Genomic DNA, 144,179 nt, shown 5'->3' with positions numbered 1-144,179 from the left:
TGACATTCCGTATTCCGAACACGTTACATGGATCACGAATTCGACAAACATTCTTTAATGAGTGTGAGCATGTTGATTACCGAACTTTCATCCACCATACAAGGCATATTTCAACCTAGAAGTGTTTACACTGGGTTTGCAGCTATTTCCGAACAGCAGTTTCGAAAATCAGGCAGTTTTCAAAGGAAAAACCTGTTGGAAAGTGTTCTACCCAATAGATATGTACATAACATAAATTCCCCCACTGTGTAATTACGTGTTTTGAACACGTAAGATGCAGAAATTTTTTGACAAATATAAACTACAGTTTTATTTGCATGTGTATTGACAGGACTTTCATCGCAATACAAGGCATATTGATGCTTAGAAGCATTTTCTCTGATTTCACAGATCTTTCAACGCCAGTTTCCAAAATGAGACAGATTTAACGGCAAAAAACTCTTGGAGCGGGTTCTAACCAATAGACATGTAATTTACATGGATTCCCTCACCGTGAAATTCCGTGTTCTGAACACGTTACATGCATCTCGGATTCGACAAATATTCACTACAGAGTTGTTAGCAAGTGGATTACAGCACTTTCATTCACCATACAAGGCTTACTGACACTTTGAAGAATTTTCTCAGATTTCACAGGTTAGTTTTAACGCCAGTTTTGAAAATGAGGCAGATTTGGCAGAAAAATGCTCTTGGAGCGAGTTTTACCCAAAAGATATGTAATTTACCTAGTTTCACTCACCGTGACATTCCGTGTTCTGAACACGTTACACGCATTTCGGATTCAACAAACATTTTTAATGAGTTGTGAACATTTGTATTACCGAACTTTCATCCACCTTACAATGCATATTGATACATAGAAAGTTTTATTCTGATTTAGTAGATTTCTCCTAATGTCAGTTTCTAAAATCATGCAGTTTTTGCAGAAAAATGCTCTTGGAGTGGGTACTACCCAAGAGACATGCAATTTACATAGAACCCGTCATTGTGAAATTCCGTGTTCCGAAAATGCTACATGCATCACGGATTCGAAAATATTCACCACAGGGTTGTTAGCATAATGATTATAGAACTTTCATCCACCATACTACCATATTGACACCTTGACGCATTTTCTCATATTTCAAATGTTTTTCCTAATGCCAGTTTTGAAAATGAGGCAGATTCGCAGAAAAATACTCGTGGAGCGAGTACCTCCCAATAGAAATTTAATTTACATAGTTTCCCTCACAGTGACATTCCAATTTCCGAACACGCTACATGCATCAAGGTTTCAACAAACTTTCTCAAAAGAGTTGTGAGCATGTAGGTTACAGAACTCTCATCCACCATACATGGCATATATACACCTAGAAACATTAACTCTGAATTTGCATCTTTTACCTAATGCAAGTTTCAAAAATCAGGCCGTTTTCTCAAGAAAACTTTTTGGAGCGAGTTCTTCCCTATAGACGTGTAGTTTACATAGATTCCATCGCCAGAATTTCCATGATAATATCACGCTACATGCATAACGCTTTCTACAAATATTCACCACAGATTTATTTGCATGTGGTTTTACGAACTTCCATCACAATACAAGACATATTGACACTATGAAGCATTTTCTCTGCTTTTGCAGAGATTTTCAAACGCCAGTTTCGAAAATGAGGCAGATTTCGCAGAAAAATCTCTGGGAGCGAGTTCTACCCAAGAGACATGTATTTTACATAGATTCGCTCACCGTGATATTCTGTGTTCCAAACACGCTTCATGTATCTCGGATTCGACAAATATTCACTACAGAGTTGTTAGCATGCGGATTACCGAACTTTCATCCACCATACTAGGCATATTTACACCGAGAATCTATTAAACTGAGTTTGCAGGGTTTTTGTAACGCAAGATTCAAAAATCAGGCAGATTTCTGAGGAAAAATCCCTTGGAGTGATTTCTAACGAAGAGAAATGTAATTTAAATAAGATCCCTGGCCTTGAAATTCCGTGTTCCGAACATGCTACATGATTAATGGTTCGACAAATATTCATTCCAGATTTGTTAGCATGTGGATTACCGAACTTTCATCACAATACCATGAATATTGACACTTAGAAGTATTTTCTCAGATTTTGCAGCGTTTTCCCAACACCAGTTTCAAAAATGAAGCAGTATTCGCAGAAATATTCTCTTGGAGCGAGTTCTACCCAATAGAGAAGTAATTTACATTGTTTTAATCACCGTGAAATTCCATGTTCCGTACACGGTCCATGCATCATGGATTAGAAAAAGATTCTTTAATATGTTGTGAAAATATGGATTACCGATCTTTTTTCCATCATAAAGGCATATTTACAAGTACAAATATTTACTCTCATTTTGCAACTATTTCCAAACTTCAGATTCGATAATCATGCAATTTTCGCAGAAAAATTCTATTCTAGTTAGTTCTACCCAATAGAATTGTAATTTACATCGTTTCATTACCGTGAAATTCTGTTTTCCATAAGCGCTACATGAATCACGGTTTAAAAAATAATCACTAGCCTGTTATTAACCTGTGGATTACTGGACTTTCTTTCACCATTCAAGGCATATTGACACTTAGAAGCATTTTCTCAGATTTCACAGTGTTCTCCTAATGGCAGATTTGAAAATGAGGCACATTTCGCAGAAAAATTCTCTTAAAGCCAGTTCTACCCAATAGACTTGTAACTTACATTGTTTCATTCCCTATGACATTCCGTATTCCGAACACGTTACATGGATCACGAATTCGACAAACATTCTTTAATGAGTGTGAGCATGTTGATTACCGAACTTTCATCCACCATACAAGGCATATTTCAACCTAGAAGTGTTTACACTGGGTTTGCAGCTATTTCCGAACAGCAGTTTCAAAAATCAGGCAGTTTTCAAAGGAAAAACCTGTTGGAAAGTGTTCTACCCAATAGATATGTACATAACATAAATTCCCCCACTGTGTAATTACGTGTTTTGAACACGTAAGATGCAGAAATTTTTTGACAAATATAAACTACAGTTTTATTTGCATGTGTATTGACAGGACTTTCATCGCAATACAAGGCATATTGATGCTTAGAAGCATTTTCTCTGATTTCACAGATCTTTCAACGCCAGTTTCCAAAATGAGACAGATTTAACGGCAAAAAACTCTTGGAGCGGGTTCTAACCAATAGACATGTAATTTACATGGATTCCCTCACCGTGAAATTCCGTGTTCTGAACACGTTACATGCATCTCGGATTCGACAAATATTCACTACAGAGTTGTTAGCAAGTGGATTACAGCACTTTCATTCACCATACAAGGCTTACTGACACTTTGAAGAATTTTCTCAGATTTCACAGGTTAGTTTTAACGCCAGTTTTGAAAATGAGGCAGATTTGGCAGAAAAATGCTCTTGGAGCGAGTTTTACCCAAAAGATATGTAATTTACCTAGTTTCACTCACCGTGACATTCCGTGTTCTGAACACGTTACACGCATTTCGGATTCAACAAACATTTCTAATGAGTTGTGAACATTTGTATTACCGAACTTTCATCCACCTTACAATGCATATTGATACATAGAAAGTTTTATTCTGATTTAGTAGATTTCTCCTAATGTCAGTTTCTAAAATCATGCAGTTTTTGCAGAAAAATGCTCTTGGAGTGAGTTCTACCCAAGAGACATGCAATTTACATAGAACCCGTCATTGTGAAATTCCGTGTTCCGAAAATGCTACATGCATCACGGATTCGAAAATATTCACCACAGGGTTGTTAGCATAATGATTATAGAACTTTCATCCACCATACTACCATATTGACACCTTGACGCATTTTCTCATATTTCAAATGTTTTTCCTAATGCCAGTTTTGAAAATGAGGCAGATTCGCAGAAAAATACTCGTGGAGCGAGTACCTCCCAATAGAAATTTAATTTACATAGTTTCCCTCACAGTGACATTCCAATTTCCGAACACGCTACATGCATCAAGGTTTCAACAAACTTTCTCAAAAGAGTTGTGAGCATGTAGGTTACAGAACTCTCATCCACCATACATGGCATATATACACCTAGAAACATTAACTCTGAATTTGCATCTTTTACCTAATGCAAGTTTCAAAAATCAGGCCGTTTTCTCAAGAAAACTTTTTGGAGCGAGTTCTTCCCTATAGACGTGTAGTTTACATAGATTCCATCGCCAGAATTTCCATGATAATATCACGCTACATGCATAACGCTTTCTACAAATATTCACCACAGATTTATTTGCATGTGGTTTTACGAACTTCCATCACAATACAAGACATATTGACACTATGAAGCATTTTCTCTGCTTTTGCAGAGATTTTCAAACGCCAGTTTCGAAAATGAGGCAGATTTCGCAGAAAAATCTCTGGGAGCGAGTTCTACCCAAGAGACATGTATTTTACATAGATTCGCTCACCGTGATATTCTGTGTTCCAAACACGCTTCATGTATCTCGGATTCGACAAATATTCACTACAGAGTTGTTAGCATGCGGATTACCGAACTTTCATCCACCATACTAGGCATATTTACACCGAGAATCTATTAAACTGAGTTTGCAGGGTTTTTGTAACGCAAGATTCAAAAATCAGGCAGATTTCTGAGGAAAAATCCCTTGGAGTGATTTCTAACGAAGAGAAATGTAATTTAAATAAGATCCCTGGCCTTGAAATTCCGTGTTCCGAACATGCTACATGATTAATGGTTCGACAAATATTCATTCCAGATTTGTTAGCATGTGGATTACCGAACTTTCATCACAATACCATGAATATTGACACTTAGAAGTATTTTCTCAGATTTTGCAGCGTTTTCCCAACACCAGTTTCAAAAATGAAGCAGTATTCGCAGAAATATTCTCTTGGAGCGAGTTCTACCCAATAGAGAAGTAATTTACATTGTTTTAATCACCGTGAAATTCCATGTTCCGTACACGGTCCATGCATCATGGATTAGAAAAAGATTCTTTAATATGTTGTGAAAATATGGATTACCGATCTTTTTTCCATCATAAAGGCATATTTACAAGTACAAATATTTACTCTCATTTTGCAACTATTTCCAAACTTCAGATTCGATAATCATGCAATTTTCGCAGAAAAATTCTATTCTAGTTAGTTCTACCCAATAGAATTGTAATTTACATCGTTTCATTACCGTGAAATTCTGTTTTCCATAAGCGCTACATGAATCACGGTTTAAAAAATAATCACTAGCCTGTTATTAACCTGTGGATTACTGGACTTTCTTTCACCATTCAAGGCATATTGACACTTAGAAGCATTTTCTCAGATTTCACAGTGTTCTCCTAATGGCAGATTTGAAAATGAGGCACATTTCGCAGAAAAATTCTCTTAAAGCCAGTTCTACCCAATAGACTTGTAACTTACATTGTTTCATTCCCTATGACATTCCGTATTCCGAACACGTTACATGGATCACGAATTCGACAAACATTCTTTAATGAGTGTGAGCATGTTGATTACCGAACTTTCATCCACCATACAAGGCATATTTCAACCTAGAAGTGTTTACACTGGGTTTGCAGCTATTTCCGAAAAGCAGTTTCGAAAATCAGGCAGTTTTCAAAGGAAAAACCTGTTGGAAAGTGTTCTACCCAATAGATATGTACATAACATAAATTCCCCCACTGTGTAATTACGTGTTTTGAACACGTAAGATGCAGAAATTTTTTGACAAATATAAACTACAGTTTTATTTGCATGTGTATTGACAGGACTTTCATCGCAATACAAGGCATATTGATGCTTAGAAGCATTTTCTCTGATTTCACAGATCTTTCAACGCCAGTTTCCAAAATGAGACAGATTTAACGGCAAAAAACTCTTGGAGCGGGTTCTAACCAATAGACATGTAATTTACATGGATTCCCTCACCGTGAAATTCCGTGTTCTGAACACGTTACATGCATCTCGGATTCGACAAATATTCACTACAGAGTTGTTAGCAAGTGGATTACAGCACTTTCATCCACCATACAAGGCTTACTGACACTTTGAAGAATTTTCTCAGATTTCACAGGTTAGTTTTAACGCCAGTTTGGAAAATGAGACAGATTTGGCCGAAAAATACTCTTGGAGCGAGTTTTACCCAAAAGATATGTAATTTACCTAGTTTCACTCACCGTGACATTCCGTGTTCTGAACACGTTACACGCATTTCGGATTCAACAAACATTATTAATGAGTTGTGAACATTTGTATTACCGAACTTTCATCCACCTTACAATGCATATTGATACATAGAAAGTTTTATTCTGATTTAGTAGATTTCTCCTAATGTCAGTTTTTAAAATCATGCAGATTTCCCAGAAAAATGCTCTTGGGGTGAGTTCTACCCAAGAGACATGCAATTTACATAGAACCCGTCATTGTGAAATTCCGTGTTCTGAAAATGCTACATGCATCACGGATTCGAAAATATTCACCACAGGGTTGTTAGCGTAATGATTATAGAACTTTCATCCACCATAATACCATATTGACACCTTGACGCATTTTCTCATATTTCAAATGTTTTTCCTAATGCCAGTTTTGAAAATGAGGCAGATTCGCAGAAAAATTCTCGTGGAGCGAGTAATTCCCAATAGAAATTTAATTTACTTAGTTTCCTCACAGTGACATTCCAATTTCCGAACACGCTACATGCATCAAGGTTTCAACAAACTTTCTCAAAAGAGTTGTGAGCATGTAGATTACAGAACTCTCATCCACCATACATGGCATATATACACCTAGAAACATTAACTCTGAATTTGCATCTTTTACCTAATGCCAGTTTCAAAAATCAGGCCGTTTCCTCAAGAAAAAATTTTGGAGCGAGTACTACCCTATAGACGTGGAGTTTACATAGATTCCATCGCCAGAATTTCCATGATAATATCACGCTACATGCATAACGCTTTCTACAAATATTCACCACAGATTTATTTGCATGTGGTTTTACGAACTTCCATCACAATACAAGACATATTGACACTATGAAGCATTTTCTCTGCTTTTGCAGAGATTTTCAAACGCCAGTTTCGAAAATGAGGCAGATTTCGCAGAAAAATCTCTGGGAGCGAGTTCTACCCAAGAGACATGTATTTTACATAGATTCGCTCATCGTGATATTCTGTGTTCCAAACACACTTCATGGATCTCGGATTCGAGAAATATTCACTACAGAGTTGTTAGCATGCGGATTACCGAAATTTCATCCACCATACAAGGAATATTTACACCGAGAATCTATTAATCTGAATTTGCAGGGATTTCGTAATGCAAGATTCGAAAATCAGGCAGACTTCTCAGGAAAAATCTCTTGGAGTGATTTCTAACGAAGAGAAATGTAATTTACATAAGACACATAGCCGTGAAATTCCGTGTTCCGAATATGCTACATGATTAATGGTTCGACAAATATTCATTCCAGATTTGTTAGCATGTCGATTACAGAACTTTCATCACAATACCATGAATATTTATACTTAGAAGTATTTTCTCAAATTTTGCAACGTTTTCCCAACGCCAGTTTCAAAAATGAAGAATTTTTCGCAGAAAAATCCTCTTGGAGCAAGTTCTACCCAATAGAGAAATAATTTACATTGTTTTAATCACTGTGAAATTCCATGTTCCGAACACGGTCCATGCATCATAGGTTAGAAAACGATTCTTTAATATGTTGTGAATATATGGATTAACGATCTTTTTTCCATCATAATGGCATATATACAACTACAAATATTTACTCTCATTTTGCAACTTTTTCCAAACTTCACATTCGATAATCATGCAATTTTCGCAGAAAAATTCTATTCTAGCTAGTTCTACCCAATAGAATTGTAATTTACATCGTTTCATTACCGTGAAATTCCGTTTTACACAAGTGCTGCATGAATCACGGTTTGAAAAATAATCACTAGACTGTTATTAACATGTGGATTACTGGACTTTCATTCACCAATCAAGGCATATTGACACTTAGAAGCATTTTCTCAGATTTCACAGGGTTCTCCTAATGGCAGATTTGAAAATGAGGCACATTGCGCAGAAAAATTCTCTTCAAGCGAGTTCTACCCAATAGACTTGTAACTTACATTGTTTCATTCCCTATGACATTCCGTATTCCGAACATGTTACATGGATCACGAATTCGACAAACATTCTTTAATGAGTGTGAGCATGTGGATTACCGAACTTTCATCAACCATACAAGGCATATTTCAACCTAGAAGTGTTTACACTGGGTTTGCAGCTATTTCCTAATAGCAATTTCGGAAATCAGGCAGTTTTCAAAGGAAAAACCTGTTGGAGAGTGTTCTACCCAATAGATATGTACATAACATAAATTCCCCCACTGTGTAATTACGTGTTTTGAACACGCTACATGCAGAAATTGTTCGACAAATATAAACTACAGGTTTATTTGTATGTGGATTACAGGACTTTCATCACAATACAAGGCATATTGATGCTTAGAAGCATTTTCTCTGATTTCACAGATCTTTCAACGCCAGTTTCCCAAATGAGACAGATTTCACGGCAAAAAACTCTTGGAGCGGGTTCTAACCAATAGACATGTAATTTACATGGATTCCCTCACCGTGAAATTCCGTGTTCTGAACACGTTACATGCATCTCGGATTCGACAAATATTCACTACAGAGTTGTTAGCAAGTGGATTACAGCACTTTCATTCACCATACAAGGCTTACTGACACTTTGAAGAATTTTCTCAGATTTCACAGGTTAGTTTTAACGCCAGTTTTGAAAATGAGGCAGATTTGGCAGAAAAATGCTCTTGGAGCGAGTTTTACCCAAAAGATATGTAATTTACCTAGTTTCACTCACCGTGACATTCCGTGTTCTGAACACGTTACACGCATTTCGGATTCAACAAACATTTTTAATGAGTTGTGAACATTTGTATTACCGAACTTTCATCCACCTTACAATGCATATTGATACATAGAAAGTTTTATTCTGATTTAGTAGATTTCTCATAATGTCAGTTTCTAAAATCATGCAATTTTTGCAGAAAAATGCTCTTGGAGTGAGTACTACCCAAGAGACATGCAATTTACATAGAACCCGTCATTGTGAAATTCCGTGTTCCGAAAATGCTACATGCATCACGAATTCGAAAATATTCACCACAGAGTTGTTAGCATAATGATTATAGAACTTTCATCCACCATAATACCATATTGACACCTTGACGCATTTTCTCATATTTCAAAAGTTTTTCCTAATGCCAGTTTTGAAAATGAGGCAGATTCGCAGAAAAATTCTCGTGGAGCGAGTACTTCCCAATAGAAATTTAATTTACTTAGTTTCCCTCACAGTGACATTCCAATTTCCGAACACGCTACATGCATCAAGGTTTCAAAAAACTTTCTCAAAAGAGTTGTGAGCATGTAGGTTACAGAACTTTCATCCACCATACATGGCATATTTACACCTAGAAACATTAACTCTGAATTTGCAGATTTTACCTAATGCCAGTTTCGAAAATCAGGCCGTTTTCTCAAGAAAAAACTTTTTGGAGAGATTTCTACCCTATAGACTTGTAGTTTACATAGATTCCATCGCCAGAATTTCCATGATACGATCATGCTACATGCATAACGCTTTCTACAAATATTCACCACAGATTTATTTGCATGTGGTTTTACGAACTTCCATCACAATACAAGGCATATTGACACTATGAAGCATTTTCTCTGCTTTTGCAGATATTTTCAAACGCCAGTTTTCAAAATGAGGCAGATTCCGCAGAAAAATCTCTGGGAGCGAGTTCTACCCAAGAGACATGTATTTTACATAGATTCGCTCATCGTGATATTCTGTGTTCCAAACACGCTTCATGGATCTCGGATTCGAGAAATATTCACTACAGAGTTGTTAGCATGCGGATTACCGAACTTTCATCCACCATACTAGGCATATTTACACCGAGAATCTATTAAACTGAGTTTGCAGGGTTTTTGTAATGCAAGATTCAAAAATCAGGCAGATTTCTCAGGAAAAATCCCTTGGAGTTATTTCTAACGAAGAGAAATGTAATTTAAATAAGATCCCTGGCCTTGAAATTCCGTGTTCCGAACATGCTACATGATTAATGGTTCGACAAATATTCATTCCAGATTTGTTAGCATGTGGATTACCGAACTTTCATCACAATACCATGAATATTGACACTTAGAAGTATTTTCTCAGATTTTGCAGCGTTTTCCCAACACCAGTTTCAAAAATGAAGCAGTATTCGCAGAAATATTCTCTTGGAGCGAGTTCTACCCAATAGAGAAGTAATTTACATTGTTTTAATCACCGTGAAATTCCATGTTCCGTACACGGTCCATGCATCACGGATTAGAAAAAGATTCTTTAATATGTTGTGAAAATATGGATTACCGATCTTTTTTCCATCATAAAGGCATATATACAAGTACAAACATTTACTCTCATTTTGCAACTATTTCCAAACTTCAGATTCGATAATCATGCAATTTTCGCAGAAAAATTCTATTCTAGTTAGTTCTACCCAATAGAATTGTAATTTACATCGTTTCATTACCGTGAAATTCTGTTTTCCATAAGCGCTACATGAATCACGGTTTAAAAAATAATCACTAGCCTGTTATTAACCTGTGGATTACTGGACTTTCTTTCCCCATTCAAGGCATATTGACACTTAGAAGCATTTTCTCAGATTTCACAGTGTTCTCCTAATGGCAGATTTGAAAATGAGGCACATTTCGCAGAAAAATTCTCTTAAAGCCAGTTCTACCCAATAGACTTTTAACTTACATTGTTTCATTCCCTATGACATTCCGTATTCCGAACACGTTACATGGATCACGAATTCGACAAACATTCTTTAATGAGTGTGAGCATGTTGATTACCGAACTTTCATCCACCATACAAGGCATATTTCAACCTAGAAGTGTTTCCACTGGGTTTGCAGCTATTTCCTAATAGCAATTTCTAAAATCAGGCAGTTTTCAAAGGAAAAACCTGTTGGAAAGTGTTCTACCCAATAGATATGTACATAACATAAATTCCCCCACTGTGTATTTACGTGTTTTGAACACGTAAGATGCAGAAATTTTTTGACAAATATAAACTACAGTTTTATTTGCATGTGGATTGACAGGACTTTCATCGCAATACAAGGCATATTGATGCTTAGAAGCATTTTCTCTGATTTCACAGATCTTTCAAAGCCAGTTTCCAAAATGAGACAGATTTCACGGCAAAAAACTGTTGGAGCGGGTTCTAACCAATAGACATGTAATTTACATGGATTCCCTCACCGTGAAATTCCGTGTTCCGAACACGTTACATGCATCACGGATTTGACAAATATTCACTACAGAGTTGTTAGCAAGTGGATTACAGCACTTTCATCCACCATACAATGCTTACTGACACTTTGAAGAATTTTCTCAGATTTCACAGGTTAGTTTTAACGCCAGTTTTGAAAATGAGACAGATTTGGCCGAAAAATGCTCTTGGAGCGAGTTTTACCCAAAAGATATGTAATTTACCTAGTTTCACTCACCGTGACATTCCGTGTTCTGAACACGTTACACGCATTTCGGATTCAACAAACATTTTTAATGAGTTGTGAACATTTGTATTACCGAACTTTCATCCACCTTACAATGCATATTGATACATAGAAAATTTTATTCTGATTTAGTAGATTTCTCCTAATGTCAGTTTTTAAAATCATGCAGATTTCCCAGAAAAATGCTCTTGGGGTGAGTTCTACCCAAGAGACATGCAATTTACATAGAACCCGTCATCGTGAAATTCCGTGTTCTGAAAATGCTACATGCATCACGGATTCGAAAATATTCACTACAGGGTTGTTAGCGTAATGATTATAGAACTTTCATCCACCATAATACCATATTGACACCTTGACGCATTTTCTCATATTTCAAATGTTTTTCCTAATGCCAGTTTTGAAAATGAGGCAGATTCGCAGAAAAATTCTCGTGGAGCGAGTAATTCCCAATAGAAATTTAATTTACTTAGTTTCCTCACAGTGACATTCCAATTTCCGAACATGCTACATGCATCAAGGTTTCAACAAACTTTCTCAAAAGAGTTGTTAGCATGTAGATTACAGAACTCTCATCCACCATACATGGCATATATACACCTAGAAACATTAACTCTGAATTTGCATTTTTACCTAATGCCAGTTTCAAAAATCAGGCCGTTTTCTCAAGAAAAATTTTTGGAGCGAGTACTACCCTATAGACGTGTAGTTTACATAGATTCCATCGCCAGAATTTCCATGTTAATATCACGCTACATGCATAACGCTTTCTACAAATATTCACCACAGATTTATTTGCATGTGGTTTTACGAACTTCCATCACAATACAAGACATATTGACACTATGAAGCATTTTCTCTGCTTTTGCAGAGATTTTCAAACGCCAGTTTCGAAAATGAGGCAGATTTCGCAGAAAAATCTCTGGGAGCGAGTTCTACCCAAGAGACATGTATTTTACATAGATTCGCTCATCGTGATATTCTGTGTTCGAAACACGCTTCATGAATCTCGGATTCGACAAATATTCACTACAGAGTTTTTAGCATGTGGATTACCGAACTTTCATCCACCATACTAGGCATATTTACACCGAGAATCTATTAAACTGAGTTTGCAGGGTTTTCGTAACGCAAGATTCGAAAATCAGGCAGATTTCTCAGGATAAATCCCTTGGAGTGATTTCTAACGAAGAGAAATGTAATTTAAATAAGATCCCTGGCCTTGAAATTCCGTGTTCCGAACATGCTACATGATTAATGGTTCGACAAATATTCATTCCAGATTTGTTAGCATGTGGATTACCGAACTTTCATCACAATACCATGAATATTGACACTTAGAAGTATTTTCTCAGATTTTGCAGCGTTTTCCCAACACCAGTTTCAAAAATGAAGCAGTATTCGCAGAAATATTCTCTTGGAGCGAGTTCTACCCAATAGAGAAGTAATTTACATTGTTTTAATCACCGTGAAATTCCATGTTCCGTACACGGTCCATGCATCACGGATTAGAAAAAGATTCTTTAATATGTTGTGAAAATATGGATTACCGATCTTTTTTCCATCATAAAGGCATATTTACAAGTACAAATATTTACTCTCATTTTGCAACATTTTCCAAACTTCAGATTCGATAATCATGCAATTTTCGCAGAAAACTTCTATTCTAGCTAGTTCTACCCGATAGAATTGTAATTTACATCGTTTCATTACCGTGAAATTCCGTTTTCCATAAGCACTACATGAATCACGGTTTGAAAAATAATCACTAGACTGTTATTAACATGTGGATTACTGGACTTTCATTCACCAATCAAGGCATATTGACACTTAGAAGCATTTTCTCAGATTTCACAGGGTTCTCCTAATGGCAGATTTGAAAATGAGGCACATTGCGCAGAAAAATTCTCTTCAAGCGATTTCTACCCAATAGACTTGTAACTTACATTGTTTCATTCCCTATGACATTCCGTATTCCGAACATGTTACATGGATCACGAATTCGACAAACATTCTTTAATGAGTGTGAGCATGTTGATTACCGCACTTTCATCCACCATACAAGGCATATTTCAACCTAGAAGTGTTTAAACTGGGTTTGCAGCTATTTCCTTATAGCAATTTCGAAAATCAGGCAGTTTTCAAAGGAAAAACCTGTTGGAAAGTGTTCTACCCAATAGATATGTACATAACATAATTTCCCCCACTGTGTAATTACGTGTTTTGAACACGCTACATGCAGAAATTGTTCGACAAATATAAACTACAGGTTTATTTGCATGTGGATTACAGGACTTTCATCACAATACAAGGCATATTGATGCTTAGAAGCATTTTCTCTGATTTCACAGATCTTTCAACGCCAGTTTCCAAAATGAGACAGATTTCACGGCAAAAACTCTTGGAGCGGGTTCTAACCAATAGACATGTAATTTACATGGATTCCCTCACCGTGAAATTCCGTGTTCTGAACACGTAACATGCATCTCGGATTCGACAAATATTCACTACAGAGTTGTTAGCAAGTGGATTACAGCACTTTCATTCACCATACAAGGCTTACTGACACTTTGAAGAATTTTCTCAGATTTCACAGTTTAGTTTTAACGCCAGTTTTGAAAATGAGGCAGATTTGGCAGAAAAATGCTCTTGGAGCGAGTTTTACCCAAAAGATATGTAATTTACCTAGTTTCAATCACCGTGACATTCCGTGTTCTGAACACGTTACACGCATTTCGGATTCAACAAATATTTTTAATGAGTTGTGAACATTTGTATTACCGAACTTTCATCCACCTTACAATGCATAGTGATACATAGAAAGTTTTATTCTGATTTAGTAGATTTCTCCTAATGTCAGTTTCTAAAATCATGCAGTTTTTGCAGAAAAATGCTCTTGGAGTGAGTACTACCCAAGAGACATACAGTTTACATAGAACCCGTCATTGTGAAATTCCGTGTTCCGAAAATGCTACATGCATCACGGATTCGAAAATATTCACCACAGAGTTGTTAGCATAATGATTATAGAACTTTCATCCACCATAATACCATATTGACACCTTGACGCATTTTCTCATATTTCAAAAGTTTTTCCTAATGCCAGTTTTGAAAATGAGGCAGATTCGCAGAAAAATTCTCGTGGAGCGAGTACTTCCCAATAGAAATTTAATTTACTTAGTTTCCCTCACAGTGACATTCCAATTTCCGAACACGCTACATGCATCAAGGTTTCAAAAAACTTTCTCAAAAGAGTTGTGAGCATGTAGGTTACAGAACTTTCATCCACCTTACATGGCATATTTACACCTAGAAACATTAACTCTGAATTTGCAGCTTTTACCTAATGCCAGTTTCGAAAATCAGGCCGTTTTCTCAAGAAAAAACTTTTTGGAGCGATTTCTACCCTATAGACTTGTAGTTTATATAGATTCCATCGCCAGAATTTCCATGATACGATCATGCTACATGCATAACGCTTTCTACAAATATTCACCACAGATTTATTTGCATGTGGTTTTACGAACTTCCATCACAATACAAGACATATTGACACTATGAAGCATTTTCTCTGCTTTTGCAGATATTTTCAAACGCCAGTTTTGAAAATGAGGCAGATTTCGCAGAAAAATCTCTGGGAGCGAGTTCTGCCCAAGAGACATGTATTTTACATAGATTCGCTCATCGTGATATTCTGTGTTCCAAACACACTTCATGTATCTCGGATTCGACAAATATTCACTACAGAGTTGTTAGCATTCGGATTACCGAACTTTCATCCACAATACAAGGCATATTTACACCGAGAATCTATTAAACTGAGTTTGCAGGGTTTTCGTAATGCAAGATTCAAAAATCAGGCAGATTTCTCAGGAAAAATCACTTGGAGTGATTTTTAACTAAGAGAATTATAATTTACATAAGATCCCTGGACGTTAATTTCCATGTTCCGAATATGCTACATGATTAATTGTTCGACAAATATTCATTCCAGATTTGTTAGCATGTGGATTACAGAACTTTCATTACAATAGATTGAATATTGATACTTAGAAGTATTTTCTCAGATTTTGCAGCGTGTTCCCAAAGCCAGTTTCAAAAATGAAGCAGTTTTCGGAGAATAATGCTCTTGGAACGAGTTCTACCCAATAGAGAATTAATTTAAATTGTTTTAATCACCGTGAAATTCCATGTTCCGGACACGGTCCATGCATCAAGGATTAGAAAACGATTCTTTAATATGTTGTGAGAATATGGATTACCGATATTTTTTTTCATCATAATGGCATATTTACCACCACAAATATTTACTCTCATTTTGCAACTTTTTCCAAACTTCAGATTCGATAATCATGCAATTTTCGCAGAGAAATTCTATTCTAGCTAGTTCTACCCAATAGAATTGTAATTTACATCGTTTCATTACCGTGAAATTCCGTTTTCCATAAGCACTACATGAATCACGGTTTGAAAAATAATCACTAGACTGTTATTAACATGTGGATTACTTGACTTTCATTCACCATTCAAGGCACATTGACACTTAGAAGCATTTTCTCAGATTTCACAGGGTTCTCCTAATGGCAGATTTGAAAATGAGGCACATTTCACAGAAAAATTCTCTTCAAGCGAGTTCTACCCAATAGACTTGTAACTTACATTGTTTCATTCACTATGACATTCCGTATTCCGAACACGTTACATGGATCACGAATTCAACAAACATTCTTTAATGAGTGTGAGCATGTGGATTACCGAACTTTCATCCACCATACAAGGCATATTTCAACCTAGAAGTGTTTACACTGGGTTTGCAGCTATTTCCTAATAACAATTTCGGAAATCAGGCAGTTTTCAAAGGAAAAACCTGTTGGAGAGTGTTCTACCCAATAGATATGTACATAACATAAGTTCCCCCACTGTGTAATTACGTGTTTTGAACACGCTACATGCAGAAATTATTCGACAAATATAAACTACAGTTTTATTTGCATGTGGATTACAGGACTTTCATCACAATACAAGGCATATTGATGCTTAGAAGCATTTTCTCTGATTTCACAGATCTTTCAACGCCAGTTTCCAAAATGAGACAGATTTCACGGCAAAAAACTCTTGGAGCGGGTTCTAACCAATAGACATGTAATTTACATGGATTCCCTCACCGTGAAATTCCGTGTTCCGAACACGTTACATGCATCACGGATTTGACAAATATTCACTACAGAGTTGTTAGCAAGTGGATTACAGCACTTTCATCCACCATACAAGGCTTACTGACACTTTGAAGAATTTTCTCAGATTTCACAGGTTAGTTTTAACGCCAGTTTTGAAAATGAGGAAGATTTGGCAGAAAAATGCTCTTCGAGCGAGTTTTACCCAAAAGATATGTAATTTACCTAGTTTCACTCACCGTGACATTCCGTGTTCTGAACACGTTACACGCATTTCGGATTCAACAAACATTTTTAATGAGTTGTGAACATTTGTATTACCGAACTTTCATCCACCTTACAATGCATATTGATACATAGAAAGTTTTATTCTGATTTAGTAGATTTCTCCTAATGTCAGTTTTTAAAATCATGCAGTTTTTGCAGAAAAATGCTCTTGGGGTGAGTTCTACCCAAGAGACATGCAATTTACATAGAACCCGTCATTGTGAAATTCCGTGTTCTGAAAATGCTACATGCATCACGGATTCGAAAATATTCACCACAGAGTTGTTAGCATAATGATTATAGAACTTTCATCCACCATAATACCATATTGACACCTTGACGCATTTTCTCATATTTCAAAAGATTTTCCTAATGCCAGTTTTGAAAATGAGGCAGATTCGCAGAAAAATTCTCGTGGAGCGAGTAATTCCCAATAGAAATTTAATTTACTTAGTTTCCCTCACAGTGACATTCCAATTTCCGAACACGCTACATGCATCAAGGTTTCAAAAAACTTTCTCAAAAGAGTTGTTAGCATGTAGATTACAGAACTTTCATCCACCATACATGGCATATATACACCTAGAAATATTAACTCTGAATTTGCAGCTTTTACCTAATGCCAGTTTCAAAAATCAGGCCGTTTCCTCAAGAAAAAATTTTTGGAGCGATTTCTACCCTATAGACGTGTAGTTTACATAGATTCCATCGCCAGAATTTCCATGATAATATCACGCTACATGCATAACGCTTTCTACAAATATTCACCACAGATTTATTTGCATGTGGTTTTACGAACTTCCATCACAATACAAGACATATTGACACTATGAAGCATTTTCTCTGCTTTTGCAGAGATTTTCAAACGCCAGTTTTGAAAATGAGGCAGATTTCGCAGAAAAATCTCTGGGAGCGAGTTCTACCCAAGAGACATGTATTTTACACAGATTCGCTCACCGTGATATTCTGTGTTCCAAACACACTTCATGTATCTCGGATTCGACAAATATTCACTACAGAGTTGTTAGCATGCGGATTACCGAACTTTCATCCACCATACTAGGCATATTTACACCGAGAATCTATTAAACTGAGTTTGCAGGGTTTTCGTAACGCAAGATTCGAAAATCAGGCAGATTCCTCAGGAAAAATCCCTTGGAGTGATTTCTAACAAAGAGAAATGTAATTTAAATAAGATCCCTGGCCTTGAAATTCCGTGTTCCGAACATGCTACATGATTAATGGTTCGACAAATATTCATTCCAGATTTGTTAGCATGTGGATTACCGAACTTTCATCACAATACCATGAATATTGACACTTAGAAGTATTTTCTCAGATTTTGCAGCGTTTTCCCAACACCAGTTTCAAAAATGAAGCAGTATTCGCAGAAATATTCTCTTGGAGCGAGTTCTACCCAATAGAGAAGTAATTTACATTGTTTTAATCACCGTGAAATTCCATGTTCCGTACACGGTCCATGCATCACGGATTAGAAAAAGATTCTTTAATATGTTGTGAAAATATGGATTACCGATCTTTTTTCCATCATAAAGGCATATTTACAAGTACAAATATTTACTCTCATTTTGCAACTTTTTCCAAACTTCAGATTCGATAATCATGCAATTTTCGCAGAAAAATTCTATTCTAGTTAGTTCTACCCAATAGAATTGTAATTTACATCGTTTCATTACCGTGAAATTCGGTTTTCCATAAGCGCTACATGAATCACGGTTTAAAAAATAATCACTAGCCTGTTATTAACCTGTGGATCACTGGACTTTCTTTCACCATTCAAGGCATATTGACACTTAGAAGCATTTTCTCAGATTTCACAGTGTTCTCCTAATGGCAGATTTGAAAATGAGGCACATTTCGCAGAAAAATTCTCTTAAAGCCAGTTCTACCCAATAGACTTGTAACTTACATTGTTTCATTCCCTATGACATTCCGTATTCCGAACACGTTACATGGATCATGAATTCGACAAACATTCTTTAATGAGTGTGAGCATGTGGATTACCGAACTTTCATCAACCATACAAGGCATATTTCAACCTAGAAGTGTTTACACTGGGTTTGCAGCTATTTCCTAAAAGCAGTTTCGAAAATCAGTCAGTTTTCAAAGGAAAAACCTGTTGGAGAGTGTTCTACCCAATAGATATGTACAAAACATAAATTCCCCCACTGTGTAATTATGTGTTTTGAACATGCTACATGCAGAAATTATTCGACAAATATAAACTACAGGTTTATTTGCATGTGGATTACAGGACTTTCATCACAATACAAGGCATATTGATGCTTAGAAGCATTTTCTCTAATTTCACAGATCTTTCAACGCCAGTTTCCAAAATGAGACAGATTTCACGGCAAAAACTCTTGGAGCGGGTTCTAACCAATAGACATGTAATTTACATGGATTCCCTCACCGTGAAATTCCGTGTTCCGAACACGTTACATGCATCACGGATTTGACAAATATTCACTACAGAGTTGTTAGCAAGTGGATTACAGCACTTTCATCCACCATACAAGGCTTACTGACACTTTGAAGAATTTTCTCCGATTTCACAGTTTAGTTTTAACGCCAGTTTTGAAAATGAGGCAGATTTGGCCGAAAAATGCTCTTGGAGCGAGTTTTACCCTAAAGATATGTAATTTACCTAGTTTCACTCACCGTGACATTCCGTGTTCTGAACACGTTACACGCATTTCGGATTCAACAAACATTTTTAATGAGTTGTGAACATTTGTATTACAGAACTTTCATCCACCTTACAATGCATATTGATACATATAAAGATTTATTCTGATTTAGTAGATTTCTCCTAATGTCAGTTTTTAAAATCATGCAGATTTCCCAGAAAAATGCTCTTGGGGTGAGTTCTACCCAAGAGACATGCAATTTACATAGAACCCGTCATCGTGAAATTCCGTGTTCTGAAAATGCTACATGCATCACGGATTCGAAAATATTCACTACAGAGTTGTTAGCATAATGATTATCGAACTTTCATCCACCATAATACCATATTGACACCTTGACGCATTTTCTCATATTTCAAAAGTTTTTCCTAATGCCAGTTTTGAAAATGAGGCAGATTCGCAGAAAAATACTCGTGGAGCGAGTACTTCCCAATAGAAATTTAATTTACTTAGTTTCCCTCACAGTGACATTCCAATTTCCGAACACGCTACATGCATCAAGGTTTCAACAAACTTTCTCAAAAGAGTTGTGAGCATGTAGATTACAGAACTTTCATCCACCATACATGGCATATATACACCTAGAAATATTAACTCTGAATTTGCAGCATTTACCTAATGCCAGTTTCAAAAATCAGGCCGTTTCCTCAAGAAAAAATTTTTGGAGCGAGTTCTACCCTATAGACGTGTAGTTTACATAGATTCCATCGCCAGAATTTCCATGATAATATCACGCTACATGCATAACGCTTTCTACAAATATTCACCACAGATTTATTTGCATGTGGTTTTACGAACTTCCATCACAATACAAGACATATTGACACTATGAAGCATTTTCTCTGCTTTTGCAGAGATTTTCAAACGCCAGTTTTGAAAATGAGGCAGATTTCGCAGAAAAATCTCTGGGAGCGAGTTCTACCCAAGAGACATGTATTTTACACAGATTCGCTCACCGTGATATTCTGTGTTCCAAACACACTTCATGTATCTCGGATTCGACAAATATTCACTACAGAGTTGTTAGCATGCGGATTACCGAACTTTCATCCACCATACTAGGCATATTTACACCGAGAATCTATTAAACTGAGTTTGCAGGGTTTTCGTAACGCAAGATTCGAAAATCAGGCAGATTTCTCAGGAAAAATCCCTTGGAGTGATTTCTAACAAAGAGAAATGTAATTTAAATAAGATCCCTGGCCTTGAAATTCCGTGTTCCGAACATGCTACATGATTAATGGTTCGACAAATATTCATTCCAGATTTGTTAGCATGTGGATTACCGAACTTTCATCACAATACCATGAATATTGACACTTAGAAGTATTTTCTCAGATTTTGCAGCGTTTTCCCAACACCAGTTTCAAAAATGAAGCAGTATTCGCAGAAATATTCTCTTGGAGCGAGTTCTACCCAATAGAGAAGTAATTTACATTGTTTTAATCACCGTGAAATTCCATGTTCCGTACACGGTCCATGCATCACGGATTAGAAAAAGATTCTTTAATATGTTGTGAAAATATGGATTACCGATCTTTTTTCCATCATAAAGGCATATTTACAAGTACAAATATTTACTCTCATTTTGCAACTTTTTCCAAACTTCAGATTCGATAATCATGCAATTTTCGCAGAAAAATTCTATTCTAGTTAGTTCTACCCAATACAATTGTAATTTACATCGTTTCATTACCGTGAAATTCGGTTTTCCATAAGCGCTACATGAATCACGGTTTAAAAAATAATCACTAGCCTGTTATTAACCTGTGGATCACTGGACTTTCATTCACCATTCAAGGCATATTGACACTTAGAAGCATTTTCTCAGATTTCACAGTGTTCTCCTAATGGCAGATTTGAAAATGAGGCACATTTCGCAGAAAAATTCTCTTAAAGCCAGTTCTACCCAATAGACTTGTAACTTACATTGTTTCATTCCCTATGACATTCCGTATTCCGAACACGTTACATGGATCATGAATTCGACAAACATTCTTTAATGAGTGTGAGCATGTGGATTACCGAACTTTCATCAACCATACAAGGCATATTTCAACCTAGAAGTGTTTACACTGGGTTTGCAGCTATTTCCTAAAAGCAGTTTCGAAAATCAGTCAGTTTTCAAAGGAAAAACCTGTTGGAGAGTGTTCTACCCAATAGGTATGTACAAAACATAAATTCCCCCACTGTGTAATTACGTGTTTTGAACATGCTACATGCAGAAATTATTCGACAAATATAAACTACAGGTTTATTTGCATGTGGATTACAGGACTTTCATCACAATACAAGGCATATTGATGCTTAGAAGCATTTTCTCTAATTTCACAGATCTTTCAACGCCAGTTTCCAAAATGAGACAGATTTCACGGCAAAAACTCTTGGAGCGGGTTCTAACCAATAGACATGTAATTTACATGGATTCCCTCACCGTGAAATTCCGTGTTCCGAACACGTTACATGCATCACGGATTTGACAAATATTCACTACAGAGTTGTTAGCAAGTGGATTACAGCACTTTCATCCACCATACAAGGCTTACTGACACTTTGAAGAATTTTCTCCGATTTCACAGTTTAGTTTTAACGCCAGTTTTGAAAATGAGGCAGATTTGGCCGAAAAATGCTCTTGGAGCGAGTTTTACCCTAAAGATATGTAATTTACCTAGTTTCACTCACCGTGACATTCCGTGTTCTGAACACGTTACACGCATTTCGGATTCAACAAACATTTTTAATGAGTTGTGAACATTTGTATTACAGAACTTTCATCCACCTTACAATGCATATTGATACATATAAAGATTTATTCTGATTTAGTAGATTTCTCCTAATGTCAGTTTTTAAAATCATGCAGATTTCCCAGAAAAATGCTCTTGGGGTGAGTTCTACCCAAGAGACATGCAATTTACATAGAACCCGTCATCGTGAAATTCCGTGTTCTGAAAATGCTACATGCATCACGGATTCGAAAATATTCACTACAGAGTTGTTAGCATAATGATTATCGAACTTTCATCCACCATAATACCATATTGACACCTTGACGCATTTTCTCATATTTCAAAAGTTTTTCCTAATGCCAGTTTTGAAAATGAGGCAGATTCGCAGAAAAATACTCGTGGAGCGAGTACTTCCCAATAGAAATTTAATTTACTTAGTTTCCCTCACAGTGACATTCCAATTTCCGAACACGCTACATGCATCAAGGTTTCAACAAACTTTCTCAAAAGAGTTGTGAGCATGTAGATTACAGAACTTTCATCCACCATACATGGCATATATACACCTAGAAATATTAACTCTGAATTTGCAGCATTTACCTAATGCCAGTTTCAAAAATCAGGCCGTTTCCTCAAGAAAAAATTTTTGGAGCGAGTTCTACCCTATAGACGTGTAGTTTACATAGATTCCATCGCCAGAATTTCCATGATAATATCACGCTACATGCATAACGCTTTCTACAAATATTCACCACAGATTTATTTGCATGTGGTTTTACGAACTTCCATCACAATACAAGACATATTGACACTATGAAGCATTTTCTCTGCTTTTGCAGAGATTTTCAAACGCCAGTTTTGAAAATGAGGCAGATTTCGCAGAAAAATCTCTGGGAGCGAGTTCTACCCAAGAGACATGTATTTTACACAGATTCGCTCACCGTGATATTCTGTGTTCCAAACACACTTCATGTATCTCGGATTCGACAAATATTCACTACAGAGTTGTTAGCATGCGGATTACCGAACTTTCATCCACCATACTAGGCATATTTACACCGAGAATCTATTAAACTGAGTTTGCAGGGTTTTCGTAACGCAAGATTCGAAAATCAGGCAGATTTCTCAGGAAAAATCCCTTGGAGTGATTTCTAACAAAGAGAAATGTAATTTAAATAAGATCCCTGGCCTTGAAATTCCGTGTTCCGAACATGCTACATGATTAATGGTTCGACAAATATTCATTCCAGATTTGTTAGCATGTGGATTACCGAACTTTCATCACAATACCATGAATATTGACACTTAGAAGTATTTTCTCAGATTTTGCAGCGTTTTCCCAACACCAGTTTCAAAAATGAAGCAGTATTCGCAGAAATATTCTCTTGGAGCGAGTTCTACCCAATAGAGAAGTAATTTACATTGTTTTAATCACCGTGAAATTCCATGTTCCGTACACGGTCCATGCATCACGGATTAGAAAAAGATTCTTTAATATGTTGTGAAAATATGGATTACCGATCTTTTTTCCATCATAAAGGCATATTTACAAGTACAAATATTTACTCTCATTTTGCAACTTTTTCCAAACTTCAGATTCGATAATCATGCAATTTTCGCAGAAAAATTCTATTCTAGTTAGTTCTACCCAATACAATTGTAATTTACATCGTTTCATTACCGTGAAATTCGGTTTTCCATAAGCGCTACATGAATCACGGTTTAAAAAATAATCACTAGCCTGTTATTAACCTGTGGATCACTGGACTTTCATTCACCATTCAAGGCATATTGACACTTAGAAGCATTTTCTCAGATTTCACAGTGTTCTCCTAATGGCAGATTTGAAAATGAGGCACATTTCGCAGAAAAATTCTCTTAAAGCCAGTTCTACCCAATAGACTTGTAACTTACATTGTTTCATTCCCTATGACATTCCGTATTCCGAACACGTTACATGGATCATGAATTCGACAAACATTCTTTAATGAGTGTGAGCATGTGGATTACCGAACTTTCATCAACCATACAAGGCATATTTCAACCTAGAAGTGTTTACACTGGGTTTGCAGCTATTTCCTAAAAGCAGTTTCGAAAATCAGTCAGTTTTCAAAGGAAAAACCTGTTGGAGAGTGTTCTACCCAATAGGTATGTACAAAACATAAATTCCCCCACTGTGTAATTACGTGTTTTGAACATGCTACATGCAGAAATTATTCGACAAATATAAACTACAGGTTTATTTGCATGTGGATTACAGGACTTTCATCACAATACAAGGCATATTGATGCTTAGAAGCATTTTCTCTAATTTCACAGATCTTTCAACGCCAGTTTCCAAAATGAGACAGATTTCACGGCAAAAACTCTTGGAGCGGGTTCTAACCAATAGACATGTAATTTACATGGATTCCCTCACCGTGAAATTCCGTGTTCCGAACACGTTACATGCATCACGGATTTGACAAATATTCACTACAGAGTTGTTAGCAAGTGGATTACAGCACTTTCATCCACCATACAAGGCTTACTGACACTTTGAAGAATTTTCTCCGATTTCACAGTTTAGTTTTAACGCCAGTTTTGAAAATGAGGCAGATTTGGCCGAAAAATGCTCTTGGAGCGAGTTTTACCCTAAAGATATGTAATTTACCTAGTTTCACTCACCGTGACATTCCGTGTTCTGAACACGTTACACGCATTTCGGATTCAACAAACATTTTTAATGAGTTGTGAACATTTGTATTACAGAACTTTCATCCACCTTACAATGCATATTGATACATATAAAGATTTATTCTGATTTAGTAGATTTCTCCTAATGTCAGTTTTTAAAATCATGCAGATTTCCCAGAAAAATGCTCTTGGGGTGAGTTCTACCCAAGAGACATGCAATTTACATAGAACCCGTCATCGTGAAATTCCGTGTTCTGAAAATGCTACATGCATCACGGATTCGAAAATATTCACTACAGAGTTGTTAGCATAATGATTATCGAACTTTCATCCACCATAATACCATATTGACACCTTGACGCATTTTCTCATATTTCAAAAGTTTTTCCTAATGCCAGTTTTGAAAATGAGGCAGATTCGCAGAAAAATACTCGTGGAGCGAGTACTTCCCAATAGAAATTTAATTTACTTAGTTTCCCTCACAGTGACATTCCAATTTCCGAACACGCTACATGCATCAAGGTTTCAACAAACTTTCTCAAAAGAGTTGTGAGCATGTAGATTACAGAACTTTCATCCACCATACATGGCATATATACACCTAGAAATATTAACTCTGAATTTGCAGCATTTACCTAATGCCAGTTTCAAAAATCAGGCCGTTTCCTCAAGAAAAAATTTTTGGAGCGAGTTCTACCCTATAGACGTGTAGTTTACATAGATTCCATCGCCAGAATTTCCATGATAATATCACGCTACATGCATAACGCTTTCTACAAATATTCACCACAGATTTATTTGCATGTGGTTTTACGAACTTCCATCACAATACAAGACATATTGACACTATGAAGCATTTTCTCTGCTTTTGCAGAGATTTTCAAACGCCAGTTTTGAAAATGAGGCAGATTTCGCAGAAAAATCTCTGGGAGCGAGTTCTACCCAAGAGACATGTATTTTACACAGATTCGCTCACCGTGATATTCTGTGTTCCAAACACACTTCATGTATCTCGGATTCGACAAATATTCACTACAGAGTTGTTAGCATGCGGATTACCGAACTTTCATCCACCATACTAGGCATATTTACACCGAGAATCTATTAAACTGAGTTTGCAGGGTTTTCGTAACGCAAGATTCGAAAATCAGGCAGATTTCTCAGGAAAAATCCCTTGGAGTGATTTCTAACAAAGAGAAATGTAATTTAAATAAGATCCCTGGCCTTGAAATTCCGTGTTCCGAACATGCTACATGATTAATGGTTCGACAAATATTCATTCCAGATTTGTTAGCATGTGGATTACCGAACTTTCATCACAATACCATGAATATTGACACTTAGAAGTATTTTCTCAGATTTTGCAGCGTTTTCCCAACACCAGTTTCAAAAATGAAGCAGTATTCGCAGAAATATTCTCTTGGAGCGAGTTCTACCCAATAGAGAAGTAATTTACATTGTTTTAATCACCGTGAAATTCCATGTTCCGTACACGGTCCATGCATCACGGATTAGAAAAAGATTCTTTAATATGTTGTGAAAATATGGATTACCGATCTTTTTTCCATCATAAAGGCATATTTACAAGTACAAATATTTACTCTCATTTTGCAACTTTTTCCAAACTTCAGATTCGATAATCATGCAATTTTCGCAGAAAAATTCTATTCTAGTTAGTTCTACCCAATACAATTGTAATTTACATCGTTTCATTACCGTGAAATTCGGTTTTCCATAAGCGCTACATGAATCACGGTTTAAAAAATAATCACTAGCCTGTTATTAACCTGTGGATCACTGGACTTTCATTCACCATTCAAGGCATATTGACACTTAGAAGCATTTTCTCAGATTTCACAGTGTTCTCCTAATGGCAGATTTGAAAATGAGGCACATTTCGCAGAAAAATTCTCTTAAAGCCAGTTCTACCCAATAGACTTGTAACTTACATTGTTTCATTCCCTATGACATTCCGTATTCCGAACACGTTACATGGATCATGAATTCGACAAACATTCTTTAATGAGTGTGAGCATGTGGATTACCGAACTTTCATCAACCATACAAGGCATATTTCAACCTAGAAGTGTTTACACTGGGTTTGCAGCTATTTCCTAAAAGCAGTTTCGAAAATCAGTCAGTTTTCAAAGGAAAAACCTGTTGGAGAGTGTTCTACCCAATAGGTATGTACAAAACATAAATTCCCCCACTGTGTAATTACGTGTTTTGAACATGCTACATGCAGAAATTATTCGACAAATATAAACTACAGGTTTATTTGCATGTGGATTACAGGACTTTCATCACAATACAAGGCATATTGATGCTTAGAAGCATTTTCTCTAATTTCACAGATCTTTCAACGCCAGTTTCCAAAATGAGACAGATTTCACGGCAAAAACTCTTGGAGCGGGTTCTAACCAATAGACATGTAATTTACATGGATTCCCTCACCGTGAAATTCCGTGTTCCGAACACGTTACATGCATCACGGATTTGACAAATATTCACTACAGAGTTGTTAGCAAGTGGATTACAGCACTTTCATCCACCATACAAGGCTTACTGACACTTTGAAGAATTTTCTCCGATTTCACAGTTTAGTTTTAACGCCAGTTTTGAAAATGAGGCAGATTTGGCCGAAAAATGCTCTTGGAGCGAGTTTTACCCTAAAGATATGTAATTTACCTAGTTTCACTCACCGTGACATTCCGTGTTCTGAACACGTTACACGCATTTCGGATTCAACAAACATTTTTAATGAGTTGTGAACATTTGTATTACCGAACTTTCATCCACCTTACAATGCATATTGATACATATAAAGATTTATTCTGATTTAGTAGATTTCTCCTAATGTCAGTTTTTAAAATCATGCAGATTTCCCAGAAAAATGCTCTTGGGGTGAGTTCTACCCAAGAGACATGCAATTTACATAGAACCCGTCATCGTGAAATTCCGTGTTCTGAAAATGCTACATGCATCACGGATTCGAAAATATTCACTACAGAGTTGTTAGCATAATGATTATCGAACTTTCATCCACCATAATACCATATTGACACCTTGACGCATTTTCTCATATTTCAAAAGTTTTTCCTAATGCCAGTTTTGAAAATGAGGCAGATTCGCAGAAAAATACTCGTGGAGCGAGTACTTCCCAATAGAAATTTAATTTACTTAGTTTCCCTCACAGTGACATTCCAATTTCCGAACACGCTACATGCATCAAGGTTTCAACAAACTTTCTCAAAAGAGTTGTGAGCATGTAGATTACAGAACTTTCATCCACCATACATGGCATATATACACCTAGAAATATTAACTCTGAATTTGCAGCATTTACCTAATGCCAGTTTCAAAAATCAGGCCGTTTCCTCAAGAAAAAATTTTTGGAGCGAGTTCTACCCTATAGACGTGTAGTTTACATAGATTCCATCGCCAGAATTTCCATGATAATATCACGCTACATGCATAACGCTTTCTACAAATATTCACCACAGATTTATTTGCATGTGGTTTTACGAACTTCCATCACAATACAAGACATATTGACACTATGAAGCATTTTCTCTGCTTTTGCAGAGATTTTCAAACGCCAGTTTTGAAAATGAGGCAGATTTCGCAGAAAAATCTCTGGGAGCGAGTTCTACCCAAGAGACATGTATTTTACATAGATTCGCTCACCGTGATATTCTGTGTTCCAAACACACTTCATGTATCTCGGATTCGACAAATATTCACTACAGAGTTGTTAGCATGCGGATTACCGAACTTTCATCCACCATACTAGGCATATTTACACCGAGAATCTATTAAACTGAGTTTGCAGGGTTTTCGTAACGCAAGATTCGAAAATCAGGCAGATTTCTCAGGAAAAATCCCTTGGAGTGATTTCTAACAAAGAGAAATGTAATTTAAATAAGATCCCTGGCCTTGAAATTCCGTGTTCCGAACATGCTACATGATTAATGGTTCGACAAATATTCATTCCAGATTTGTTAGCATGTGGATTACCGAACTTTCATCACAATACCATGAATATTGACACTTAGAAGTATTTTCTCAGATTTTGCAGCGTTTTCCCAACACCAGTTTCAAAAATGAAGCAGTATTCGCAGAAATATTCTCTTGGAGCGAGTTCTACCCAATAGAGAAGTAATTTACATTGTTTTAATCACCGTGAAATTCCATGTTCCGTACACGGTCCATGCATCACGGATTAGAAAAAGATTCTTTAATATGTTGTGAAAATATGGATTACCGATCTTTTTTCCATCATAAAGGCATATTTACAAGTACAAATATTTACTCTCATTTTGCAACTTTTTCCAAACTTCAGATTCGATAATCATGCAATTTTCGCAGAAAAATTCTATTCTAGTTAGTTCTACCCAATAGAATTGTAATTTACATCGTTTCATTACCGTGAAATTCTGTTTTCCATAAGCGCTACATGAATCACGGTTTAAAAAATAATCACTAGCCTGTTATTAACCTGTGGATTACTGGACTTTCATTCACCATTCAAGGCATATTGACACTTAGAAGCATTTTCTCAGATTTCACAGTGTTCTCCTAATGGCAGATTTGAAAATGAGGCACATTTCGCAGAAAAATTCTCTTAAAGCCAGTTCTACCCAATAGACTTGTAACTTACATTGTTTCATTCCCTATGACATTCCGTATTCCGAACACGTTACATGGATCACGAATTCGACAAACATTCTTTAATGAGTGTGAGCATGTGGATTACCGAACTTTCATCCACCATACAAGGCATATTTCAACCTAGAAGTGTTTACACTGGGTTTGCAGCTATTTCCTAATAGCAGTTTCGAAAATCAGGCAGTTTTCAAAGGAAAAACCTGTTGGAGAGTGTTCTACCCAATAGATATGTACAAAACATAAATTCCCCCACTGTGTAATTACGTGTTTTGAACATGCTACATGCAGAAATTATTCGACAAATATAAACTACAGGTTTATTTGCATGTGGATTACAGGACTTTCATCACAATACAAGGCATATTGATGCTTAGAAGCATTTTCTCTGATTTCACAGATCTTTCAACGCCAGTTTCCAAAATGAGACAGATTTCACGGCAAAAAGCTCTTGGAGCGGGTTCTAACCAATAGACATGTAATTTACATGGATTCCCTCACCGTGAAATTCCGTGTTCCGAACACGTTACATGCATCACGGATTTGACAAATATTCACTACAGAGTTGTTAGCAAGTGGATTACAGCACTTTCATCCACCATACAAGGCTTACTGACACTTTGAAGAATTTTCTCCGATTTCACAGTTTAGTTTTAACGCCAGTTTTGAAAATGAGGCAGATTTGGAAGAAAAATGCTCTTGGAGCGAGTTTTACCCAAAAGATATGTAATTTACCTAGGTTCACTCACCGTGACATTCCGTGTTCTGAACACATTACACGCATTTCGGATTCAACAAACATTTTTAATGAGTTGTGAACATTTGTATTACCGAACTTTCATCCACCTTACAATGCATATTGATACATATAAAGATTTATTCTGATTTAGTAGATTTCTCCTAATGTCAGTTTTTAAAATCATGCAGATTTCCCAGAAAAATGCTCTTGGTGTGAGTTCTACCCAAGAGACATGCAATTTACATAGAACCCGTCATCGTGAAATTCCGTGTTCTGAAAATGCTACATGCATCACGGATTCGAAAATATTCACCACAGAGTTGTTAGCATAATGATTATCGAACTTTCATCCACCATAATACCATACTGACACCTTGACGCATTTTCTCATATTTCAAAAGTTTTTCCTAATGCCAGTTTTGAAAATGAGGCAGATTCGCAGAAAAATACTCGTGGAGCGAGTAATTCCCAATAGAAATTTAATTTACTTAGTTTCCCTCACAGTGACATTCCAATTTCCGAACACGCTACATGCATCAAGGTTTCAACAAACTTTCTCAAAAGAGTTGTGAGCATGTAGATTACAGAACTTTCATCCACCATACATGGCATATATACACCTAGAAATATTAACTCTGAATTTGCAGCATTTACCTAATGCCAGTTTCAAAAATCAGGCCGTTTCCTCAAGAAAAATTTTTGGAGCGAGTTCTACCCTATAGACGTGTAGTTTACATAGATTCCATCGCCAGAATTTCCATGATAATATCACGCTACATGCATAACGCTTTCTACAAATATTCACCACAGATTTATTTGCATGTGGTTTTACGAACTTCCATCACAATACAAGACATATTGACACTATGAAGCATTTTCTCTGCTTTTGCAGAGATTTTCAAACGCCAGTTTTGAAAATGAGGCAGATTTCGCAGAAAAATCTCTGGGAGCGAGTTCTACCCAAGAGACATGTATTTTACATAGATTCGCTCACCGTGATATTCTGTGTTCCAAACACACTTCATGTATCTCGGATTCGACAAATATTCACTACAGAGTTGTTAGCATGCGGATTACCGAACTTTCATCCACCATACTAGGCATATTTACACCGAGAATCTATTAAACTGAGTTTGCAGGGTTTTCGTAACGCAAGATTCGAAAATCAGGCAGATTTCTCAGGATAAATCCCTTGGAGTGATTTCTAACAAAGAGAAATGTAATTTAAATAAGATCCCTGGCCTTGAAATTCCGTGTTCCGAACATGCTACATGATTAATGGTTCGACAAATATTCATTCCAGATTTGTTAGCATGTGGATTACCGAACTTTCATCACAATACCATGAATATTGACACTTAGAAGTATTTTCTCAGATTTTGCAGCGTTTTCCCAACACCAGTTTCAAAAATGAAGCAGTATTCGCAGAAATATCCTCTTGGAGCGAGTTCTACCCAATAGAGAAGTAATTTACATTGTTTTAATCACCGTGAAATTCCATGTTCCGTACACGGTCCATGCATCACGGATTAGAAAAAGATTCTTTAATATGTTGTGAAAATATGGATTACCGATCTTTTTTCCATCATAAAGGCATATTTACAAGTACAAATATTTACTCTCATTTTGCAACTTTTTCCAAACTTCAGATTCGATAATCATGCAATTTTCGCAGAAAAATTCTATTCTAGTTAGTTCTACCCAATAGAATTGTAATTTACATCGTTTCATTACCGTGAAATTCTGTTTTCCATAAGCGCTACATGAATCACGGTTTAAAAAATAATCACTAGCCTGTTATTAACCTGTGGATCACTGGACTTTCATTCACCATTCAAGGCATATTGACACTTAGAAGCATTTTCTCAGATTTCACAGTGTTCTCCTAATGGCAGATTTGAAAATGAGGCACATTTCGCAGAAAAATTCTCTTAAAGCCAGTTCTACCCAATAGACTTGTAACTTACATTGTTTCATTCCCTATGACATTCCGTATTCCGAACACGTTACATGGATCACGAATTCGACAAACATTCTTTAATGAGTGTGAGCATGTGGATTACCGAACTTTCATCAACCATACAAGGCATATTTCAACCTAGAAGTGTTTACACTGGGTTTGCAGCTATTTCCTAAAAGCAGTTTCGAAAATCAGTCAGTTTTCAAAGGAAAAACCTGTTGGAGAGTGTTCTACCCAATAGATATGTACAAAACATAAATTCCCCCACTGTGTAATTACGTGTTTTGAACATGCTACATGCAGAAATTATTCGACAAATATAAACTACAGGTTTATTTGCATGTGGATTACAGGACTTTCATCACAGTACAAGGCATATTGATGCTTAGAAGCATTTTCTCTGATTTCACAGATCTTTCAACGCCAGTTTCCAAAATGAGACAGATTTCACGGCAAAAACTCTTGGAGCGGGTTCTAACCAATAGACATGTAATTTACATGGATTCCCTCACCGTGAAATTCCGTGTTCCGAACACGTTACATGCATCACGGATTTGACAAATATTCACTGCAGAGTTGTTAGCAAGTGGATTAAAGCACTTTCATCCACCATACAAGGCTTACTGACACTTTGAAGAATTTTCTCCGATTTCACAGTTTAGTTTTAACGCCAGTTTTGAAAATGAGGCAGATTTGGCCGAAAAATGCTCTTGGAGCGAGTTTTACCCAAAAGATATGTAATTTACCTAGTTTCACTCACCGTGACATTCCGTGTTCTGAACACGTTACACGCATTTCGGATTCAACAAACATTTTTAATGAGTTGTGAACATTTGTATTACAGAACTTTCATCCACCTTACAATGCATATTGATACATATAAAGATTTATTCTGATTTAGTAGATTTCTCCTAATGTCAGTTTTTAAAATCATGCAGATTTCCCAGAAAAATGCTCTTGGGGTGAGTTCTACCCAAGAGACATGCAATTTACATAGAACCCGTCATCGTGAAATTCCGTGTTCTGAAAATGCTACATGCATCACGGATTCGAAAATATTCACTACAGAGTTGTTAGCATAATGATTATCGTACTTTCATCCACCATAATACCATATTGACACCTTGACGCATTTTCTCATATTTCAAAAGTTTTTCCTAATGCCAGTTTTGAAAATGAGGCAGATTCGCAGAAAAATACTCGTGGAGCGAGTAATTTCCTATAGAAATTTAATTTACTTAGTTTCCCTCACAGTGACATTCCAATTTCCGAACACGCTACATGCATCAAGGTTTCAACAAACTTTCTCAAAAGAGTTGTGAGCATGTAGATTACAGAACTTTCATCCACCATACATGGCATATATACACCTGGAAATATTAACTCTGAATTTGCAGCTTTTACCTAATGCCAGTTTCAAAAATCAGGCCGTTTCCTCAAGAAAAAATTTTTGGAGCGAGTTCTACCCTATAGACGTGTAGTTTACATAGATTCCATCGCCAGAATTTCCATGATAATATCACGCTACATGCATAACGCTTTCTACAAATATTCACCACAGATTTATTTGCATGTGGTTTTACGAACTTCCATCACAATACAAGACATATTGACACTATGAAGCATTTTCTCTGCTTTTGCAGAGATTTTCAAACGCCAGTTTTGAAAATGAGGCAGATTTCGCAGAAAAATCTCTGGGAGCGAGTTCTACCCAAGAGACATGTATTTTACATAGATTCGCTCACCGTGATATTCTGTGTTCCAAACACGCTTCATGTATCTCGGATTCGACAAATATTCACTACAGAGTTGTTAGCATGCGGATTACCGAACTTTCATCCACCATACTAGGCATATTTACACCGAGAATCTATTAAACTGAGTTTGCAGGGTTTTCGTAATGCAAGATTCGAAAATCAGGCAGATTTCTCAGGATAAATCCCTTGGAGTGATTTCTAACGAAGAGAAATGTAATTTAAATAAGATCCCTGGCCTTGAAATTCCGTGTTCCGAACATGCTACATGATTAATGGTTCGACAAATATTCATTCCAGATTTGTTAGCATGTGGATTACCGAACTTTCATCACAATACCATGAATATTGACACTTAGAAGTATTTTCTCAGATTTTGCAGCGTTTTCCCAACACCAGTTTCAAAAATGAAGCAGTATTCGCAGAAATATCCTCTTGGAGCGAGTTCTACCCAATAGAGAAGTAATTTACATTGTTTTAATCACCGTGAAATTCCATGTTCCGTACACGGTCCATGCATCACGGATTAGAAAAAGATTCTTTAATATGTTGTGAAAATATGGATTACCGATCTTTTTTCCATCATAAAGGCATATTTACAAGTACAAATATTTACTCTCATTTTGCAACTTTTTCCAAACTTCAGATTCGATAATCATGCAATTTTCGCAGAAAAATTCTATTCTAGTTAGTTCTACCCAATAGAATTGTAATTTACATCGTTTCATTACCGTGAAATTCTGTTTTCCATAAGCGCTACATGAATCACGGTTTAAAAAATAATCACTAGCCTGTTATTAACCTGTGGATTACTGGACTTTCATTCACAATTCAAGGCATATTGACACTTAGAAGCATTTTCTCAGATTTCACAGTGTTCTCCTAATGGCAGATTTGAAAATGAGGCACATTTTGCAGAAAAATTCTCTTAAAGCCAGTTCTACCCAATAGACTTGTAACTTACATTGTTTCATTCCCTATGACATTCCGTATTCCGAACACGTTACATGGATCACGAATTCGACAAACATTCTTTAATGAGTGTGAGCATGTGGATTACCGAACTTTCATCCACCATACAAGGCATATTTCAACCTAGAAGTGTTTACACTGGGTTTGCAGCTATTTCCTAATAGCAGTTTCGAAAATCAGGCAGTTTTCAAAGGAAAAACCTGTTGGAGAGTGTTCTACCCAATAGATATGTACATAACATAAATTCCCCCACTGTGTAATTACGTGTTTTGAACACGTAAGATGCAGAAATTTTTCGACAAATATAAACTACAGTTTTATTTGCATATGGATTACAGGACTTTCATCACAATACAAGGCATATTGATGCTTAGAAGCATTTTCTCTGATTTCACAGATCTTTCAACGCCAGTTTCCAAAATGAGACAGATTTCACGGCAAAAAACTCTTGGAGCGGGTTCTAACCAATAGACATGTAATTTACATGGATTCCCTCACCGTGAAATTCCGTGTTCCGAACACGTTACATGCATCACGGATTTGACAAATAGTCACTACAGAGTTGTTAGTAAGTGGATTACAGCACTTTCATCCACCATACAAGGCTTAATGACACTTTGAAAAATTTTCTCAGATTTCACAGGTTAGTTTTAACGCCAGTTTTGAAAATGAGGCAGATTTGGCAGAAAAATGCTCTTGGAGCGAGTTTTACCCAAAAGATATGTAATTTACCTAGTTTCACTCACCGTGACATTCCGTGTTCTGAACACGTTACACGCATTTCGGATTCAACAAACATTTTTAATGAGTTGTGAACATTTGTATTACCGAACTTTCATCCACCTTACAATGCATATTGATACATAGAAAGTTTTATTCTGATTTAGTAGATTTCTCCTAATGTCAGTTTTTAAAATCATGCAGATTTCCCAGAAAAATGCTCTTGGGGTGAGTTCTACCCAAGAGACATGCAATTTACATAGAACCCGTCATCGTGAAATTCCGTGTTCTGAAAATGCTACATGCATCACGGATTCGAAAATATTCACTACAGAGTTGTTAGCATAATGATTATCGAACTTTCATCCACCATAACCATATTGACACCTTGACGCATTTTCTCATATTTCAAAAGTTTTTCCTAATGCCAGTTTTGAAAATGAGGCAGATTCGCAGAAAAATTCTCGTGGAGCGAGTAATTCCCAATAGAAATTTAATTTACTTAGTTTCCCTCACAGTGACATTCCAATTTCCGAACACGCTACATGCATCAAGGTTTCAACAAACTTTCTCAAAAGAGTTGTGAGCATGTAGATTACAGAACTTTCATCCACCATACATGGCATATATACACCTAGAAATATTAACTCAGAATTTGCAGCTTTACCTAATGCCAGTTTCAAAAATCAGGCCGTTTCCTCAAGAAAAAATTTTTGGAGCGAGTTCTACCCTATAGACGTGTAGTTTACATAGATTCCATCGCCAGAATTTCCATGATAATATCACGCTACATGCATAACGCTTTCTACAAATATTCACCACAGATTTATTTGCATGTGGTTTTACGAACTTCCATCACAATACAAGACATATTGACACTATGAAGCATTTTCTCTGCTTTTGCAGAGATTTTCAAACGCCAGTTTCGAAAATGAGGCAGATTTCGCAGAAAAATCTCTGGGAGCGAGTTCTACCCAAGAGACATGTATTTTACATAGATTCGCTCACCGTGATATTCTGTGTTCCAAACACACTTCATGTATCTCGGATTCGACAAATATTCACTACAGAGTTGTTAGCATGCGGATTACCGAACTTTCATCCACCATACTAGGCATATTTACACCGAGAATCTATTAAACTGAGTTTGCAGGGTTTTCGTAATGCAAGATTCGAAAATCAGGCAGATTTCTCAGGATAAATCCCTTGGAGTGATTTCTAACGAAGAGAAATGTAATTTAAATAAGATCCCTGGCCTTGAAATTCCGTGTTCCGAACATGCTACATGATTAATGGTTCGACAAATATTCATTCCAGATTTGTTAGCATGTGGATTACCGAACTTTCATCACAATACCATGAATATTGACACTTAGAAGTATTTTCTCAGATTTTGCAGCGTTTTCCCTACACCAGTTTCAAAAATGAAGCAGTATTCGCAGAAATATCCTCTTGGAGCGAGTTCTACCCAATAGAGAAGTAATTTACATTGTTTTAATCACCGTGAAATTCCATGTTCCGTACACGGTCCATGCATCACGGATTAGAAAAAGATTCTTTAATATGTTGTGAAAATATGGATTACCGATCTTTTTTCCATCATAAAGGCATATTTACAAGTACAAATATTTACTCTCATTTTGCAACTTTTTCCAAACTTCAGATTCGATAATCATGCAATTTTCGCAGAAAAATTCTATTCTAGTTAGTTCTACCCAATAGAATTGTAATTTACATCGTTTCATTACCGTGAAATACTGTTTTCCATAAGCGCTACATGAATCACGGTTTAAAAAATAATCACTAGCCTGTTATTAACCTGTGGATTACTGGACTTTCATTCACCATTCAAGGCATATTGACACTTAGAAGCATTTTCTCAGATTTCACAGTGTTCTCCTAATGGCAGATTTGAAAATGAGGCACATTTCGCAGAAAAATCCTCTTAAAGCCAGTTCTACCCAATTGACTTGTAACTTACATTGTTTCATTCCCTATGACATTCCGTATTCCCAACACGTTACATGGATCACGAATTCGACAAACATTCTTTAATGAGTGTGAGCATGTGGATTACCGAACTTTCATCAACCATACAAGGCATATTTCAACCTAGAAGTGTTTACACTGGGTTTGCAGCTATTTCCTAATAGCAGTTTCGAAAATCAGGCAGTTTTCAAAGGAAAAACCTGTTGGAGAGTGTTCTACCCAATAGATATGTACATAACATAAATTCCCCCACTGTGTAATTACGTGTTTTGAACACGTAAGATGCAGAAATTTTTCGACAAATATAAACTACAGTTTTATTTGCATGTGGATTACAGGGCTTTCATCACAATACAAGGCATATTGATGCTTAGAAGCATTTTCTCTGATTTCACAGATCTTTCAACGCCAGTTTCCAAAATGAGACAGATTTCACGGCAAAAAACTCTTGGAGCGGGTTCTAACCAATAGACATGTAATTTACATGGATTCCCTCACCGTGAAATTCCGTGTTCCGAACACGTTACATGCATCACGGATTTGACAAATATTCACTACAGAGTTGTTAGCAAGTGGATTACAGCACTTTCATCCACCATACAAGGCTTACTGACACTTTGAAGAATTTTCTCAGATTTCACAGGTTAGTTTTAAAGCCAGTTTTGAAAATGAGGCAGATTTGGCAGAAAAATGCTCTTGGAGCGAGTTTTACCCAAAAGATATGTAATTTACCTAGTTTCACTCACCGTGACATTCCGTGTTCTGAACACGTTACACGCATTTCGGATTCAACAAACATTTTTAATGAATTGTGAACATTTGTATTACCGAACTTTCATCCACCTTACAATGCATATTGATACATAGAAAGTTTTATTCTGATTTAGTAGATTTCTCCTAATGTCAGTTTTTAAAATCATGCAGATTTCCCAGAAAAATGCTCTTGGGGTGAGTTCTACCCAAGAGACATGCAATTTACATAGAACCCGTCATCGTGAAATTCCGTGTTCTGAAAATGCTACATGCATCACGGATTCGAAAATATTCACTACAGAGTTGTTAGCATAATGATTATCGAACTTTCATCCACCATAACCATATTGACACCTTGACGCATTTTCTCATATTTCAAAAGTTTTTCCTAATGCCAGTTTTGAAAATGAGGCAGATTCGCAGAAAAATTCTCGTGGAGCGAGTAATTCCCAATAGAAATTTAATTTACTTAGTTTCCCTCACAGTGACATTCCAATTTCCGAACACGCTACATGCATCAAGGTTTCAACAAACTTTCTCAAAAGAGTTGTTAGCATGTAGATTACAGAACTTTCATCCACCATACATGGCATATATACACCTAGAAATATTAACTCTGAATTTGCAGCTTTTACCTAATGCCAGTTTCAAAAATCAGGCCGTTTCCTCAAGAAAAAATTTTTGGAGCGAGTTCTACCCTATAGACGTGTAGTTTACATAGATTCCATCGCCAGAATTTCCATGATAATATCACGCTACATGCATAACGCTTTCTACAAATATTCACCACAGATTTATTTGCATGTGGTTTTACGAACTTCCATCACAATACAAGACATATTGACACTATGAAGCATTTTCTCTGCTTTTGCAGAGATTTTCAAACGCCAGTTTTGAAAATGAGGCAGATTTCGCAGAAAAATCTCTGGGAGCGAGTTCTACCCAAGAGACATGTATTTTACATAGATTCGCTCACCGTGATATTCTGTGTTCCAAACACGCTTCATGTATCTCGGATTCGACAAATATTCACTACAGAGTTGTTAGCATGCGGATTACCGAACTTTCATCCACCATACTAGGCATATTTACACCGAGAATCTATTAAACTGAGTTTGCAGGGTTTTCGTAACGCAAAATTCGAAAATCAGGCAGATTTCTCAGGATAAATCCCTTGGAGTGATTTCTAACGAAGAGAAATGTAATTTAAATAAGATCCCTGGCCTTGAAATTCCGTGTTCCGAACATGCTACATGATTAATGGTTCGACAAATATTCATTCCAGATTTGTTAGCATGTGGATTACCGAACTTTCATCACAATACCATGAATATTGACACTTAGAAGTATTTTCTCAGATTTTGCAGCGTTTTCCCAACACCAGTTTCAAAAATGAAGCAGTATTCGGAGAAATATTCTCTTGGAGCGAGTTCTACCCAATAGAGAAGTAATTTACATTGTTTTAATCACCGTGAAATTCCATGTTCCGTACACGGTCCATGCATCACGGATTAGAAAATGATTCTTTAATATGTTGTGAAAATATGGATTACCGATCTTTTTTCCATCATAAAGGCATATTTACAAGTACAAATATTTACTCTCATTTTGCAACTTTTTCCAAACTTCAGATTCGATAATCATGCAATTTTCGCAGAAAAATTCTATTCTAGTTAGTTCTACCCAATAGAATTGTAATTTACATCGTTTCATTACCGTGATATTCTGTTTTCCATAAGCGCTACATGAATCACGGTTTAAAAAATAATCACTAGCCTGTTATTAACCTGTGGATTACTGGACTTTCATTCACCATTCAAGGCATATTGACACTTAGAAGCATTTTCTCAGATTTCACAGTGTTCTCCTAATGGCAGATTTGAAAATGAGACACATTTCGCAGAAAAATTCTCTTAAAGCCAGTTCTACCCAATAGACTTGTAACTTACATTGTTTCATTCCCTATGACATTCCGTATTCCGAACACGTTACATGGATCACGAATTCGACAAACATTCTTTAATGAGTGTGAGCATGTGGATTACCGAATTTTCATCAACCATACAAGGCATATTTCAACCTAGAAGTGTTTACACTGGGTTTGCAGCTATTTCCTAATAGCAGTTTCGAAAATCAGGCAGTTTTCAAAGGAAAAACCTGTTGGAGAGTGTTCTACCCAATAGATATGTACATAACATTAATTCCCCCACTGTGTAATTACGTGTTTTGAACACGTAAGATGCAGAAATTTTTCGACAAATATAAACTACAGTTTTATTTGCATATGGATTACAGGACTTTCATCACAATACAAGGCATATTGATGCTTAGAAGCATTTTCTCTGATTTCACAGATCTTTCAACGCCAGTTTCCAAAATGAGACAGATTTCACGGCAAAAAACTCTTGGAGCGGGTTCTAACCAATAGACATGTAATTTACATGGATTCCCTCACCGTGAAATTCCATGTTCCGAACACGTTACATGCATCACGAATTTGACAAATATTCACTACACAGTTGTTAGCAAGTGGATTACAGCACTTTCATTCACCATACAAGGCTTACTGACACTTTGAAGAATTTTCTCAGATTTCACAGGTTAGTTTTAATGCCAGTTTTGAAAATGAGGCAGATTTGGCAGAAAAATGCTCTTGGAGCGAGTTTTAACCAAAAGATATGTAATTTACCTAGTTTCACTCACCGTGACATTCCGTGTTCTTAGCACGTTACACGCATTTCGGATTCAACAAACATATTTAATGAGTTGTGAACATTTGTATTACCGAACTTTCATCCACCTTACAATGCATATTGATACATATAAAGATTTATTCTGATTTAGTAGATTTCTCCTAATGTCAGTTTTGAAAATCATGCAGATTTCCCAGAAAAATGCTCTTGGGGTGAGTTCTACCCAAGAGACATGCAATTTACATAGAACCCGTCATCGTGAAATTCCGTGTTCTGAAAATGCTACATGCATCACGGATTCGAAAATATTCACTACAGAGTTGTTAGCATAATGATTATCGAAGTTTCATCCACCATAATACCATATTGACACCTTGATGCATTTTCTCATATTTCAAAAGTTTTTCCTAATGCCAGTTTTGAAAATGAGGCAGATTCGCAGAAAAATTCTCGTGGAGCGAGTAATTCCCAATAGAAATTTAATTTACTTAGTTTCCCTCACAGTGACATTCCAATTTCCGAACACGCTACATGCATCAAGGTTTCAACAAACTTTGTCAAAAGAGTTGTGAGCATGTAGATTACAGAACTTTCATCCACCATACATGGCATATATACACCTAGAAATATTAACTCTGAATTTGCAGCTTTACCTAATGCCAGTTTCAAAAATCAGGCCGTTTCCTCAAGAAAAAATTTTTGGAGCGAGTTCTACCCTATAGACGTGTAGTTTACATAGATTCCATCGCCAGAATTTCCATGATAATATCACGCTACATGCATAACGCTTTCTACAAATATTCACCACAGATTTATTTGCATGTGGTTTTACGAACTTCCATCACAATACAAGACATATTGACACTATGAAGCATTTTCTCTGCTTTTGCAGAGATTTTCAAACGCCAGTTTCGAAAATGAGGCAGATTTCGCAGAAAAATCTCTGGGATCGAGTTCTACCCAAGAGACATGTATTTTACATAGATTCGCTCACCGTGATATTCTGTGTTCCAAACACACTTCATGTATCTCGGATTCGACAAATATTCACTACAGAGTTGTTAGCATGCGGATTACCGAACTTTCATCCACCATACTAGGCATATTTACACCGAGAATCTATTAAACTGAGTTTGCAGGGTTTTCGTAATGCAAGATTCGAAAATCAGGCAGATTTCTCAGGATAAATCCCTTGGAGTGATTTCTAACAAAGAGAAATGTAATTTAAATAAGATCCCTGGCCTTGAAATTCCGTGTTCCGAACATGCTACATGATTAATGGTTCGACAAATATTCATTCCAGATTTGTTAGCATGTGGATTACCGAACTTTCATCACAATACCATGAATATTGACACTTAGAAGTATTTTCTCAGATTTTGCAGCGTTTTCCCAACACCAGTTTCAAAAATGAAGCAGTATTCGCAGAAATATTCTCTTGGAGCGAGTTCTACCCAATAGAGAAGTAATTTACATTGTTTTAATCACCGTGAAATTCCATGTTCCGTACACGGTCCATGCATCACGGATTAGAAAATGATTCTTTAATATGTTGTGAAAATATGGATTACCGATCTTTTTTCCATCATAAAGGCATATTTACAAGTACAAATATTTACTCTCATTTTGCAACTTTTTCCAAACTTCAGATTCGATAATCATGCAATTTTCGCAGAAAAATTCTATTCTAGTTAGTTCTACCCAATAGAATTGTAATTTACATCGTTTCATTACCGTGAAATTCGGTTTTCCATAAGCGCTACATGAATCACGGTTTAAAAAATAATCACTAGCCTGTTATTAACCTGTGGATTACTGGACTTTCATTCACCATTCAAGGCATATTGACACTTAGAAGCATTTTCTCAGATTTCACAGTGTTCTCCTAATGGCAGATTTGAAAATGAGACACATTTCGCAGAAAAATCCTCTTAAAGCCAGTTCTACCCAATAGACTTGTAACTTACATTGTTTCATTCCCTATGACATTCCGTATTCCGAACACGTTACATGGATCACGAATTCGACAAACATACTTTAATGAGTGTGAGCATGTGGATTACCGAACTTTCATCCACCATACAAGGCATATTTCAACCTAGAAGTGTTTACACTGGGTTTGCAGCTATTTCCTAATAGCAGTTTCGAAAATCAGGCAGTTTTCAAAGGAAAAACCTGTTGGAGAGTGTTGTACCCAATAGATATGTACATAACATAAATTCCCCCACTGTGTAATTACGTGTTTTGAACAAGTAAGATGCAGAAATTTTTTGACAAATATAAACTACAGTTTTATTTGCATGTGGATTACAGGGCTTTCATCACAATACAAGGCATATTGATGCTTAGAAGCATTTTCTCTGATTTCACAGATCTTTCAACGCCAGTTTCCAAAATGAGACAGATTTCACGGCAAAAAACTCTTGGAGCGGGTTCTAACCAATAGACATGTAATTTACATGGATTCCCTCACCGTGAAATTCCGTGTTCCGAACACGTTACATGCATCACGGATTTGACAAATATTCACTACAGAGTTGTTAGCAAGTGGATTACAGCACTTTCATCCACCATACAAGGCTTACTGACACTTTGAAGAATTTTCTCATATTTCACAGGTTAGTTTTAAAGCCAGTTTTGAAAATGAGGCAGATTTGGCAGAAAAATGCTCTTGGAGCGAGTTTTACCCAAAAGATATGTAATTTACCTAGTTTCACTCACCGTGACATTCCGTGTTCTGAACACGTTACACGCATTTCGGATTCAACAAACATTTTTAATGAGTTGTGAACATTTGTATTACCGAACTTTCATCCACCATACAATGCATATTGATACATAGAAAGTTTTATTCTGATTTAGTAGATTTCTCCTAATGTCAGTTTTTAAAATCATGCAGATTTCCCAGAAAAATGCCCTTGGAGTGAGTTCTACCCAAGAGACATGCAATTTACATAGAACCCGTCATCGTGAAGTTCCGTGTTCTGAAAATGCTACATGCATCACGGATTCGAAAATATTCACTACAGAGTTGTTAGCATAATGATTATCGAACTTTCATCCACTATAATACCATATTGACACCTTGACGCATTTTCTCATATTTCAAAGATTTTCCTAATGCCAGTTTTGAAAATGAGGCAGATTCGCAGAAAAATTCCCGTGGAGCGAGTAATTCCCAATAGAAATTTAATTTATTTAGTTTCGCTCACACAGACATTCCAATATCCGAACACGCTACATGCATCAAGGTTTCAAAAAACTTTCTCAAAAGAGTTGTTAGCATGTAGATTACAGAACTTTCATCCACCGTACATGGCATATATACACCTAGAAATATTAACTCTGAATTTGCATCATTTACCTAATGCCAGTTTCAAAAATCAGGCCGTTTTCTCAAGAAAAAATTTTTGGAGCGAGTTCTACCCTATAGACGTGTAGTTTACATAGATTCCATCGCCAGAATTTCCATGATAATATCACGATACATGCATAACGCTTTCTACAAATATTCACCACAGATTTATTTGCATGTGGTTTTACGAACTTCCATCACAATACAAGACATATTGACACTATGAAGCATTTTCTCTGCTTTTGCAGAGATTTTCAAACGCCAGTTTCGAAAATGAGGCAGATTTCGCAGAAAAATCTCTGGGAGCGAGTTCTACCCAAGAGACATGTATTTTACATAGATTCGCTCATCGTGATAGTCTGTGTTCCAAACACACTTCATGTATCTCGGATTCAACAAATATTCACTACAGAGTTGTTAGCATGCGGATTACCGAACTTTCATCCACCATACTAGGCATATTTACACCGAGAATCTATTAAACTGAGTTTGCAGGGTTTTTGTAACGCAAGATTCGAAAATCAGGCAGATTTCTCAGGATAAATCCCTTGGAGTGATTTCTAACGAAGAGAAATGTAATTTAAATAAGATCCCTGGCCTTGAAATTCCGTGTTCCGAACATGCTACATGATTAATGGTTCGACAAATATTCATTCCAGATTTGTTAGCATGTGGATTACCGAACTTTCATCACAATACCATGAATATTGACACTTAGAAGTATTTTCTCAGATTTTGCAGCGTTTTCCCAACACCAGTTTCAAAAATGAAGCAGTATTCGCAGAAATATTCTCTTGGAGCGAGTTCTACCCAATAGAGAAGTAATTTACATTGTTTTAATCACCGTGAAATTCCATGTTCCGTACACGGTCCATGCATCACGGATTAGAAAAAGATTCTTTAATATGTTGTGAAAATATGGATTACCGATCTTTTTTCCATCATAAAGGCATATTTACAAGTACAAATATTTACTCTCATTTTGCAACTTTTTCCAAACTTCAGATTCGATAATCATGCAATTTTCACAGAAAAATTCTGTTCTAGTTAGTTCTACCCAATAGAATTGTAATTTACATCGTTTCATTACCGTGAAATTCGGTTTTCCATAAGCGCTACATGAATCACGGTTTAAAAAATAATCACTAGCCTGTTATTAACCTGTGGATCACTGGACTTTCATTCACCATTCAAGGCATTTTGACACTTAGAAGCATTTTCTCAGATTTCACAGTGTTCTCTTAATGGCAGATTTGAAAATGAGGCACATTTCGCAGAAAAATTCTCTTAAAGCCAGTTCTACCCAATAGACTTGTAACTTACATTGTTTCATTCCCTATGACATTCCGTATTCCGAACACGTTACATGGATCACGAATTCGACAAACATTCTTTAATGAGTGTGAGCATGTGGATTACCGAACTTTCATCCACCATACAAGGCATATTTCAACCTAGAAGTGTTTACACTGGGTTTGCAGCTATTTCCTAATAGCAGTTTCGAAAATCAGGCAGTTTTCGAAGGAAAAACCTGTTGGAGAGTGTTCTACCCAATAAATATGTACATAACATAAATTCCCCCACTGTGTAATTACGTGTTTTGAACACGTAAGATGCAGAAATTTTTCGACAAATATAAACTACAGTTTTATTTGCATGTGGATTACAGGACTTTCATCACAATACAAGGCATATTGATGCTTAGAAGTATTTTCTCTGATTTCACAGATCTTTCAAGGCCAGTTTCCAAAATGAGACAGATTTCACGGCAAAAAACTCTTGGAGCGGGTTCTAACCAATAGACATGTAATTTACATGGATTCCCTCACCGTGAAATTCCGTGTTCCGAACACGTTACATGCATCACGGATTTGACAAATAGTCACTACAGAGTTGTTAGTAAGTGGATTACAGCACTTTCATCCACCATACAAGGCTTAATGACACTTTGAAGAATTTTCTCAGATTTCACAGGTTAGTTTTAACGCCAGTTTTGAAAATGAGGCAGATTTGGCAGAAAAATGCTCTTGGAGCGAGTTTTACCCAAAAGATATGTAATTTACCTAGTTTCACTCACCGTGACATTCCGTGTTCTGAACACGTTACACGCATTTCAGATTCAACAAACATTTTTAATGAGTTGTGAACATTTGTATTACCGAACTTTCATCCACCTTACAATGCATATTGATACATAGAAAGTTTTATTCTGATTTAGTAGATTTCTCCTAATGTCAGTTTGTAAAATCATGCAGATTTCCCAGAAAAATGCTCTTGGGGTGAGTTCTACCCAAGAGACATGCAATTTACATAGAACCCGTCATCGTGAAATTCCGTGTTCTGAAAATGCTACATGCATCACGGATTCGAAAATATTCACTACAGAGTTGTTAGCATAATGATTATCAAACTTTCATCCACCATAACCATATTGACACCTTGACGCATTTTCTCATATTTCAAAAGTTTTTCCTAATGCCAATTTTGAAAATGAGGCAGATTCGCAGAAAAATTCTCGTGGAGCGAGTAATTCCCAATAGAAATTTAATTTACTTAGTTTCCCTCACAGTGACATTCCAATTTCCGAACACGCTACATGCATCAAGGTTTCAACAAACTTTCTCAAAAGAGTTGTGAGCATGTAGATTACAGAACTTTCATCCACCATACATGGCATATATACACCTAGAAATATTAACTCTGAATTTGCAGCTTTTACCTAATGCCAGTTTCAAAAATCAGGCCGTTTCCTCAAGAAAAAATTTTTGGAGCGAGTTCTACCCTATAGACGTGTAGTTTACATAGATTCCATCGCCAGAATTTCCATGATAATATCACGCTACATGCATAACGCTTTCTACAAATATTCACCACAGATTTATTTGCATGTGGTTTTACGAACTTCCATCACAATACAAGACATATTGACACTATGAAGCATTTTCTCTGCTTTTGCAGAGATTTTCAAACGCCAGTTTTGAAAATGAGGCAGATTTCGCAGAAAAATCTCTGGGAGCGAGTTCTACCCAAGAGACATGTATTTTACATAGATTCGCTCACCGTGATATTCTGTGTTCCAAACACACTTCATGTATCTCGGATTCGACAAATATTCACTACAGAGTTGTTAGCATGCGGATTACCGAACTTTCATCCACCATACTAGGCATATTTACACCGAGAATCTATTAAACTGAGTTTGCAGGGTTTTCGTAACGCAAGATTCGAAAATCAGGCAGATTTCTCAGGATAAATCCCTTGGAGTGATTTCTAACAAAGAGAAATGTAATTTAAATAAGATCCCTGGCCTTGAAATTCCGTGTTCCGAACATGCTACATGATTAATGGTTCGACAAATATTCATTCCAGATTTGTTAGCATGTGGATTACCGAACTTTCATCACAATACCATGAATATTGACACTTAGAAGTATTTTCTCAGATTTTGCAGCGTTTTCCCAACACCAGTTTCAAAAATGAAGCAGTATTCGCAGAAATATTCTCTTGGAGCGAGTTCTACCCAATAGAGAAGTAATTTACATTGTTTTAATCACCGTGAAATTCCATGTTCCGTACACGGTCCATGCATCACGGATTAGAAAAAGATTCTTTAATATGTTGTGAAAATATGGATTACCGATCTTTTTTCCATCATAAAGGCATATTTACAAGTACAAATATTTACTCTCATTTTGCAACTTTTTCCAAACTTCAGATTCGATAATCATGCAATTTTCGCAGAAAAATTCTATTCTAGTTAGTTCTACCCAATAGAATTGTAATTTACATCGTTTCATTACCGTGATATTCTGTTTTCCATAAGCGCTACATGAATCACGGTTTAAAATATAATCACTAGCCTGTTATTAACCTGTGGATTACTGGACTTTCATTCACCATTCAAGGCATATTGACACTTAGAAGCATTTTCTCAGATTTCACAGTGTTCTCCTAATGGCAGATTTGAAAATGAGGCACATTTCGCAGAAAAATTCTCATAAAGCCAGTTCTACCCAATAGACTTGTAACTTACATTGTTTCATTCCCTATGACATTCCGTATTCCGAACACGTTACATGGATCACGAATTCGACAAACATTCTTTAATGAGTGTGAGCATGTGGATTACCGAATTTTCATCAACCATACAAGGCATATTTCAACCTAGAAGTGTTTACACTGGGTTTGCAGCTATTTCCTAATAGCAGTTTCGAAAATCAGGCAGTTTTCAAAGGAAAAACCTGTTGGAGAGTGTTCTACCCAATAGATATGTACATAACATAAATTCCCCCACTGTGTAATTACGTGTTTTGAACACGTAAGATGCAGAAATTTTTCGACAAATATAAACTACAGTTTTATTTGCATATGGATTACAGGACTTTCATCACAATACAAGGCATATTGATGCTTAGAAGCATTTTCTCTGATTTCACAGATCTTTCAACGCCAGTTTCCAAAATGAGACAGATTTCACGGCAAAAAACTCTTGGAGCGGGTTCTAACCAATAGACATGTAATTTACATGGATTCGCTCACCGTGAAATTCCATGTTCCGAACACGTTACATGCATCACGAATTTGACAAATATTCACTACACAGTTGTTAGCAAGTGGATTACAGCACTTTCATCCACCATACAAGGCTTACTGACACTTTGAAGAATTTTCTCAGATTTCACAGGTTAGTTTTAATGCCAGTTTTGAAAATGAGGCAGATTTGGCAGAAAAATGCTCTTGGAGCGAGTTTTACCCAAAAGATATGTAATTTACCTAGTTTCACTCACCGTGACATTCCGTGTTCTTAGCACGTTACACGCATTTCGGATTCAACAAACATATTTAATGAGTTGTGAACATTTGTATTACCGAACTTTCATCCACCTTACAATGCATATTGATACATATAAAGATTTATTCTGATTTAGTAGATTTCTCCTAATGTCAGTTTTGAAAATCATGCAGATTTCCCAGAAAAATGCTCTTGGGGTGAGTTCTACCCAAGAGACATGCAATTTACATAGAACCCGTCATCGTGAAATTCCGTGTTCTGAAAATGCTACATGCATCACGGATTCGAAAATATTCACTACAGAGTTGTTAGCATAATGATTATCGAACTTTCATCCACCATAATACCATACTGACACCTTGACGCATTTTCTCATATTTCAAAAGTTTTTCCTAATGCCAGTTTTGAAAATGAGGCAGATTCGCAGAAAAATTCTCGTGGAGCGAGTAATTCCCAATAGAAATTTAATTTACTTAGTTTCCCTCACAGTGACATTCCAATTTCCGAACACGCTACATGCATCAAGGTTTCAACAAACTTTCTCAAAAGAGTTGTGAGCATGTAGATTACAGAACTTTCATCCACCATACATGGCATATATACACCTAGAAATATTAACTCTGAATTTGCAGCTTTACCAAATGCCAGTTTCAAAAATCAGGCCGTTTCCTCAAGAAAAAATTTTTGGAGCGAGTTCTACCCTATAGACGTGTAGTTTACATAGATTCCATCGCCAGAATTTCCATGATAATATCACGCTACATGCATAACGCTTTCTACAAATATTCACCACAGATTTATTTGCATGTGGTTTTACGAACTTCCATCACAATACAAGACATATTGACACTATGAAGCATTTTCTCTGCTTTTGCAGAGATTTTCAAACGCCAGTTTTGAAAATGAGGCAGATTTCGCAGAAAAATCTCTGGGAGCGAGTTCTACCCAAGAGACATGTATTTTACATAGATTCGCTCACCGTGATATTCTGTGTTCCAAACACACTTCATGTATCTCGGATTCGACAAATATTCACTACAGAGTTGTTAGCATGCGGATTACCGAACTTTCATCCACCATACTAGGCATATTTACACCGAGAATCTATTAAACTGAGTTTGCAGGGTTTTCGTAACGCAAGATTCGAAAATCAGGCAGATTTCTCAGGATAAATCCCTTGGAGTGATTTCTAACGAAGAGAAATGTAATTTAAATAAGATCCCTGGCCTTGAAATTCCGTGTTCCGAACATGCTACATGATTAATGGTTCGACAAATATTCATTCCAGATTTGTTAGCATGTGGATTACCGAACTTTCATCACAATACCATGAATATTGACACTTAGAAGTATTTTCTCAGATTTTGCAGCGTTTTCCCAACACCAGTTTCAAAAATGAAGCAGTATTCGCAGAAATATTCTCTTGGAGCGAGTTCTACCCAATAGAGAAGTAATTTACATTGTTTTAATCACCGTGAAATTCCATGTTCCGTACACGGTCCATGCATCACGGATTAGAAAAAGATTCTTTAATATGTTGTGAAAATATGGATTACCGATCTTTTTTCCATCATAAAGGCATATTTACAAGTACAAATATTTACTCTCATTTTGCAACTTTTTCCAAACTTCAGATTCGATAATCATGCAATTTTCGCAGAAAAATTCTATTCTAGTTAGTTCTACCCAATAGAATTGTAATTTACATCGTTTCATTACCGTGAAATTCTGTTTTCCATAAGCGCTACATGAATCACGGTTTAAAAAATAATCACTAGCCTGTTATTAACCTGTGGATCACTGGACTTTCATTCACCATTCAAGGCATATTGACACTTAGAAGCATTTTCTGAGATTTCACAGTGTTCTCCTAATGGCAGATTTGAAAATGAGGCACATTTCGCAGAAAAATCCTCTTAAAGCCAGTTCTACCCAATAGACTTGTAACTTACATTGTTTCATTCCCTATGACATTCCGTATTCCGAACACGTTACATGGATCACGAATTCGACAAACATTCTTTAATGAGTGTGAGCATGTGGATTACCGAACTTTCATCAACCATACAAGGCATATTTCAACCTAGAAGTGTTTACACTGGGTTTGCAGCTATTTCCTAATAGCAGTTTCGAAAATCAGGCAGTTTTCAAAGGAAAAACCTGTTGGAGAGTGTTCTACCCAATAGATATGTACATAACATAAATTCCCCCACTGTGTAATTACGTGTTTTGAACACGTAAGATGCAGAAATTTTTTGACAAATATAAACTACAGTTTTATTTGCATGTGGATTACAGGGCTTTCATCACAATACAAGGCATATTGATGCTTAGAAGCATTTTCTCTGATTTCACAGATCTTTCAACGCCAGTTTCCAAAATGAGACAGATTTCACGGCAAAAAACTCTTGGAGCGGGTTCTAACCAATAGACATGTAATTTACATGGATTACCTCACCGTGAAATTCCGTGTTCCGAACACGTTACATGCATCACGGATTTGACAAATATTCACTACAGAGTTGTTAGCAAGTGGATTACAGCACTTTCATCCACCATACAAGCCTTACTGACACTTTGAAGAATTTTCTCATATTTCACAGGTTAGTTTTAAAGCCAGTTTTGAAAATGAGGCAGATTTGGCAGAAAAATGCTCTTGGAGCGAGTTTTACCCAAAAGATATGTAATTTACCTAGTTTCACTCACCGTGACATTCCGTGTTCTGAACACGTTACACGCATTTCGGATTCAACAAACATTTTTAATGAGTTGTGAACATTTGTATTACCGAACTTTCATCCACCATACAATGCATATTGATACATAGAAAGTTTTATTCTGATTTAGTAGATTTCTCCTAATGTCAGTTTTTAAAATCATGCAGATTTCCCAGAAAAATGCTCTTGGGGTGAGTTCTACCCAAGAGACATGCAATTTACATAGAACCCGTCATCGTGAAATTCCGTGTTCTGAAAATGCTACATGCATCACGGATTCGAAAATATTCACTACAGAGTTGTTAGCATAATGATTATCGAACTTTCATCCACTATAATACCATATTGACACCTTGACGCATTTTCTCATATTTCAAAGATTTTCCTAATGCCAGTTTTGAAAATGAGGCAGATTCGCAGAAAAATTCCCGTAGAGCGAGTAATTCCCAATAGAAATTTAATTTACTTAGTTTCCCTCACAGTGACATTCCAATTTCCGAACACGCTACATGCATCAAGGTTTCAACAAACTTTCTCAAAAGAGTTGTGAGCATGTAGATTACAGAACTTTCATCCACCATACATGGCATATATACACCTAGAAATATTAACTCTGAATTTGCAGCTTTTACCTAATGCCAGTTTCAAAAATCAGGCCGTTTCCTCAAGAAAAAATTTTTGGAGCGAGTTCTACCCTATAGACGTGTAATTTACATAGATTCCATCGCCAGAATTTCCATGATAATATCACGCTACATGCATAACGCTTTCTACAAATATTCACCACAGATTTATTTGCATGTGGTTTTACGAACTTCCATCACAATACAAGACATATTGACACTATGAAGCATTTTCTCTGCTTTTGCAGAGATTTTCAAACGCCAGTTTCGAAAATGAGGCAGATTTCGCAGAAAAATCTCTGGGAGCGAGTTCTACCCAAGAGACATGTATTTTACATAGATTCGCTCACCGTGATATTCTGTGTTCCAAACACACTTCATGTATCTCGGATTCGACAAATATTCACTACAGAGTTGTTAGCATGCGGATTACCGAACTTTCATCCACCATACTAGGCATATTTACACCGAGAATCTATTAAACTGAGTTTGCAGGGTTTTCGTAACGCAAGATTCGAAAATCAGGCAGATTTCTCAGGATAAATCCCTTGGAGTGATTTCTAACGAAGAGAAATGTAATTTAAATAAGATCCCTGGCCTTGAAATTCCGTGTTCCGAACATGCTACATGATTAATGGTTCGACAAATATTCATTCCAGATTTGTTAGCATGTGGATTACCGAACTTTCATCACAATACCATGAATATTGACACTTAGAAGTATTTTCTCAGATTTTGCAGCGTTTTCCCAACACCAGTTTCAAAAATGAAGCAGTATTCGCAGAAATATTCTCTTGGAGCGAGTTCTACCCAATAGAGAAGTAATTTACATTGTTTTAATCACCGTGAAATTCCATGTTCCGTACACGGTCCATGCATCACGGATTAGAAAAAGATTCTTTAATATGTTGTGAAAATATGGATTACCGATCTTTTTTCCATCATAAAGGCATATTTACAAGTACAAATATTTACTCTCATTTTGCAACTTTTTCCAAACTTCAGATTCGATAATCATGCAATTTTCGCAGAAAAATTCTATTCTAGTTAGTTCTACCCAATAGAATTGTAATTTACATCGTTTCATTACCGTGATATTCTGTTTTCCATAAGCGCTACATGAATCACGGTTTAAAAAATAATCACTAGCCTGTTATTAACCTGTGGATTACTGGACTTTCATTCACCATTCAAGGCATATTGACACTTAGAAGCATTTTCTCAGATTTCACAGTGTTCTCCTAATGGCAGATTTGAAAATGAGGCACATTTCGCAGAAAAATCCTCTTAAAGCCTGTTCTACCCAATAGACTTGTAACTTACATTGTTCATTCCCTATGACATTCCGTATTCCGAACACGTTACATGGATCACGAATTCGACAAACATTCTTTAATGAGTGTGAGCATGTGGATTACCGAACTTTCATCAACCATACAAGGCATATTTCAACCTAGAAGTGTTTACACTGGGTTTGCAGCTATTTCCTAATAGCAGTTTCGAAAATCAGGCAGTTTTCAAAGGAAAAACCTGTTGGAGAGTGTTCTACCCAATAGATATGTACATAACATAAATTCCCCCACTGTGTAATTACGTGTTTTGAACACGTAAGATGCAGAAATTTTTTGACAAATATAAACTACAGTTTTATTTGCATGTGGATTACAGGGCTTTCATCACAATACAAGGCATATTGATGCTTAGAAGCATTTTCTCTGATTTCACAGATCTTTCAACGCCAGTTTCCAAAATGAGACAGATTTCACGGCAAAAAACTCTTGGAGCGGGTTCTAACCAATAGACATGTAATTTACATGGATTCCCTCACCGTGAAATTCCGTGTTCCGAACACGTTACATGCATCACGGATTTGACAAATATTCACTACAGAGTTGTTAGCAAGTGGATTACAGCACTTTCATCCACCATACAAGGCTTACTGACACTTTGAAGAATTTTCTCATATTTCACAGGTTAGTTTTAAAGCCAGTTTTGAAAATGAGGCAGATTTGGCAGAAAAATGCTCTTGGAGCGAGTTTTACCCAAAAGATATGTAATTTACCTAGTTTCACTCACCGTGACATTCCGTGTTCTGAACACGTTACACGCATTTCGGATTCAACAAACATTTTTAATGAGTTGTGAACATTTGTATTACCGAACTTTCATCCACCTTACAATGCATATTGATACATAGAAAGTTTTATTCTGATTTAGTAGATTTCTCCTAATGTCAGTTTTTAAAATCATGCAGATTTCCCAGAAAAATGCTCTTGGGGTGAGTTCTACCCAAGAGACATGCAATTAACATAGAACCCGTCATCGTGAAATTCCGTGTTCTGAAAATGCTACATGCATCACGGATTCGAAAATATTCACTACAGAGTTGTTAGCATAATGATTATCGAACTTTCATCCACTATAATACCATATTGACACCTTGACGCATTTTCTCATATTTCAAAGATTTTCCTAATGCCAGTTTTGAAAATGAGGCAGATTCGCAGAAAAATTCCCGTGGAGCGAGTAATTCCCAATAGAAATTTAATTTATTTAGTTTCGCTCACACAGACATTCCAATTTCCGAACACGCTACATGCATCAAGGTTTCAAAAAACTTTCTCAAAAGAGTTGTTAGCATGTAGATTACAGAACTTTCATCCACCGTACATGGCATATATACACCTAGAAATATTAACTCTGAATTTGCATCATTTACCTAATGCCAGTTTCAAAAATCAGGCCGTTTTCTCAAGAAAAAATTTTTGGAGCGAGTTCTACCCTATAGACGTGTAGTTTACATAGATTCCATCGCCAGAATTTCCATGATAATATCACGCTACATGCATAACGCTTTCTACAAATATTCACCACAGATTTATTTGCATGTGGTTTTACGAACTTCCATCACAATACAAGACATATTGACAGTATGAAGCATTTTCTCTGCTTTTGCAGAGATTTTCAAACGCCAGTTTCGAAAATGAGGCAGATTTCGCAGAAAAATCTCTGGGAGCGAGTTCTACCCAAGAGACATGTATTTTACATAGATTCGCTCATCGTGATAGTCTGTGTTCCAAACACACTTCATGTATCTCGGATTCAACAAATATTCACTACAGAGTTGTTAGCATGCGGATTACCGAACTTTCATCCACCATACTAGGCATATTTACACCGAGAATCTATTAAACTGAGTTTGCAGGGTTTTCGTAACGCAAGATTCGAAAATCAGGCAGATTTCTCAGGATAAATCCCTTGGAGTGATTTCTAACGAAGAGAAATGTAATTTAAATAAGATCCCTGGCCTTGAAATTCCGTGTTCCGAACATGCTACATGATTAATGGTTCGACAAATATTCATTCCAGATTTGTTAGCATGTGGATTACCGAACTTTCATCACAATACCATGAATATTGACACTTAGAAGTATTTTCTCAGATTTTGCAGCGTTTTCCCAACACCAGTTTCAAAAATGAAGCAGTATTCGCAGAAATATTCTCTTGGAGCGAGTTCTACCCAATAGAGAAGTAATTTACATTGTTTTAATCACTGTGAAATTCCATGTTCCGTACACGGTCCATGCATCACGGATTAGAAAAAGATTCTTTAATATGTTGTGAAAATATGGATTACCGATCTTTTTTCCATCATAAAGGCATATTTACAAGTACAAATATTTACTCTCATTTTGCAACTTTTTCCAAACTTCAGATTCGATAATCATGCAATTTTCGCAGAAAAATTCTATTCTAGTTAGTTCTACCCAATAGAATTGTAATTTACATCGTTTCATTACCGTGAAATTCTGTTTTCCATAAGCGCTACATGAATCACGGTTTAAAAAATAATCACTAGCCTGTTATTAACCTGTGGATTACTGGACTTTCATTCACCATTCAAGGCATATTGACACTTAGAAGCATTTTCTCAGATTTCACAGTGTTCTCCTAATGGCAGATTTGAAAATGAGGCACATTTCGCAGAAAAATCCTCTTAAAGCCAGTTCTACCCAATAGACTTGTAACTTACATTGTTTCATTCCCTATGACATTCCGTATTCCGAACACGTTACATGGATCACGAATTCGACAAACATTCTTTAATGAGTGTGAGCATGTGGATTACCGAACTTTCATCAACCATACAAGGCATATTTCAACCTAGAAGTGTTTACACTGGGTTTGCAGCTATTTCCTAATAGCAGTTTCGAAAATCAGGCAGTTTTCAAAGGAAAAACCTGTTGGAGAGTGTTCTACCCAATAGATATGTACATAACATAAATTCCCCCACTGTGTAATTACGTGTTTTGAACACGTAAGATGCAGAAATTTTTTGACAAATATAAACTACAGTTTTATTTGCATGTGGATTACAGGGCTTTCATCACAATACAAGGCATATTGATGCTTAGAAGCATTTTCTCTGATTTCACAGATCTTTCAACGCCAGTTTCCAAAATGAGACAGATTTCACGGCAAAAAACTCTTGGAGCGGGTTCTAACCAATAGACATGTAATTTACATGGATTCCCTCACCGTGAAATTCCGTGTTCCGAACACGTTACATGCATCACGGATTTGACAAATATTCACTACAGAGTTGTTAGCAAGTGGATTACAGCACTTTCATCCACCATACAAGGCTTACTGACACTTTGAAGAATTTTCTCATATTTCACAGGTTAGTTTTAAAGCCAGTTTTGAAAATGAGGCAGATTTGGCAGAAAAATGCTCTTGGAGCGAGTTTTACCCAAAAGATATGTAATTTACCTAGTTTCACTCACCGTGACATTCCGTGTTCTGAACACGTTACACGCATTTCGGATTCAACAAACATTTTTAATGAGTTGTGAACATTTGTATTACCGAACTTTCATCCACCTTACAATGCATATTGATACATAGAAAGTTTTATTCTGATTTAGTAGATTTCTCCTAATGTCAGTTTTTAAAATCATGCAGATTTCCCAGAAAAATGCTCTTGGGGTGAGTTCTACCCAAGAGACATGCAATTTACATAGAACCCGTCATCGTGAAATTCCGTGTTCTGAAAATGCTACATGCATCACGGATTCGAAAATATTCACTACAGAGTTGTTAGCATAATGATTATCGAACTTTCATCCACTATAATACCATATTGACACCTTGACGCATTTTCTCATATTTCAAAGATTTTCCTAATGCCAGTTTTGAAAATGAGGCAGATTCGCAGAAAAATTCCCGTGGAGCGAGTAATTCCCAATAGAAATTTAATTTATTTAGTTTCGCTCACACAGACATTCCAATTTCCGAACACGCTACATGCATCAAGGTTTCAAAAAACTTTCTCAAAAGAGTTGTTAGCATGTAGATTACAGAACTTTCATCCACCGTACATGGCATATATACACCTAGAAATATTAACTCTGAATTTGCATCATTTACCTAATGCCAGTTTCAAAAATCAGGCCGTTTTTTGAAGAAAAAATTTTTGGAGCGAGTTCTACCCTATAGACGTGTAGTTTACATAGATTCCATCGCCAGAATTTCCATGATAATATCACGCTACATGCATAACGCTTTCTACAAATATTCACCACAGATTTATTTGCATGTGGTTTTACGAACTTCCATCACAATACAAGACATATTGACACTATGAAGCATTTTCTCTGCTTTTGCAGAGATTTTCAAACGCCAGTTTCGAAAATGAGGCAGATTTCGCAGAAAAATCTCTGGGAGCGAGTTCTACCCAAGAGACATGTATTTTACATAGATTCGCTCATCGTGATAGTCTGTGTTCCAAACACACTTCATGTATCTCGGATTCAACAAATATTCACTACAGAGTTGTTAGCATGCGGATTACCGAACTTTCATCCACCATACTAGGCATATTTACACCGAGAATCTATTAAACTGAGTTTGCAGGGTTTTCGTAACGCAAGATTCGAAAATCAGGCAGATTTCTCAGGATAAATCCCTTGGAGTGATTTCTAACGAAGAGAAATGTAATTTAAATAAGATCCCTGGCCTTGAAATTCCGTGTTCCGAACATGCTACATGATTAATGGTTCGACAAATATTCATTCCAGATTTGTTAGCATGTGGATTACCGAACTTTCATCACAATACCATGAATATTGACACTTAGAAGTATTTTCTCAGATTTTGCAGCGTTTTCCCAACACCAGTTTCAAAAATGAAGCAGTATTCGCAGAAATATTCTCTTGGAGCGAGTTCTACCCAATAGAGAAGTAATTTACATTGTTTTAATCACCGTGAAATTCCATGTTCCGTACACGGTCCATGCATCACGGATTAGAAAAAGATTCTTTAATATGTTGTGAAAATATGGATTACCGATCTTTTTTCCATCATAAAGGCATATTTACAAGTACAAATATTTACTCTCATTTTGCAACTTTTTCCAAACTTCAGATTCGATAATCATGCAATTTTCGCAGAAAAATTCTATTCTAGTTAGTTCTACCCAATAGAATTGTAATTTACATCGTTTCATTACCGTGAAATTCTGTTTTCCATAAGCGCTACATGAATCACGGTTTAAAAAATAATCACTAGCCTGTTATTAACCTGTGGATTACTGGACTTTCATTCACCATTCAAGGCATATTGACACTTAGAAGCATTTTCTCAGATTTCACAGTGTTCTCCTAATGGCAGATTTGAAAATGAGGCACATTTCGCAGAAAAATCCTCTTAAAGCCAGTTCTACCCAATAGACTTGTAACTTACATTGTTTCATTCCCTATGACATTCCGTATTCCGAACACGTTACATGGATCACGAATTCGACAAACATTCTTTAATGAGTGTGAGCATGTGGATTACCGAACTTTCATCAACCATACAAGGCATATTTCAACCTAGAAGTGTTTACACTGGGTTTGCAGCTATTTCCTAATAGCAGTTTCGAAAATCAGGCAGTTTTCAAAGGAAAAACCTGTTGGAGAGTGTTCTACCCAATAGATATGTACATAACATAAATTCCCCCACTGTGTAATTACGTGTTTTGAACACGTAAGATGCAGAAATTTTTTGACAAATATAAACTACAGTTTTATTTGCATGTGGATTACAGGGCTTTCATCACAATACAAGGCATATTGATGCTTAGAAGCATTTTCTCTGATTTCACAGATCTTTCAACGCCAGTTTCCAAAATGAGACAGATTTCACGGCAAAAAACTCTTGGAGCGGGTTCTAACCAATAGACATGTAATTTACATGGATTCCCTCACCGTGAAATTCCGTGTTCCGAACACGTTACATGCATCACGGATTTGACAAATATTCACTACAGAGTTGTTAGCAAGTGGATTACAGCACTTTCATCCACCATACAAGGCTTACTGACACTTTGAAGAATTTTCTCATATTTCACAGGTTAGTTTTAAAGCCAGTTTTGAAAATGAGGCAGATTTGGCAGAAAAATGCTCTTGGAGCGAGTTTTACCCAAAAGATATGTAATTTACCTAGTTTCACTCACCGTGACATTCCGTGTTCTGAACACGTTACACGCATTTCGGATTCAACAAACATTTTTAATGAGTTGTGAACATTTGTATTACCGAACTTTCATCCACCATACAATGCATATTGATACATAGAAAGTTTTATTCTGATTTAGTAGATTTCTCCTAATGTCAGTTTTTAAAATCATGCAGATTTCCCAGAAAAATGCTCTTGGGGTGAGTTCTACCCAAGAGACATGCAATTTACATAGAACCCGTCATCGTGAAATTCCGTGTTCTGAAAATGCTACATGCATCACGGATTCGAAAATATTCACTACAGAGTTGTTAGCATAATGATTATCGAACTTTCATCCACTATAATACCATATTGACACCTTGACGCATTTTCTCATATTTCAAAGATTTTCCTAATGCCAGTTTTGAAAATGAGGCAGATTCGCAGAAAAATTCCCGTGGAGCGAGTAATTCCCAATAGAACTTTAATTTATTTAGTTTCGCTCACACAGACATTCCAATTTCCGAACACGCTACATGCATCAAGGTTTCAAAAAACTTTCTAAAAAGAGTTGTTAGCATGTAGATTACAGAACTTTCATCCACCGTACATGGCATATATACACCTAGAAATATTAACTCTGAATTTGCATCATTTACCTAATGCCAGTTTCAAAAATCAGGCCGTTTTCTCAAGAAAAAATTTTTGGAGCGAGTTCTACCCTATAGACGTGTAGTTTACATAGATTCCATCGCCTGAATTTCCATGATAATATCACGATACATGCATAACGCTTTCTACAAATATTCACCACAGATTTATTTGCATGTGGTTTTACGAACTTCCATCACAATACAAGACATATTGACAGTATGAAGCATTTTCTCTGCTTTTGCAGAGATTTTCAAACGCCAGTTTCGAAAATGAGGCAGATTTCGCAGAAAAATCTCTGGGAGCGAGTTCTACCCAAGAGACATGTATTTTACATAGATTCGCTCATCATGATAGTCTGTGTTCCAAACACACTTCATGTATCTCGGATTCAACAAATATTCACTACAGAGTTGTTAGCATGCGGATTACCGAACTTTCATCCACCATACTAGGCATATTTACACCGAGAATCTATTAAACTGAGTTTGCAGGGTTTTCGTAACGCAAGATTCGAAAATCAGGCAGATTTCTCAGGATAAATCCCTTGGAGTGATTTCTAACGAAGAGAAATGTAATTTAAATAAGATCCCTGGCCTTGAAATTCCGTGTTCTGAACATGCTACATGATTAATGGTTCGACAAATATTCATTCCAGATTTGTTAGCATGTGGATTACCGAACTTTCATCACAATACCATGAATATTGACACTTAGAAGTATTTTCTCAGATTTTGCAGCGTTTTCCCAACACCAGTTTCAAAAATGAAGCAGTATTCGCAGAAATATTCTCTTGGAGCGAGTTCTACCCAATAGAGAAGTAATTTACATTGTTTTAATCACCGTGAAATTCCATGTTCCGTACACGGTCCATGCATCACGGATTAGAAAAAGATTCTTTAATATGTTGTGAAAATATGGATTACCGATCTTTTTTCCATCATAAAGGCATATTTACAAGTACAAATATTTACTCTCATTTTGCAACTTTTTCCAAACTTCAGATTCGATAATCATGCAATTTTCGCAGAAAAATTCTATTCTAGTTAGTTCTACCCAATAGAATTGTAATTTACATCGTTTCATTACCGTGAAATTCTGTTTTCCATAAGCGCTACATGAATCACGGTTTAAAAAATAATCACTAGCCTGTTATTAACCTGTGGATTACTGGACTTTCATTCACCATTCAAGGCATATTGACACTTAGAAGCATTTTCTCAGATTTCACAGTGTTCTCCTAATGGCAGATTTGAAAATGAGGCACATTTCGCAGAAAAATCCTCTTAAAGCCAGTTCTACCCAATAGACTTGTAACTTACATTGTTTCATTCCCTATGACATTCCGTATTCCGAACACGTTACATGGATCACGAATTCGACAAACATTCTTTAATGAGTGTGAGCATGTGGATTACCGAACTTTCATCAACCATACAAGGCATATTTCAACCTAGAAGTGTTTACACTGGGTTTGCAGCTATTTCCTAATAGCAGTTTCGAAAATCAGGCAGTTTTCAAAGGAAAAACCTGTTGGAGAGTGTTCTACCCAATAGATATGTACATAACATAAATTCCCCCACTGTGTAATTACGTGTTTTGAACACGTAAGATGCAGAAATTTTTTGACAAATATAAACTACAGTTTTATTTGCATGTGGATTACAGGGCTTTCATCACAATACAAGGCATATTGATGCTTAGAAGCATTTTCTCTGATTTCACAGATCTTTCAACGCCAGTTTCCAAAATGAGACAGATTTCACGGCAAAAAACTCTTGGAGCGGGTTCTAACCAATAGACATGTAATTTACATGGATTCCCTCACCGTGAAATTCCGTGTTCCGAACACGTTACATGCATCACGGATTTGAAAATATTCACTACAGAGTTGTTAGCAAGTGGATTACAGCACTTTCATCCACCATACAAGGCTTACTGACACTTTGAAAAATTTTCTCATATTTCACAGGTTAGTTTTAACGCCAGTTTTGAAAATGAGGCAGATTTGGCAGAAAAATGCTCTTGGAGCGAGTTTTACCCAAAAGATATGTAATTTACCTAGTTTCACTCACCGTGACATTCCGTGTTCTGAACACGTTACACGCATTTCGGATTCAACAAACATTTTTAATGAGTTGTGAACATTTGTATTACCGAACTTTCATCCACCATACAATGCATATTGATACATAGAAAGTTTTATTCTGATTTAGTAGATTTCTCCTAATGTCAGTTTTTAAAATCATGCAGATTTCCCAGAAAAATGCTCTTGGGGTGAGTTCTACCCAAGAGACATGTATTTTACATAGATTCGCTCACCGTGATAGTCTGTGTTCCAAACACACTTCATGTATCTCGGATTCGACAAATATTCACTACAGAGTTGTTAGCATGCGGATTACCGAACTTTCATCCACCATACTAGGCATATTTACACCGAGAATCTATTAAACTGAGTTTGCAGGGTTTTCGTAACGCAAGATTCGAAAATCAGGCAGATTTCTCAGGAAAAATCCCTTGGAGTGATTTCTAACGAAGAGAAATGTAATTTAAATAAGATCCCTGGCCTTGAAATTCCGTGTTCCGAAAATGCTACATGCATGATACATTTGACAATTATTCACTCCAGTATTGTTAGCATGAGGATTACCAATCTTTCATCACAATACCATGAATTCTGCCACTTAGAAATATTTTCTCAGATTTTGCTGTCTTTCCCAAAAGCCAGTTTAATTAATGAAGCAGATTTCGCAGAAAAATTCTTTTGGAGCGAGTTCTACCCAATAGAGAAGTAATTTACATTGTTTCAATCACCGTGAAATTCCACGTACCCTACTTGGTACACGCATCACGGATTAGAAAAAGATTCTTTAATAAGTTGTGAAACTGTGGATTACCGAATTTTCTTCCAACATAAAGGCATATTTACAACTACAAATATTTACGCTCATTTTGCAGCTTTTTCCAAACTTCAGATTCGATTATCATGCAATTTTCGCAGAAAAATTCTATTCTAGTTAGTTCTACCCAATAGAATTGTAATTTACATCGTTTCATACCGTGAAATTCCGTTTTCCATAAGTGCTACATGAATCACGGTTTGAAAAATAATCACTAGCCTGTTATTAACCTGTGGATTACTGGACTTTCATTCACCATTCAAGGCATATTGACACTTAGAAGCATTTTCTCAGATTTCACAGGGTTCTCCTAATGGCAGATTTGAAAATGAGGCACATTTCGCAGAAAAATTCTCTTAAAGCCAGTTCTACCCAATAGACTTGTAACTTACATTGTTTCATTCCCTATGACATTCCGTATTCCGAACACGTTACATGGATCACGAATACAACAAACATTACATAATGAGTGTGAGCATGTGTATTACCGAACTTTCATCCACCATACAAGGCATATTTACACCTAGAAGTTGTTATTCTGATTTTGCAGGTTTTTCCTAACATCCAGTTTCAAAAATCATGGAATTTTCGCAGAAAAATTCAATTCAAGCGAGTTCTATCCAGTAGAGATGTTATTTTCCGAGTTTCACTCGCCGATACATTCCATGTTCCGAAAACGTTACATTCATCACAGCTTCGACAAACATGATTTAATGACCGTGAGCATGTGGATTACAGATTTTTCCACCACAGTGCAAGGCATATTTACACCTTGAAACATTTACTTAGATTTCGTAGATGTATCCTAATGTCAGTTATGGAAATCAGGGAGTATTCGCAGATAAATTCTCTTGGTGCATGATCTATCCCATAGAAATCTCATTTTGTAAATACCGTCACCATAACATTCCGTGTTCTGAAAACGGTACATGCACCACGTTTTCAACAAAAATTCACTGCTGAGTTGTTAGCTAGCGGATTATAAATCTTTAATAAACCATTGAAGATATATTGTCACCTTAAAGCATTTAATAAGATTTTGCAGCATTTTCATAACTCCAGTTTCAAAGCTGAGGCTGATTTTTCAGTAAAATGCTCCTGGATTGGGTTCTAACCTATAGATATGTAATTTACATATTTTCCCTCAACGTGACATTCCGTGTTCCAAGCACACTACATACATCATGTGTTTGAGAATCATTTTTAAGGAGTTGTGTACATGTGTATTACAGAACTTTCATCCACCATACAAGGCATATTTACACCTAGAAATATTTACTCTTAGTTCACAGCATTTTCCTAATAGCAGTTTTGAAAATCACGCAGTTTTCAAAGGAAAAAAATGTTGGAGAGTGTTCTACCCAATAGATATGTAAATTACATAAATTCCACCACTGTGAAATTACGTGTCTTGAACACACTACATGCATAAACTATTCGAGAAAATTACACTACTTGGTTGTTTGCATGTGGATTACAGGATTTTCATCACAATATAAGCATATTCATGCCTAGAAGCATTTTCTCTGATTTCACAGAGCTTTCCAAACGCCAGTTTCGGAAATGAGGCAGATTTCACAGCAAAAAAACCTCTTGGAACTGGTTCTAACCAATAGACATGTAATTTACATGGATTCGCTCACCGTGATATTCCGTGTTCTGAACACGCTACATGCATCTCAGATTCGACAAATATTCACTACAGAGTTGTTAACAAGTGGATTACAGCACTTTCATCCACCATACAAGACTTACTGAAACTTTGAAGGATTTTCTCAGATTTCACAGGTTACCTTTAACCCAAGTTTTGAAAATGAGGCAGATTTGGCAGAAAAATGCTCTTGGAGCGAGTTGTACCCAAAAGATATGTAATTTACATAGTTTCACTCACCGTGACATTTCGTGTTCCAAACACACTATATTCATCATGGTTTTGAGAAACATTTTTAATGAGTTGTGTACATGTGTATTACAGAACTTTCATCCACCTTACAAAGCATATTTATACATAGAAGGTTTTATTCTGATTTAGTAGATTTCCCCTAATGTCAATTTTTAAAATCATGCATTTTTTTGGAGAAAAATCCTCTTTTAGCGTGTTCTACCCAATAAACATGCAATTTACATAGAACCCGTTATCGTGAAATTCCGTGTTCCGAAAAAGCTACATGCATCACGGATTCGACAAATATTAACTTCAGACTTGTTAGCATTAGGATAAATGAATTTACATCCTCCATAAAACCATATTGACACTTTGAAACATTTTCTAATATTTTGAATGTCTTTTCTCATGCCAGTTTTGAAAATGAGGCAGATTCACGGAAACATTCTCATGGAGGGAGTACTTCCCAATAGAAATATAATTTACTTAGATTCACTCACAGTGACATTCCAATTTCTGAACACGCTACATGCATCAAGGTTTCAACAAACTTTCTCGAATGAGTTGTGAACATGTAAATTACAGAACTTTCATCCACCATACATGACATATTTACACCTAGAAACATTAAATGTGAATTTGCAGCTTTTTCCTTACGTCAGTTTCGAAAATCAGGCCGCTTTCTCAGGAAAAAATTTTTGGAGCGAGTTCTAACCAGTAGACATCTAATTTACATAGATTCCATCGCCAGGAATTTCTGTGATACGATCACGCTACATGCATAACGCTTTCTACAAATATTCACCACAGATTTGTTTGCATGTGGTTTTATGAACTTCCATCACAATACAAAGCATATTGACACTTTGAAGCATTTTCTCAGATTTTGCAGCCTTTTCCAAAAGCCAGTTTCAAAAATGAGACTGATTTCATAGTAAAAACTCTTGGAGCGTGTTCTACCCAAGAGAGATTTATTTTACATAGATTCGCTCACAGTGATATTTTGTGTTCTGAACACGATTCATGTATCTCGGATTCGAGAAATATTCACTACAGAGTTGTCAGCATGCAGATAACAGAACTTTCATCCACCACACAAGGCATATTTACACCGAGAATCTATTAATCTGAGTTTGCAGTGTTTTCGTAACGCAAGATTCGAAAATCAGGCAGATTTTTCAGGAAAAATCTCTTGGATTGTTTATAAACGAAGAGAAATGTAATTTACATAAGATACTTGGCCTTGAAATTCCGTGTTCCGAATATGCTACATGATTAAATGTTCGACAAATATTCATTCCAGATTTGTTACCATGTGGATTACAGAACTTTCATTACAATAGATTGAATATTGATACTTAGAAGTATTTTCTCAGATTTTGCAGTGTTTTCCCAACGCCAGTTTAAAAAATGAAGCAGTTTTCGCAGAAAAATTCTCTTGGAGCGAGTTCTACCCAATAGAGGAGTAATTTACATTGTTTTAATCACCGTGAAATTCCATGTTCTGAACACGGTCCATGCATCACGGATTAGAAAACGATTCTATAATATGTTGTGAAAATATGGATTACCGATCTTTTTTTCATCATAATGGCATATTTACAACTACAAATATTTACTCTCATTTTGCAACTTTTTCCAAAATTCAGATTCGATAATCATGCAATTTTCGCAGAAAAATATTATTCTAGCTAGTTCTACCGAATAGAATTGTAATTTACACCGTTTCATTACCGTGAAATTCCATTTTCCATAAGCGCTACATGAATCACGGTTTGAAAAATAATCACTAGACTGTTATTAACCTGTGGATTACTGGACTTTCATTCACCATTCAAGGCATATTGACACTTAGAAGCATTTTCTCAGATTTCAAAGTGTACTCCTAACGGCAGATTTGAAAATGATGCACATTTCTCAGAAAAATTCTCTTCAAGCGAGTTCTACCCAATAGAATTGTAACTTCCATTGTTTCATTCCCGATGACATTCCGTATTCCGAACACGTTTCATGGATCACGAATTAGACAAACATTTTTTAATGAGTGTGAACATGTGGATTACCGAACTTTCATCCACCATACAAGGCATATTTAAACCTAGAAGTATTTACACTGGGTTTGCAGCTATTTCCTAAAAGCAGTTTCAAAAATCAGGCAGTTTTCATAGGAAAAACCTGTTGGAGAGTGTTCTACCCAATAGGTATTTACATAACATAAATTCCCCCACTGAGAAATTACGTATTTTGAACACGCTACATGCAGAAATTATTCGACAAATAAAAACTACAGGTTTATTTGCATGTGGATTACAGGGCTTTCATCACAATACAAGGCATATTGATGCTTAGAAGCATTTTTTCTGATTTCTCAGATCTTTCAACGCCAGTTTCGAAAATGAAACAGATTTCACGGCAAAAAACTCTTGGAGCGGGTTCTAACCAATAGACATGTAATTTACATGGATTCCCTCACCGTGAAATTCCGTGTTCCGAACACATTACATGCATCACGGATTCGACAAATATTCACTACAGAGATGTTAGCAAGTGGATTACAGCACTTTCATCCACCATACAAGGCTTACTGACACTTTGAAGAATTTTCTCAGATTTCACAGGTTAGATTTAACGCCAGTTTTGAAAATGAGGCAGATTTGGCAGAAAAATGCTCTTGGAGCGAGTTTTACCCAAAAGATATGTAATTTACCTAGTTTCACTCACCGTGACATTCCGTGTTCTGAACACGTTACACGCATTTCGGATTCAACAAACATTTTTAATGAGTTGTGAACATTTGTATTACTGAACTTTCATCGACCTTACAATGCATATTGATACATAGAAAGTTTTATTCTGATTTAGTAGATTTCTCCTAATGTCAGTTTTTAAAATCATGCAGATTTCGCAGAAAAATGCTCTTAGAGTGAGTTCTACCCAAGAGACATGCAATTTACATAGAAACCGTCATCGTGAAATTCCGTGATCCGAAAATGCTACATGCATCACGGATTCGAAAATATTCACTACAGAGTTGTTAGCATAATGATTATCGAACTTTCATCCACCATAATACCATATTGACACCTTGACGCATTTTCTCATATTTCAAAAGTTTTTCCTAATGCCAGTTTTGAAAATGAGGCAGATTCGCAGAAACATCCTCGTGGAGCGAGTACTTCCCAATAGAAATTTAATTTACTTAGTTTCCCTCACAGTGACATTCCAATTTCCGAACACGCTACATGCATCAAGGTTTCAACAAACTTTCTCAAAAGAGTTGTGAGCATGTAGATTACAGAACTTTCATCCACCATACATGACATATTTACACCTAGAAACATTAAATGTGAATTTGCAGCTTTTTCCTTACGTCAGTTTCGAAAATCAGGCCGCTTTCTCAGGAAAAAATTTTTGGAGCGAGTTCTAACCAGTAGACATCTAATTTACATAGATTCCATCGCCAGGAATTTCTGTGATACGATCACGCTACATGCATAACGCTTTCTACAAATATTCACCACAGATTTGTTTGCATGTGGTTTTATGAACTTCCATCACAATACAAGGCATATTGACACTTTGAAGCATTTTCTCAGATTTTGCAGCCTTTTCCAAAAGCCAGTTTCAAAAATGAGACTGATTTCATAGTAAAAACTCTTGGAGCGTGTTCTACCCAAGAGAGATTTATTTTACATAGATTCGCTCACAGTGATATTTTGTGTTCTGAACACGATTCATGTATCTCGGATTCGAGAAATATTCACTACAGAGTTGTCAGCATGCAGATAACAGAACTTTCATCCACCACACAAGGCATATTTACACCGAGAATCTATTAATCTGAGTTTGCAGTGTTTTCGTAACGCAAGATTCGAAAATCAGGCAGATTTTTCAGGAAAAATCTCTTGGATTGTTTATAAACGAAGAGAAATGTAATTTACATAAGATACTTGGCCTTGAAATTCCGTGTTCCGAATATGCTACATGATTAAATGTTCGACAAATATTCATTCCAGATTTGTTACCATGTGGATTACAGAACTTTCATTACAATAGATTGAATATTGATACTTAGAAGTATTTTCTCAGATTTTGCAGTGTTTTCCCAACGCCAGTTTAAAAAATGAAGCAGTTTTCGCAGAAAAATTCTCTTGGAGCGAGTTCTACCCAATAGAGGAGTAATTTACATTGTTTTAATCACCGTGAAATTCCATGTTCTGAACACGGTCCATGCATCACGGATTAGAAAACGATTCTATAATATGTTGTGAAAATATGGATTACCGATCTTTTTTTCATCATAATGGCATATTTACAACTACAAATATTTACTCTCATTTTGCAACTTTTTCCAAAATTCAGATTCGATAATCATGCAATTTTCGCAGAAAAATATTATTCTAGCTAGTTCTACCGAATAGAATTGTAATTTACACCGTTTCATTACCGTGAAATTCCATTTTCCATAAGCGCTACATGAATCACGGTTTGAAAAATAATCACTAGACTGTTATTAACCTGTGGATTACTGGACTTTCATTCACCATTCAAGGCATATTGACACTTAGAAGCATTTTCTCAGATTTCAAAGTGTACTCCTAACGGCAGATTTGAAAATGATGCACATTTCGCAGAAAAATTCTCTTCAAGCGAGTTCTACCCAATAGAATTGTAACTTCCATTGTTTCATTCCCGATGACATTCCGTATTCCGAACACGTTTCATGGATCACGAATTAGACAAACATTTTTTAATGAGTGTGAACATGTGGATTACCGAACTTTCATCCACCATACAAGGCATATTTAAACCTAGAAGTATTTACACTGGGTTTGCAGCTATTTCCTAAAAGCAGTTTCAAAAATCAGGCAGTTTTCATAGGAAAAACCTGTTGGAGAGTGTTCTACCCAATAGGTATTTACATAACATAAATTCCCCCACTGAGAAATTACGTATTTTGAACACGCTACATGCAGAAATTATTCGACAAATAAAAACTACAGGTTTATTTGCATGTGGATTACAGGGCTTTCATCACAATACAAGGCATATTGATGCTTAGAAGCATTTTTTCTGATTTCTCAGATCTTTCAACGCCAGTTTCGAAAATGAAACAGATTTCACGGCAAAAAACTCTTGGAGCGGGTTCTAACCAATAGACATGTAATTTACATGGATTCCCTCACCGTGAAATTCCGTGTTCCGAACACATTACATGCATCACGGATTCGACAAATATTCACTACAGAGATGTTAGCAAGTGGATTACAGCACTTTCATCCACCATACAAGGCTTACTGACACTTTGAAGAATTTTCTCAGATTTCACAGGTTAGATTTAACGCCAGTTTTGAAAATGAGGCAGATTTGGCCGAAAAATGCTCTTGGAGCGAGTTTTACCCAAAAGATATGTAATTTACCTAGTTTCACTCACCGTGACATTCCGTGTTCTGAACACGTTACACGCATTTCGGATTCAACAAACATTTTTAATGAGTTGTGAACATTTGTATTACTGAACTTTCATCGACCTTACAATGCATATTGATACATAGAAAGTTTTATTCTGATTTAGTAGATTTCTCCTAATGTCAGTTTTTAAAATCATGCAGATTTCGCAGAAAAATGCTCTTAGAGTGAGTTCTACCCAAGAGACATGCAATTTACATAGAAACCGTCATCGTGAAATTCCGTGATCCGAAAATGCTACATGCATCACGGATTCGAAAATATTCACTACAGAGTTGTTAGCATAATGATTATCGAACTTTCATCCACCATAATACCATATTGACACCTTGACGCATTTTCTCATATTTCAAAAGTTTTTCCTAATGCCAGTTTTGAAAATGAGGCAGATTCGCAGAAACATCCTCGTGGAGCGAGTACTTCCCAATAGAAATTTAATTTACTTAGTTTCCCTCACAGTGACATTCCAATTTCCGAACACGCTACATGCATCAAGGTTTCAACAAACTTTCTCAAAAGAGTTGTGAGCATGTAGATTACAGAACTTTCATCCACCATACATGGCATATATACACGTAGAAATATTAACTCTGAATTTGCAGCTTTTACCTAATGCCAGTTTCGAAAATCAGGCCGTTTTCTCAAGAAAAAACTTTTTGGAGCGAGTTCTACCCAATAGACGTCTAGTTTACATAGATTCCATCGCCAGAATTTCCATGATACGATCACGCTACATGCATAACGCTTTCTACAAATATTCACCACAGATTTATTTGCATGTGGTTTTACGATCTTCCATCACAATACAAGGCATATTGACATTATGAAGCATTTTCTCTGCTTTTGCAGAAATTTTCTAACGCCAGTTTCGAAAATGAGGCAGATTTCGCAGAAAAATCTCTGGGAGCGAGTTCTACCCAAGAGACATGTATTTTACATAGATTCGCTCACCGTGATATTCTGTGTTCCAAACACACTTCATGTATCTCGGATTCGACAAACATTCAATACAGAGATGTTAGCATGCGGATTACCGAACTTTCATACACCATAAAAGGCATATTTAAACCAAGAATCTATTAATCTGAGTTTGCAGAGTTTTCGTAACGCAAAATTCGATAATCAGGCAGATTTCTCAGGAAAAATCTCTTGGAGTGATTTCTAACGAAGAGAAATGTAATTTACATAATATCCCTGGCCGTGAAATTCCGTGTTCCGAACATGCTACATGCATGATGTATTTAGACAAATATTCACTCCAGATTTGTTAGCATGAGGATTACCAATCTTTCATCACAATACCATGAATATTGACACTTAGAAATATTTTCTCAGATTTTGCTGTCTTTTCCAAAAGCCAGTTTCATAAATGAAGCAGATATCGCAGAAAAATACTTTTGGAGCGAGTTCTACCCAATAGAGAAGTAATTTACATTGTTTCAATCACCGTGAAATTCCACGTTGCCTACTTGGTACACGCATCACGGATTTGAAAAAGATTCTTTAATAAGTTGTGAAAATGTGGATTACCGAACTTTCTTCCAACATAAAGGCATATTTACAACTACAAATATTTATGCTCATTTTGCAGCTTTTTCCAAACTTCAGATTCGATAATCATGCAATTTTCGCAGAAAAATTCTATTCTAGCCAGTTCTACCCAATAGAATTGTAATTTACATCGTTTCATTACTGTGAAATTCCATTTTCCAAAAGCGCTACATGAATCACGGTTTGAAAAATAATCACTAGACTGCTATTAACATGTGGATTACTGGACTTTCATTCACCATTCAAGGCATATTGACACTTAGAAGCATTTTCTCAGATTTCACAGGGTTCTCCTAATGGCAGTTTTGAAAATGAGGCACATTTCGCAGAAAATTTCTCTTCAAGCGAGTTCTACCCAATAGACATGTAACTTATATTGTTTCATTCACTATGACATTCCATATTCCAAACACGTGACATGCATCACGAATTCAACAAACATTACATAATGAGTGTGAGCATGTGTATTACCGAACTTTCGTCCACCATACAAGGCATATTTAAACCTAGAAGTTGTTATTCGGATTTCGCAAGTTTTTCCTAACATCCAGTTTCGAAAATCATGAAATTTTCGCAGAAAAATTCAATTCAAGCGAATTCTATCCAGTAGAGTTGTTATTTTCTGAGTTTCACTCGCCGATACATTCCGTGTTCCGAAAACGTTACATTCATCACGGCTTCGACAAACATGATTTAATGACCGTGAGCATGTGGATTACAGATTTTTCAACCACAGTGCAAGGCATATTTACACCTAGAAACATTTACTTAGATTTCGCAGTATTACCCTAACGTCAGTTATGGAAATTAGGGAGTATTTGCAGATAAATTCTCGGTGCATGATCTATCCCATAGAAATCTCATTTTGTAAATACCGTCACCATAACATTCCGTGTTCTGAAAACGATACATGCACCACGTTTTCAACAAAAATTCACCGCTGAGTTGTTAGCTAGCGGATTATAAATCTTTAATAAACCATTGAAGATATATTGTCACCTTAAAGCATTTACTAAGATTTTGCAGCATTTTCATAACTCCAGTTTCAAAGCTGAGGCTGATTTTTCAGTAAAATGCTCCTGGATTGGGTTCTAACCTATAGATATGTAATTTACATAGTTTCCCTCAACGTGACATTCCGTGTTCCAAACACACTACATACATCATGTGTCTGAGAATCATTTTTAATGAGTTGTGTACATGTGTATTACAGAACTTCCATCCAACATACAAGGCATATTTACACCTAGAAACATTTACTCTTGGTCGCAGCATTTTCCTAATAGCACTTTCGAAAATCACGCAGTTTTCAAAGGAAAAAAATGATGGAGAGTGTTCAACCAAATAGATATGTAAATTACATAAATTCCACCACTGTGAAATTACGTGTCTTGAACACACTACATGCATAAACTATTCGAGAAAATTACACTACATGGTTGTTTGCATGTGGATTACAGGATTTTCATCACAATAAAAAGCATATTGATGCCTAGAAGCATTTTCTCTGATTTCACAGAACTTTCCAAACGCCAGTTTCGGAAATGAGGCAGATTTCACGGCAAAAAACCTCTTGGAGCTGGTTCTAACCAATAGACATGTAATTTACATGGATTCGCTCACCGTGAAATTCCGTGTTCTGAACACGCTACATGCATCTCGGATTCGACAAATATTCACTACAGAGTTGTTAACAAGTGGATTACAGCACTTTCATCCACCATACAAGACTTACTGAAACTTTGAAGGATTTTCTCACATTTCACAGGTTAGCTTTAACCCCAGTTTTGAAAATGAGGCAGATTTGGCAGAAAAATGCTCTTGGAGCGAGTTGTACCCAAAAGATATGTAATTTACATAGTTTCACTCACCGTGACATTCCGTGTTCCAAACACACTACATTCATCATGGTTTTGAGAAACATTTTTAATGAGTTGTGTACATGTGTATTACAGAACTTTCATCCACCTTACAAAGCATATTTATACATAGAAGGTTTTATTCTGATTTAGTAGAATTCCCCTAATGTCAGTTTTTAAAATCATGCATTTTTTTGGAGAAAAATCCTCTTTTAGCGTGTTCTACCCAATAGACATGCAATTTACATAGGACCCGTCATCGTGAAATTCCGTGTTCCGAAAAAGCTACATGCATCACAGATTTGACAAATATTCACTTCACACTTGTTAGCATAAGGATAAACGAAATTTCATCCTCCATAAAACCATATTGACACTTTGAAGCATTTTCTCATATTTTGAATGTCTTTCCTCATGCCAGTTTTTAAAATGAGGCAGATTCGCAGAAACATTCTCGTGGAGCGAGTACTTCCCAATAGAAATATAATTTACATAGATTCACTCACAGTGACATTCCAATTTCTGAACACGCTACATGCATCAAGGTTTCAACAAACTTTCTTGAATGAGTTGTGAACATGTAAATTACAGAACTTTCATCCACCATACATGTCATATTTACACCTAGAAACATTAAATGTGAATTTGCAGCTTTTTCCTTATGTCAGTTTCGAAAATCATGCCGTTTTCTCAGGAAAAAATTTTTGTATCGAGTTCTAACCAGTAGACGTGTAATTTACATAGATTCCATCGCCAGGAATTTCTGTGATACGTTCACGCTACATGCATAACGCTTTCTACAAATATTCACCACAGATTTGTTTACATGTTATTTTACGAACTTCCATCACAATACAAGCATATTGACACTTTGAAGCATTTTCTCTGACTTTGCAGAGATTTTCAAATGCCAGTTTCAAAAATGAGACTGATTTCATAGTAAAAACTCTTGGAGCGTGTTCTAACCAAGAGAGATTTATTTTACATAGATTTGCTCACAGTGATATTCTGTGTTCCGAACACGCTTCATGTATCTCGGATTCGAGAAATATTCACTACAGAGTTGTCAGCATGCGGATTACAGAACTTTGATCCGCCATACCAGGCATATTTACACAGAGAATTTATTAATCTGAGTTCGCAGGGTTTTCCTAACGCCAGGTTCTAAAATCATGCAGTTTTCTGGGGAAAAATCTCTTGGAGCGATTTTTATCCAAGAGAAATGTAATTTACATAAATTCCCTGGCCGTGATTTTCCGTGTTCCGTACATGCTACATGCATGACGGATTTGACAAATATTCACTCCAGATTTGTTAGCATGTGGATTACCAAACTTTCATCACAATACCATGAATATTGACACTTAGAAATATTTTCTCAGATTTTGCAGCCTTTTCCAAAAGCCAGTATCAAAAATGAAGGAGTTTTCGCAGAAAATTTCTCGTGGAGCGAGTACTTCCCAATAGAAATTTACTTTACTTAGTTTCCCTCACAGTGACATTCCAATTTCCGAACACTCTACATGCATGAAGGTTTTAAAAAACTTTCTCAAAAGAGTTGTGAGCATGTAGATTACAGAACTTTCATCCACCATACATGGCATATTTACACCTAGAAACATTAACTCTGAATTTGCAGCTTTTACCTAAATCCAGTTTTGAAAATCAGGCCGTTTCCTCAAGAAAAAATTTTTGGAGCGAGTTCTACCCTATAGACGTGTAGTTTACATATATTCCATCACAAGAATTTCCATGTTACGATCACGCTACATGCATAACGCTTTCTACAAATATTCACCACAGATTTATTTGCATGTGGTTTTACGAACTTCCATCACAATACAAGACATATTGACACTATGAAGCATTTTCTCTGCTTTTGCAGAGATTTTCTAACCCCAGTTTCGAAAATGAGGTAGATTTCGCAGAAAAATCTCTGGGAGCGAGTTCTACCCAAGAGACATGTATTTTACATAGTTTCGCTCATCGTGATATTCTGTGTTCCAAAAACACTTCATGTATCTCGGATTTGACAAATATTCACCACAGAGATTTTGCATGTGGATTACCGAACTTTCATCCACCATACAAGGCATATTTACACCGAGAATCTATTAATCTGAGTTTGCATGGTTTTCGTAATGCAAGATTCGAAAATCAGGCTGATTTCTCAGGAAAAATCTCTTGGAGTGATTTCTAACGAAGAGAAATTTAATTTACATAAGATCCCTGGCCGTGAAATTCCGTGTTCCGAACATGCTACATGATTAAAGGTTCGACTAATATTCATTCCAGATTTGTTACCATGTGGATTACAGAACTTTCATTACAATAGATTGAATATTGATACTTAGAAATATTTTCTCAGATTGTGCAGCGATTTCCCAACGCCAGTTTCAAAAATGAAGCAGTTTTCGCAGAGAAATACACTTGGAGCGAGTTCTACCCAATAGAGAAGTAATTTACATTGTTATAATCACCGTGAAATTCCATGTTCCGAACACGGTCCATGCATCATGGATTAGAAAAAGATTCTTTGATATGTTGTGAAAATATGGATTACCGATCTTTTTTCCATCATAAAGGCATATTTACATCTACAAATATTTACTCTCATTTTGCAACTTTTTCCAACTTCAGATTCGATAATCATGCAATTTTCGCAGAAAAATTCTATTCTAGCTAGTTCTACCCAATAGAATTGTATTTTACATCGTTTCATTACCGTGAAATTCCGTTTTCCATAAGCGCTACATGAATCACGGTTTGAAAAATAATCACTAGACTGCTATTAACATGTGGATTACTGGACTTTCATTCACCATTCAAGGCATATTGACACTTAGAAGCATTTTCTCAGATTTCACAGTGTTCTCCTAATGGCAGATTTGAAAATGAGGCACATTTCGCAGAAAAATTCTCTTCAAGCCAGTTCTACCCAATAGACGTGTAACTTACATTGTTTCATTGACTATGATTTTCCGTATTCCAAACACGTTACATGGATCACGAATTCGACAAACATTTTTAATGAGTGTGAGCATGTGGATTACCGAACTTTCATCCACCATACAAGGCATATTTAAACCTAGAATTATTTACACTTGGTTTGCAGATATTTCCTAATAGCAGTTTCGAAAATCAGGCAGTTTTCAAAGGAAAAACCTGTTGGAGAGTGTTCTACCCAATAGATATGTACATAACATAAATTCCCCCACTGTGTAATTACGTGTTTTGAACATGCTACATGCAGAAATTATTCGACAAATATAAACTACAGGTTTATTTGCATGTGGATTACAGGACTTTCATCACAATACAAGGCATATTGATGCTTAGAATCATTTTCACTGATTTCACAGATCTTTCAACGCCAGTTTCCAAAATGAGAAAGATTTCACGGCAAAAAACTCTTGGAGCGGGTTCTAACCAATAGACATGTAATTTACATGGATTCCCTCACCGTGAAATTCCGTGTTCCGAACACGTTACATGCATCACGGATTCGACAAATATTCACTACAGAGTTGTTAGCAAGTGGATTACAGCACTTTCATCCACCATACAAGGCTTACTGACACTTTGAAGAATTTTCTCAGATTTCACAGGTTAGTTTTAACGCCAGTTTTGAAAATGAGGCAGATTTGACAGAAAAATTCTCTTGGAGCGAGTTTTACCCAAAAGATATGTAATTTACCTAGTTTCACTCACCGTGACATTCCGTGTTCTGAACTCGTTACACGCATTCCGGATTCAACAAACATTTTTAATGAGTTGTGAACATTTGTATTACCGAACTTTCATCCACCTTACAATGCATATTGATACATAGAAAGTTTTATTCTGATTTAACAGATTTCTCCTAATGTCAGTTTTTAAAATCATGCAGTTTTCACAGAAAAATGCTCTTGGAGCGAGTTGTACCCAAAAGATATGTAATTTACATAGTTTCACTCACCGTGACATTCCGTGTTCCAAACACACTACATTCATCATGGTTTTGAGAAACATTTTTAATGAGTTGTGTACATGTGTATTACAGAACTTTCATCCACCTTACAAAGCATATTTATACATAGAAGGTTTTATTCTAATTTAGTAGATTTCCCCTAATGTCAGTTTTTAAAATCATGCAGTTTTTTGCAGAAAAATCCTCTTTTAGCCTGTTCTACCCAATAGACATGCAATTTACATAGAACCCGTCATCGTGAAATTCCGTGTTCCTAAAAAGCTACATGCATCACGGATTAGACAAATATTCACTACAGACTTGTTAGCATAAGGATAAACGAAATTTCATCCTCCATAAAACCATATTGACACTTTGAAGCATTTTCTCATACTTTGAATGTCTTTCCTCATGCCAGTTTTTAAAATGAGGCAGATTCGCAGAAACATCCTCGTGGAGCTAGTACTTCCCAATAGAAATATAATTTACATAGATTCCCTCACAGTGACATTCCAATTTCCGAACACGCTACATGCATCAATGTTTCAACAGAGTTTAACGAATGACTTGTGAACATGTAAATTACAGAACTTTCATCCACCATACATGTCATATTTACACCTAGAAACATTAAATGTAAATTTGCAGCTTTTTCCTTATGTCAGTTTCGAAAATCAGGCCGTTTTCTCAGGAAAAAATTTTTGGAGCGAGTTCTAACCAGTAGACGTGTAATTTACATAGATTCCATTGCCAGGAATTTCTGTGATACGATCACGCTACATGCATAACGCTTTCTACAAATATTCACCACAGATTTGTTTGCATGTGATTTTAAGAACTTCCATCACAATATAAGGCATATGACACTTTGAAGCATTTTCTCTGATTTTGCAGAGATTTTCAAATGCCAGTTTCGAAAATGAGACTGATTTCATAGTAAAAACTCTTGGAGCGTGTTCTACCCAAGAGAGTTTTATTTTACATAGATTCGCTCAAAGTGATATTCTGTGTTCCGAACACGCTTAATGTATCTCGGATTCGAGAATTATTCACTACAGAGTTGTCAGCATGCGGATTACAGAACTTTGATCGAACATACCAGGCATATTTACACACACAATCTATTAATCTGAGTTTGCAGGGTTTTCCTAAAGCCAGGTTCTAAAATCACGCAGTTTTCTGGGGAAAAAACTCTTGGAGCGATTTTTATCCAAGAGAAATATAATTTACATAAATTCCCTGGCCGTGAATTTCCGTGTTCTGAACATGCTACATGCATGACGGATTTGACAAATATTCACTCCAGATTTGTTAGCATGTGGATTACCAAACTTTCATCACAATACCATGAATATTGACACTTAGAAATATTTTCTCAGATTTTGCAGAATTTTCCAAAAGCCAGTTTCATAAATGAAGCAGATTTCGCAGAAAAATACTCGTGGAGCGAGTACTTCCCAATAGAAATTTACTTTACTTAGTTTCCCTCACAGTGACATTCCAATTTCTGAACACTCTACATGCATCAAAGTTTCAACAAACTTTCTCAAAAGAGTTGTGAGCATGTAGGTTACAGTACTTTCATCCACCATACATGGCATATTTACACCTAGAAACATTAACTCTGAATTTGCAGCTTTTACCTAATGCCAGGTTCAAAATTCAGGCCGTATTCTCAAGAAAAAATTTTTGGGGTGAGTTCTACCCTATAGACGTGTAGTTTACATAGATTCCATCGCCAGAATTTCCATGATACGATCACGCTACATGCATAACGCTTTCTACAAATATTCACCACAGATTTATTTGCATGTGGTTTTACGAACTTCCATCACAATACAAGACATATTGACACTATGAAGCATTTTCGCTGCTTTTGCAGAGATTTTCTAACGCCAGTTTCGAAAATGAGGCAGATTTCGCAGAAAAATCTCTGGGAGTGAGTTCTACCCAAGAGACATGTATTTTACATAGATTCGCTCATCATGATATTCTGTGTTCCAAACACACTTCATGTATCTCGGATTTGACAAATATTCACTACAGAGTTGTTAGCATGCGGATTACCGAAATTTCATCCACCATACAAGGCATATTTACACCGAGAATCTATTAATCTGAGTTTGCAGGGGTTTCATAACGCAAGATTCGAAAATCAGGCAGATTTCTCAGGAAAAATCTCTTGGAGTGATTTCTAACGAAGAGAAATGTAATTTACATAAGATCCCTGGCCGTGAAATTCCGTGTTACGAAACTGCTACATGATTAAAAGTTCGACAAATATTCATACCAGATTTGTTACCATGTGGATTACAGAACTTTCATTACAATAGATTGAATATTGATACTTAGAATTATTTTCTCAGATTTTGCAGCGTTTTCCCAACACCAGTTTCAAAAATGAAGCAGTATTCGCAGAAATATTCTCTTGGAGCGAGTTCTACCCAATAGAGAAGTAATTTACATTGTTTTAATCACCGTGAAAATCCATGTTCCGAACACGGTCCATGCATCACGGATTAGAAAAAGATTCTTTAATATGTTGTGAAAATATGGATTACCGATCTTTTTTCCATCATAAAGGGATATTTACAGCTACAAATATTTACTCTCATTTTGCAACTTTTTCCAAACTTCAGATTCGATAATCATGCAATTTTCGCAAGGAAAATTCTATACAAGCTAGTTCTACCCAATAGAATTGTAATTTACATCATTTCATTACAGTGAAATTCCATTTTCTATAAGCGCTACATGAATCACGGTTTGAAAAATAATCACTAGACTGTTATTAACATGTGGATTACTGGACTTTCATTCACCATTCAAGGCACATTGACACTTAGAAGCATTTTCTCAGATTTCACAGGGTTCTCCTAATGGCAGATTTGAAAATGAGGCACATTTCGCAGAAAAATTCTCTTCAAGCGAGTTCTACCCAACAGACTTGTAACTTACATTGTTTCATTCACTATGACATTCCGTATTCCGAACACATTACATGGATCACGAATTCGACAAACATTCTTTAATGAGTGTGAGCATGTGGATTACCGAACTTTCATCCACCATACAAGGCATATTTAAACCTAGAAGTATTTACACTGGGTTTGCAGCTATTTCCTAATAGCAGTTTCGAAAATCAGGCAGTTTTCAAAGGAAAAATCTGTTGGAGAAGGTTCTACCCAATAGATATGTACATAACATAAATTCCCCCACTGTGTAATTACTTATTTTGAACACGCCAAATGCAGATATTATTCGACAAATATAAACAACCGGTTTATTTGCATGTGGATTACAGGACTTTCATCACAATACAATGCATATTGATGTTTAGAAGCACTTTCTCTGATTTCACTGATCTCTCAACGCCAGTTTCCAAAATGAGCCAGATTTAATGGCAAAAAACTCTGGAACGGGTTCTAACCAATAGACATGTAATTTACATGGATTCCCTCACCGTGAAATTCCGTGTTCCGAACACGTTACATGCATCACGGATTCGACAAAATTCACTACAGAGATGTTAGCAAGTGGATTACACCACTTTCATCCACCATACAAGGCTTACTGACACTTTGAAGAATTTTCTCAGATTTCACAGGTTAGTTTTAACGCCAGTTTTGAAAATGAGGCAGATTTGGCAGAAAAATGCTCTTGGAGCGAGTTTTACCAAAAAGATATGTAATTTACCTAGTTTCACTCACCGTGACATTCCGTGTTCTGAACACTTTACAAGCATTTCGGATTCAACAAACATTTTTAATGAGTTGTGAACATTTGTATTACCGAAATTTCATCCACCTTACAATGCATATTGATACATAGAAAGTTTTATTCTGATTTAGTAGATTTCTCCTAATGTCAGTTTTTAAAATCATGCAGATTTCCCAGAAAAATGCTCTTGGGGTGAGTTCTACCCAAGAGACATGCAATTTACATAGAACCCGTCATCGTGAAATTCCGTGTTCCGAAAATGCTACATGCATCACGGATTCGAATATATTCACTACAGAGTTGTTAGCATAATGATTATCGAACTTTCATCCACCTTAATACCATATTGACACCTTGACGCATTTTCTCATATTTCAAAAGTTTTTCCTAATGCCAGTTTTGAAAATGAGGCAGATTCGCACAAAAATCCTCGTGGAGCGAGTACTTCACAATAGAAATTTAATTTACTTAGTTTCCCTCACAGTGACATTCCAATTTCCGAACACTCTACATGCATCAAAGTTTCAACAAACTTTCTCAAAAGAGTTGTGAGCATGTAGGTTACAGAACTTTCATCCACCATACATGGCATATTTACACCTAGAAACATTAACCCTGAATTTGCAGCTTTTTTCTAATGCCAGTTTCAAAATTCAGGCCGTTTCCTTAAGAAAAAATTTTTGGAGTGAGTTCTACCCTATTCACGTGTAGTTTACATAGATTCCATCGCCAGAATTTCCATGTTACGATCACGCTACATGCATAACGCTTTCTACAAATATTCACCACAGATTTATTTGCATGTGGTTTTACGAACTTCCATCACAATACAAGACATATTGACACTATGAAGCATTTTCTGTGCTTTTGCAGAGATTTTCTAACGCCAGTTTCGAAAATGAGGCATATTTCGCAGAAAAATCTCTGGGAGCGAGTTCTACCCAAGAGACATGTATTTTACATAGATTCGCTCATCGTGATATTCTGTGTTCCAAACACACTTCATGTATCTCGGATTTGACAAATATTCACTACAGAGTTGTTAGCATGTGGATTACCGAACTTTCATCCACCATACAAGGCATATTTACACCGAGAATCTATTAATCTGAGTTTGCAGGGTTTTCGTAATGCAAGATTCGAAAATCAGGCAGATTTCTCAGGAAAAATCTCTTGGAGTGATTTCTAACGAAGAGAAATGTAATTTACATAAGATCCCTGGCCGTGAAATTCCGTGTTCCGAACCTGCTACATGATTAAAAGTTCGACAAATATTCATTCCAGATTTGTTACCATGTGGATTACAGAACTTTCATTACAATAGATTGAATATTGATACTTGGAAGTATTTTCTCAGATTTTGCAGCGTTTTCCCAACGCCAGTTTCAAAAATGAAGCAGTTTTCGCAGAGAAATTCTCTTGGAGCGAGTTCTACCCAATAGAGAAGTAATTTACATTGTTTTAATCACCGTGAAATTCCATGTTCCGAACACGGTCCAGGAATCACGGATTAGAAAAAGATTATTTAATATGTTGTGAAAATATGGATTACCGATCTTTTTTCCATCATAAAGGGATATTTACAACTACAAATATTTACGCTCATTTTGCAGCTTTTTCCAAACTTCAGATTCGATAATCATGCAATTTTCGCAGAAAAATTCTATTCTAGCCAGTTCTACCCAATAGAATTGTAATTTACATCGTTTCATTACTGTGAAATTCCATTTTCCAAAAGCGCTACATGAATCACGGTTTGAAAAATAATCACTAGACTGCTATTAACATGTGGATTACTGGACTTTCATTCACCATTCAAGGCATATTGACACTTAGAAGCATTTTCTCAGATTTCACAGGGTTCTCCTAATGGCAGTTTTGAAAATGAGGCACATTTTGCAGAAAAATTCTCTTCAAGCGAGTTCTACCCAATAGACATGTAACTTACATTGTTTCATTCACTATGACATTCTGTATTCCGAACACGTTACATGCATCACGATTTCAACAAACATTACATAATGAGTGTGAGCATGTGTATTACCGAACTTTCGTCCACCATACAAGGCATATTTAAACCTAGAAGTTGTTATTCTGATTTCGCAGGTTTTTCCTAACATCCAGTTTCGAAAATCATGAAATTTTCGCAGAAAAATTCAATTCAAGCGAATTCTATCCAGTAGAGTTGTTATTTTCCGAGTTTCACTCGCCGATACATTCCGTGTTCCGAAAACATTACATTCATCACGGCTTCGACAAACATGATTTAATGACTGTGAGCATGTGGATTACAGATTTTTCAACCACAGTGCAAGGCATATTTACACCTAGAAACATTTACTTAGATTTCGCAGATTTACCGTTACGTCAGTTATGGAAATCAGGGAGTATTTGCAGATAAATTCTCTTGGTGCATGATCTATCCCATAGAAATCTCATTTTGTAAATAACGTCACCATAACATTCCGTGTTCTGAAAACGTTACATGCACCACGTATTCAACTAAAATTCACTGCTGAGTTGTTAACTAGCCGATTATAAATCTTTAATAAACCATTGAAGTTATATTGTCATCTTAAAGCATTTACAAAGATTTTGCAGCATTTTCATAACTCCAGTTTCAAAGCTGAGGCTGATTTTTCAGTAAAATGCTCCTGGATTGGGTTCTAACCTATAGATATGTAATTTACATAGTTTCCCTCAACGTGACATTCCGTGTTCCAAACACACTACATACATCATGTGTTTGAGAATCATTTTTAATGAGTTGTGTACATGTGTATTACAGAACTTTCATCCACCATACAAGGCATATTTACACCTAGTAATATTTACTCTTTGTTCAAAGCATTTTCATAATAGCAGTTTCGAAAATCAGGCAGTTTTCAAAGGAAAAAACTGTTGGAGAGTGTTCTACCCAATAGATATGTAAATTACATAAATTCCACCACTGTGAAATTACGTGTCTTGAACATACTACATGCATAAACTATTCGAGAAAATTACACTACATGGTTGTTTGCATGTGGATTACAGGATTTTCATCACAATAAAAAGCATATTCATGCCTAGAAGCATTTTCTCTGATTTCACAGAGCTTTCCAAACGCCAGTTTCGAAAATGAGGCAGATTTCACGGCAAAAAACCTCTTGGAGATGGTTCTAACCAATAAACATGTAATTTACATGGATTCACTCACCGTGAAATTCCGTGTTCTGAACATGCTACATGCATGACGGATTTGACAAATATTCACTCCAGATTTGTTAGCATGTGGATTACCAAACTTTCATCACAATACCATGAATATTGACACTTAGAATTATTTTCTCAGATTTTGCAGCCTTTTCCAAAAGCCAGTTTCATAAATGAAGCAGTTTTCGCAGAAAAATTCTCGTGGAGCGAGTACTTCCCAATAGAAAATTAATTTACTTTGTTTCCCTCACAGTGACATTCCAATTTCCGAACACTCTACATGCATCAAGGTTTCAACAAACTTTCTCAAAAGAGTTGTGAGCATGTAGATTACAGAACTTTCATCCACCATACATGGCATATTTACACCTAGAAACATTAACCCTGAATTTGCAGCTTTTTTCTAAAGCCATTTTCAAAATTCAGGCCGTTTCCTTAAGAAAAAATTTTGGAGTGAGTTCTACCCTATTGACGTGTAGTTTACATAGATTCCATCGCCAGAATTTCCATGTTACGATCACGCTACATGCATAACGCTTTCTACAAATATTCACCACAGATTTATTTGCATGTGGTTTTACGAACTTCCATCACAATACAAGACATATTGACACTATGAAGCATTTTCTGTGCTTTTGCAGAGATTTTCTAACTTCAGTTTCGAAAATGAGGCATATTTCGCAGAAAAATCTCTGGGAGCGAGTTCTACCCAAGAGACATGTATTTTACATAGATTTGCTCATCGTGATATTATGTGTTCCAAACACACTTCATGTATCTCGGATTTGACAAATATTCACTACAGAGTTGTTAGCATGTGGATTACTGAACTTTCATCCACCATACAAGGCATATTTACACCGAGAATCTATTAATCTGAGTTTGCAGGGTTTTCGTAATGCAAGATTCGAAAATCAGGCAGATTTCTCAGGAAAAATCACTTGGAGTGATTTCTAACGAAGAGAAATGTAATTTACATAAGATCCCTGGCCGTGAAATTCCGTGTTCCGAACATGCTACATGCATGATGGATTTGACAAATATTCACTCCAGATTTGTTAGCATGTGGATTACCGAACTTTCATCACAATACCATGAATATTGACACTTAGAAATATTTTCTCAGATTTTGCAGCCTTTTCCAAAAGCCAGTTTCAAAAATGAAGCAGTTTTCGCAGAAAAATTCTCTTGGAGCGAGTTCTACCCAATAGAGAAGTAATTTACATTGTTTCAATCACCGAGAAATTCTACGTTCCCTACTTGGTACACGCATCACGGATTTGAAAAAGATTCTTTAATAAGTTGTGAAAATGTGGATTACCGAACTTTCTTTCAACATAAAGGCATATTTACAACTACAAATATTTACGCTCATTTTGCAGCTTTTTCCAAACTTCAGATTCGATAATCATGCAATTTTCGCAGAAAAATTCTATTCTAGCCAGTTCTACCCAATAGAATTGTAATTTACATCGTTTCATTAGAGTGAAATTCCATTTTCCAAAAGCGCTACATGAATCACGGTTTGAAAAATAATCACTAGACTGCTATTAACATGTGGATTACTGGACTTTCATTCACCATTCAAGGCATATTGACACTTAGAAGCATTTTCTCAGATTTCACAGGGTTCTCCTAATGGCAGTTTTGAAAATGAGGCACATTTTGCAGAAAAATTCTCTTCAAGTGAGTTCTACCCAATAGACATGTAACTTACATTGTTTCATTCACTATGACATTCCGTATTCCGAACACGTTACATGCATCACGATTTCAACAAACATTACATAATGAGTGTGAGCATGTGTATTACCGAACTTTCGTCCACCATACAAGGCATATTTAAACCTAGAAGTTGTTATTCTGATTTCGCAGGTTTTTCCTAACATGCAGTTTCGAAAATCATGAAATTTTCGCAGAAAAATTCAATTCAAGCGAGTTCTATCCAGTAGAGTTGTTATTTTCCGAGTTTCACTCGCCGATACATTCCGTGTTCCGAAAACATTACATTCATCACGGCTTCGACAAACATGATTTAATGACTGTGAGCATGTGGATTACAGATTTTTCAACCACAGTGCAAGGCATATTTACACCTAGAAACATTTACTTAGATTTCGCAGTATTACCCTAACGTCAGTTATGGAAATCAGGGAGTATTTGTAGATAAATTCTCTTGGTGCATGATCTATCCCATAGAAATCTCATTTTGTAAATACCGTCACCATAACATTCCGTGTTCTGAAAACGGTACATGCACCACGTATTCAACAAAAATTCACTGCTGAGTTGTTAGCTAGCGGATTATAAATCTTTAATAAACCATTGAAGATATATTGTCATCTTAAAGCATTTACTAAGATTTTGCAGCATTTTCATAACTCCAGTTTCAAAGCTGAAGCTGATTTTTCAGTAAAATGCTCCTGGATTGGGTTCTAACCTATAGATATGTAATTTACATAGTTTCCCTCAACGTGACATTCCGTGTTCCAAACACACTATATACATCATGTGTTTGAGAATCATTTTTAATGAGTTGTGTACATGTGTATTACAGAACTTTCATCCACCATACAAGGCATATTTACACCTAGAAATATTTACTCTTAGTTCACAGCATTTTCATAATAGCAGTTTCGAAAATCAGGCAGTTTTCAAAGGAAAAAAATGTTGGAGAGTGTTCTACCCAATAGATATGTAAATTACATAAATTCCACAACTGTGAAATTACGTGTCTTGAACATACTACATGCATAAACTATTCGAGAAAATTACACTACATGGTTGTTTGCATGTGGATTACAGGATTTTCATCACAATAAAAAGCATATTCATGCCTAGAAGCATTTTCTCTGATTTCACAGAGCTTTCCAAACGACAGTTTCGAAAATGAGGCAGATTTCAAGGCAAAAAACCTCTTGGAGCTGGTTCTAACCAATAGATATGTAATTTACATGGATTCGCTCACCGTGAAATTCCGTGTTCTGAACACGCTACATGCATCTCGGATTCGACAAATATTCACTACAGAGTTGTTAACAAGTGGATTACAGCACTTTCATCCACCATACAAGACTTACTGAAACTTTGAAGGATTTTCTCACATTTCACAGGTTAGCTTTAACCCCAGTTTTGAAAATGAGGCAGATTTGGCAGAAAAATGCTCTTGGAGCGAGTTGTACCCAAAAGATATGTAATTTACATAGTTTCACTCACCGTGACATTCCGTGTTCCAAACACACTACATTCATCATGGTTTTGAGAAACATTTTTAATGAGTTGTGTACATGTGTATTACAGAACTTTCATCCACCTTACAAAGCATATTTATACATAGATGGTTTTATTCTGATTTAGTAGATTTCCCCTAATGTCAGTTTTTAAAATCATGCAGTTTTTTGCAGAAAAATCCTCTTTTAGCGTGTTCTACCCAATAGACATGCAATTTACATAGAACACGTCATCGTGAAATTTCGTGTTCCGAAAAAGCTACATGCATCACGGATTCGACAAATATTCACTTCAGACTTGTTAGCATAAGGATAAACGAAATTTCATCCTCCATAAAACCATATTGACACTTTGAAGCATTTTCTAGTATTTTGAATGTCTTTTCTCATGACAGTTTTGAAAATGAGGCAGATTCACAGAAACATCCTCGTGGAGCGAGTACTTCCCAATAGAAATATAATTTACATAGATTCCCTCACAGTGACATTCCAAATTCTGAACACGCTACATGCATCAAGGTTTCAACAAACTTTCTCGAATGAGTTGTGAACATGTAAATTACAGAACTTTCATCCACCATACATGTCATATTTACACCTAGAAACATTAAATGAGAATTTGCAGCTGTTTCCTTATGTCAGTTTCGAAAATCAGGCCGTTTTCTCAGGAAAAAATTTTTGGAGCGAGTTCTAACCAGTAGACGTGTAATTTACATAGATTCCATCGCCAGGAATTTCTGTGATACGATCACGCTACATGCATAACGCTTTCTACAAATATTCACCACAGATTTGTTTGCATGTGATTTTAAGAACTTCCATCACAATACAAGGCATATTGACACTTTGAAGCATTTTCTCTGATTTTGCAGAGATTTTCAAATGCCAGTTTCGAAAAAGAGACTGATTTCATAGTAAAAACTCTTGGAGCGTGTTCTACCCAAGAGAGATTTATTTTACATAGATTCGCTCAAAGTGATATTCTGTGTTCCGAACACGCTTCATGTATCTCGGATTCGAGAAATATTCACTACAGAGTTGTCAGCATGCGGATTACAGAACTTTGATCCACCAAACCAGGCATATTTACACAGAGAATCTATTAATCTGAGTTCGCAGGGTTTTCCTAACGCCAGGTTCTAAAATCACGCAGTTTTCTGGGGAAAAATCTCTTGGAGCGATTTTTATCCAAGAGAAATGTAATTTACATAAATTCCCTGGCCGTGAATTTCCGTGTTCCGTACATGCTACATGCATGACGGATTTGACAAATATTCACTCCAGATTTGTTAGCATGTGGATTACCAAACTTTCATCACAATACCATGAATATTGACACTTAGAAATATTTTCTCAGATTTTGCAGCCTTTTCCAAAAGCCAGTTTCATAAATGAAGAAGTTTTCGCAGAAAAATTCTCGTGGAGTGAGTACTTCCCAATAGAAATTTAATTTATTAGTTTCCCTCACAGTGACATTCCAATTTCTGAACACTCTACATGCATCAAGGTTTCAACAAACTTTCTCAAAAGAGTTGTGAGCATGTAGGTTACAGAACTTTCATCCACCATACATGGCATATTTACACCTAGAAACATTAACTATGATTTTGCAGCATTTACCTAATGCCAGTTTTGAAATTCAGGCCGTTTTCTCAAGAAAAATTTTTTGGAGTGAGTTCTACCCTATAGACGTGTAGTTTACATAGATTCCATTGCCAGAATTTCCATGTTACGATCACGCTACATGCATAACGCTTTCTACAAATATTCACCACAGATTTATTTGCATGTGGTTTTATGAACTTCCATCACAATACAAGACATATTGACACTATGAAGCATTTTCGCTGCTTTTGCAAAGATTTTCAAACGCCAGTTTCGAAAATGAGGCAGATTTCGCAGAAAAACCTCTGGGAGCGAGTTCTACCCAAGAGACATGTATTTTACATAGATTCGCTCATCGTGATATTCTGTGTTCCAAACACACTTCATGTATCTCGGATTCGACAAATATTCACTACAGAGTTGTTAGCATGCGGATTACCGAACTTTCATCCGCCATACAAGGCATATTTCAACCTAGAAGTATTTACACTTGGATTGCAGCTATTTCCTAAGAGTAGTTTCGAAAATCAGGCAGTTTCAAAGGAAAAACCTGTTGGAGAGTGTTCTACCCAATAGATATATACATAACATAAATTCCCCCACTGTGTAATTACGTGTTTTGAACACGCTACATGCAGAAATTATTCGACAAATATAAACTACAGGTTTATTTGCATGTGGATTACAGGACTTTCATCACAATACAAGGCATATTGATGCTTAGAAGCATTTTCTCTGATTTCACTGATCTTTCAACGCCAGTTTCCAAAATGAGACAGATTTAACGGCAAAAAACTCTTGGAGCGGGTTCTAACCAATAGACATGTAATTTACATGGATTCCCTCACCGTGAAATTCCGTGATCCGAACACGTTACATGCATCACAGATTCGAAAAATATTCACTACAGAGATGTTAGCAAGTGGATTAAAGCACTTTCATCCACCATACAAGGCTTACTGACACTTTGAAGAATTTTCTCAGATTTCACAGGTTAGTTTTAACGCCAGTTTTGAAAATGAGGCAGATTTGGCAGAAAAATGCTCTTGGAGCGAGTTTTACCCAAAAGATATGTAATTTACCTAGTTTCACTCACCGTGACATTCCGTGTTCTGAACTCGTTACACGCATTTCGGATTCAACAAACATTTTTAATGAGTTGTGAACATTTGTGTTACCGAACTTTCATCCACATTACAATGCATATTTATACATAGAAAGTTTTATTCTGATTTAGTAGATTTCTCCTAATGTCAGTTTTTAAAATCATGCAGTTTTCGCAGAAAAATGCTCTTGGAGTGAGTTCTACCCAAGAGACATGCAATTTACATAGAACCCGTCATTGTGAAATTCCGTGTTCCGAAAATGTTACATGCATCACGGATTCGAAAATATTCACTACAGAGTTGTTAGCATAATGATTATCGAACTTTCATCCACCTTAATACCATATTGACACCTTGACGCATTTTCTCATATTTCAAAAGTTTTTCCTAATGCCAGTTTTGAAAATGAGGGAGATTCGCAGAAAAATCTTCGTGGAGCGAGTAATTCCCAATAGAATTTTAATTTACTTAGTTTCCCTCACAGTGACATTCCAATTTCCGAACACGCTACATGCATCAAGGTTTCAACAAACTTTCTCAAAAGAGTTGTGAGCATGTAGATTACAGAACTTTCATCCACCATACATGGCATATATACACCTAGAAATATTAACTCTGAATTTGCAGCATTTACCTAATGCCAGGTTCGAAAATCAGGCCGTTTCCTCAAGAAAAAATTTTTGGAGCGAGTTCTACCCTATAGTCGTGTAGTTTACATAGATTCCATCACCAGAATTTCCATGATACGATCTCGCTACATGCATAACGCTTTCTACAAATATTCACCACAGATTTATTTGCATGTGGTTTTACGAACTTCCATCACAATACAAGACATATTGACACTATGAAGCATTTTCGCTGCTTTTGCAGAGATTTTCAAACGCCAGTTTCGAAAATGAGGCAGATTTCACAGAAAAATCTCTGGGAGCGAGTTCTACCCAAGATACATGTATTTTACATAGATTCGCTCATCGTGATATTCTGTGTTCCAAACACACTTCATGTATCTCGGATTTGACAAATATTCACTACAGAGTTGTTAGCATGCGGATTACCGAAATTTCATCCACCATACAAGGCATATTTACACCGAGAATCTATTAATCTGAGTTTGCAGGGGTTTCATAACGCAAGATTCGAAAATCAGGCAGATTTCTCAGGAAAAATCTCTTGGAGTGATTTCTAACGAAGAGAAATGTAATTTACATAAGATCCCTGGCCGTGAAATTCCGTGTTCCGAAACTGCTACATGATTAAAAGTTCGACAAATATTCATACCAGTTTTGTTACCATGTGGATTACGGAACTTTCATTACAATAGATTGAATATTGATACTTAGAAGTATTTTCTCAGATTTTGCAGCGTTTTCCCAACGCCAGTTTCAAAAATGAAGCAGTTTTCGCAGAGAAATTCTCTTGGAGCGAGTTCTACCCAATAGAGAAGTAATTTACATTGTTTTAATCACCGTGAAATTCCATGTTCCGAACACGGTCCATGCATCACGGATTAGAAAAAGATTCTTTAATATGTTGTGAAAATATGGATTACAGATCTTTTTTCCATCATAAAGGGATATTTACAACTACAAATATTTACGCTCATTTTTCAGCTTTTTCCAAACTTCAGATTCGATTATCATGCAATTTTCGCAGAAAAATTCTATTCTAGCCAGTTCTACCCAATAGAATTGTAATTTACATCGTTTCATTACGCTGAAATTCCATTTTCCAAAAGCGCTACATGAATCACGGTTTGAAAAATAATCACTAGACTGCTATTAACATGTGGATTACTGGACTTTCATTCACCATTCAAGGCATATTGACACTTAGAAGCATTTTCTCAGATTTCACAGGGTTCTCCTAATGGCAGTTTTGAAAATGAGGCACATTTTGCAGAAAAATTCTCTTCAAGCGAGTTCTACCCAATAGACATGTAACTTACATTGTTTCATTCACTATGACATTCCGTATTCCGAACACGTTACATGCATCACGATTTCAACAAACATTACATAATGAGTGTGAGCATGTGTATTACCGAACTTTCGTCCACCATACAAGGCATATTTAAACCTAGAAGTTGTTATTCTGATTTCGCAGGTTTTTCCTAACATCCAGTTTCGAAAATCATGAAATTTTCGCAGAAAAATTCAATTCAAGCGAATTCTATCCAGTAGAGTTTTTATTTTCCGAGTTTCACTCGCCGATACATTCCGTGTTCCGAAAACATTACATTCATCACGGCTTCGACAAACATGATTTAATGACTGTGAGCATGTGGATTACAGATTTTTCAACCACAGTGCAAGGCATATTTACACCTAGAAACATTTACTTAGATTTCGCAGATTTACCGTTACGTCAGTTATGGAAATCAGGGAGTATTTGCAGATAAATTCTCTTGGTGCATGATCTATCCCATAGAAATCTCATTTTGTAAATAACGTCACCATAACATTCCGTGTTCTGAAAACGTTACATGCACCACGTATTCAACTAAAATTCACTGCTCAGTTGTTAACTAGCGGATTATAAATCTTTAATAAACCATTGAAGATATATTGTCATCTTAAAGCATTTACAAAGATTTTGCAGCATTTTCATAACTCCAGTTTCAAAGCTGAGGCTGATTTTTCAGTAAAATGCTCCTGGATTGGGTTCTAACCTATAGATATGTAATTTACATAGTTTCCCTCAACGTGACATGCCGTGTTCCAAACACACTACATACATCATGTGTTTGAGAATCATTTTTAATGAGTTGTGTACATGTGTATTACAGAACTTTCATCCACCATACAAGGCATATTTACACCTAGAAATATTTACTCTTTGTTCAAAGCATTTTCATAATAGCAGTTTCGAAAATCAGGCAGTTTTCAAAGGAAAAAACTGTTGGAGAGTGTTCTACCCAATAGATATGTAAATTACATAAATTCCACCACTGTGAAATTACGTGTCTTGAACATGCTACATGCAGAAATTATTCGACAAATATAAACTACAGGTTTATTTGCATGTGGATTACAGGACTTTCATCACAATACAAGGCATATTGATGCTTAGAAGCATTTTCTCTGATTTCACTGATCTTTCAACGCCAGTTTCCAAAATGAGACAGATTTAACGGCAAAAAACTCTTGGAGCGGGTTCTAACCAATAGACATGTAATTTACATGGATTCCCTCACCGTGAAATTCCGTGATCCGAACACGTTACATGCATCACAGATTCGAAAAATATTCACTACAGAGATGTTAGCAAGTGGATTACAGCTCTTTCATCCACCATACAAGGCTTACTGACACTTTGAAGAATTTTCTCAGATTTCACAGTTTAGTTTTAACGCCAGTTTTGAAAATGAGGCAGATTTGGCAGAAAAATGCTCTTGGAGCGAGTTTTACCCAAAAGATATGTAATTTACCTAGTTTCACTCACCGTGACATTCCGTGTTCTGAACTCGTTACTCGCATTTCGGATTCAACAAACATTTTTAATGAGTTGTGAACATTTGTATTACCGAACTTTCATCCACATTACAATGCATATTTATACATAGAAAGTTTTATTCTGATTTAGTAGATTTCTCCTAATGTCAGTTTTTAAAATCATGCAGTTTTCGCAGAAAAATGCTCTTGGAGTGAGTTCTACCCAAGAGACATGCAATTTACATAGAACCCGTCATCGTGAAATTCCGTGTTCCGAAAATGCTACATGCATCACGGATTCGAAAATATTCACTACAGAGTTGTTAGCATAATGATTATCGAACTTTCATCCACCTTAATACCATATTGACACCTTGACGCATTTTCTCATATTTCAAAAGTTTTTCCTAATGCCAGTTTTGAAAATGAGGGAGATTCGCAGAAAAATCTTCGTGGAGCGAGTAATTCCCAATAGAATTTTAATTTACTTAGTTTCCCTCACAGTGACATTCCAATTTCCGAACACGCTACATGCATCAAGGTTTCAACAAACTTTCTCAAAAGAGTTGTGAGCATGTAGATTACAGAACTTTCATCCACCATACATGGCATATATACACCTAGAAATATTAACTCTGAATTTGCAGCATTTACCTAATGCCAGGTTCGAAAATCAGGCCGTTTCCTCAAGAAAAAATTTTTGGAGCGAGTTCTACCCTATAGTCGTGTAGTTTACATAGATTCCATCACCAGAATTTCCATGATACGATCTCGCTACATGCATAACGCTTTCTACAAATATTCACCACAGATTTATTTGCATGTGGTTTTACGAACTTCCATCACAATACAAGACATATTGACACTATGAAGCATTTTCGCTGCTTTTGCAGAGATTTTCTAACGCCAGTTTCGAAAATGAGGCAGATTTCACAGAAAAATCTCTGGGAGCGAGTTCTACCCAAGATACATGTATTTTACATAGATTCGCTCACCGTGATATTCTGTGTTCCAAACACACTTCATGTATCTCGGATTCGACAAATATTCACTACAGAGTTGTTAGCATGCGGATTACCGATCTTTCTTCCACCATAAAAGGCATATTTACACCGAGAATATATTAATCTGAGTTTGCATTTTTTTTGTAACGCAAGATTCGAAAATCAGGCAGATTTGTCAGGAAAAATCTCTTGGAGTGATTTCTAACGAAGAGAATTGTAATTTACATAAGATCCCTGGCTGTGAAATTCCGTGTTCCGAACATGCTACATGCATGATGGATTTGACAAATATTCACTCCAGATTTGTTAGCATGTGGATTACCGAACTTTCATCACAATACCATGAATATTGACACTTAGAAATATTTTCTCAGATTTTGCAGCCTTTTCCAAAAGCCAGTTTCAAAAATGAAGCAGTTTTCGCAGAAAAATTCTCTTGGAGCGAGTTCTACCCAATAGAGAAGTAATTTACATTGTTTCAATCACCGTGAAATTCTACGTTCCCTACTTGGTACACGCATCACGGATTTGAAAAAGATTCTTTAATAAGTTGTGAAAATGTGGATTACCGAACTTTCTTCCAACATAAAGGCATATTTACAACTACAAATATTTACGCTCATTTTGCAGCTTTTTCCAAACTTCAGATTCGATAATCATGCAATTTTCGCAGAAAAATTCTATTCTAGCCAGTTCTACCCAATAGAATTGTAATTTACATCGTTTCATTACTGTGAAATTCCATTTTCCAAAAGCGCTACATGAATCACGGTTTGAAAAATAATCACTAGACTGCTATTAACATGTGGATTACTGGACTTTCATTCACCATTCAAGGCATATTGACACTTAGAAGCATTTTCTCAGATTTCACAGGGTTCTCCTAATGGCAGTTTTGAAAATGAGGCACATTGCGCAGAAAAATTCTCTTCAAGCGAGTTCTACCCAATAGACATGTAACTTACATTGTTTCATTCACTATGACATTCCGTATTCCGAACACGTTACATGCATCACGATTTCAACAAACATTACATAATGAGTGTGAGCATGTGTATTACCGAACTTTCGTCCACCATACAAGGCATATTTAAACCTAGAAGTTGTTATTCTGATTTCGCAGGTTTTTCCTAACATGCAGTTTCGAAAATCATGAAATTTTCGCAGAAAAATTCAATTCAAGCGAGTTCTATCCAGTAGAGTTGTTATTTTCCGAGTTTCACTCGCCGATACATTCCGTGTTCCGAAAACATTACATTCATCACGGCTTCGACAAACATGATTTAATGACTGTGAGCATGTGGATTACAGATTTTTCAACCACAGTGCAAGGCATATTTACACCTAGAAACATTTACTTAGATTTCGCAGTATTACCCTAACGTCAGTTATGGAAATCAGGGAGTATTTGTAGATAAATTCTCTTGGTGCATGATCTATCCCATAGAAATCTCATTTTGTAAATACCGTCACCATAACATTCCGTGTTCTGAAAACGGTACATGCACCACGTATTCAACAAAAATTCACTGCTGAGTTGTTAGCTAGCGGATTATAAATCTTTAATAAACCATTGAAGATATATTGTCATCTTAAAGCATTTACTAAGATTTTGCAGCATTTTCATAACTCCAGTTTCAAAGCTGAAGCTGATTTTTCAGTAAAATGCTCCTGGATTGGGTTCTAACCTATAGATATGTAATTTACATAGTTTCCCTCAACGTGACATTCCGTGTTCCAAACACACTATATACATCATGTGTTTGAGAATCATTTTTAATGAGTTGTGTACATGTGTATTACAGAACTTTCATCCACCATACAAGGCATATTTACACCTAGAAATATTTACTCTTAGTTCACAGCATTTTCATAATAGCAGTTTCGAAAATCAGGCAGTTTTCAAAGGAAAAAAATGTTGGAGAGTGTTCTACCCAATAGATATGTAAATTACATAAATTCCACAACTGTGAAATTACGTGTCTTGAACATACTACATGCATAAACTATTCGAGAAAATTACACTACATGGTTGTTTGCATGTGGATTACAGGATTTTCATCACAATAAAAAGCATATTCATGCCTAGAAGCATTTTCTCTGATTTCACAGAGCTTTCCAAACGACAGTTTCGAAAATGAGGCAGATTTCAAGGCAAAAAACCTCTTGGAGCTGGTTCTAACCAATAGATATGTAATTTACATGGATTCGCTCACCGTGAAATTCCGTGTTCTGAACACGCTACATGCATCTCGGATTCGACAAATATTCACTACAGAGTTGTTAACAAGTGGATTACAGCACTTTCATCCACCATACAAGACTTACTGAAACTTTGAAGGATTTTCTCACATTTCACAGGTTAGCTTTAACCCCAGTTTTGAAAATGAGGCAGATTTGGCAGAAAAATGCTCTTGGAGCGAGTTGTACCCAAAAGATATGTAATTTACATAGTTTCACTCACCGTGACATTCCGTGTTCCAAACACACTACATTCATCATGGTTTTGAGAAACATTTTTAATGAGTTGTGTACATGTGTATTACAGAACTTTCATCCACCTTACAAAGCATATTTATACATAGATGGTTTTATTCTGATTTAGTAGATTTCCCCTAATGTCAGTTTTTAAAATCATGCAGTTTTTTGCAGAAAAATCCTCTTTTAGCGTGTTCTACCCAATAGACATGCAATTTACATAGAACACGTCATCGTGAAATTTCGTGTTCCGAAAAAGCTACATGCATCACGGATTCGACAAATATTCACTTCAGACTTGTTAGCATAAGGATAAACGAAATTTCATCCTCCATAAAACCATATTGACACTTTGAAGCATTTTCTAGTATTTTGAATGTCTTTTCTCATGACAGTTTTGAAAATGAGGCAGATTCACAGAAACATCCTCGTGGAGCGAGTACTTCCCAATAGAAATATAATTTACATAGATTCCCTCACAGTGACATTCCAAATTCTGAACACGCTACATGCATCAAGGTTTCAACAAACTTTCTCGAATGAGTTGTGAACATGTAAATTACAGAACTTTCATCCACCATACATGTCATATTTACACCTAGAAACATTAAATGAGAATTTGCAGCTGTTTCCTTATGTCAGTTTCGAAAATCAGGCCGTTTTCTCAGGAAAAAATTTTTGGAGCGAGTTCTAACCAGTAGACGTGTAATTTACATAGATTCCATCGCCAGGAATTTCTGTGATACGATCACGCTACATGCATAACGCTTTCTACAAATATTCACCACAGATTTGTTTGCATGTGATTTTAAGAACTTCCATCACAATACAAGGCATATTGACACTTTGAAGCATTTTCTCTGATTTTGCAGAGATTTTCAAATGCCAGTTTCGAAAAAGAGACTGATTTCATAGTAAAAACTCTTGGAGCGTGTTCTACCCAAGAGAGATTTATTTTACATAGATTCGCTCAAAGTGATATTCTGTGTTCCGAACACGCTTCATGTATCTCGGATTCGAGAAATATTCACTACAGAGTTGTCAGCATGCGGATTACAGAACTTTGATCCACCAAACCAGGCATATTTACACAGAGAATCTATTAATCTGAGTTCGCAGGGTTTTCCTAACGCCAGGTTCTAAAATCACGCAGTTTTCTGGGGAAAAATCTCTTGGAGCGATTTTTATCCAAGAGAAATGTAATTTACATAAATTCCCTGGCCGTGAATTTCCGTGTTCCGTACATGCTACATGCATGACGGATTTGACAAATATTCACTCCAGATTTGTTAGCATGTGGATTACCAAACTTTCATCACAATACCATGAATATTGACACTTAGAAATATTTTCTCAGATTTTGCAGCCTTTTCCAAAAGCCAGTTTCATAAATGAAGAAGTTTTCGCAGAAAAATTCTCGTGGAGTGAGTACTTCCCAATAGAAATTTAATTTATTAGTTTCCCTCACAGTGACATTCCAATTTCTGAACACTCTACATGCATCAAGGTTTCAACAAACTTTCTCAAAAGAGTTGTGAGCATGTAGGTTACAGAACTTTCATCCACCATACATGGCATATTTACACCTAGAAACATTAACTATGATTTTGCAGCATTTACCTAATGCCAGTTTTGAAATTCAGGCCGTTTTCTCAAGAAAAATTTTTTGGAGTGAGTTCTACCCTATAGACGTGTAGTTTACATAGATTCCATTGCCAGAATTTCCATGTTACGATCACGCTACATGCATAACGCTTTCTACAAATATTCACCACAGATTTATTTGCATGTGGTTTTATGAACTTCCATCACAATACAAGACATATTGACACTATGAAGCATTTTCGCTGCTTTTGCAAAGATTTTCAAACGCCAGTTTCGAAAATGAGGCAGATTTCGCAGAAAAACCTCTGGGAGCGAGTTCTACCCAAGAGACATGTATTTTACATAGATTCGCTCATCGTGATATTCTGTGTTCCAAACACACTTCATGTATCTCGGATTCGACAAATATTCACTACAGAGTTGTTAGCATGCGGATTACCGAACTTTCATCCGCCATACAAGGCATATTTCAACCTAGAAGTATTTACACTTGGATTGCAGCTATTTCCTAAGAGTAGTTTCGAAAATCAGGCAGTTTCAAAGGAAAAACCTGTTGGAGAGTGTTCTACCCAATAGATATATACATAACATAAATTCCCCCACTGTGTAATTACGTGTTTTGAACACGCTACATGCAGAAATTATTCGACAAATATAAACTACAGGTTTATTTGCATGTGGATTACAGGACTTTCATCACAATACAAGGCATATTGATGCTTAGAAGCATTTTCTCTGATTTCACTGATCTTTCAACGCCAGTTTCCAAAATGAGACAGATTTAACGGCAAAAAACTCTTGGAGCGGGTTCTAACCAATAGACATGTAATTTACATGGATTCCCTCACCGTGAAATTCCGTGATCCGAACACGTTACATGCATCACAGATTCGAAAAATATTCACTACAGAGATGTTAGCAAGTGGATTAAAGCACTTTCATCCACCATACAAGGCTTACTGACACTTTGAAGAATTTTCTCAGATTTCACAGGTTAGTTTTAACGCCAGTTTTGAAAATGAGGCAGATTTGGCAGAAAAATGCTCTTGGAGCGAGTTTTACCCAAAAGATATGTAATTTACCTAGTTTCACTCACCGTGACATTCCGTGTTCTGAACTCGTTACACGCATTTCGGATTCAACAAACATTTTTAATGAGTTGTGAACATTTGTGTTACCGAACTTTCATCCACATTACAATGCATATTTATACATAGAAAGTTTTATTCTGATTTAGTAGATTTCTCCTAATGTCAGTTTTTAAAATCATGCAGTTTTCGCAGAAAAATGCTCTTGGAGTGAGTTCTACCCAAGAGACATGCAATTTACATAGAACCCGTCATTGTGAAATTCCGTGTTCCGAAAATGTTACATGCATCACGGATTCGAAAATATTCACTACAGAGTTGTTAGCATAATGATTATCGAACTTTCATCCACCTTAATACCATATTGACACCTTGACGCATTTTCTCATATTTCAAAAGTTTTTCCTAATGCCAGTTTTGAAAATGAGGGAGATTCGCAGAAAAATCTTCGTGGAGCGAGTAATTCCCAATAGAATTTTAATTTACTTAGTTTCCCTCACAGTGACATTCCAATTTCCGAACACGCTACATGCATCAAGGTTTCAACAAACTTTCTCAAAAGAGTTGTGAGCATGTAGATTACAGAACTTTCATCCACCATACATGGCATATATACACCTAGAAATATTAACTCTGAATTTGCAGCATTTACCTAATGCCAGGTTCGAAAATCAGGCCGTTTCCTCAAGAAAAAATTTTTGGAGCGAGTTCTACCCTATAGTCGTGTAGTTTACATAGATTCCATCACCAGAATTTCCATGATACGATCTCGCTACATGCATAACGCTTTCTACAAATATTCACCACAGATTTATTTGCATGTGGTTTTACGAACTTCCATCACAATACAAGACATATTGACACTATGAAGCATTTTCGCTGCTTTTGCAGAGATTTTCAAACGCCAGTTTCGAAAATGAGGCAGATTTCACAGAAAAATCTCTGGGAGCGAGTTCTACCCAAGATACATGTATTTTACATAGATTCGCTCATCGTGATATTCTGTGTTCCAAACACACTTCATGTATCTCGGATTTGACAAATATTCACTACAGAGTTGTTAGCATGCGGATTACCGAAATTTCATCCACCATACAAGGCATATTTACACCGAGAATCTATTAATCTGAGTTTGCAGGGGTTTCATAACGCAAGATTCGAAAATCAGGCAGATTTCTCAGGAAAAATCTCTTGGAGTGATTTCTAACGAAGAGAAATGTAATTTACATAAGATCCCTGGCCGTGAAATTCCGTGTTCCGAAACTGCTACATGATTAAAAGTTCGACAAATATTCATACCAGTTTTGTTACCATGTGGATTACGGAACTTTCATTACAATAGATTGAATATTGATACTTAGAAGTATTTTCTCAGATTTTGCAGCGTTTTCCCAACGCCAGTTTCAAAAATGAAGCAGTTTTCGCAGAGAAATTCTCTTGGAGCGAGTTCTACCCAATAGAGAAGTAATTTACATTGTTTTAATCACCGTGAAATTCCATGTTCCGAACACGGTCCATGCATCACGGATTAGAAAAAGATTCTTTAATATGTTGTGAAAATATGGATTACAGATCTTTTTTCCATCATAAAGGGATATTTACAACTACAAATATTTACGCTCATTTTTCAGCTTTTTCCAAACTTCAGATTCGATTATCATGCAATTTTCGCAGAAAAATTCTATTCTAGCCAGTTCTACCCAATAGAATTGTAATTTACATCGTTTCATTACGCTGAAATTCCATTTTCCAAAAGCGCTACATGAATCACGGTTTGAAAAATAATCACTAGACTGCTATTAACATGTGGATTACTGGACTTTCATTCACCATTCAAGGCATATTGACACTTAGAAGCATTTTCTCAGATTTCACAGGGTTCTCCTAATGGCAGTTTTGAAAATGAGGCACATTTTGCAGAAAAATTCTCTTCAAGCGAGTTCTACCCAATAGACATGTAACTTACATTGTTTCATTCACTATGACATTCCGTATTCCGAACACGTTACATGCATCACGATTTCAACAAACATTACATAATGAGTGTGAGCATGTGTATTACCGAACTTTCGTCCACCATACAAGGCATATTTAAACCTAGAAGTTGTTATTCTGATTTCGCAGGTTTTTCCTAACATCCAGTTTCGAAAATCATGAAATTTTCGCAGAAAAATTCAATTCAAGCGAATTCTATCCAGTAGAGTTTTTATTTTCCGAGTTTCACTCGCCGATACATTCCGTGTTCCGAAAACATTACATTCATCACGGCTTCGACAAACATGATTTAATGACTGTGAGCATGTGGATTACAGATTTTTCAACCACAGTGCAAGGCATATTTACACCTAGAAACATTTACTTAGATTTCGCAGATTTACCGTTACGTCAGTTATGGAAATCAGGGAGTATTTGCAGATAAATTCTCTTGGTGCATGATCTATCCCATAGAAATCTCATTTTGTAAATAACGTCACCATAACATTCCGTGTTCTGAAAACGTTACATGCACCACGTATTCAACTAAAATTCACTGCTCAGTTGTTAACTAGCGGATTATAAATCTTTAATAAACCATTGAAGATATATTGTCATCTTAAAGCATTTACAAAGATTTTGCAGCATTTTCATAACTCCAGTTTCAAAGCTGAGGCTGATTTTTCAGTAAAATGCTCCTGGATTGGGTTCTAACCTATAGATATGTAATTTACATAGTTTCCCTCAACGTGACATGCCGTGTTCCAAACACACTACATACATCATGTGTTTGAGAATCATTTTTAATGAGTTGTGTACATGTGTATTACAGAACTTTCATCCACCATACAAGGCATATTTACACCTAGAAATATTTACTCTTTGTTCAAAGCATTTTCATAATAGCAGTTTCGAAAATCAGGCAGTTTTCAAAGGAAAAAACTGTTGGAGAGTGTTCTACCCAATAGATATGTAAATTACATAAATTCCACCACTGTGAAATTACGTGTCTTGAACATGCTACATGCAGAAATTATTCGACAAATATAAACTACAGGTTTATTTGCATGTGGATTACAGGACTTTCATCACAATACAAGGCATATTGATGCTTAGAAGCATTTTCTCTGATTTCACTGATCTTTCAACGCCAGTTTCCAAAATGAGACAGATTTAACGGCAAAAAACTCTTGGAGCGGGTTCTAACCAATAGACATGTAATTTACATGGATTCCCTCACCGTGAAATTCCGTGATCCGAACACGTTACATGCATCACAGATTCGAAAAATATTCACTACAGAGATGTTAGCAAGTGGATTACAGCTCTTTCATCCACCATACAAGGCTTACTGACACTTTGAAGAATTTTCTCAGATTTCACAGTTTAGTTTTAACGCCAGTTTTGAAAATGAGGCAGATTTGGCAGAAAAATGCTCTTGGAGCGAGTTTTACCCAAAAGATATGTAATTTACCTAGTTTCACTCACCGTGACATTCCGTGTTCTGAACTCGTTACTCGCATTTCGGATTCAACAAACATTTTTAATGAGTTGTGAACATTTGTATTACCGAACTTTCATCCACATTACAATGCATATTTATACATAGAAAGTTTTATTCTGATTTAGTAGATTTCTCCTAATGTCAGTTTTTAAAATCATGCAGTTTTCGCAGAAAAATGCTCTTGGAGTGAGTTCTACCCAAGAGACATGCAATTTACATAGAACCCGTCATCGTGAAATTCCGTGTTCCGAAAATGCTACATGCATCACGGATTCGAAAATATTCACTACAGAGTTGTTAGCATAATGATTATCGAACTTTCATCCACCTTAATACCATATTGACACCTTGACGCATTTTCTCATATTTCAAAAGTTTTTCCTAATGCCAGTTTTGAAAATGAGGGAGATTCGCAGAAAAATCTTCGTGGAGCGAGTAATTCCCAATAGAATTTTAATTTACTTAGTTTCCCTCACAGTGACATTCCAATTTCCGAACACGCTACATGCATCAAGGTTTCAACAAACTTTCTCAAAAGAGTTGTGAGCATGTAGATTACAGAACTTTCATCCACCATACATGGCATATATACACCTAGAAATATTAACTCTGAATTTGCAGCATTTACCTAATGCCAGGTTCGAAAATCAGGCCGTTTCCTCAAGAAAAAATTTTTGGAGCGAGTTCTACCCTATAGTCGTGTAGTTTACATAGATTCCATCACCAGAATTTCCATGATACGATCTCGCTACATGCATAACGCTTTCTACAAATATTCACCACAGATTTATTTGCATGTGGTTTTACGAACTTCCATCACAATACAAGACATATTGACACTATGAAGCATTTTCGCTGCTTTTGCAGAGATTTTCTAACGCCAGTTTCGAAAATGAGGCAGATTTCACAGAAAAATCTCTGGGAGCGAGTTCTACCCAAGATACATGTATTTTACATAGATTCGCTCACCGTGATATTCTGTGTTCCAAACACACTTCATGTATCTCGGATTCGACAAATATTCACTACAGAGTTGTTAGCATGCGGATTACCGATCTTTCTTCCACCATAAAAGGCATATTTACACCGAGAATATATTAATCTGAGTTTGCATTTTTTTTGTAACGCAAGATTCGAAAATCAGGCAGATTTGTCAGGAAAAATCTCTTGGAGTGATTTCTAACGAAGAGAATTGTAATTTACATAAGATCCCTGGCTGTGAAATTCCGTGTTCCGAACATGCTACATGCATGATGGATTTGACAAATATTCACTCCAGATTTGTTAGCATGTGGATTACCGAACTTTCATCACAATACCATGAATATTGACACTTAGAAATATTTTCTCAGATTTTGCAGCCTTTTCCAAAAGCCAGTTTCAAAAATGAAGCAGTTTTCGCAGAAAAATTCTCTTGGAGCGAGTTCTACCCAATAGAGAAGTAATTTACATTGTTTCAATCACCGTGAAATTCTACGTTCCCTACTTGGTACACGCATCACGGATTTGAAAAAGATTCTTTAATAAGTTGTGAAAATGTGGATTACCGAACTTTCTTCCAACATAAAGGCATATTTACAACTACAAATATTTACGCTCATTTTGCAGCTTTTTCCAAACTTCAGATTCGATAATCATGCAATTTTCGCAGAAAAATTCTATTCTAGCCAGTTCTACCCAATAGAATTGTAATTTACATCGTTTCATTACTGTGAAATTCCATTTTCCAAAAGCGCTACATGAATCACGGTTTGAAAAATAATCACTAGACTGCTATTAACATGTGGATTACTGGACTTTCATTCACCATTCAAGGCATATTGACACTTAGAAGCATTTTCTCAGATTTCACAGGGTTCTCCTAATGGCAGTTTTGAAAATGAGGCACATTGCGCAGAAAAATTCTCTTCAAGCGAGTTCTACCCAATAGACATGTAACTTACATTGTTTCATTCACTATGACATTCCGTATTCCGAACACGTTACATTCATCACGATTTCAACAAACATTACATAATGAGTGTGAGCATGTGTATTACCGAACTTTCGTCCACCATACAAGGCATATTTAAACCTAGAAGTTGTTATTCGGATTTCGCAGGTTTTTCCTAACATCCAGTTTCGAAAATCATGAAATTTTCGCAGAAAAATTCAATTCAAGCGAGTTCTATCCAGTATAGTTGTTATTTTCCGAGTTTCACTCGCCGATACATTCCGTGTTCCGAAAACATTACATTCATCACGGCTTCGACAAACATGATTTAATGACTGTGAGCATGTGGATTACAGATTTTTCAACCACAGTGCAAGGCATATTTACACCTAGAAACATTTACTTAGATTTCGCAGAATTACCCTAACGTCAGTTATGGAAATCAGGGAGTATTTGTAGATAAATTCTCTTGGTGCATGATCTATCCCATAGAAATCTCATTTTGTAAATACCGTCACCATAACATTCCGTGTTCTGAAAACGGTACATGCACCACGTATTCAACAAAAATTCACTGCTGAGTTGTTAGCTAGCGGATTATAAATCTTTAATAAACCATTGAAGATATATTGTCATCTTAAAGCATTTACTAAGATTTTGCAGCATTTTCATAACTCCAGTTTCAAAGCTGAGGCTGATTTTTCAGAAAAATGCTCCTGGATTGTGTTCTAACCTATAGATATGTAATTTACATAGTTTCCCTCAACGTGACATTCCGTGTTCCAAACACACTACATACATCATGTGTTTGAGAATCATTTTTAATGAGTTGTGTACATGTGTATTACAGAAGTTTCATCCACCATACAAGGCATATTTACACCTAGAAACATTTACTCTTAGTTCACAGCATTTTCATAATAGCAGTTTCGAAAATCAGGCAGTTTTCAAAGGAAAAAAATGTTGGAGAGTGTTCTACCCAATAGATATGTAAATTACATAAATTCCACAACTGTGAAATTACGTGTCTTGAACATAATACATGCATAAACTATTCGAGAAAATTACACTACATGGTTGTTTGCATGTGGATTACAGGATTTTCATCACAATAAAAAGCATATTCATGCCTAGAAGCATTTTCTCTGATTTCACAGAGCTTTCCAAACGACAGTTTCGAAAATGAGGCAGATTTCAAGGCAAAAAACTTCTTGGAGCTGGTTCTAACCAATAGATATGTAATTTACATGGATTCGCTCACCGTGAAATTCCGTGTTCTGAACACGCTACATGCATCTCGGATTCGACAAATATTCACTACAGAGTTGTTAACAAGTGGATTACAGCACTTTCATCCACCATACAAGACTTACTGAAACTTTGAAGGATTTTCTCAGATTTCACAGGTTAGCTTAAACCCCAGTTTTGAAAATGAGGCAGATTTGGCAGAAAAATGCTCTTGGAGCGAGTTGTACCCAAAAGATATGTAATTTACATAGTTTCACTCACCGTGACATTCCGTGTTCCAAACACACTACATTCATCATGGTTTTGAGAAACATTTTTAATGAGTTGTGTACATGTGTATTACAGAACTTTCATCCACCTTACAAAGCATATTTATACATAGAAGGTTTTATTCTGATTTAGTAGATTTCCCCTAATGTCAATTTTTAAAATCATGCAGTTTTTTGCAGAAAAATCCTCTTTTAGCGTGTTCTACCCAATAGACATGCAATTTACATAGAACACGTCATCGTGAAATTTCGTGTTCCGAAAAAGCTACATGCATCACGGATTCGACAAATATTCACTTCAGACTTGTTAGCATAAGGATAAACGAATTTTCATCCTCCATAAAACCATATTGACACTTTGAAGCATTTTCTAGTATTTTGAATGTCTTTTCTCATGACAGTTTTGAAAATGAGGCAGATTCACAGAAACATCCTCGTGGAGCGAGTACTTCCCAATAGAAATATAATTTACATAGATTCCCTCACAGTGACATTCCAAATTCTGAACACGCTACATGCATCAAGGTTTCAACAAACTTTCTCGAATGAGTTGTGAACATGTAAATTACAGAACTTTCATCCACCATACATGTCATATTTACACCTAGAAACATTAAATGAGAATTTGCAGCTGTTTCCTTATGTCAGTTTCGAAAATCAGGCCGTTTTCTCAGGAAAAAATTTTTGGAGCGAGTTCTAACCAGTAGACGTGTAATTTACATAGATTCCATCGCCAGGAATTTCTGTGATACGATCACGCTACATGCATAACGCTTTCTACAAATATTCACCACAGATTTGTTTGCATGTGATTTTAAGAACTTCCATCACAATACAAGGCATATTGACACTTTGAAGCATTTTCTCTGATTTTGCAGAGATTTTCAAATGCCAGTTTCGAAAAAGAGACTGATTTCATAGTAAAAACTCTTGGAGCGTGTTCTACCCAAGAGAGATTTATTTTACATAGATTCGCTCAAAGTGATATTCTGTGTTCCGAACACGCTTCATGTATCTCGGATTCGAGAAATATTCACTACAGAGTTGTCAGCATGCGGATTACAGAACTTTGATCCACCAAACCAGGCATATTTACACAGAGAATCTATTAATCTGAGTTCGCAGGGTTTTCCTAACGCCAGGTTCTAAAATCACGCAGTTTTCTGGGGAAAAATCTCTTGGAGCGATTTTTATCCAAGAGAAATGTAATTTACATAAATTCCCTGGCCGTGAATTTCCGTGTTCCGTACATGCTACATGCATGACGGATTTGACAAATATTCACTCCAGATTTGTTAGCATGTGGATTACCAAACTTTCATCACAATACCATGAATATTGACACTTAGAAATATTTTCTCAGATTTTGCAGCCTTTTCCAAAAGCCAGTTTCATAAATGAAGAAGTTTTCGCAGAAAAATTCTCGTGGAGTGAGTACTTCCCAATAGAAATTTAATTTATTAGTTTCCCTCACAGTGACATTCCAATTTCTGAACACTCTACATGCATCAAGGTTTCAACAAACTTTCTCAAAAGAGTTGTGAGCATGTAGGTTACAGAACTTTCATCCACCATACATGGCATATTTACACCTAGAAACATTAACTATGATTTTGCAGCATTTACCTAATGCCAGTTTTGAAATTCAGGCCGTTTTCTCAAGAAAAATTTTTTGGAGTGAGTTCTACCCTATAGACGTGTAGTTTACATAGATTCCATTGCCAGAATTTCCATGTTACGATCACGCTACATGCATAACGCTTTCTACAAATATTCACCACAGATTTATTTGCATGTGGTTTTATGAACTTCCATCACAATACAAGACATATTGACACTATGAAGCATTTTCGCTGCTTTTGCAAAGATTTTCAAACGCCAGTTTCGAAAATGAGGCAGATTTCGCAGAAAAACCTCTGGGAGCGAGTTCTACCCAAGAGACATGTATTTTACATAGATTCGCTCATCGTGATATTCTGTGTTCCAAACACACTTCATGTATCTCGGATTCGACAAATATTCACTACAGAGTTGTTAGCATGCGGATTACCGAACTTTCATCCGCCATACAAGGCATATTTCAACCTAGAAGTATTTACACTTGGATTGCAGCTATTTCCTAAGAGTAGTTTCGAAAATCAGGCAGTTTCAAAGGAAAAACCTGTTGGAGAGTGTTCTACCCAATAGATATATACATAACATAAATTCCCCCACTGTGTAATTACGTGTTTTGAACACGCTACATGCAGAAATTATTCGACAAATATAAACTACAGGTTTATTTGCATGTGGATTACAGGACTTTCATCACAATACAAGGCATATTGATGCTTAGAAGCATTTTCTCTGATTTCACTGATCTTTCAACGCCAGTTTCCAAAATGAGACAGATTTAACGGCAAAAAACTCTTGGAGCGGGTTCTAACCAATAGACATGTAATTTACATGGATTCCCTCACCGTGAAATTCCGTGATCCGAACACGTTACATGCATCACAGATTCGAAAAATATTCACTACAGAGATGTTAGCAAGTGGATTAAAGCACTTTCATCCACCATACAAGGCTTACTGACACTTTGAAGAATTTTCTCAGATTTCACAGGTTAGTTTTAACGCCAGTTTTGAAAATGAGGCAGATTTGGCAGAAAAATGCTCTTGGAGCGAGTTTTACCCAAAAGATATGTAATTTACCTAGTTTCACTCACCGTGACATTCCGTGTTCTGAACTCGTTACACGCATTTCGGATTCAACAAACATTTTTAATGAGTTGTGAACATTTGTGTTACCGAACTTTCATCCACATTACAATGCATATTTATACATAGAAAGTTTTATTCTGATTTAGTAGATTTCTCCTAATGTCAGTTTTTAAAATCATGCAGTTTTCGCAGAAAAATGCTCTTGGAGTGAGTTCTACCCAAGAGACATGCAATTTACATAGAACCCGTCATTGTGAAATTCCGTGTTCCGAAAATGTTACATGCATCACGGATTCGAAAATATTCACTACAGAGTTGTTAGCATAATGATTATCGAACTTTCATCCACCTTAATACCATATTGACACCTTGACGCATTTTCTCATATTTCAAAAGTTTTTCCTAATGCCAGTTTTGAAAATGAGGGAGATTCGCAGAAAAATCTTCGTGGAGCGAGTAATTCCCAATAGAATTTTAATTTACTTAGTTTCCCTCACAGTGACATTCCAATTTCCGAACACGCTACATGCATCAAGGTTTCAACAAACTTTCTCAAAAGAGTTGTGAGCATGTAGATTACAGAACTTTCATCCACCATACATGGCATATATACACCTAGAAATATTAACTCTGAATTTGCAGCATTTACCTAATGCCAGGTTCGAAAATCAGGCCGTTTCCTCAAGAAAAAATTTTTGGAGCGAGTTCTACCCTATAGTCGTGTAGTTTACATAGATTCCATCACCAGAATTTCCATGATACGATCTCGCTACATGCATAACGCTTTCTACAAATATTCACCACAGATTTATTTGCATGTGGTTTTACGAACTTCCATCACAATACAAGACATATAGACACTATGAAGCATTTTCGCTGCTTTTGCAGAGATTTTCAAACGCCAGTTTCGAAAATGAGGCAGATTTCACAGAAAAATCTCTGGGAGCGAGTTCTACCCAAGATACATGTATTTTACATAGATTCGCTCATCGTGATATTCTGTGTTCCAAACACACTTCATGTATCTCGGATTTGACAAATATTCACTACAGAGTTGTTAGCATGCGGATTACCGAAATTTCATCCACCATACAAGGCATATTTACACCGAGAATCTATTAATCTGAGTTTGCAGGGGTTTCATAACGCAAGATTCGAAAATCAGGCAGATTTCTCAGGAAAAATCTCTTGGAGTGATTTCTAACGAAGAGAAATGTAATTTACATAAGATCCCTGGCCGTGAAATTCCGTGTTCCGAAACTGCTACATGATTAAAAGTTCGACAAATATTCATACCAGTTTTGTTACCATGTGGATTACGGAACTTTCATTACAATAGATTGAATATTGATACTTAGAAGTATTTTCTCAGATTTTGCAGCGTTTTCCCAACGCCAGTTTCAAAAATGAAGCAGTTTTCGCAGAGAAATTCTCTTGGAGCGAGTTCTACCCAATAGAGAAGTAATTTACATTGTTTTAATCACCGTGAAATTCCATGTTCCGAACACGGTCCATGCATCACGGATTAGAAAAAGATTCTTTAATATGTTGTGAAAATATGGATTACAGATCTTTTTTCCATCATAAAGGGATATTTACAACTACAAATATTTACGCTCATTTTTCAGCTTTTTCCAAACTTCAGATTCGATTATCATGCAATTTTCGCAGAAAAATTCTATTCTAGCCAGTTCTACCCAATAGAATTGTAATTTACATCGTTTCATTACGCTGAAATTCCATTTTCCAAAAGCGCTACATGAATCACGGTTTGAAAAATAATCACTAGACTGCTATTAACATGTGGATTACTGGACTTTCATTCACCATTCAAGGCATATTGACACTTAGAAGCATTTTCTCAGATTTCACAGGGTTCTCCTAATGGCAGTTTTGAAAATGAGGCACATTTTGCAGAAAAATTCTCTTCAAGCGAGTTCTACCCAATAGACATGTAACTTACATTGTTTCATTCACTATGACATTCCGTATTCCGAACACGTTACATGCATCACGATTTCAACAAACATTACATAATGAGTGTGAGCATGTGTATTACCGAACTTTCGTCCACCATACAAGGCATATTTAAACCTAGAAGTTGTTATTCTGATTTCGCAGGTTTTTCCTAACATCCAGTTTCGAAAATCATGAAATTTTCGCAGAAAAATTCAATTCAAGCGAATTCTATCCAGTAGAGTTTTTATTTTCCGAGTTTCACTCGCCGATACATTCCGTGTTCCGAAAACATTACATTCATCACGGCTTCGACAAACATGATTTAATGACTGTGAGCATGTGGATTACAGATTTTTCAACCACAGTGCAAGGCATATTTACACCTAGAAACATTTACTTAGATTTCGCAGATTTACCGTTACGTCAGTTATGGAAATCAGGGAGTATTTGCAGATAAATTCTCTTGGTGCATGATCTATCCCATAGAAATCTCATTTTGTAAATAACGTCACCATAACATTCCGTGTTCTGAAAACGTTACATGCACCACGTATTCAACTAAAATTCACTGCTCAGTTGTTAACTAGCGGATTATAAATCTTTAATAAACCATTGAAGATATATTGTCATCTTAAAGCATTTACAAAGATTTTGCAGCATTTTCATAACTCCAGTTTCAAAGCTGAGGCTGATTTTTCAGTAAAATGCTCCTGGATTGGGTTCTAACCTATAGATATGTAATTTACATAGTTTCCCTCAACGTGACATGCCGTGTTCCAAACACACTACATACATCATGTGTTTGAGAATCATTTTTAATGAGTTGTGTACATGTGTATTACAGAACTTTCATCCACCATACAAGGCATATTTACACCTAGAAATATTTACTCTTTGTTCAAAGCATTTTCATAATAGCAGTTTCGAAAATCAGGCAGTTTTCAAAGGAAAAAACTGTTGGAGAGTGTTCTACCCAATAGATATGTAAATTACATAAATTCCACCACTGTGAAATTACGTGTCTTGAACATGCTACATGCAGAAATTATTCGACAAATATAAACTACAGGTTTATTTGCATGTGGATTACAGGACTTTCATCACAATACAAGGCATATTGATGCTTAGAAGCATTTTCTCTGATTTCACTGATCTTTCAACGCCAGTTTCCAAAATGAGACAGATTTAACGGCAAAAAACTCTTGGAGCGGTTTCTAACCAATAGACATGTAATTTACATGGATTCCCTCACCGTGAAATTCCGTGATCCGAACACGTTACATGCATCACAGATTCGAAAAATATTCACTACAGAGATGTTAGCAAGTGGATTACAGCTCTTTCATCCACCATACAAGGCTTACTGACACTTTGAAGAATTTTCTCAGATTTCACAGTTTAGTTTTAACGCCAGTTTTGAAAATGAGGCAGATTTGGCAGAAAAATGCTCTTGGAGCGAGTTTTACCCAAAAGATATGTAATTTACCTAGTTTCACTCACCGTGACATTCCGTGTTCTGAACTCGTTACTCGCATTTCGGATTCAACAAACATTTTTAATGAGTTGTGAACATTTGTATTACCGAACTTTCATCCACATTACAATGCATATTTATACATAGAAAGTTTTATTCTGATTTAGTAGATTTCTCCTAATGTCAGTTTTTAAAATCATGCAGTTTTCGCAGAAAAATGCTCTTGGAGTGAGTTCTACCCAAGAGACATGCAATTTACATAGAACCCGTCATCGTGAAATTCCGTGTTCCGAAAATGCTACATGCATCACGGATTCGAAAATATTCACTACAGAGTTGTTAGCATAATGATTATCGAACTTTCATCCACCTTAATACCATATTGACACCTTGACGCATTTTCTCATATTTCAAAAGTTTTTCCTAATGCCAGTTTTGAAAATGAGGGAGATTCGCAGAAAAATCTTCGTGGAGCGAGTAATTCCCAATAGAATTTTAATTTACTTAGTTTCCCTCACAGTGACATTCCAATTTCCGAACACGCTACATGCATCAAGGTTTCAACAAACTTTCTCAAAAGAGTTGTGAGCATGTAGATTACAGAACTTTCATCCACCATACATGGCATATATACACCTAGAAATATTAACTCTGAATTTGCAGCATTTACCTAATGCCAGGTTCGAAAATCAGGCCGTTTCCTCAAGAAAAAATTTTTGGAGCGAGTTCTACCCTATAGTCGTGTAGTTTACATAGATTCCATCACCAGAATTTCCATGATACGATCTCGCTACATGCATAACGCTTTCTACAAATATTCACCACAGATTTATTTGCATGTGGTTTTACGAACTTCCATCACAATACAAGACATATTGACACTATGAAGCATTTTCGCTGCTTTTGCAGAGATTTTCTAACGCCAGTTTCGAAAATGAGGCAGATTTCACAGAAAAATCTCTGGGAGCGAGTTCTACCCAAGATACATGTATTTTACATAGATTCGCTCACCGTGATATTCTGTGTTCCAAACACACTTCATGTATCTCGGATTCGACAAATATTCACTACAGAGTTGTTAGCATGCGGATTACCGATCTTTCTTCCACCATAAAAGGCATATTTACACCGAGAATATATTAATCTGAGTTTGCATTTTTTTTGTAACGCAAGATTCGAAAATCAGGCAGATTTGTCAGGAAAAATCTCTTGGAGTGATTTCTAACGAAGAGAATTGTAATTTACATAAGATCCCTGGCTGTGAAATTCCGTGTTCCGAACATGCTACATGCATGATGGATTTGACAAATATTCACTCCAGATTTGTTAGCATGTGGATTACCGAACTTTCATCACAATACCATGAATATTGACACTTAGAAATATTTTCTCAGATTTTGCAGCCTTTTCCAAAAGCCAGTTTCAAAAATGAAGCAGTTTTCGCAGAAAAATTCTCTTGGAGCGAGTTCTACCCAATAGAGAAGTAATTTACATTGTTTCAATCACCGTGAAATTCTACGTTCCCTACTTGGTACACGCATCACGGATTTGAAAAAGATTCTTTAATAAGTTGTGAAAATGTGGATTACCGAACTTTCTTCCAACATAAAGGCATATTTACAACTACAAATATTTACGCTCATTTTGCAGCTTTTTCCAAACTTCAGATTCGATAATCATGCAATTTTCGCAGAAAAATTCTATTCTAGCCAGTTCTACCCAATAGAATTGTAATTTACATCGTTTCATTACTGTGAAATTCCATTTTCCAAAAGCGCTACATGAATCACGGTTTGAAAAATAATCACTAGACTGCTATTAACATGTGGATTACTGGACTTTCATTCACCATTCAAGGCATATTGACACTTAGAAGCATTTTCTCAGATTTCACAGGGTTCTCCTAATGGCAGTTTTGAAAATGAGGCACATTGCGCAGAAAAATTCTCTTCAAGCGAGTTCTACCCAATAGACATGTAACTTACATTGTTTCATTCACTATGACATTCCGTATTCCGAACACGTTACATTCATCACGATTTCAACAAACATTACATAATGAGTGTGAGCATGTGTATTACCGAACTTTCGTCCACCATACAAGGCATATTTAAACCTAGAAGTTGTTATTCGGATTTCGCAGGTTTTTCCTAACATCCAGTTTCGAAAATCATGAAATTTTCGCAGAAAAATTCAATTCAAGCGAGTTCTATCCAGTATAGTTGTTATTTTCCGAGTTTCACTCGCCGATACATTCCGTGTTCCGAAAACATTACATTCATCACGGCTTCGACAAACATGATTTAATGACTGTGAGCATGTGGATTACAGATTTTTCAACCACAGTGCAAGGCATATTTACACCTAGAAACATTTACTTAGATTTCGCAGAATTACCCTAACGTCAGTTATGGAAATCAGGGAGTATTTGTAGATAAATTCTCTTGGTGCATGATCTATCCCATAGAAATCTCATTTTGTAAATACCGTCACCATAACATTCCGTGTTCTGAAAACGGTACATGCACCACGTATTCAACAAAAATTCACTGCTGAGTTGTTAGCTAGCGGATTATAAATCTTTAATAAACCATTGAAGATATATTGTCATCTTAAAGCATTTACTAAGATTTTGCAGCATTTTCATAACTCCAGTTTCAAAGCTGAGGCTGATTTTTCAGAAAAATGCTCCTGGATTGTGTTCTAACCTATAGATATGTAATTTACATAGTTTCCCTCAACGTGACATTCCGTGTTCCAAACACACTACATACATCATGTGTTTGAGAATCATTTTTAATGAGTTGTGTACATGTGTATTACAGAAGTTTCATCCACCATACAAGGCATATTTACACCTAGAAACATTTACTCTTAGTTCACAGCATTTTCATAATAGCAGTTTCGAAAATCAGGCAGTTTTCAAAGGAAAAAAATGTTGGAGAGTGTTCTACCCAATAGATATGTAAATTACATAAATTCCACAACTGTGAAATTACGTGTCTTGAACATAATACATGCATAAACTATTCGAGAAAATTACACTACATGGTTGTTTGCATGTGGATTACAGGATTTTCATCACAATAAAAAGCATATTCATGCCTAGAAGCATTTTCTCTGATTTCACAGAGCTTTCCAAACGACAGTTTCGAAAATGAGGCAGATTTCAAGGCAAAAAACCTCTTGGAGCTGGTTCTAACCAATAGATATGTAATTTACATGGATTCGCTCACCGTGAAATTCCGTGTTCTGAACACGCTACATGCATCTCGGATTCGACAAATATTCACTACAGAGTTGTTAACAAGTGGATTACAGCACTTTCATCCACCATACAATACTTACTGAAACTTTGAAGGATTTTCTCAGATTTCACAGGTTAGCTTAAACCCCAGTTTTGAAAATGAGGCAGATTTGGCAGAAAAATGCTCTTGGAGCGAGTTGTACCCAAAAGATATGTAATTTACATAGTTTCACTCACCGTGACATTCCGTGTTCCAAACACACTACATTCATCATGGTTTTGAGAAACATTTTTAATGAGTTGTGTACATGTGTATTACAGAACTTTCATCCACCTTACAAAGCATATTTATACATAGAAGGTTTTATTCTGATTTAGTAGATTTCCCCTAATGTCAATTTTTAAAATCATGCAGTTTTTTGCAGAAAAATCCTCTTTTAGCGTGTTCTACCCAATAGACATGCAATTTACATAGAACACGTCATCGTGAAATTTCGTGTTCCGAAAAAGCTACATGCATCACGGATTCGACAAATATTCACTTCAGACTTGTTAGCATAAGGATAAACGAAATTTCATCCTCCATAAAACCATATTGACACTTTGAAGCATTTTCTAGTATTTTGAATGTCTTTTCTCATGACAGTTTTGAAAATGAGGCAGATTCACAGAAACATCCTCGTGGAGCGAGTACTTCCCAATAGAAATATAATTTACATAGATTCCCTCACAGTGACATTCCAAATTCTGAACACGCTACATGCATCAAGGTTTCAACAAACTTTCTCGAATGAGTTGTGAACATGTAAATTACAGAACTTTCATCCACCATACATGTCATATTTACACCTAGAAACATTAAATGAGAATTTGCAGCTGTTTCCTTATGTCAGTTTCGAAAATCAGGCCGTTTTCTCAGGAAAAAATTTTTGGAGCGAGTTCTAACCAGTAGACGTGTAATTTACATAGATTCCATCGCCAGGAATTTCTGTGATACGATCACGCTACATGCATAACGCTTTCTACAAATATTCACCACAGATTTGTTTGCATGTGATTTTAAGAACTTCCATCACAATACAAGGCATATTGACACTTTGAAGCATTTTCTCTGATTTTGCAGAGATTTTCAAATGCCAGTTTCGAAAAAGAGACTGATTTCATAGTAAAAACTCTTGGAGCGTGTTCTACCCAAGAGAGATTTATTTTACATAGATTCGCTCAAAGTGATATTCTGTGTTCCGAACACGCTTCATGTATCTCGGATTCGAGAAATATTCACTACAGAGTTGTCAGCATGCGGATTACAGAACTTTGATCCACCAAAACAGGCATATTTACACAGAGAATCTATTAATCTGAGTTCGCAGGGTTTTCCTAACGCCAGGTTCTAAAATCACGCAGTTTTCTGGGGAAAAATCTCTTGGAGCGATTTTATCCAAGAGAAATATAATTTACATAAATTCCCTGGCCGTGAATTTCCGTGTTCCGTACATGCTACATGCATGACGGATTTGACAAATATTCACTCCAGATTTGTTAGCATGTGGATTACCAAACTTTCATCACAATACCATGAATATTGACACTTAGAAATATTTTCTCAGATTTTGCAGCCTTTTCCAAAAGCCAGTTTCATAAATGAAGCAGTTTTCGCAGAAAAATTCTCGTGGAGCGAGTACTTCCCAATAGAAATTTAATTTATTAGTTTCCCTCACAGTGACATTCCAATTTCCGAACACTCTACATGCATCAAGGTTTCAACAAACTTTCTCAAAAGAGTTGTGAGCATGTAGGTTACAGAACTTTCATCCACCATACATGGCATATTTACACCTAGAAACATTAACTATGAATTTGCAGCTTTTACCTAATACCAGTTTTGAAATTCAGGCCGTTTTCTCAAGAAAAATTTTTTGGAGTGAGTTCTACCCTATAGACGTGTAGTTTACATAGATTCCATTGCCAGAATTTCCATGTTACGATCACGCTACATGCATAACGCTTTCTACAAATATTCACCACAGATTTATTTGCATGTGGTTTTATGAACTTCCATCACAATACAAGACATATTGACACTATGAAGCATTTTCGCTGCTTTTGCAGAGATTTTCAAACGCCAGTTTCGAAAATGAGGCATATTTCGCAGAAAAATCTCTGGGAGCGAGTTCTACCCAAGAGACATGTATTTTACATAGATTCGCTCACCGTGATATTCTGTGTTCCAAACACACTTCATGTATCTCGGATTTGACAAATATTCACTACAGAGTTGTTAGCATGCGGATTACCGAACTTTCATCCGCCATACAAGGCATATTTAAACCTAGAAGTATTTACACTTGGTTTGCAGCTATTTCCTAAGAGTAGTTTCGAAAATCAGGCAGTTTTCAAAGGAAAAACCTGTTGGAGAGTGTTCTACCCAATAGATATATACATAACATAAATTCCCCCACTGTGTAATTACGTGTTTTGAACACGCTACGTGCAGAAATTATTCGACAAATATAAACTACAGGTTTATTTGCATGTGGATTACAGGACATTCATCACAATACAAGGCATATTGATGCTTAGAAGCATTTTCTCTGATTTCACTGATCTTTCAACGCCAGTTTTCAAAATGAGACCGATTTAACGGCAAAAAACTCTTGGAGCGGGTTCTAACCAATAGACATGTAATTTACATGGATTCCCTCACCGTGAAATTCCGTGATCCGAACACGTTACATGCATCTCAGATTCGAAAAATATTCACTACAGAGATGTTAGCAAGTGGATTACAGCACTTTCATCCACCATACAAGGCTTACTGACACTTTGAAGAATTTTCTCAGATTTCACAGGTTAGTTTTAACGCCAGTTTTGAAAATGAGGCAGATTTGGCAGAAAAATGCTCTTGGAGCGAGTTTTACCCAAAAGATATGTAATTTACCTAGTTTCACTCACCGTGACATTCCGTGTTCTGAACTCGTTACACGCATTTCGGATTCAACAAACATTTTTAATGAGTTGTGAACATTTGTATTACCGAACTTTCATCCACATTACAATGCATATTTATACATAGAAAGTTTTATTCTGATTTAGTAGATTTCTCCTAATGTCAGTTTTTAAAATCATGCAGTTTTCGCAGAAAAATGCTCTTGGAGTGAGTTCTACCCAAGAGACATGCAATTTACATAGAACCCGTCATCGTGAAATTCCGTGTTCCGAAAATGCTACATGCATCACGGATTCGAAAATATTCACTACAGAGTTGTTAGCATAATGATTATCGAACTTTCATCCACCTTAATACCATATTGACACCTTGACGCATTTTCTCATATTTCAAAAGTTTTTCCTAATGCCAGTTTTGAAAATGAGGGAGATTCGCAGAAAAATCTTCGTGGAGCGAGTAATTCCCAATAGAATTTTAATTTACTTAGTTTCCCTCACAGTGACATTCCAATTTCCGAACACGCTACATGCATCAAGGTTTCAACAAACTTTCTCAAAAGAGTTGTGAGCATGTAGATTACAGAACTTTCATCCACCATACATGGCATATATACACCTAGAAATATTAACTCTGAATTTGCAGCATTTACCTAATGCCAGGTTCGAAAATCAGGCCGTTTCCTCAAGAAAAAATTTTTGGAGCGAGTTCTACCCTATAGTCGTGTAGTTTACATAGATTCCATCACCAGAATTTCCATGATACGATCTCGCTACATGCATAACGCTTTCTACAAATATTCACCACAGATTTATTTGCATGTGGTTTTACGAACTTCCATCACAATACAAGACATATTGACACTATGAAGCATTTTCGCTGCTTTTGCAGAGATTTTCTAACGCCAGTTTCGAAAATGAGGCAGATTTCACAGAAAAATCTCTGGGAGCGAGTTCTACCCAAGATACATGTATTTTACATAGATTCGCTCACCGTGATATTCTGTGTTCCAAACACACTTCATGTATCTCGGATTCGACAAATATTCACTACAGAGTTGTTAGCATGCGGATTACCGATCTTTCTTCCACCATAAAAGGCATATTTACACCGAGAATATATTAATCTGAGTTTGCATTTTTTTTGTAACGCAAGATTCGAAAATCAGGCAGATTTGTCAGGAAAAATCTCTTGGAGTGATTTCTAACGAAGAGAAATGTAATTTACATAAGATCCCTGGCTGTGAAATTCCGTGTTCCGAACATGCTACATGCATGATGGATTTGACAAATATTCACTCCAGATTTGTTAGCATGTGGATTACCGAACTTTCATCACAATACCATGAATATTGACACTTAGAAATATTTTCTCAGATTTTGCAGCCTTTTCCAAAAGCCAGTTTCAAAAATGAAGCAGTTTTCGCAGAAAAATTCTCTTGGAGCGAGTTCTACCCAATAGAGAAGTAATTTACATTGTTTCAATCACCGTGAAATTCTACGTTCCCTACTTGGTACACGCATCACGGATTTGAAAAAGATTCTTTAATAAGTTGTGAAAATGTGGATTACCGAACTTTCTTCCAACATAAAGGCATATTTACAACTACAAATATTTACGCTCATTTTGCAGCTTTTTCCAAACTTCAGATTCGATAATCATGCAATTTTCGCAGAAAAATTCTATTCTAGCCAGTTCTACCCAATAGAATTGTAATTTACATCGTTTCATTACTGTGAAATTCCATTTTCCAAAAGCGCTACATGAATCACGGTTTGAAAAATAATCACTAGACTGCTATTAACATGTGGATTACTGGACTTTCATTCACCATTCAAGGCATATTGACACTTAGAAGCATTTTCTCAGATTTCACAGGGTTCTCCTAATGGCAGATTTGAAAATGAGGCACATTGCGCAGAAAAATTCTCTTCAAGCGAGTTCTACCCAATAGACATGTAACTTACATTGTTTCATTCACTATGACATTCTGTATTCCGAACACGTTACATTCATCACGATTTCAACAAACATTACATAATGAGTGTGAGCATGTGTATTACCGAACTTTCGTCCACCATACAAGGCATATTTAAACCTAGAAGTTGTTATTCGGATTTCGCAGGTTTTTCCTAACATCCAGTTTCGAAAATCATGAAATTTTCGCAGAAAAATTCAATTCAAGCGAGTTCTATCCAGTATAGTTGTTATTTTCCGAGTTTCACTCGCCGATACATTCCGTGTTCCGAAAACATTACATTCATCACGGCTTCGACAAACATGATTTAATGACTGTGAGCATGTGGATTACAGATTTTTCAACCACAGTGCAAGGCATATTTACACCTAGAAACATTTACTTAGATTTCGCAGAATTACCCTAACGTCAGTTATGGAAATCAGGGAGTATTTGTAGATAAATTCTCTTGGTGCATGATCTATCCCATAGAAATCTCATTTTGTAAATACCGTCACCATAACATTCCGTGTTCTGAAAACGGTACATGCACCACGTATTCAACAAAAATTCACTGCTGAGTTGTTAGCTAGCGGATTATAAATCTTTAATAAACCATTGAAGATATATTGTCATCTTAAAGCATTTACTAAGATTTTGCAGCATTTTCATAACTCCAGTTTCAAAGCTGAGGCTGATTTTTCAGAAAAATGCTCCTGGATTGGGTTCTAACCTATAGATATGTAATTTACATAGTTTCCCTCAACGTGACATTCCGTGTTCCAAACACACTACATACATCATGTGTTTGAGAATCATTTTTAATGAGTTGTGTACATGTGTATTACAGAAGTTTCATCCACCATACAAGGCATATTTACACCTAGAAACATTTACTCTTAGTTCACAGCATTTTCCTAATAGCAGTTTCGAAAATCAGGCAGTTTTCAAAGGAAAAAAATGTTGGAGAGTGTTCTACCCAATAGATATTTAAATTACATAAATTCCACAACTGTGAAATTACGTGTCTTGAACATAATACATGCATAAACTATTCGAGAAAATTACACTACATGGTTGTTTGCATGTGGATTACAGGATTTTCATCACAATAAAAAGCATATTCATGCCTAGAAGCATTTTCTCTGATTTCACAGAGCTTTCCAAACGACAGTTTCGAAAATGAGGCAGATTTCAAGGCAAAAAACCTCTTGGAGCTGGTTCTAACCAATAGATATGTAATTTACATGGATTCGCTCACCGTGAAATTCCGTGTTCTGAACACGCTACATGCATCTCGGATTCGACAAATATTCACTACAGAGTTGTTAACAAGTGGATTACAGCACTTTCATCCACCATACAAGACTTACTGAAACTTTGAAGGATTTTCTCAGATTTCACAGGTTAGCTTAAACCCCAGTTTTGAAAATGAGGCAGATTTGGCAGAAAAATGCTCTTGGAGCGAGTTGTACCCAAAAGATATGTAATTTACATAGTTTCACTCACCGTGACATTCCGTGTTCCAAACACACTACATTCATCATGGTTTTGAGAAACATTTTTAATGAGTTGTGTACATGTGTATTACAGAACTTTCATCCACCTTACAAAGCATATTTATACATAGAAGGTTTTATTCTGATTTAGTAGATTTCCCCTAATGTCAATTTTTAAAATCATGCAGTTTTTTGCAGAAAAATCCTCTTTTAGCGTGTTCTACCCAATAGACATGCAATTTACATAGAACACGTCATCGTGAAATTTCGTGTTCCGAAAAAGCTACATGCATCACGGATTCGACAAATATTCACTTCAGACTTGTTAGCATAAGGATAAACGAAATTTCATCCTCCATAAAACCATATTGACACTTTGAAGCATTTTCTAGTATTTTGAATGTCTTTTCTCATGACAGTTTTGAAAATGAGGCAGATTCACAGAAACATCCTCGTGGAGCGAGTACTTCCCAATAGAAATATAATTTACATAGATTCCCTCACAGTGACATTCCAAATTCTGAACACGCTACATGCATCAAGGTTTCAACAAACTTTCTCGAATGAGTTGTGAACATGTAAATTACAGAACTTTCATCCACCATACATGTCATATTTACACCTAGAAACATTAAATGAGAATTTGCAGCTGTTTCCTTATGTCAGTTTCGAAAATCAGGCCGTTTTCTCAGGAAAAAATTTTTGGAGCGAGTTCTAACCAGTAGACGTGTAATTTACATAGATTCCATCGCCAGGAATTTCTGTGATACGATCACGCTACATGCATAACGCTTTCTACAAATATTCACCACAGATTTGTTTGCATGTGATTTTAAGAACTTCCATCACAATACAAGGCATATTGACACTTTGAAGCATTTTCTCTGATTTTGCAGAGATTTTCAAATGCCAGTTTCGAAAAAGAGACTGATTTCATAGTAAAAACTCTTGGAGCGTGTTCTACCCAAGAGAGATTTATTTTACATAGATTCGCTCAAAGTGATATTCTGTGTTCCGAACACGCTTCATGTATCTCGGATTCGAGAAATATTCACTACAGAGTTGTCAGCATGCGGATTACAGAACTTTGATCCACCAAAACAGGCATATTTACACAGAGAATCTATTAATCTGAGTTCGCAGGGTTTTCCTAATGCCAGGTTCTAAAATCACGCAGTTTTCTGGGGAAAAATCTCTTGGAGCGATTTTTATCCAAGAGAAATATAATTTACATAAATTCCCTGGCCGTGAATTTCCGTGTTCCGTACATGCTACATGCATGACGGATTTGACAAATATTCACTCCAGATTTGTTAGCATGTGGATTACCAAACTTTCATCACAATACCATGAATATTGACACTTAGAAATATTTTCTCAGATTTTGCAGCCTTTTCCAAAAGCCAGTTTCATAAATGAAGCAGTTTTCGCAGAAAAATTCTCGTGGAGCGAGTACTTCCCAATAGAAATTTAATTTATTAGTTTCCCTCACAGTGACATTCCAATTTCCGAACACTCTACATGCATCAAGGTTTCAACAAACTTTCTCAAAAGAGTTGTGAGCATGTAGGTTACAGAACTTTCATCCACCATACATGGCATATTTACACCTAGAAACATTAACTATGAATTTGCAGCTTTTACCTAATACCAGTTTTGAAATTCAGGCCGTTTTCTCAAGAAAAATTTTTTGGAGTGAGTTCTACCCTATAGACGTGTAGTTTACATAGATTCCATTGCCAGAATTTCCATGTTACGATCACGCTACATGCATAACGCTTTCTACAAATATTCACCACAGATTTATTTGCATGTGGTTTTATGAACTTCCATCACAATACAAGACATATTGACACTATGAAGCATTTTCGCTGCTTTTGCAGAGATTTTCAAACGCCAGTTTCGAAAATGAGGCATATTTCGCAGAAAAATCTCTGGGAGCGAGTTCTACCCAAGAGACATGTATTTTACATAGATTCGCTCACCGTGATATTCTGTGTTCCAAACACACTTCATGTATCTCGGATTTGACAAATATTCACTACAGAGTTGTTAGCATGCGGATTACCGAACTTTCATCCGCCATACAAGGCATATTTAAACCTAGAAGTATTTACACTTGGTTTGCAGCTATTTCCTAAGAGTAGTTTCGAAAATCAGGCAGTTTTCAAAGGAAAAACCTGTTGGAGAGTGTTCTACCCAATAGATATATACATAACATAAATTCCCCCACTGTGTAATTACGTGTTTTGAACACGCTACGTGCAGAAATTATTCGACAAATATAAACTACAGGTTTATTTGCATGTGGATTACAGGACATTCATCACAATACAAGGCATATTGATGCTTAGAAGCATTTTCTCTGATTTCACTGATCTTTCAACGCCAGTTTTCAAAATGAGACCGATTTAACGGCAAAAAACTCTTGGAGCGGGTTCTAACCAATAGACATGTAATTTACATGGATTCCCTCACCGTGAAATTCCGTGATCCGAACACGTTACATGCATCTCAGATTCGAAAAATATTCACTACAGAGATGTTAGCAAGTGGATTACAGCACTTTCATCCACCATACAAGGCTTACTGACACTTTGAAGAATTTTCTCAGATTTCACAGGTTAGTTTTAACGCCAGTTTTGAAAATGAGGCAGATTTGGCAGAAAAATGCTCTTGGAGCGAGTTTTACCCAAAAGATATGTAATTTACCTAGTTTCACTCACCGTGACATTCCGTGTTCTGAACTCGTTACACGCATTTCGGATTCAACAAACATTTTTAATGAGTTGTGAACATTTGTATTACCGAACTTTCATCCACATTACAATGCATATTTATACATAGAAAGTTTTATTCTGATTTAGTAGATTTCTCCTAATGTCAGTTTTTAAAATCATGCAGTTTTCGCAGAAAAATGCTCTTGGAGTGAGTTCTACCCAAGAGACATGCAATTTACATAGAACCCGTCATCGTGAAATTCCGTGTTCCGAAAATGCTACATGCATCACGGATTCGAAAATATTCACTACAGAGTTGTTAGCATAATGATTATCGAACTTTCATCCACCTTAATACCATATTGACACCTTGACGCATTTTCTCATATTTCAAAAGTTTTTCCTAATGCCAGTTTTGAAAATGAGGGAGATTCGCAGAAAAATCTTCGTGGAGCGAGTAATTCCCAATAGAATTTTAATTTACTTAGTTTCCCTCACAGTGACATTCCAATTTCCGAACACGCTACATGCATCAAGGTTTCAACAAACTTTCTCAAAAGAGTTGTGAGCATGTAGATTACAGAACTTTCATCCACCATACATGGCATATATACACCTAGAAATATTAACTCTGAATTTGCAGCATTTACCTAATGCCAGGTTCGAAAATCAGGCCGTTTCCTCAAGAAAAAATTTTTGGAGCGAGTTCTACCCTATAGTCGTGTAGTTTACATAGATTCCATCACCAGAATTTCCATGATACGATCTCGCTACATGCATAACGCTTTCTACAAATATTCACCACAGATTTATTTGCATGTGGTTTTACGAACTTCCATCACAATACAAGACATATTGACACTATGAAGCATTTTCGCTGCTTTTGCAGAGATTTTCTAACGCCAGTTTCGAAAATGAGGCAGATTTCACAGAAAAATCTCTGGGAGCGAGTTCTACCCAAGATACATGTATTTTACATAGATTCGCTCACCGTGATATTCTGTGTTCCAAACACACTTCATGTATCTCGGATTCGACAAATATTCACTACAGAGTTGTTAGCATGCGGATTACCGATCTTTCTTCCACCATAAAAGGCATATTTACACCGAGAATATATTAATCTGAGTTTGCATTTTTTTTGTAACGCAAGATTCGAAAATCAGGCAGATTTGTCAGGAAAAATCTCTTGGAGTGATTTCTAACGAAGAGAAATGTAATTTACATAAGATCCCTGGCTGTGAAATTCCGTGTTCCGAACATGCTACATGCATGATGGATTTGACAAATATTCACTCCAGATTTGTTAGCATGTGGATTACCGAACTTTCATCACAATACCATGAATATTGACACTTAGAAATATTTTCTCAGATTTTGCAGCCTTTTCCAAAAGCCAGTTTCAAAAATGAAGCAGTTTTCGCAGAAAAATTCTCTTGGAGCGAGTTCTACCCAATAGAGAAGTAATTTACATTGTTTCAATCACCGTGAAATTCTACGTTCCCTACTTGGTACACGCATCACGGATTTGAAAAAGATTCTTTAATAAGTTGTGAAAATGTGGATTACCGAACTTTCTTCCAACATAAAGGCATATTTACAACTACAAATATTTACGCTCATTTTGCAGCTTTTTCCAAACTTCAGATTCGATAATCATGCAATTTTCGCAGAAAAATTCTATTCTAGCCAGTTCTACCCAATAGAATTGTAATTTACATCGTTTCATTACTGTGAAATTCCATTTTCCAAAAGCGCTACATGAATCACGGTTTGAAAAATAATCACTAGACTGCTATTAACATGTGGATTACTGGACTTTCATTCACCATTCAAGGCATATTGACACTTAGAAGCATTTTCTCAGATTTCACAGGGTTCTCCTAATGGCAGATTTGAAAATGAGGCACATTGCGCAGAAAAATTCTCTTCAAGCGAGTTCTACCCAATAGACATGTAACTTACATTGTTTCATTCACTATGACATTCTGTATTCCGAACACGTTACATTCATCACGATTTCAACAAACATTACATAATGAGTGTGAGCATGTGTATTACCGAACTTTCGTCCACCATACAAGGCATATTTAAACCTAGAAGTTGTTATTCGGATTTCGCAGGTTTTTCCTAACATCCAGTTTCGAAAATCATGAAATTTTCGCAGAAAAATTCAATTCAAGCGAGTTCTATCCAGTATAGTTGTTATTTTCCGAGTTTCACTCGCCGATACATTCCGTGTTCCGAAAACATTACATTCATCACGGCTTCGACAAACATGATTTAATGACTGTGAGCATGTGGATTACAGATTTTTCAACCACAGTGCAAGGCATATTTACACCTAGAAACATTTACTTAGATTTCGCAGAATTACCCTAACGTCAGTTATGGAAATCAGGGAGTATTTGTAGATAAATTCTCTTGGTGCATGATCTATCCCATAGAAATCTCATTTTGTAAATACCGTCACCATAACATTCCGTGTTCTGAAAACGGTACATGCACCACGTATTCAACAAAAATTCACTGCTGAGTTGTTAGCTAGCGGATTATAAATCTTTAATAAACCATTGAAGATATATTGTCATCTTAAAGCATTTACTAAGATTTTGCAGCATTTTCATAACTCCAGTTTCAAAGCTGAGGCTGATTTTTCAGAAAAATGCTCCTGGATTGGGTTCTAACCTATAGATATGTAATTTACATAGTTTCCCTCAACGTGACATTCCGTGTTCCAAACACACTACATACATCATGTGTTTGAGAATCATTTTTAATGAGTTGTGTACATGTGTATTACAGAAGTTTCATCCACCATACAAGGCATATTTACACCTAGAAACATTTACTCTTAGTTCACAGCATTTTCCTAATAGCAGTTTCGAAAATCAGGCAGTTTTCAAAGGAAAAAAATGTTGGAGAGTGTTCTACCCAATAGATATTTAAATTACATAAATTCCACAACTGTGAAATTACGTGTCTTGAACATAATACATGCATAAACTATTCGAGAAAATTACACTACATGGTTGTTTGCATGTGGATTACAGGATTTTCATCACAATAAAAAGCATATTCATGCCTAGAAGCATTTTCTCTGATTTCACAGAGCTTTCCAAACGACAGTTTCGAAAATGAGGCAGATTTCAAGGCAAAAAACCTCTTGGAGCTGGTTCTAACCAATAGATATGTAATTTACATGGATTCGCTCACCGTGAAATTCCGTGTTCTGAACACGCTACATGCATCTCGGATTCGACAAATATTCACTACAGAGTTGTTAACAAGTGGATTACAGCACTTTCATCCACCATACAAGACTTACTGAAACTTTGAAGGATTTTCTCAGATTTCACAGGTTAGCTTAAACCCCAGTTTTGAAAATGAGGCAGATTTGGCAGAAAAATGCTCTTGGAGCGAGTTGTACCCAAAAGATATGTAATTTACATAGTTTCACTCACCGTGACATTCCGTGTTCCAAACACACTACATTCATCATGGTTTTGAGAAACATTTTTAATGAGTTGTGTACATGTGTATTACAGAACTTTCATCCACCTTACAAAGCATATTTATACATAGAAGGTTTTATTCTGATTTAGTAGATTTCCCCTAATGTCAATTTTTAAAATCATGCAGTTTTTTGCAGAAAAATCCTCTTTTAGCGTGTTCTACCCAATAGACATGCAATTTACATAGAACACGTCATCGTGAAATTTCGTGTTCCGAAAAAGCTACATGCATCACGGATTCGACAAATATTCACTTCAGACTTGTTAGCATAAGGATAAACGAAATTTCATCCTCCATAAAACCATATTGACACTTTGAAGCATTTTCTAGTATTTTGAATGTCTTTTCTCATGACAGTTTTGAAAATGAGGCAGATTCACAGAAACATCCTCGTGGAGCGAGTACTTCCCAATAGAAATATAATTTACATAGATTCCCTCACAGTGACATTCCAAATTCTGAACACGCTACATGCATCAAGGTTTCAACAAACTTTCTCGAATGAGTTGTGAACATGTAAATTACAGAACTTTCATCCACCATACATGTCATATTTACACCTAGAAACATTAAATGAGAATTTGCAGCTGTTTCCTTATGTCAGTTTCGAAAATCAGGCCGTTTTCTCAGGAAAAAATTTTTGGAGCGAGTTCTAACCAGTAGACGTGTAATTTACATAGATTCCATCGCCAGGAATTTCTGTGATACGATCACGCTACATGCATAACGCTTTCTACAAATATTCACCACAGATTTGTTTGCATGTGATTTTAAGAACTTCCATCACAATACAAGGCATATTGACACTTTGAAGCATTTTCTCTGATTTTGCAGAGATTTTCAAATGCCAGTTTCGAAAAAGAGACTGATTTCATAGTAAAAACTCTTGGAGCGTGTTCTACCCAAGAGAGATTTATTTTACATAGATTCGCTCAAAGTGATATTCTGTGTTCCGAACACGCTTCATGTATCTCGGATTCGAGAAATATTCACTAAAGAGTTGTCAGCATGCGGATTACAGAACTTTGATCCACCAAACCAGGCATATTTACACAGAGAATCTATTAATCTGAGTTCGCAGGGTTTTCCTAACGCCAGGTTCTAAAATCACGCAGTTTTCTGGGGAAAAATCTCTTGGAGCGATTTTTATCCAAGAGAAATGTAATTTACATAAATTCCCTGGCCGTGAATTTCCGTGTTCCGTACATGCTACATGCATGACGGATTTGACAAATATTCATTCCAGATTTGTTAGCATGTGGATTACCAAACTTTCATCACAATACCATGAATATTGACACTTAGAAATATTTTCTCAGATTTTGCAGCCTTTTCCAAAAGCCAGTTTCATAAATGAAGCAGTTTTCGCAGAAAAATTCTCGTGGAGTGAGTACTTCCCAATAGAAATTTAATTTATTAGTTTCCCTCACAGTGACATTCCAATTTCCGAACACTCTACATGCATCAAGGTTTCAACAAACTTTCTCAAAAGAGTTGTGAGCATGTAGGTTACAGAACTTTCATCCACCATACATGGCATATTTACACCTAGAAACATTAACTATGAATTTGCAGCTTTTACCTAATACCAGTTTTGAAATTCAGGCCGTTTTCTCAAGAAAAATTTTTTGGAGTGAGTTCTACCCTATAGACGTGTAGTTTACATAGATTCCATTGCCAGAATTTCCATGTTACGATCACGCTACATGCATAACGCTTTCTACAAATATTCACCACAGATTTATTTGCATGTGGTTTTATGAACTTCCATCACAATACAAGACATATTGACACTATGAAGCATTTTCGCTGCTTTTGCAGAGATTTTCAAACGCCAGTTTCGAAAATGAGGCAGATTTCGCAGAAAAACCTCTGGGAGCGAGTTTTACCCAAGAGACATGTATTTTACATAGATTCGCTCATCGTGATATTCTGTGTTCCAAACACACTTCATGTATCTCGGATTTGACAAATATTCACTACAGAGTTGTTAGCATGCGGATTACCGAACTTTCATCCGCCATACAAGGCATATTTAAACCTAGAAGTATTTACACTTGGTTTGCAGCTATTTCCTAAGAGTAGTTTCGAAAATCAGGCAGTTTTCAAAGGAAAAACCTGTTGGAGAGTGTTCTACCCAATAGATATATACATAACATAAATTCCCCCACTGTGTAATTACGTGTTTTGAACACGCTACATGCAGAAATTATTCGACAAATATAAACTACAGGTTTATTTGCATGTGGATTACAGGACTTTCATCACAATACAAGGCATATTGATGCTTAGAAGCAATTTCTCTGATTTCACTGATCTTTCAACGCCAGTTTTCAAAATGAGAACGATTTAACGGCAAAAAACTCTTGGAGCGGGTTCTAACCAATAGACATGTAATTTACATGGATTCCCTCACCGTGAAATTCCGTGATCCGAACACGTTACATGCATCTCAGATTCGAAAAATATTCACTACAGCGATGTTAGCAAGTGGATTACAGCACTTTCATCCACCATACAAGGCTTACTGACACTTTGAAGAATTTTCTCAGATTTCACAGGTTAGTTTTAACGCCAGTTTTGAAAATGAGGCAGATTTGGCAGAAAAATGCTCTTGGAGCGAGTTTTACCCAAAAGATATGTAATTTACCTAGTTTCACTCACCGTGACATTCCGTGTTCTGAACTCGTTACACGCATTTCAGATTCAACAAACATTTTTAATGAGTTGTGAACATTTGTATTACCGAACTTTCATCAACCATGCAAGGCATATTTAAACCTAGAAGTTGTTATTCTGATTTCGCAGGTTTTTCCTAACATCCAGTTTCGAAAATCATGAAATTTTCGCAGAAAAATTCAATTCAAGCGAGTTGTATCCAGTAGAGTTGTTATTTTCAGAGTTTCACTCGCCGATATATTCCGTGTTCCGAAAACGTTACATTCATCACGGCTTCGACAAACATGATTTAATTACCGTGAGCATGTGGATTACAGATTTTTCAACCACAATGCAAGGCATATTTACACCTAGAAACATTTACTTAGATTTCGCAGCTTTATCCTAACGTCAGATATGGAAATCAGGGAGTTTTCGCAGATAAATTCTCTTGTTGCATGATCTATCCAATAGAAATCTCATTTTGTAAATACCGTCACCATAACATTCCGTGTTCTGAAAACGGTACATGCACCACGTATTCAACAAAAATTCACTGCTGAGTTGTTAGCTAGCGGATTATAAAACTTTAATAAACCATTGAAGATATAATGTCACCTTAAAGCATTTACTAAGATTTTGCAGCATTTTCATAACTCCAGTTTCAAAGCTGAAGCTGATTTTTCAGTAAAATGCTCCTGGATTGGGTTCTAACCTATAGATATGTAATTTACATAGTTTCCCTCTACGTGACATTCCGTGTTCCAAACACACTACATACATCATGAGTTTGAGAATCATTTTTAATGAGTTTTGTACATGTGTATTACAGAACTTTCATCCACCATACAAGGCATATTTACACCTAGAAATATTTACTCTTAGTTCGCAGCATTTTCCTAATAGCAGTTTCGAAAATCACGCAGTTTTCAAAGGAAAAAAATGTTGGAGAGTGTTCTACCCAATAGATATGTAAATTACATAAATTCCACCACTGTGAAATTACGTGTCTTGAACACACTTCATGCATAAACGATTCGAGGAAAATAAACTACATGGGTGTTTGCATGTGGATTACACGATTTTCATCACAATAAAAAGCATATTCATGCCTAGAAGCATTTTCTCTGATTTCACAGAGCTTTCCAAACGCCAGTTTCGAAAATGAGGCAGATTTCACGGCAAAAACCTCTTGGAGCTGGTTCTAACCAATAGACATGTAATTTACATGGATTCGCTCACCATGAAATTCCGTGTTCTGAACACGTTACATGCATCTCGGATTTGACAAATATTCACTACAGAGTTGTTAACAAGTGGATTACAGCACTTTCAACCACCATACAAGGCTTACTGACACTTTGAAGGATTTTCTCAGATTTCACAGGTTAGTTTTAACGCCAGTTTTGAAAATGAGGCAGATTTGGCAGAAAAATGCTCTTGAGCGTGTTGTACCCAAAATATATGTAATTTACATAGTTTAAATCACCGTGACATTCCGTGTTACAAACACACTACATTAATCATGGTTTTGAGAAATATTTTTAATGAGTTGTGTACATGTGTATTACAGAACTTTCATCCACCTTACAAAGCATATTTATACATAGAAGGTTTTGTTCAGATTTAGTAGATTTCCCCTGTCAGTTTTTAAAATCATGCATTTTTTGCAGATAAGTCCTCTTTTAGCGTGTTCTACCCAATAGACATGCAATTTACATAGAACTCGTCATCGTGATATTTCGTGTTCCGAAAAAGCTGCATGTATCACGGATTCGACAAATATTCACTACAGAATTGTTAGCATAAGGATAAAGGAAATTTCATCCTCCATAAAACCATATTGACACTTTGAAGCATTTTCCCATATTTTGAATGTCTTTCCTCATGCCAGTTTTGAAAATGAGGCAGATTCGCAGAAAAATACTCGTGGAGCGTGTACTTCCCAATAGAAATGTAATTTACATAGTATCCCTCACAGTGACATTCCAATTTCCGAACACACTACATGCATCAAGGTTTCAACAAACTTTCCCCAATGAGTTGTGAACATGTAGATTACAGAAGTTTCTTCCATCATACATGTCATATTTACACCTAGAAATATTAACTGTTAATTTGCAGCTTTTTCCTTATGTCAGTTTCGAAAATCAGGCTGTTTTCTCAGGAAAAAAATTTTTGGAGCGAGTTCTAACCAGTAGACATCTAATTTACATAGATTCCATCACCAGGAATTTCTGTGATACGATCACGCTACATGCATAACGCTTTCTACAAATATTCACCACAGATTTGTTTGCATGTGGTTTTACGAACTTCCATCACAATACAAGGCATATTGACACTTTGAAGCATTTTCTCTGATTTTGCAGAGATTTTCAAATGCCAGTTTCCAAAATGAGGCAGATTTCATAGAAAAAATTCTTGGAGCGTATTCTACCCAAGAGAGATGTATTTTACATAGATTCGCTCACAGTGATATTCTGTGTTCCGAACACGCTTCATGTATCTCGGATTCGAGAAATATTCACTACAGAGTTGTCAGCATGCGGATTACAGAACTTTGATCCACCATACCAGGCATATTTACACAGAGAATCTATTAATCTGAGTTCGCAGGGTTTCCTAACGCCAGTTTCTAAAATCACGCAGTTTTCTGGGGAAAAATCTCTTGGAGCGATTTTTATCCAAGAGAAATGTAATTTACATAAATTCCCTGGCCGTGAATTTCCGTGTTCCGAACATGCTACATGCATGACGGATTTGACAAATATTCACTCCAGATTTGTTAGCATGTGGATTACCGAACTTTCATCACAATACCATGAATATTGACACTTAGAAATATTTTCTCAGATTTTGCAGCCTTTTCCAAAAGCCAGTTTCAAAAATGAAGCAGTTTTTGCAGAAAATTTCTCTTGGAGCGAGTTCTACCCAATAGAGAAGTAATTTATATTGTTTCAATCACCGTGAAATTCCACGTTCCCTACTTGGTACACGCATCACGGATTAGAAAAAGATTCTTTAATAAGTTGTGAAAATGTGGATTACCGAACTTTCTTCCAACATAAAGGCATATTTACAACTACAAATATTTACGCTCATTTTGCAGCTTTTTCCAAACTTCAGATTCGATAATCATGCAATTTTCGCAGAAAAATTCTATTCTAGCTAGTTCTACCCAATAGTATTGTAATTTACATCGTTTCATTACCGTGAAATTCCATTTTCCAAAAGCGCTACATGAATCACGGTTTGAAAAATAATCACTGGACTGCTATTAACATGTGGATTACTGGACTTTCATTCACCATTCAAGGCATATTGACACTTAGAATCATTTTCTCAGATTTCACAGGGTTCTCCTAATGGCAGTTATGAAAATGAGGCACATTTCACAGAAAATTTCTCTTCAAGTGAGTTCTACCCAATAGACATGTAACTTACATTGTTTCATTCACTATGACATTCCGTATTCCGAACACGTTACATGCATCACGAATTCAACAAACATTATATAATGAGTGTGAGCAGGTGTATTACCGAACTTTCATCAACCATATAAGGCATATTTAAACCTAGAAGTTGTTATTCTGATTTCGCAGGTTTTTCCTAACATCCAGTTTCGAAAATCATGAAATTTTCGCAGAAAAATTCAATTCAAGCGAGTTGTATCCAGTAGAGTTGTTATTTTCAGAGTTTCACTTGCCGATTCATTCCGTGTTCCGAAAACGTTACATTCATCACGGCTTCGACAAACATGATTTAATGACCGTGAGCATGTGGAGTACAGATTTTTCAACCACAATGCAAGGCATATTTACACCTAGAAACATTTACTTAGATTTCGCAGCTTTATCCTAACGTCAGATATGGAAATCAGGGAGTTTTCGCAGATAAATTCTCTTGTTGCATGATCTATCCCATAGAAATCTCATTTTGTAAATACCGTCACCATAACATTCCGTGTTCTGAAAACGGTACATGCACCACGTATTCAACAAAAATTCACTGCTGAGTTGTTAGCTAGCGGATTATAAAACTTTAATAAACCATTGAAGATATAATGTCACCTTAAAGCATTTACTAAGATTTTGCAGCATTTTCATAACTCCAGTTTCAAAGCTGAGGCTGATTTTTCAGTAAAATGCTCCTGGATTGTGTTCTAACCTATAGATATGTAATTTACATAGTTTCCCTCAACGTGACATTCCGTGTTCCAAACACACTAAATACATCATGAGTTTGAGAATCATTTTTAATGAGTTATGTACATGTGTATTACAGAACTTTCATCCACCATACAAGGCATATTTACACCTAGAAATATTTACTCTTAGTTCGCAGCATTTTCCTAATAGCAGTTTCGAAAATCACGCAGTTTTCAAAGGAAAAAAATGTTGGAGAGTGTTCTACCCAATAGATATGTAAATTACATAAATTCCACCACTGTGAAATTACGTGTCTTGAACACACTTCATGCATAAACTATTCGAGGAAAATAAACTACATGGGTGTTTGCATGTGGATTACACGATTTTCATCACAATAAAAAGCATATTCATGCCTAGAAGCATTTTCTCTGATTTCACAGAGCTTTCCAAACGCCAGTTTCGAAAATGAGGCAGATTTCACGGCAAAAACCTCTTGGAGCTGGTTCTAACCAATAGACATGTAATTTACATGGATTCGCTCACCATGAAATTCCGTGTTCTGAACACGTTACATGCATCTCGGATTTGACAAATATTCACTACAGAGTTGTTAACAAGTGGATTACAGCACTTTCAACCACCATACAAGGCTTACTGACACTTTGAAGGATTTTCTCAGATTTCACAGGTTAGTTTTAACGCCAGTTTTGAAAATGAGGCAGATTTGGCAGAAAAATGCTCTTGAGCGTGTTGTACCCAAAATATATGTAATTTACATAGTTTAAATCACCGTGACATTCCGTGTTACAAACACACTACATTAATCATGGTTTTGAGAAATATTTTTAATGAGTTGTGTACATGTGTATTACAGAACTTTCATCCACCTTACAAAGCATATTTATACATAGAAGGTTTTGTTCAGATTTAGTAGATTTCCCCTGTCAGTTTTTAAAATCATGCATTTTTTGCAGATAAGTCCTCTTTTAGCGTGTTCTACCCAATAGACATGCAATTTACATAGAACTCGTCATCGTGATATTTCGTGTTCCGAAAAAGCTGCATGTATCACGGATTCGACAAATATTCACTACAGAATTGTTAGCATAAGGATAAAGGAAATTTCATCCTCCATAAAACCATATTGACACTTTGAAGCATTTTCCCATATTTTGAATGTCTTTCCTCATGCCAGTTTTGAAAATGAGGCAGATTCGCAGAAAAATACTCGTGGAGCGTGTACTTCCCAATAGAAATGTAATTTACATAGTATCCCTCACAGTGACATTCCAATTTCCGAACACACTACATGCATCAAGGTTTCAACAAACTTTCCCCAATGAGTTGTGAACATGTAGATTACAGAAGTTTCTTCCATCATACATGTCATATTTACACCTAGAAATATTAACTGTTAATTTGCAGCTTTTTCCTTATGTCAGTTTCGAAAATCAGGCTGTTTTCTCAGGAAAAAAATTTTTGGAGCGAGTTCTAACCAGTAGACATCTAATTTACATAGATTCCATCGCCAGGAATTTCTGTGATACGATCACGCTACATGCATAACGCTTTCTACAAATATTCACCACAGATTTGTTTGCATGTGGTTTTACGAACTTCCATCACAATACAAGGCATATTGACACTTTGAAGCATTTTCTCTGATTTTGCAGAGATTTTCAAATGCCAGTTTCCAAAATGAGGCAGATTTCATAGAAAAAATTCTTGGAGCGTATTCTACCCAAGAGAGATGTATTTTACATAGATTCGCTCACAGTGATATTCTGTGTTCCGAACACGCTTCATGTATCTCGGATTCGAGAAATATTCACTACAGAGTTGTCAGCATGCGGATTACAGAACTTTGATCCACCATACCAGGCATATTTACACAGAGAATCTATTAATCTGAGTTCGCAGGGTTTCCTAACGCCAGTTTCTAAAATCACGCAGTTTTCTGGGGAAAAATCTCTTGGAGCGATTTTTATCCAAGAGAAATGTAATTTACATAAATTCCCTGGCCGTGAATTTCCGTGTTCCGAACATGCTACATGCATGACGGATTTGACAAATATTCACTCCAGATTTGTTAGCATGTGGATTACCGAACTTTCATCACAATACCATGAATATTGACACTTAGAAATATTTTCTCAGATTTTGCAGCCTTTTCCAAAAGCCAGTTTCAAAAATGAAGCAGTTTTTGCAGAAAATTTCTCTTGGAGCGAGTTCAACCCAATAGAGAAGTAATTTACATTGTTTCAATCACCGTGAAATTCCACGTTCCCTACTTGGTACACGCATCACGGATTAGAAAAAGATTCTTTAATAAGTTGTGAAAATGTGGATTACCGAACTTTCTTCCAACATAAAGGCATATTTACAACTACAAATATTTACGCTCATTTTGCAGCTTTTTCCAAACTTCAGATTCGATAATCATGCAATTTTCGCAGAAAAATTCTATTCTAGCTAGTTCTACCCAATAGTATTGTAATTTACATCGTTTCATTACCGTGAAATTCCATTTTCCAAAAGCGCTACATGAATCACGGTTTGAAAAATAATCACTGGACTGCTATTAACATGTGGATTACTGGACTTTCATTCACCATTCAAGGCATATTGACACTTAGAATCATTTTCTCAGATTTCACAGGGTTCTCCTAATGGCAGTTATGAAAATGAGGCACATTTCACAGAAAATTTCTCTTCAAGTGAGTTCTACCCAATAGACATGTAACTTACATTGTTTCATTCACTATGACATTCCGTATTCCGAACACGTTACATGCATCACGAATTCAACAAACATTATATAATGAGTGTGAGCAGGTGTATTACCGAACTTTCATCAACCATATAAGGCATATTTAAACCTAGAAGTTGTTATTCTGATTTCGCAGGTTTTTCCTAACATCCAGTTTCGAAAATCATGAAATTTTCGCAGAAAAATTCAATTCAAGCGAGTTGTATCCAGTAGAGTTGTTATTTTCAGAGTTTCACTTGCCGATTCATTCCGTGTTCCGAAAACGTTACATTCATCACGGCTTCGACAAACATGATTTAATGACCGTGAGCATGTGGAGTACAGATTTTTCAACCACAATGCAAGGCATATTTACACCTAGAAACATTTACTTAGATTTCGCAGCTTTATCCTAACGTCAGATATGGAAATCAGGGAGTTTTCGCAGATAAATTCTCTTGTTGCATGATCTATCCCATAGAAATCTCATTTTGTAAATACCGTCACCATAACATTCCGTGTTCTGAAAACGGTACATGCACCACGTATTCAACAAAAATTCACTGCTGAGTTGTTAGCTAGCGGATTATAAAACTTTAATAAACCATTGAAGATATAATGTCACCTTAAAGCATTTACTAAGATTTTGCAGCATTTTCATAACTCCAGTTTCAAAGCTGAGGCTGATTTTTCAGTAAAATGCTCCTGGATTGTGTTCTAACCTATAGATATGTAATTTACATAGTTTCCCTCAACGTGACATTCCGTGTTCCAAACACACTAAATACATCATGAGTTTGAGAATCATTTTTAATGAGTTATGTACATGTGTATTACAGAACTTTCATCCACCATACAAGGCATATTTACACCTAGAAATATTTACTCTTAGTTCGCAGCATTTTCCTAATAGCAGTTTCGAAAATCACGCAGTTTTCAAAGGAAAAAAATGTTGGAGAGTGTTCTACCCAATAGATATGTAAATTACATAAATTCCACCACTGTGAAATTACGTGTCTTGAACACACTTCATGCATAAACGATTCGAGGAAAATAAACTACATGGGTGTTTGCATGTGGATTACACGATTTTCATCACAATAAAAAGCATATTCATGCCTAGAAGCATTTTCTCTGATTTCACAGAGCTTTCCAAACGCCAGTTTCGAAAATGAGGCAGATTTCACGGCAAAAACCTCTTGGAGCTGGTTCTAACCAATAGACATGTAATTTACATGGATTCGCTCACCATGAAATTCCGTGTTCTGAACACGTTACATGCATCTCGGATTTGACAAATATTCACTACAGAGTTGTTAACAAGTGGATTACAGCACTTTCAACCACCATACAAGGCTTACTGACACTTTGAAGGATTTTCTCAGATTTCACAGGTTAGTTTTAACGCCAGTTTTGAAAATGAGGCAGATTTGGCAGAAAAATGCTCTTGAGCGTGTTGTACCCAAAATATATGTAATTTACATAGTTTAAATCACCGTGACATTCCGTGTTACAAACACACTACATTAATCATGGTTTTGAGAAATATTTTTAATGAGTTGTGTACATGTGTATTACAGAACTTTCATCCACCTTACAAAGCATATTTATACATAGAAGGTTTTGTTCAGATTTAGTAGATTTCCCCTGTCAGTTTTTAAAATCATGCATTTTTTGCAGATAAGTCCTCTTTTAGCGTGTTCTACCCAATAGACATGCAATTTACATAGAACTCGTCATCGTGATATTTCGTGTTCCGAAAAAGCTGCATGTATCACGGATTCGACAAATATTCACTACAGAATTGTTAGCATAAGGATAAAGGAAATTTCATCCTCCATAAAACCATATTGACACTTTGAAGCATTTTCCCATATTTTGAATGTCTTTCCTCATGCCAGTTTTGAAAATGAGGCAGATTCGCAGAAAAATACTCGTGGAGCGTGTACTTCCCAATAGAAATGTAATTTACATAGTATCCCTCACAGTGACATTCCAATTTCCGAACACACTACATGCATCAAGGTTTCAACAAACTTTCCCCAATGAGTTGTGAACATGTAGATTACAGAAGTTTCTTCCATCATACATGTCATATTTACACCTAGAAATATTAACTGTTAATTTGCAGCTTTTTCCTTATGTCAGTTTCGAAAATCAGGCTGTTTTCTCAGGAAAAAAATTTTTGGAGCGAGTTCTAACCAGTAGACATCTAATTTACATAGATTCCATCGCCAGGAATTTCTGTGATACGATCACGCTACATGCATAACGCTTTCTACAAATATTCACCACAGATTTGTTTGCATGTGGTTTTACGAACTTCCATCACAATACAAGGCATATTGACACTTTGAAGCATTTTCTCTGATTTTGCAGAGATTTTCAAATGCCAGTTTCCAAAATGAGGCAGATTTCATAGAAAAAATTCTTGGAGCGTATTCTACCCAAGAGAGATGTATTTTACATAGATTCGCTCACAGTGATATTCTGTGTTCCGAACACGCTTCATGTATCTCGGATTCGAGAAATATTCACTACAGAGTTGTCAGCATGCGGATTACAGAACTTTGATCCACCATACCAGGCATATTTACACAGAGAATCTATTAATCTGAGTTCGCAGGGTTTCCTAACGCCAGTTTCTAAAATCACGCAGTTTTCTGGGGAAAAATCTCTTGGAGCGATTTTTATCCAAGAGAAATGTAATTTACATAAATTCCCTGGCCGTGAATTTCCGTGTTCCGAACATGCTACATGCATGACGGATTTGACAAATATTCACTCCAGATTTGTTAGCATGTGGATTACCGAACTTTCATCACAATACCATGAATATTGACACTTAGAAATATTTTCTCAGATTTTGCAGCCTTTTCCAAAAGCCAGTTTCAAAAATGAAGCAGTTTTTGCAGAAAATTTCTCTTGGAGCGAGTTCAACCCAATAGAGAAGTAATTTACATTGTTTCAATCACCGTGAAATTCCACGTTCCCTACTTGGTACACGCATCACGGATTAGAAAAAGATTCTTTAATAAGTTGTGAAAATGTGGATTACCGAACTTTCTTCCAACATAAAGGCATATTTACAACTACAAATATTTACGCTCATTTTGCAGCTTTTTCCAAACTTCAGATTCGATAATCATGCAATTTTCGCAGAAAAATTCTATTCTAGCTAGTTCTACCCAATAGTATTGTAATTTACATCGTTTCATTACCGTGAAATTCCATTTTCCAAAAGCGCTACATGAATCACGGTTTGAAAAATAATCACTGGACTGCTATTAACATGTGGATTACTGGACTTTCATTCACCATTCAAGGCATATTGACACTTAGAATCATTTTCTCAGATTTCACAGGGTTCTCCTAATGGCAGTTATGAAAATGAGGCACATTTCACAGAAAATTTCTCTTCAAGTGAGTTCTACCCAATAGACATGTAACTTACATTGTTTCATTCACTATGACATTCCGTATTCCGAACACGTTACATGCATCACGAATTCAACAAACATTATATAATGAGTGTGAGCAGGTGTATTACCGAACTTTCATCAACCATATAAGGCATATTTAAACCTAGAAGTTGTTATTCTGATTTCGCAGGTTTTTCCTAACATCCAGTTTCGAAAATCATGAAATTTTCGCAGAAAAATTCAATTCAAGCGAGTTGTATCCAGTAGAGTTGTTATTTTCAGAGTTTCACTTGCCGATTCATTCCGTGTTCCGAAAACGTTACATTCATCACGGCTTCGACAAACATGATTTAATGACCGTGAGCATGTGGAGTACAGATTTTTCAACCACAATGCAAGGCATATTTACACCTAGAAACATTTACTTAGATTTCGCAGCTTTATCCTAACGTCAGATATGGAAATCAGGGAGTTTTCGCAGATAAATTCTCTTGTTGCATGATCTATCCCATAGAAATCTCATTTTGTAAATACCGTCACCATAACATTCCGTGTTCTGAAAACGGTACATGCACCACGTATTCAACAAAAATTCACTGCTGAGTTGTTAGCTAGCGGATTATAAAACTTTAATAAACCATTGAAGATATAATGTCACCTTAAAGCATTTACTAAGATTTTGCAGCATTTTCATAACTCCAGTTTCAAAGCTGAGGCTGATTTTTCAGTAAAATGCTCCTGGATTGTGTTCTAACCTATAGATATGTAATTTACATAGTTTCCCTCAACGTGACATTCCGTGTTCCAAACACACTAAATACATCATGAGTTTGAGAATCATTTTTAATGAGTTATGTACATGTGTATTACAGAACTTTCATCCACCATACAAGGCATATTTACACCTAGAAATATTTACTCTTAGTTCGCAGCATTTTCCTAATAGCAGTTTCGAAAATCACGCAGTTTTCAAAGGAAAAAAATGTTGGAGAGTGTTCTACCCAATAGATATGTAAATTACATAAATTCCACCACTGTGAAATTACGTGTCTTGAACACACTTCATGCATAAACTATTCGAGGAAAATAAACTACATGGGTGTTTGCATGTGGATTACACGATTTTCATCACAATAAAAAGCATATTCATGCC

This window comes from Camelus bactrianus, chromosome 18, assembly GCF_048773025.1.
Source record: "Camelus bactrianus isolate YW-2024 breed Bactrian camel chromosome 18, ASM4877302v1, whole genome shotgun sequence".
Lineage (NCBI taxonomy): Eukaryota > Metazoa > Chordata > Mammalia > Artiodactyla > Camelidae > Camelus > Camelus bactrianus.
Note: the sequence above shows the minus strand (reverse complement) of the source record.